Source organism: Mirounga angustirostris, unplaced genomic scaffold (genome assembly GCF_029215605.1).
Source record: "Mirounga angustirostris isolate CCGP_5_RB_7025 unplaced genomic scaffold, mMirAng1.0.hap1 SCAF_2, whole genome shotgun sequence".
NCBI lineage: Eukaryota > Metazoa > Chordata > Mammalia > Carnivora > Phocidae > Mirounga > Mirounga angustirostris.
In genome coordinates, this window is record NW_026991710.1 from 66,253 (window position 1) to 205,065 (window position 138,813).

The 138,813-nt window shown below is 51.7% G+C and overlaps 6 protein-coding genes across 35 annotated transcripts; 3 read left to right on the forward strand and 3 right to left on the reverse strand.

Annotated features, from left to right (window-relative positions):
• The first annotated feature begins 2,702 nt into the window (after positions 1-2,702).
• On the forward strand, positions 2,703-60,525 carry PIGG (phosphatidylinositol glycan anchor biosynthesis class G (EMM blood group)). Of its 19 annotated transcripts, none has more exons than XR_010409220.1 (13): positions 2,703-2,961; positions 3,803-4,008; positions 10,018-10,227; positions 11,700-11,888; positions 12,967-13,108; positions 22,653-22,865; positions 26,950-27,167; positions 27,441-27,818; positions 29,213-29,670; positions 32,343-32,534; positions 35,402-35,589; positions 35,707-36,016; positions 39,726-39,812. XR_010409220.1 is itself a non-coding variant. In XM_045881702.3 (13 exons), exons 1-13 carry the CDS (start codon positions 2,808-2,810, stop codon positions 59,949-59,951), a joined length of 2,880 nt encoding a protein of 959 aa, XP_045737658.2. In that variant the 5' UTR covers positions 2,703-2,807; the 3' UTR covers positions 59,952-60,525. The 19 variants fall into 19 exon arrangements, 17 of the variants coding, with proteins under 17 accessions (XP_045737658.2, XP_045737654.2, XP_045737657.2 ...); XM_045881702.3 differs by lacking the exon at positions 35,402-35,589 and adding an exon at positions 59,906-60,525 and having other exon boundaries at positions 39,726-39,889; XM_045881698.3 differs by lacking the exon at positions 35,402-35,589 and adding an exon at positions 55,969-57,244 and having other exon boundaries at positions 39,726-39,889.
• Positions 60,526-60,658: 133 nt separating this feature from the next.
• TMEM271 (transmembrane protein 271) lies at positions 60,659-62,953 on the reverse strand. Its single transcript, XM_045881712.3, has one exon. The coding sequence runs from the start codon at positions 62,700-62,702 to the stop codon at positions 61,566-61,568; it is 1,137 nt and encodes a 378-aa protein (XP_045737668.1). The 5' UTR covers positions 62,703-62,953; the 3' UTR covers positions 60,659-61,565.
• Positions 62,954-80,270: 17,317 nt separating this feature from the next.
• PDE6B (phosphodiesterase 6B) lies at positions 80,271-114,487 on the forward strand. Of its 2 annotated transcripts, none has more exons than XM_045881693.1 (22): positions 80,271-80,747; positions 84,959-85,111; positions 85,429-85,518; positions 101,735-101,875; positions 101,967-102,041; positions 103,173-103,237; positions 104,115-104,181; positions 104,364-104,411; positions 105,154-105,303; positions 105,560-105,703; positions 106,223-106,288; positions 106,674-106,820; positions 108,111-108,218; positions 108,535-108,644; positions 108,837-108,924; positions 109,290-109,390; positions 109,623-109,730; positions 110,286-110,349; positions 110,676-110,750; positions 111,915-111,998; positions 113,241-113,403; positions 114,435-114,487. In XM_045881693.1, exons 1-22 carry the CDS (start codon positions 80,280-80,282, stop codon positions 114,485-114,487), a joined length of 2,568 nt encoding a protein of 855 aa, XP_045737649.1. In that variant the 5' UTR covers positions 80,271-80,279. The 2 variants fall into 2 exon arrangements, with proteins under 2 accessions (XP_045737649.1, XP_045737648.1); XM_045881692.1 differs by having other exon boundaries at positions 113,241-113,397; positions 114,426-114,487.
• A 1,617-nt stretch (positions 114,488-116,104) lies between these two features.
• Positions 116,105-118,388, reverse strand: ATP5ME (ATP synthase membrane subunit e). 2 transcript variants are annotated; one of them, XM_045881695.2, is made up of 4 exons: positions 118,012-118,388; positions 117,329-117,383; positions 116,650-116,748; positions 116,105-116,187 (listed from the first exon to the last, which is right to left on the reverse strand). In XM_045881695.2, exons 1-4 carry the CDS (start codon positions 118,045-118,047, stop codon positions 116,162-116,164), a joined length of 216 nt encoding a protein of 71 aa, XP_045737651.1. In that variant the 5' UTR covers positions 118,048-118,388; the 3' UTR covers positions 116,105-116,161. The 2 variants fall into 2 exon arrangements, with proteins under 2 accessions (XP_045737651.1, XP_045737650.1); XM_045881694.1 differs by lacking the exon at positions 117,329-117,383.
• A 2,883-nt stretch (positions 118,389-121,271) lies between these two features.
• On the forward strand, positions 121,272-125,004 carry MYL5 (myosin light chain 5). Of its 2 annotated transcripts, none has more exons than XM_045881690.2 (7): positions 121,272-121,349; positions 122,101-122,208; positions 122,397-122,472; positions 123,236-123,340; positions 123,796-123,874; positions 124,468-124,516; positions 124,843-125,004. In XM_045881690.2, the coding sequence occupies exons 1-7, from the start codon at positions 121,299-121,301 to the stop codon at positions 124,942-124,944; spliced, it is 570 nt and encodes a 189-aa protein (XP_045737646.1). In that variant the 5' UTR covers positions 121,272-121,298; the 3' UTR covers positions 124,945-125,004. The 2 variants fall into 2 exon arrangements, with proteins under 2 accessions (XP_045737646.1, XP_045737647.1); XM_045881691.2 differs by lacking the exon at positions 121,272-121,349 and adding an exon at positions 121,509-121,587.
• Positions 124,753-133,617, reverse strand: SLC49A3 (solute carrier family 49 member 3). Of its 9 annotated transcripts, none has more exons than XM_064584062.1 (10): positions 133,418-133,612; positions 129,978-130,136; positions 129,579-129,639; positions 129,342-129,418; positions 128,515-128,652; positions 128,259-128,375; positions 127,412-127,564; positions 126,979-127,136; positions 126,622-126,731; positions 124,753-126,043 (listed from the first exon to the last, which is right to left on the reverse strand). In XM_064584062.1, the coding sequence occupies exons 1-10, from the start codon at positions 133,550-133,552 to the stop codon at positions 125,565-125,567; spliced, it is 1,587 nt and encodes a 528-aa protein (XP_064440132.1). In that variant the 5' UTR covers positions 133,553-133,612; the 3' UTR covers positions 124,753-125,564. The 9 variants fall into 9 exon arrangements, 6 of the variants coding, with proteins under 6 accessions (XP_064440132.1, XP_064440137.1, XP_064440133.1 ...); XM_064584067.1 differs by having other exon boundaries at positions 129,579-129,792; positions 133,418-133,600; XM_045881687.3 differs by having other exon boundaries at positions 125,762-126,083; positions 129,579-129,792; positions 133,418-133,608.
• Positions 133,618-138,813: the final 5,196 nt, after the last annotated feature.

Sequence of the window (138,813 nt, forward strand, 5' to 3'; positions counted from 1 at the left end):
GACTCAGTCTTCCTCTCCCCAGCCATGCCATGCCCAGTGAAGGCACCGTGCACAGGGAGTCTCAGGGATTGTTGATTCTGATATGTCACCTGGGACTTTTTGTCTTGAAAGGAACTGGACACACTGACTGAAGTAAAATAAATTAATATTTTTAAATGGTTGGAAAAAAATTAATACTTGGAAGAGGCAAGTTAAGAGTGTGTTTGGACTTTGTAGGCCCAGGGGCTCACAATTTCAGAGTGTGATCTGGACCATCTCCAACCCTCCATCCTGCTAAGTGCTTCAGAGTGGGCCCATTCACAGGCACAGTCTCTCTCACTGCATCTGGGACCTCTAGCAACTCTAGGCTGACACCCACTCACTGTCCATTCTACTGGGAAGGGTTTCTCTTTCCCTTGGGTTCCATGAAAAGTCATGGCTTTAAGTGTCTTTGGCACGGCTTGGGTCACACTCTCATCATCCAGAGGACAGAGCATGGGGTTGGGTAGACTTGGATCATATGCCCATCTGTGAGGTGGGTGGAAAGTGGGGTCTGACCTCTGAAACTATTTGGATGGGAGGCAGGTGAGATGTGGTTCACAAAGGCAAGCTGAGGTGCTGGACTTGGACATGAGAATAGATGCCGGGCTGGGAAAGCAGCAGATTCCGCATCACTGCTGACTGACTGCACGGCTGTGGAATCTGAAGCCCAAGGAAGGAAGGGGTCAACTTAGGGTCAGAGGCTGCAGCCGCCCATCCAGTGCTCTTGCTGTTCTCCCATAATGGCAAGACGCTCTTCCACTTGCTGAAAAAGCAACTTTGCCGTTGGTGGGAAACTCAAGGCTCCTGCCTTGGACATTGGGTCCTCGCATCTCAGAGACCGGAAGGCACACAGACCTCACTCGTGTCCCTGGGAGGAGAGAGGCCAGGAGTCACACCTGCCCTCCCCCCCCCCCATTAATCACCCATCCCCAAAGAACAAACAGGCTCATTCTACAGTCTCTTCTCTCCTTTACAAAGAGCAGAGACCAAATACAATGATGGTTAGAAAATTATTGCTCAGTGAAGCAGTGGGAGACTCAAGATTATTCCACAGCACGGAATCCACACTTGGCAGGCTGTTCAAAGGCCACAGACCCTGGGTCATGCACGTGGCTCTCTGAGACCATGCAGCCTCAGTGAGAAACTGCCTGCTGGGAGACACAGGTTCTCCTATATCCTTGACTCTTAACAAGTATGTATATCGAAGGTTTACATTATAACCAGGAGGCCAAAGGACTGCAGGGCCAGTTTGACGTATGGCTGCTGTAGCCAGGGATACCTTCTATGTTTGGAGGGTTATGACCTCTTTTGGCAGGCGGGCAGGCTGTGAGGGAGAAGGTGCTTGTCTCAACCACACAGATGTTGGCAATGGAAACAACCCAAGGGGCTGTCTACACTGTCCATGGACCTGTTAAATTGCCAGGAGCACAGTCAGCTTAATACTCGGCCATGGGGGTTGTCAAGACCCAGGCTGGCCTGAGCGGGAGGACCACAGATGCCTGTCTGGATGGCCGGAGGCCAAGGACTGTCCTGTCTGAGACCTGACTGTCTACTGCTGATCATTCGGAGGGGATGAAGGATCCAGCCAGTGCCAGGAGAGCCCCACCAGCCCCCAAAAGGCTGCGCAGGGGGGAGGGGAGGCCACTAAAACCAGACCTGTATAAACCCACGTGTCTACCAAGTGCCCTTGTGGGTCAGGGCTGTACTAGAACCTGGGGCTTCCCAGGCAGTGGGGGCACAGCAGGACCCTTCCCAGATAGGAGAGCGGAAGAACTCTGCATGATCCTTGACTGGGGTTGAGTTGGAATTGAAATAGCCAGCTGCCGGGTGGATACTTCACTCTCCTTTTAGAGCCCAACACTGGGGGGCAAAAAAGCAATGCTCTCGCTCAACCTCCAAAGCAGGTATGACCACAGGGGAATCCTGTCCATCCTAGAGGTTCACAAACACAGAGGAGAGACAGAGTATCTGTGAGTTCAAGCCCTGTCGGGCTCCACACTGGTGGAGCCTACTTTTGAAAGTCATTAAATAAAAACAAAAGAGCCTCTCTGTCGTTTTGCTGCACCTTGCTGGTCCGCGTTACACTTCTCCGCTATTTCCGAATAAACCTCCTTGGCTGGTAAGATTACTGGCAGTTTTATTTTTAAAGTTAATACCTTCGTTTGACTCATTCTTCAACACAATCCCATTCTGCAGTACTGAGGGTTGGGATGTCAGCATCTGAATTTGGGGAAGGACAAAATTCGGCCCGTAACAAGCGCCCTCGCAAGGGAGGACGTGCTCTTGGTTTTTAAAAGTCACGAAGTGTGGAGACGCAAAGCACAGGCGTCACTCGGCGACGGGACGGCGGCGCAGTTTGCAGGCGCCCTCGGCACACACGGGCGCAGGAAAGGGGAGGGCTCGGAGGGCCACGGCGCCCGACTCAGCAGGCTGCTGAGACACGCGAGAAGGCCTCTAGCAGGAGGCACGGCGCACGGTAGGGTTAGCCACCGCAACACACCCGACAGGCCCGGCTGGGGCGCGGGGCGGGCCTCGCGGGCCGGAGGGGATTCGCCCCGGCACGCGCCGGAAGGGCCCCCCAGGGGTTCGGGGACTGTGGGGACTCCCAGCCCCGCACGCGCCCTCCTCCTGCGTGTTTCCGGCGCGACGGCGGACGCGATGACGCCCTGCGCCGGCGCCTGCTGCGCGGGCGCGTTCACGCTGGTTCCGGAGCGGCTCCCGAGGGCAGCCCGTGCCGGGAGAGGCGGGGCCGGGGGACCCGGATCCTGGCCCCTCGGGCGGGCACGATGCGGCTGGGTGCCGGGACCTTTGCCGCCTGCTGTGTGGTGATCGAGGTGCTCGGGGTCGCGCTCTTCCTTCGGGGATTCTTCCCGACTCCGGTTCGTTCTTCTTCCAGGACGGAGCACCAGGCAGAGCCCCCAGCGCCCGAACCCGCGGCCGGTACGGACCCCTCCCCGGCCGCGGCCGCTCCCTGGGCCCCACTTTGCCAAGGGACCCTCCTTAGGAGCCTCGCCTCCCGGGCCTCTCGAGGCCCTCGGGTGCTCTCCTCTTCTCTTCTGGCCCCCCCTCCCAGCAGCCCTCTTTTCACCGCCCCAGCCTCTTCCACGACCAACCACCACGACCAGCCACACTTCGATCTCTTCCTGTCGCCGCAAAGAGAGCTCTCCACGCCCAGGCTCCCGCCTCTCCCGACGTCTGCTCGTCCGGTCACACCCCCTCCCCCTTCCCGGACAAGCCGTTGCGCCACTCCCTTTGTCAGGCACCCTTTTTGCTCAAGGAGACACAACAGATCAGATTCCTGCTGACCCCTCCACCGCGTTTTCTTCCGTGACATTCTGCCAAGACCCGCTTTTCCCCCCCAGTAACCCTCACCTGCCCAGCAGTACACACTAGGTAAAGGCTCTCGCGTTTTTGACCAGGTCCACACGGTACCAGCCACCGACCCTGTAGACACAGTTTATAGACGCTTGCCCCTCCCCTACCTGCTGCACTGTGTTGGGAATCAAGCTCCCTAAATGTCAAACACCCGGAATCTCACGAAAGGATTCCCCTTTCCCAGTACTCACCATGCAAAGGGCAATTCCTGCTTAATGCTGGCGCTCCTTCAGCTTCCTTGTCATCCCCGCACTGTCTACCAATAACAGGTCCTTTCCTTTGGGTTGGGATAGGTAGATATGACAGCATATGTGCCGGAGAAGTAGGCCAGAAGTAGTTTATAAGGTGCTTGGGTGCTAAATACAGTTTAAAATTCAATTTCCTTTTTCCTTTCAAACATTTTTAGGAGGCAGTTCCAACTGGACCAAGCTCCCACCACCTCTATTCAGAAAAGTTGTTATTATGCTGATAGATGGCTTGAGAGATGATTTTGTGTTTGGGTCAAAGGGTGTGAAATTTATGCCCTACACAACTTATCTTGTGGAGAAAGGAGCATCTCACAGTTTTGTGGCTGAAGCAAAGCTGCCTACAGTTACTATGCCTCGAATCAAGGTAAACATTTTGACTGAATGTGTTGTAAGTCGTGGTTTGGCTTTTTGGGAGGGTTGAAGGGGCTCTCTGTATTCTTACTTGGAGTCCCAATTTTGACTTGGTAGAAATTAGTTTAGTGCTGTCCATCTGGCTAGGGCAATAAAATGCTGATGAAGCCTCACAAGATAGGATAGAACTGAGACCCATGATTTGTGTCTCTGGTCAAGTAGCCCAAAGTTCACACCTGATGGAAAGCATAAAGTATTTAGAGCCCAGATCATTCCGGTCGGCCTAATCCAAAAGATAGTGTCCTCCTTGCTAACCTGGTCTCTTCTTTAATCATCAGTGGGTCGCTTACATTCCAGAAAGGAGCCTTTAGGGTTAATCTAGTTCAGTCTCTTGACTTTATAGACAAGAAACAAATTCAGGTAAGTTAGATGACTTGTCCCCAACTGTGTGGTGTAAATAATAACCAAACCTGCATGATCCGGCCTCAAGAGTTATCACTGTTTCTACTGTATAACTCACTTTGAGGTGTTCAGCCTAGTGAGTGTGGCTTTGAAGTGCATAGTGCTTTACTCATGAACTATGAGTGGGGGTGGGGGGGAAGAGTAAGGCTGTATTGATTGGCTCAAGAACTATTTATTAAGCAACTACTATGTGTCAGTACTGTAATGGGTATGCAGTTGGAGTAAAATAGTATCTGCCTTCATGGAGCTTTTAGTCACTTATGAGATACATAGTCATTGAGCAAATAAGCAGACAAATTAATTTGTAGTTTTAAAGTGTGATTAATGCATGATGATGGGGAAGAGCAGGATGTGATGCTCATTACTGGGTGGGATGGGAGGGGGCTCAATTTAGCTTGAGGGTCAGAAAAGCCTGCCTGAGGAAATTATACTAGAGTTTAAACTGGAAGGATGAGTAAAAGGGAAGAGGCAGAAAGGGACAGAGGAGCTTCAGAGTTTGTGAATATGTTGCTGGCATGGTAAAATCGTCTGTGGTTGAGCCTTACATCTATGGCTGATTGTGTGACACCTTATTATTTGGTGAGAAGGAGCCACGTCTTGATTCAGTATTTAGTAGGTACTCAGTAATTGTTTACTGGATGAATAAAACAGTCTGGGATTCAGAGGATTAATACTGCATCTTTCATTGACTTATTTTCTTGAGTTTCCCACTCTCTGCAACTTTTGGATGTAGTGTGTCCTTCATTCAGCGGTATTTATTGAGCATCTTCTACGTATCACACACTGTTTTCAATAAGAGGGATTCAGTGAAGAACTAGACAGCAAGTGTCCTATCCTCATGGAGCTTAATTTCTAATTGAGGGGACAGAAAATATGTAAGTATACAAATAATCAAGGTAGTTTCAGAAAGTGGTAAGTGCTGTGGAAGGAATCAGGGAGGAGACTATGACAGTAATGAGGAACAGGGAGGAGTGGGGCACCTTTAGTCAAGAAGCTCAGGGATGGCCTCTCAAGAGTGCTCATTCTGCTGAGACCAGTCTTGTGAAAGCTAGAAGAAAGGCATCCAGGCTCCTCACCATCAGGAGCACTGATTGATCTGTTCTAGCAGAGGTGTGGAAGGAACCCATTCCTCCTTCATTCTGGTAAGGAATCTGAGTAGGTTTATAAGAAAGCATGTAAATGGGTGTGCAGGCTCCAGGCTGTGTCCAGACCTGCATGTCGGCTGCTGTGTTCTGTTTCCAGCTTGTTTGTGTCCTTTCATGAAACCAGTATTGTGCTTCATTTTGTTTATTTTGTTTTCAGGCCTTTGCAAGTTCTTGCTTCTCATTCCCCAGCAAGAGGGGAGCTAGAACAGGAAATACATACTGGAGTTAGGGTTACACAGCTCTAGAATTTGGCAGGATTGGGTAGTATTGGCTAAGATGTGTGTCCCCTACCTTGCCTCCGGTTAGGGAAGGGATATATTAATCTTGAGGTATTGATGCAGTTGTCACAAAACGCTGATCTTAACGACTCAAGACTAATAGCACTTTCATAGCACTTTCTCATGTTAACTAATTTGTGAGTGCTTTTCCTTTCTTCAGGGAATGTATAGTAACAGTAAGGAGCAGGTACTGACCAACTGACTGCAGTGAGCACAGAACACAGGCATTCTGTCATGTGCTGTCACAACAGCCCCATGACCTAGGTTCCATGAGGCAGGCACTGCCGCCTTCTCCATTTTCCAGATGAGGAAACAGGCTTGAAGTGGTAAAACCACACAGCTGGCATCAGAAATGGAACCTAGCCTATGTGTGTCCGGTTCTAGAGCCTCTGTTGGTCACTGCTGAACAGGGTGACCAGGCCACATCCTCTTCCAGTAGTCTCTGCAGAGCCCTCCTTCAATCTCAGAAGGCAAGAAACCACTGTTCCCAAGGCCACAACAACCGCAGGACGACCTCCAAGGTGATGGCAGACTTGGGCTCTCACTTAGACTTCCTAGGGCTCCCAGCTGCCTGCATGCTTCCTGGGCTGAAGGGTACCAGGTAGTCCCCGCCCTCCTCGAAAATGTCATTGGGAACACAGCCTAGTGTGAGAAGGAGGCAGGTACCTTATAAAAGCCCCTGGGAAAAGGATGGACAGATTAGACCACATGGAAACCAAAGCCCTTCATATGGTAGAAGACACCATAAACCAAGTCAACTGACAAATGATAAACTGGAAAAATTATTTACAGTTGACATCACAAACAAGATGGTAAGCTCATGATGTGTAAAGAGAATCTGACCAAGGACAACAATCCAATGGCAAAGGATATAAAGAAATCCACAAAGGAAGACATTGAAATGGCGAGTAAACATACAAAAAGATTCTGTACTAGTAATCAGGGCAAGACGAACTAAAGCAATCTGTGAGCCCAGTTTTTGTCTATCACATTGTAAAAATGTAAAGGTTGATGATGACCTCTTCTCATATGAAATGAGGTAGACAGGTACTCTCAACACTGAGCCAGCCCCTGCACTGCTGCCACCCTGGTCCAGTGGGTTATGGTTTCCAGCCAGGAATGTAAAAGTCTCCCAGCACCTCCTCATACCCAGGCCCCATCTTCAGACCCTGCATGGTCCTGTCCCTGTTTACCTCTTCATCCTCATCTGAGCTGCTTCCCTCTTCCTGTGTCATTCATCCAAATAGATCACACATCCTGCAAGCATGCTGCCCTCTTTCAGCCTTGGGGCTTTCACAGTTTGCTGTGTTCCCCTGGAGAGCCCCACTGTGCCTTCCTTCCCCTCCCCTAGACAACAGGTCTGCCTTCAGGTCTCAGCTCAAATGGCACTTGCGTTGCAAGCTTGTTAAAATTCATGTCCAATAAAATGGTCTTGATCCAAATACTGGAGTACTTTGTAGCTGCTAAAAAAAAAAAAAAAAAGAAGAAGAAAAGAAGTAGCTGTGTGTTTTCTGGGAAAAGAAGTTCAGGATATGTTACTGAAAAATAAAAGCAAGTTGCAGAATTGTTTATATAGTTTATTACCATTGTATATTTGTGATTATAACATACAGGAAAAATATGAAAGGGTACTTATCCAAAGTAACTGGTTACCTATAAGTAGTAAAATTTTGGGGTGAAAGAGAGGCTCACATTAAAAAAATAATTTCATTGAGATAGGTTTTTCATACAGTGAAGTGCAGACATTTTTATGTGTACAGTCTGGTGAGATTTAACAAATGTGGTATATCCATCAACCCCCCACCTCAACTCTGGATTCTGATCCTCCACCCCAGGAGTGGTGGTTCTTGCTATCATTTTGTTGGTTTGTCAGTGAGTTACTTGCCTAAACTCGTTCTGTAGAGTCTGTCTCCCCTGGAGTGCACAGTAACTGGTATCTGCTTATTTTTGTTTTTTAAATTCTGGTTTTTATTTTTAAGCTGGTCTTGTGAAAGGTCACCCCTGGGTGAGCATAGTTAGTGGTTAGCCAATGACTGATAAGAGGTTGTGCTTAAACACCTAGGCCTTCCACCCTTTCCAGGGGTCTGTGTGTGGTTCGTACTCACTGTTCAGGCACCTAATACGCCTGCCCTGTCACTTTCTGTGTGAGTAGGGCCTCCTCTTTGGCTGGAAGGAATGAGTTACTAGGCACGGTCTGATCTCTCCCGAGTGCACAATCAGCCCCATGTGTGCACACGGCTCTGTGGGCTTTTACAGAAATCTGGTATACCTGTCTCATTCCCAGACCCCATTTTTTTTTTTTAAGTAGGCTCCATGCCCAGCGTGGAGCCCGATGTGGGGCTTGAACTTACGACCCTGAGATCAAGACCTGAGCTGAGATCAAGAGTCAGACGCTTAACCAACTAAGCCACCCAGGTACCCCTAACCCAGACCCCCTTTTTTTTTTAAAGATTTTATTTATTTATTTATTTATTTATTTATTTGAGAGAAGGTGAGCGAGAGGGAGAGTACAAGCTGGGGGAGAGGCAGAGGGAGAAGAGAGAAGCAGGCTCCCCACTGAGCGGGGAGCCCGACAAGGCGGGGCTCAATCCCAGGACCCCGGGATCATGACCTGAGCTAAAGGCAGACGCTTAACCGACTGAACCACCCAGGCACCCCTAATCCAGATCCCATTTTTTTTTAAAGATTTTATTTGAGAGTGAGCACGAGAGAGCACAAGCTGGGGGAGAGGGAGAAGGAGAAGCAGACTTCCCACTGAGCAGGGCCTGACGATGCAGGGCTCGATCCCAGGACTCTGGGATCATGACCTGAGCTGAAGGCAGACGCTTAACCAACTGAACCACCCAGGTTCCCCCCAGATCCCATTTGTAAATGTTGGGCTTGTCTCTTACCACAAACAGCATTGATGCCTGAGGCAGCTGTGATGTTGGCCTTCCTTGTTTTCAACACATCCCTGGCATGGGACTTATCCGTGCAGCTCCAGGTCAGATGGACCCCTCCGGGTCCCCATGGCCCCCTCCGGGTCCCCATGGCCACTATGTCACAGGGGGAGGGGGCGGGGGGCAGCCTCTGTTAAAACACCACAGATACTCACAGCTCTTACTGTGAGATTCAGTAGTTTGTCTTAGATAAGAACTTCTCAATTTGTTGTATATCCTTCATAAGTTTTCAAAATCTTGAAATGGTTGTTTGGGGCAGTTCTATAACATTTTATCATTGCTCTTAGGGGAGAGGATTTGCCGAGCTCCTCTGACATTCCAGAAATCAGGTTAATTCCTATTTGCTGTTTTTGCTGTTAAAGAAGACCTGGCGAAATTATGCCTATTGGCATGATACAGATTTCTGTTTATTTTCATTGCACAGGTCGGTCCCTGGATGCCAGTGTCATGGGTTGTTGGATAACTCTAGATCACAGGAGACACATGAACCATTACTATGGCCTCTTAGACTCTGTGCTAAAGCGAGGGAGGTTGTTGACAAAATTCTATGTCAGAAAGGCATGGGGATACGTCACACCCACCCTTTCCTCCCAGAAATTACGGTGCTGTGTCTGTGTGTGTGTGTGTGTGTGTGTGCATGCGGAGCAGGGGTGTCCCACCAGCATCCCTGGGCCAGTTTACTATGAGAATTTCTAAGAGTTCTTGCTTAGAGGCTGCTTTCCTTCCACGGTGTGTGAGAGGCTGCTCATTCACATGGCATGGACATTAGAATTGCTAGGTTGTGAGATGAGTACATGGAGTCTGCTCGTCACACAGAACAGATTTGAAGCTTAGGTGAGGACCTGATGGGAAGTGGAGTATACAGGTTTATGTTTTCAGTGCAAACCACACTTTGCCATTTTCTTCAGTTGCTATAATCTACAGCTTTTCTGTCCGTCACGGTTGTCCAGCTGCCCACAGCCTCCACCTTCATCCTCTCATTGGCTGAAATACAGTCAAGTCTTTGAGATCAAGTTTGCTAGTTTGCCAGATTCTGTGTGCAGCTTTCCCCTCTGTCCTACCACTGACCCAGCTTCTAGTATTGGGGGTGTCCTAGTTTTATGCTCTCCTCTTTCATCCGTAATATGATCTTTGGCGCTCCTTCCCATGCTACGCTTTGGATTCCGTAGTCTAATTTCTTGAATGTTTCCTCCTGCAGGCGTTGATGACAGGGAGCCTCCCTGGCTTCATTGATGTTGTCAGGAACCTCAATTCCCCTGCACTGCTAGAAGACAATGTGATCACACAGGCAAAAGCAGCTGGGAAAAGAATTATCTTTTATGGAGATGAAACATGGGTGAAATTATTCCCAAGGCATTTTGTGGAATATGATGGAACAACCTCATTTTTTGTGTCAGATTATACAGAGGTCAGTTTTTTAAAATAAGAAAGCTTTGTCATACTAGATAGAGTCTGATACCCTGTCAGTGAGAGGCAACATTGTTTTGTATGTGGCTTTTATTAGTATACTGGGAGAGGTATGGAGAGATTGTAGACATTGTTCATTCACATAATCAATTACAACCCAGAGACATGAACCCTGATGGAGATGTGAGCAAAGTTCTCTTGGAACAGCTGAGCACCTGTTGATGGGGTACGGAGGATCAGGAAGGGCTTCCCAGCAAGGAGCCATTTAAGCTGTTTTGAGAAGTGAGTGGGGCTTCCCAATGGACAGAATGGGGGTGGCAGCATCGGTACAAGGCAGAGCCTGAGGACTCCAGAGGATCCTTGAGGCTATTGGTTCTCCTGTTAGTGCAGCAGTGTCCCCAGTGGGGAGGTGGGAGGACAGATGGTGAGCTGGGTGGGGTCAGGTCCTGAGGGGCATTGCGCTGTGCTGGGAGTGCAGTCTCCAACAAGGAAAAAGGGTGTGATTAGACCTGTAGTTAGAAGATTGACCCTAGAAGCAGAGGGAGGCCCCACAGAGCAGAGACAAAGCCACACCAGCTCAGTTTGCTGGGCCTGGTAGAGCGTTTGCAGTCTTGCTTACGTTAATACCCTTTGCTAAAGCTGACCTCTGTACACGCAGCAGTTAATGTCCAGGAGTGAGTTTCCCCATCCTCTGTCTTATCACTCAGAGACCCTTCCCTTTGTAGAGACTTTTCAGTGGGAGGGAGATGGGCCAGCTGAATGGTCAGGGCTGACAAGGCTCATGGCTCTATCAGGGGCTGCTCGACCACTAGTTGCTCAGAGCTGTATCTCTTTCCTCCCAGAGCAGCCTTCACATAGGACACACTTAGATGCCCTCAACTTGACCCCACCGGTCACCTGAACATCTACTTAGTGTTAGTTAATTCCCAGTAGGGGTCCCACAGAATGTTTTTGTCAGAACAACACTTCTCATTTAAGTTGCCTGTATGGTATCTGTACCTTAGAAACATGAGGACGGTATTAGTGACAGCTTAATCTAATGCTAATATTTGTTTAACTTTTCTTTTTTTAAAAAGATTTTATTTATTTATTTGACAGTGAGAGACACAGCAAGAGCAGGAACACAAGCAGGGGGAGTGGGAGAGGGAGAAGCAGGCCTCCCGCAGAGCAGGGAGCCCGATGTGGGACTCGATCCCAGGATCCTGGGGTCATGACCTGAGCCGAAGGCAGACACCCAACGACTGAGCCATCCAGGCGCCCCTTGTTTAACTTTTTTATGACAGGTTTTTCTGTTTGTGTTTAGGGCTTTTTGGCGGGGCGGGGGGGTGGGGCGGGGGGGGCTGTCTTTTCAGATGAGTCCTGTTACCTAAAACAAACGCCTAGATTTTAAAAGGACTGTATCACTTTTCCTTGGAGAGTATAGATCAAGGGAAATAAAGGAAGCTATTCATACGTACTTTTCCCCCTTTACAGGTGGATGATAATGTTACAAGGCATTTGGATAAAGTATTAAAAAGAGGGGATTGGGATGTGTTAATCCTCCACTACCTGGGGCTGGACCACATTGGCCACGTCTCTGGGCCCAGCAGCCCTCTGATCGGCCACAAACTCCGGGAGATGGATAGCATCCTGATGAAGATCCACACCTCACTGCTGTCCGAGGTGAGGTTCACTATGGTGCGCTGTGCGTCACCATGCCAGTGTCTCCTAGGAGATACCAAGTTTCTGAAGTGGACTTGAGACCTCTGTGAACGCCACGCCCACCATCACTCAGTTCGCTTGTAAGCACAGAGCGCAGGCTCAGCCTCCCAGCAGCTTTGACTGTCCACCACTGACCCATTCATCCCACTACTAGTTCCTGAATGCCTGTCCGGGCATCTGTAGAGCTTCTACCGTAGCCAGGAAGGACAAATGAGAATAATCAACGAGTACGTAAGTATACTAGGAAAAGGAAACAGCAGCTGAGAGAGCTGTGATTTGAAACAGAATGGTGAGAGCAGCTGTCCTTCAGGACGTGTGACATGGGAGCAGAGCCTTGAAGGGAAGGAGGGGCAGATGTGCCCTCTGTGAAGGTGCATTCTAGGTGAAGAAGTAGCAAGAGCAAGATAGAGCCTGCCCGGCACATCCAGGAGCAGCAGAGGCCCTTGGCTGGAGCCCCAGGCTGAGGGCCAATCCCACTTGACACATAAGGAGACAGGTGTGACAAGGCATGTGTCTAGGCTCTCATGGCTCAGCAGTGGCAAAGACAGAAACCAGGCCCAAATCCTCTGCCCTAAAAGGCCCTAAATATAACCCTCCTGTGCTCCATGACCTCATACGATTCTATTTGTTTTATTTATGATATTATTTGTCTTTCACCCTTTGATCTAGCTGTAAGCTCATAGGTTAAAAAAAAAAAAGTCTAACTCATTTATAAAGAGTTACTAATGGGGCGCCTGGGTGGCTCAGATGGTTAAGCATCTGCCTTCGGCTCAGGTCATGATCCCAGGGTCCTGGGATCGAGCCCTGCATCGGGCTCCCTGCTCAGCAGGGAGCCTGCTTCTCCCCCTCCCTCTGCTTCTCCCTCTGCTCATGTTCTCTCTCTCTCTATATATATCTCTGTGTCTCGAATGAATAAATAAAAATATCTTTAAAAAAAAGTTACTATTTATAAAGGTAAAATCTAAAGTCATTTTCTTAACAAGATCATGTGTTCTCCTCAGTCTGAATGCAATTGAAATATTTTTTCTTTGCCTTATAGGAGAGAGAGACTCTTGTACCCAATTTGCTGGTTCTTTGTGGTGATCATGGCATGTCAGAAACAGGAGGTCATGGCGCTTCTTCCGTGGAGGAGCTTAACACCGCCCTGATCTTAATCAGTTCTGCATTTGAAAGAAAACCTGGTAAGGATTTAGGAATGTTTACTATTTTAAAACTGTATTTTATGTATCTGTTTTCTGTAGACCGATTTTAATTTTAAAAATCGTTTTTTGGTGGGGGTGCCTGGGTGGCTCAGTCGTTAAGTGTCTGCCTTCAGCTCAGGTCATTATCCCAGGGTCCTGGGATCGAGCCCCGCATCGGGCTCCCTGCTCTGCGGGAAGCCTGCTTCTCCCTCTCCCACTCCCCCTGCTTGTGTTCCCTCTCTTGCTGTGTCTCTCTCTGTCAAATAAATAAAATCTTTAAAAAAAAAAAAAATTGTTTTTTGGAAGCTGTGTAAGTTTGAAATATCCTGAGCAATGTGAGGATGAAAATTAATGGGGCAAGGGGCAGCCAGGATTTGGAGTTTACATTTCTTGCCCCAATTTTTAAATTACAAATATTCTTTTTAAGAGTATTGTTGTATGAATGTCACTGCCTGGGTATCTGGAACTATTGATAAAAATTACCAGTAGCTTCAAGACATCTGAACACATATGAACTGAAAAAAAGAAATATTAAAAATTAAATTTTTTTTTTTTAAGATTGTACTTATTTATTTGAGAGAGAGACAGAGAAAGAGAACACGAGCAGGGGAAAGGGGGAGTGGGAGAGGGACAAGCGGACTCCCCGCCGAGCAGGGAGCCCGATGTGGGACTCAATCCCAGGACCGCAGGATCACAACCTGAGCCGACGGCAGATGCCCAACAGACTGAGCCACCCAGGTGCCCCAATAATTAAAATTTTTACAAACGGTCCATCTTTTGAAACTCTGAGGAGTCCTAGGATCAGTCAGAGCAGGACTAACTGAGGGCCTGTCTGTCGGCATTAAGACAGCCCAGCTCTCCATCCCCAGCACGGGCCGGCTTGCCTCACAGCCATGTGCCCTGTCTCCCTGTCAGCCTGTACTTCCTCGCCTCCTCACTTTGCAACACGCCCGCCTTCACTCACTGGTTACTTCTGAGTTGGACACTCTCTGGCCCCCTCTCACATGACCCTTCAGTACTGTCGGGCATTTCTTTTTGTTTTTTTTTTAAAGATTTTATTTATTTATTTGAGAGAGAGAATGAGAGACAGCACGAGAAGGAAGAGGGTCAGAGGGAGAAGCAGACCCCCCGCCGAGCAGGGAGCCCGATGTGGGACTCGATCCAGGGACTCCAGGATCATGACCTGAGCCGAAGGCAGTCGCTTAACCGACTGAGTCACCCAGGAGCCCCCCGTCGGGCATTTCTGAACCCTAGTTCTGGTAGTTCCCATTTGTCTGGTTTTCTTCGCACCTCTCGCTTTGCTATCTAGTCTTTGCTAGCTTAGCTCCTGGTCCTTTCTGGACTGCCTCCTAGTTTCATTCTATATTCACTCCTAAGATGATCTCGTCCACTCCCATAGTTTTAAATGCCATGAATAGGCTCTGCACTTGTCCGATTTATCCCTCTAGCGGTCTCCTCTTTTCTGATCTCCAGACTGTCTATTCAGCTGCCTGACACCTCCACTTGAGTCTCCCAAAGGTAGAGCAGCTGTGACAGCTTCACGTCTAATCTGCCCTCTCGTAATCCCCTGCTAGCAAATGGCACCTTCATGTGATTCTTCCAGGTGGGAAATGTGGACGTCCCACTTCACCCTCCTTCTCCCTTGCTCCCCACATTCTAGACCATCCCCCATCTGTACATAAAACCAGTAGCTGAACTTTGGATCAAGTAACAATCCTACGTGAGGCTTCTTTCTCACTTCGCAGCTTCATCCTGAACCATATTCACCATTACTCACTGTGTCCTGGCCTCTGCCCTTCACACAGGTCCTCCAGGTGACAAGCTTTTCCCCATGTGCCCAACTCCGTCACCGTCAGCCCCTCAGCCGGCTTGTCCATTCATCCCTGGGTTCAGCTGACATCACTGGCTCATCCGTGAAACTAAATTGCCCTCCCTCTGTTCGTCATTCACAGCAGTCCACGCTTACTGCCCTCCTTCTTCACTTAGATTTTAATTACAGACTTATTTGTGTGATGCGTGCAACAGCCGCCTCCTCTCTGCACTTCAAGCTACAGTCAGGCAACACCAAATCTTTTTGTTCATTGGTACCTGCCTTTCTCGGGCCTAAACATTGCCTGGTATGTGACGGGTGCCAAAAAGGATTGTCGAATGAATGAATCTCCCACTTGAGCGAGGATTGGTTGAGGAAGAATCTCCGTTGATTTCCTTCGATCTTTTTGCCACACTTCCTCCTCTCAGACATCTCATCTCCTAAGATACAAGTCCTTAGCTCTTGGGACCTGAGCCTTCCTATTCTAGGGGTCTTACTGAAGCCTGTCTTCCAGTGAGCGCACACACTACCCACCAGAGCACCTGCCTTCTACACCTGGCTTTCCCACACTGTGTGCCCAAAGCAGGGTCCCACGTGGCTCCCCTACCTGAGCGAGAGCCCCATGCCAGAAACGCCCTTTCCGCTCATCCATCCGGCAGAGTGTGCTACCTGCTGTGGGCCAGGCACTGTGCTGGGCACTGTGGGCAGCCTCCACCCTCAGGGAGCTTGTAATCTGGGGAGCAAAAGAGACAGCTAAGCCGGTGGTTTTTATCATAGGGATGTTAGGGTCGCTGTTGAACTAAAGTGCTGATGTTTCATCTCCAAGACGGGTATTTAAGAATGTCCTTCTTGGGAGGCCTGACTGTGTCTTCAATGCCAGGAACAACCAGGGAGGCTGCACGTGCAGGACACCGGACAGGGTGGTTCAGGTCACTGACCTCAGTGCCAACAGTGAGTTCCAAGTTTTTTGTCACTTGTTTGCTCGTGTCAAGAATGGTTGTGTTCAGTTGTCTCGTTACGCTTATTTTATGAGCCAGGACGGCACTGCAAGTAGCTCGCTCAGAGTCGGTATTAATTTCAGGACAATATACCCCCACTTACCCCCCTACCCCTAGCTGCCAGCAACTGCTAATCTTCTCTCCATCTCTGTCGATTTGCCTCTTCTGGACGTTTCCTGTAAACGGGCCCTGTGGCCTTGTGTGACTGGCTGCTTTCATTTGGCGTAATGTTTTCAAGGTTCATCCAGGTTGTAGTGGTGTCCGGACTTCATTCCTTTCGTTGGCTGGATTATGTTCCACGTGGTGGATAGACCACATCAATGTATCCGTTCATTAGCTGATAGACATATGGGTTGCTTCCACTTTTCAGCTGTTAGGAATAATGTTGCTGTGAACATTTAGGAAGTCTTTGTGTGGACAGTTTTTTTCTTTTTTTTTAAGATTTATTTATTTTAGAGAGAGCGAGAGAGTGTGTGCAAGCAGGGGAAGGGGCACAGGGAGAGGGAGACAAGCAGACTCCACGGTGAGCAGGGAGCCCGATGCAGGGCTTGATCCCAGGACCCTGAAATCATGACCTGAGCTGAAATCAAAAGTCGGACACTTAACTGATTGAGCCACCCAGCTGCCCCTGGACAGATGTTTTCATGTGGTGGTGTTTTCTTTCTCCAGTACAGTTTTGCCCCACCTACCTTCTCTGTGCTGTTATTCTCACACACGGTACATTTCTTTTTTTTTTTTTTTTTGAAGATTTTATTCATTTATTTGAGAGACAGAGAGCGAGCGAGCATGAGTGAATGGTATATGCTTCTCCCTCAAGAGAGAGCACTGAGCAGGGAGCCCAGTGCAGGGCTCGATCCCAGGACCCCAGGATCATGACCTGAGGCAAAGGCAGATGCTTAAGCAACTGAGCCACCCAGGCGCCCCAAGTACAGAACATTTCTACTATATATGTGTATTTTATATAATGGCTTTTTAAATGTGTCCTTAGGCTGTTTTATAATTGTATAATTACTGATGCTCTTTGCTTGTTTTATGGATCAAAATTAACATCTAGAGTCACTTGTTTTCAGCCTGAAGAACCTCTTTTAGCATTTCTTACAGTGCAGGTTTGCTAGCATTAAATAGTTTCTTTGTTGTTGCTGTTCGTTTTTAATCTGGGATGTCTCTATTATGTCTTCATTTCTAAAAGACAGTTTTGCTGGGTAGAAGATCTGAGCTGACCGTTCTTCTCTCTTTCAGTACTTTGGGTGCTCTGTCCCGCTGCCTTCTGATGAGACGTCCTCTCAGTCTGGCTGGGCTTTCCTTGTCTTGGCTGCCAGCACTTTCATTATATGTCCGTGTGTTTTGTGTGTATCCAACTGGGAGTTCACTGAGCCTCTTGGATGTGTAGATTAACGGTTTTCATCACATTTGGGAGAGTTTCTGTTTTTTCAGATTGTATAATTTTATCAATCTGCCTTTAAATTTGGTGATTCTTCTGCCAGTTCAGTGCAACTGTAGTGAATTTTTCATTTCGGTTACTGTATTTCTCATCTTCACAGTTTCCATTGATTATTTTCTTTATAATTTCTGTCTCTTTGTTGCTAATCTCTATTTGATGACACGTCGTCATCAGACCTTCCTTTACTTGTCTATGCATAGTTTCCTGTAGCTCTTTGAACGTGTTTGCGGTGGCTGCTTGCAAGTCCGTCTGTTCCCTCTAGGGGCCTGGGCCCTTTACTGGAAGGTTCTGTTGCTTTTTCTTCTGTCTGAGTCATACTTTCCTATTGCTTTGCGTAATTGCTCATAGTGTTCGGTGAAAACTGACCATTTCAAATAATATATTGCAGCAACTCTGGATTCTGACCCCCAGCCCCCGCCCCCGGGGCCATCCTCATAGTTGTTCCCTTGCGTATTTGCTGAGCAGCAGGGCTAGGCCACTTCGGTGCAGTCTCGCTCCCGCAGCACGGAGTCTGCTGTGGCTCTCTGCTGGCGCGGCCGCCCTGGGGTGACAGCGGTCTCACTGACGCCCTGTGCCTGCCTGTCTCTGTGATGGCTGTGCCAGGCTGATGCCTCTGCTGCCGTCACACCCAGCTTCAGGCTCCACTCTTTGCCAGCCGATTGCCTTATTTTGATAGCTTAGAATAAGTGTGCTCCACAGTCTGATCTCGTGTTTGAGCCCCTTTGCAGGGTCATTTTCGAGGCCATTCTCCGAGGTGGTTCTGACCCTTCTCTCCTGGCGCTCTCTGTGAGCACCCAGCTGGCCTGTGGTTTAGCTTGTGGCTGTCATGAAGCTACCAGCCTCCTCTCTGCCGCCCACCTCCAAAATCTCCGTTGTTCTCAAGAGCGCTCCTAGGCTTGAATTCACCACCTTCTGTTTCAGACAAAGTCAGTTCTTTTGTGGGGAGCTTTGCTCTGTTCTGCGGCCTGCCCTGGGCTAAATGAGCCACCATTTCTAGTTATGGGCAGTGACAGCGGTCCCTTTTTCTCTTGGGGCCTCTGTGTAGTAGCCTCTGATCTTTTCCACTAGCCTCTTCTGGGGGCAGCCTCCACCCTGCAAGCAGACTGGGGTAGAAATTCTTTATGGTGCTGGGCAGAAAAAGAGAGTTCCCAGGCACTCAGCTGGGATTGAGCCTCTACACCACATAGCTGAGGAGGATGGGCAATGCTGGCAGCCTGTTCCTCCCCGGGAGAGCTCAGAGCCCTCACAGGGACCCAGGGGTGAGGGAGCCCTGTGTTCTTTCCTGTATCCTCTCAGAGCAGAGTGTGTCCCACGGAGCTACAGGGGGGAGGGAGGGAGTCATGGTTCCTCAAATGCCTCACACTCCCCTGTTCTTACCAAGCTTTCAGAGAGTTTCTTGAACAAAGATTTCTTCATTTGCTGTATGACCCTAGATGGTTTCCAGAGGCTATAAATCGTTGTGATGGTGGTGGTTTTTATAATTTTTGCCAGTTATGCTTGTTTTCCTGGCAAGCAGATCCACAGAGCTACTCAAGCCACCCTTCCTGATAGGTCTTTGAAGGCTTATTTGTATCCTACAGATTCATGTAAATTTTTGTTGCTTATTCTAACAAAAATGAATCTTAAAGTGTTTATTATTCTGAAAAATAAGCAGTTTTGAATTGTATACCATGTGATTTCAAGTACCCCCATCCTGCTACTATCCATCCCCAGAGTTCTGACCTCATGCCTCTGCTCTGCCTCCACACAGGGCAGAGCAGGTATATTTTATGGTCTTCCTCCTGCTAACAGGATGTAAGCTCCATGAAGGGAGGGACTTTGCCTATTCGTTCGTATTCTATCCCTCAAGCCCAGAATAGTGGCCTGTAGTGGCTGTCTCATCAGTAATGTGTGAAAGGTGGCTTAGCTGACAGAGCACATTGCCAGGGCCAGTGGAGAGGAGACAGGTGGGAGAAGGCCTGGGTGCTGGATGGGGAGAATGATTTTCTGAAATGCTTTTCCTTCTTCTACAGGATAAAACCCAATGTGTAATGTGGCCTCCCTTGTATTGGTATTACCGAATTACAGTTCTCAAAATATTGCTGGCAAGAACTAGTCACACTAATCAGTAGAGCAAAATCAAGAGGCCAAAAATAGACCCCAGTAGATCTGGGCATTTGGTGACGAATGTGGCATTTCATATTGGTGGAGAAAAGACAAGGCATTCTGGAAGTGATGTCAGGACCTTCTGGAAAAAAATCATGCTGGGAATCCACCTCATTCTTTGAACCTGTGTAAATCCCAGATCAAAACATTTAAATGTTTTTTTAAAGACTCCTTATTATGTAAATTTTCAGACACACAAAACTAGTCAAAACAGTGTAATAAACCCCCAAGCCCACCACCCAGTTTCAGTGGTTATGGGCCAGTTACGGCCAATCTTTTTTTCTTTCTTTCTTTCTTTTTTTTTACGATTTTTGTCTATTTATTGATTTGAGAGAGAGACAGAGTGTGAGAGGGGAGAGCATGATACGAGTGAGGGGCAGAGGGAGAAGCAGACTCCCTGCTGAGTAGGACCAGGCTGATGCCAGGATTCAGACCTGAGCCAGAGGCAGATGCCCAACCGACTGAGCCGCCCAGGTGCCCTTGTTATGCACATTCTTACATCTTCTGTCCTCTGGCTTGTTTTCCTCTCCTGTTTTACTTGGAAGCAGGTCTCTAGAAGTTATGTGCTTTTCTTACTTTTTTTTTTTTTTTAAGATTTTATTTATTTATTTGAGAGAGAGAGAATGAGACAGAGAGCATGAGAGGGAGGAGGGTCAGAGGGAGAAGCAGACTCCCCGCCGAGCAGGGAGCCCGATGTGGGACTCGATCCCGGGACTCCAGGATCATGACCTGAGCCGAAGGCAGTCGCCCGACTGAGCCGCCCAGGCGCCCCTTTTCTTACTTCCTTAATGTAGTCTTGATACTGTTAGCACACTTAAAATACGGTATAAATTCCTTGATTCATCAAATGGTCAGTGTTCAAATTTCCAGTGTCTGTCTCCCTTTTGAGTTGTTTGAGTTAAGATACCAATAAGATCCATGCACTGAGATTGGTTGATGTGTCTCTCTATGTCTCCTCCGTCTCCACTCCATCCTCTTCTATTTTACCACAATGTATTTGTTGAAGAAACCTGGTTATTTGTCCTGGGGAGTCTTCCTCTGCACTGTCTGCTGTGATGTCCTCTGTGAATCCTCTCTGCCCAGGAGGCAGATTCAGATCCCTTTGGTTTGGTTGGTTTTCATAAGGCTGTTTCCAGCAGGATGCACACAGGATGCTTGCTGGATTGTGAAGCCAGTAGCCATTGATGACCAACTAGTAATTCACTGGAGGTTGCAAACAGTGATACTTTAATTGTCTAATTCTTTTTTTCATCAACTGGACAGACTAATCCTGTAAGGAGCATCTTCCCCAATCTACTTTATTACCTAGCAGTACCATTTTTGTAACAGAGATGGGAGTAAAGATGAGTTATTCTTTCCACTTAATTTCCAGTTTCAAATCGATGAATTAGTTCACTGTGAGTTCACTACTGTGCTTCAGCTATAACCAATTAGGGTTTTGTGTTGTTGGTGTTCGGTAGCTTTGTAAACTCATGGATTTAAGCATAGTTTGTTTCAGTTCAGTACAAATATTATTCTTTTTAATATTCAGATTGTCCCATCTTTGGCCAGTAGGAGCCTCTGATTCAGATTAGCTCCTGAGTCCTTCCAGCTTGGAGGTCTCAAACACCGTCGTATCTCTGAGGGCTCTGTTGTTGCCGGGTCTGAAAAGTTGTTCCAGCCTCTCGTGCACAATTCCTTGCCTAGACCTGGAATCAGCTGCTTCTCCAGGATTCCCTTGTTCCTTTCAGTGGAAAGGGATCTTTGAGGACCACCGTCTCAGAGCTAGCAGTACTCATGGGTATTTGCATAGTTATCATTTCTGGACAAAGCAAGGAAATCTTTTTAAGATAAAATTGGTCTTGAGCTTGTCTTATTACTTGCAATCCACATTCACTACTGTAAAATGAAATTCTTAGATCTTCCGTCTGTTCTCTCTTTCTCCCAACCTTAGGATCCTGGTTGTCTACAATAGCCTGGATATGAGTATCATATAATGACCCACAGTAGTCTCAGTATAACACCAGCACCACCACCTTTATCAGTGCCAAAAGCAGTTTAAGGTGGGCTTTTTGCTTTGGGTTTTGTTCTGTTTCAGATCAAAGCTTAATCTTTGATTAATACAAGAAAATACTAGAAGAAAACAAATGATAATACTGGAGTAGAGGGTTCTTTCTAAGTATAACCCAGAAGCCATCAGTGGAGGGTTGGTCAAGAAAAGATTAATATATTTGACCAAATTAAAAAGAAAAATTCTATACAACCAAAAAGTACCATAATCAAAGTAAAACCTCTACAAACCCACACTAGAGTGTCTAAGGTACTCCCACCCAGCACCAGCTCCCCTGGGTAGACTTCCCTGGTGGCCCCCTCAGGTCCCCTCAGACCTGTATTGTAGTTGCGCAGGGGGGAGGTGGGGGCGGCTGGGGGGCGGGGGTGGGTGCTGGGTATTCTCTTTACAGATGAGAAAAGTCTAACAAAGTCGAGTTCTTGTCCAAGGCATCAGCTAGATAGTGGCAAAGCAGGAGTGTGAGCCCAGTGCCCTGCTGTGACACCCATTCTCCTTGCAAGGGTTAGTAGGGAGGCCAGCCATTGCTACGACCTGAAGCCCTTCAATTGCTGGGGCCATCAGTAGGCAGATGTCTTGTTTGTTGGAGTTGGTTATAGGACTCGGCCCAGCTGAATCCAGCCTCATTCTACTCTCCCCAGTTAGAGGTGCCTTCTACTGCTCAAGAACCGCTGAGATGCCTGTGTTCATTTCTCAGTGCTATGTAGGCCTCTCTGAACCCACAGGGGTGGGGCCGCCAGAGATCCCACCGTCATCCTGGTTCAGGAGGTTGACCGTTGGCTTCACCAAAGTGACCATCCCTCCGCATCTGCAGAGCTCCCTTCTCTCTGCATGCCCAGCCCCGGCCCTGAAACTCAGGCAATATTGAGTTTCTTGTGCTGGTATCTCTCCCACAAGTTGTATGCTACTTTGCGGAAGGCCCCGTGCCCACACAGAATGAGTGCTTAGTAAGTTTGTTGACAGAAACACCAGTGAGGTGATTTCTTGATGAATGTACATGGAATGCTTTGAAGAGGTGCGCAATTGATTGTAGCAGGTCAAGGGAAGGACCACCATCATACACGTTTGAGAGCCTGTCACATAAACCCCTTTCTTTTCTCTAGGTGACATCAGACGTCCAAAGCATGTTCAACAGACTGACTTGGCTGCAACCCTAGCAATAGGGCTCGGTCTGCCGATCCCAGGGAACAGTGTCGGCAGCCTCCTGTTCCCTACCGTGGAAGGGAGACCGGTGAGAGAACAGCTGAGGTTTTTACATTTAAATGCAGTGCAGCTCAGCAAATTGTTGCAAGAGAACGTGCCGTCATACACAAAAGGTAACTCAGTTAATAGACTGTTTCCACTGCGCCTGGTGTTCTCCTGCGTTCGTCTCAGTCTTTGACTGTACTTCGGTTTTCTTAGAACCCTGATGGTCACCGTCAGCAGCACCCACAGATACAGTGATCTACATCAAGCTCTTTCATAAATGTATTCGTTCAACAAATATGGAATTTTTTCACTACGTTCCTATCTGGCTGAGAACTGTTAAAGGCACCTGAGACATAGGGCTCTGCCCCCATGCGGAGAAGCGGCAGCAGCCATCAGATGGTGATGAGTGCCTCAGAAGAAGGGTGGAGTGGGGAAGGGATGGGGAGCGCAGGTGGCTGAGGGCTGTCGGGGCAGAGGCCTGGGCTTTGAGACTCGGAGTGTGTGGCAGATGCAGGACCCTGCAGCGGGGACGTGTCTGCACATTCAAAGGGTGACCAGGGGACAGAGTGACCGGAGCAGGGTGAACTGGGGCAAGGCAGAAGGAGACGAGGTCAGAGGGATATGGGGGCCTTTTAGGCCTGGAGGGGCTCTTCTGTCATGAGCTAGGTGGGGAGCTCATGCAGCCTTCCGTAGAGTCTGAAATCTTCGAGCTGCATCTTCAGAGGCTCTCTTGGGTGCCCGTGTGAAGGGTTCTGCCTTGTGTTGTAGGAGAGTCTGAAGGCTGCTGCAGTACCCCAGTGAGAGGTGTGGTGAGGGCCCAGGCAGTGGCGTGCTATATCCAGGACAGATGGCAGCATTCCAGGTATATTTTGAAGGCAGTGCAAGCAGGATTTGCCGATGCACTGGATATAAGGTGCAGGTGAACCAGAGGTGTAAGGAACAACTTGGCGTGTTCAGCAGCGCAGTGGAAGAATGGGGTGACCATTACTGAAGTGTGGGAGTGGGGTGCTTGCAGGGTGAGGGGATTGGTGTTGAGGAAGCCAAGTAAAGGAAAGAATTTTAGGAAGGGAGGAGTGAGCGGCCAAGTTGAATGCTGCTCAAGGTTAGATGAACTGAGGAACCAAGACTTGACCGTTCATCTCGCAGGTGAGGTTACCAGCGACTCTGTCAGGAGCGGTGCCCGTAGAGTGCTGGGGGAAGGCTGGGCTGGAGTCAGGGCAGGGAAGGAAGTGGGGCGTGGAAATGGGTGTTGTGTGAGGTGGACAGAGGCCAGCGCAGGGTATGTTGTTTATGTATCTGTTTTAAAGATTTTATTTACTTATTTGACAGAGATAGACACAGTGAGAGAGGGAACACAAGCAGGGGGAATGGGAGAGGGAGAAGCAGGCTCCCCGCCGAGCAGGGAGCCCGATGCAGGATTCGATCCTGGGACTCCAGGATCATGGCCTGAGCCGGAGGCAGACGCTTAACGACTGAGCCACCCAGGCGCCCCTGTTGTTTATATTTTTAAGCTGGGAGAAGCTAAGGGGTATTTCTATGCTGGTAGGAATGATCCAGAACAAGAGAGCACATCTCCCCAGGACCATCTTTTCAAACAATTTATCTGACCATCAGGGTGCATCAAGGACAACATGTTTGGTGCTGGGACTGGGGCTGGTTTCAACGCCTAGTTTGAGGCAGCATTTAATGTGATGTTGGCAGCTTTTCCTACTTGAGAAAGTGGAGTACTAGTTAGTAGAGTGAATGCCCATGAGTTTGAGCTGAGATGTAGGCTGGTCTTGACTTGCCTGAAGACCAGCAAGGACTAGTGCGGTGCCGGGTGTCCTGAATGGTGGGAGAGCTTAGGGGGACAGCCCCTTGTCGGTGAGGTGGCCCCTGTGAGAGCAACTGTGTGAAAAGTGAGGCTGGCCCAGTTGCACATTTCAGTCCAGGGGAGAGACAGTAGTTACTTTATTTGTTTTTAAAAGTAACTTGTGAGTTTGGTAGCTTTTGCAAATTTGTTATTGGTAATATGTCCTTTTTCCTGTACTAACAACCAATAAAACACCAAACAAAACCACAATGGGGGCTTTTTGCTTATTTCAGGAGGATCAGTAGGGAGAATGAAGCTCTGCAGTGCGTGTGGCCAGAAAGAACCCTATGAGATGAGCAAAGGCCAGTCCCTGGCATGAGAAAGCCCTTTGTCTATACGATCAGTGATCCTGTTTCCTGAGACGAAACTGGGTACATGTCTGACACTGAAGTCAATTTCAAGGCCTCCCCTGATATCCAGCCCAATCTGATACAACTCTTCCATCGCTCCCCTGACTTTTATTACAGTTGTACAGACTTTTCTCACCTCAGGACCTTTGCACATGCTCCTCCCATAGACTGGATGCTCTTCCCCAGTTATCACCTGATGGATTTCTGGGCCACCTTCCACTTCAGCTTCGGTGTCAGACCTTCTTGTCCCCCACCCTCAACCCCAGATTTCAGTTTCTTCGGTGTTACCAAAAGTCACCCCCATCCCCCTACTTTCCTCCACAGCATTTTTCACGATTTGTACTTACACACACATGTGAGAACCCAGCTAGATCACAGGCCCAAGCAGGCAGAACCGTACCTGTTTGCACATAGCATGTAGTCAGTGCTCAGTAAATACTTGTTTGGATATGTACGCAGGCGTCCACTTCTTGCTGGTTCTGGGTGGAGGAGTACAGACACTGCTGCCCCTATGTCTCTGTGATTCTGGGTACAGCCACAGGTGCCCCTGCCTCTGTGACTTCAGGATGGTGGGGTGTAACAAGGGTTCCATCCTAGGTCCAGACTACTTGAGTTTAGATCCCAGCCGTCACCTGCCAGCCCATGAGCTGGTGTCTGCGTGCCTTCTCTCTGGGGTGGGCATGGTCGTCACCCCTATCTCAGGTCATGGGGAGAGGACAGGCGTGAGGGGCTTGGAGTAACGCCGGCCACCAGCACTTGGTCACCTGGTCTCCACAGCATGGAAGGGCTTCAGGCATTTGGGCTGTGCTCAGGGTTATACAGCAACCCTAACCCTAATCCTGCAAGACATGGCCTAGACCACCTTGGAATAGCTCTGCTGGAAGTCGGAAGAGCACAATAAATACCATGGAGTCTCAGAAAGGAAGTCCTTGTTTTGCAGACTAGTTGAGTCACCAGTAAGTCTGGTCCAACTCCAGAAGGAAGCAAGGCAGCTTCCTGATGCTGAGCTGCCTGCCGTTGCCGTCCCAGAGTGGGAGCCAGCAGCATTTGGGGCTGGGCTTCAATCCAGGAGCTGTTCTGTCAGCCCTAGCTGTGCATCGGGTTGGGTCCTCTAGCTCGGCATCATGGCAGGAGGGGTCAGGCCACGTGAAGAAGGGAAGCAGGTCAAAGGTGGGAAATTTGTAACACCAAGGGCCTATTAATGTAATGCCTTTCTAGGTTGTTTTTGGTTTTGTCTTTTAAACATTTTATTTACTGGGGCGCCTGGGTGGCTCAGTCGTTGAGCGTCTGCCTTCGGCTCAGGTCCTGGTCCCAGGGTCCTGGGATCGAGCCCCGCATCAGGCTCCCTGCTCCGCGGGGAGCCTGCTTCTCCCTCTCCCACTCCCCCTGCTTGTGTTCCCTCTCTAGCTGTGTTTCTCTCTGTCAAATAAATAAAACCTTTAAAAAAAAAAAATTTTATTTACTCATTTGTCAGAGAGAGAGAGTGCACACAGGCACGGGGAGCAGCAGAGGCAGAGGGAGAAGCAGGCTCCCCGCCGAGCAGGGCTCCATCCCAGGACCCTGGGACCATGACCTGAGCCGAAGGCAGACGCTCAACCGACTGAGCCACCCAGGCGTCCCTGGGGTGTTTCTATATTGCATATGGGAAAGAAGAAAAGCTTGGAGAGAGACTGAGAGAGAAGGGGGAGGAGGAGGAGGCGAGGGCAGGTGTGGGAGGGAGAGAAAGGGTGGCAGAGCAGTGGGCAGACACCTGTATCCATGTCGTGTGCTGCTTTGTGCCTCGGGCCGTGGCGGGCTGGCAGGCAGGCTGGAGGTCCGAGGATTCGTGAGCACCACTGGCTGTTGTTTTACTGAAGGCGTTGCTGGCCACCCCCTAAGGAATAGTTCATCTTCATTAGGTAGCAGGCTTTCTGCTCACACCACGTGCTGTGAATAACTGAATACTTTGAAATGATATATGTGCGTGAATGTCTGTGATCTGTATGTGTAACCTTGTCCTCTTCTTGTTAGAGCCTGGATTTGAGCAGTTTAAAATGTCAGAGAGGTTGCATGGGAACTGGATCAGACTGTACTTGGAGGAAAATAACTCAGAAGTCCTTTTCAACCTGGGAGCCAAGGTTCGAAGGCAGTACTTGGATGCCCTGAGGACCCTGAGCCTGTCCCTGAGCAGACAAGTGGCCCAGTACGACATCTACTCGATGCTGGTGGGGACTGTCATGGTTTTGGAGGTACGGGAGCTTGTGTGGAGTTATGGCTCAGCCGTTAAACTGATTTGATATCTCAGCCAGGATATTGTAGTTTAAAGCATATAAAGTATTATTTTTTTCTGAAAATGGGAAAATACCCAGTTTCTTTGTTTGTTGAACTCTTTCATTGTCTGTCGTCACGCCCAAAGTATCGTCAGGCGTCAAGTGGCTGTGCTCCACATGGCTGCATGTGTACGTTCTTGGTAGGTCATCAGAAATCGTGTTCAATGGGCTTTCTTCTTCTGTTTCCAACAGCCGAATAGCTGGCACAAGGTCAGGAGACAGGCTTTTTCTGAACAGTTCTCTCCAAGCCCAGCAGGCGTGGACACTGCTGCTGTTTTCCTATTCCAGGTTCTAGCCCTGCTCCTACTCAGCATCCCGCAAGCTCTGAGCAGCAAGGCTGAACTGGAGGTTCCTCTCTGGTCGCCTGCGTTTTCTCTGCTCTTTTATTTGATGTTCCTGGTTCTTTCTGCTCTTCATGTCATTGTGTGCACCTCGGCCGAGAGTTCCTGCTATTTCTGTGGCCTCTCGTGGCTGACAGCAGGCGGAGTGATGGCGTTGATCTCTGCACTGCTCTGTGCAGTCGTGTCTGCTCTTGCCAAGATGTTTGCCTCTGGAAAATTCCTGAGCAAGGTAAGGCTCGTTCCTACACATAGGACACTGGCTTTCGGAATAGGCCATTTTGTCTTATTTCAGCTGATGTTTCATTCATCAGCCACTGGCTAAACACCAGCTGTGTATCAGGCGGAGTCAAGGAGCCACTTCAGAGGGGCCGACGTCTGAGCATCCTGACTCCAGACACTCCGATCTGTGTTGTCAGGTCACATGCCTCCTTTCTTCATGGGAAAGACAGGGTCCCTGGGACCATAAACATGACACTGTACAGAGCTGTTGGTCACAGAAGAATAGGCAGTTGGCTGCTGGGGCAGTTTGTGAACCAGACATCTCTCCGAAAGAGTTTGAGCGGCAGCCAAGGGAAGAATGTTACCGAGAGAAAAGAGTCAGCTCGTTAGACCTTCTAGGAAGGTCAGCAGGAGGCCGGGACCCTGTCCTCATCCTGCCCTCCTTGGGAGTCCATCCTGCCTTTTCTTTTCAAGACTGATGTTTTCCTTCAGACTTCTTAGACTCTTTGGCCTCTGACACCTTTATTCATGGTTGTGGTGGCAGACCAGTGAAGCAGAGGTGGACAGCCACGGTTGGTCCAGGATGCCAGGAGCCCAAGGGACTCAGGGAGGTGACTCCAGCCCCCCCACCCCCACCCCCAGTGCAGCTGCCTCATCTTGAAGCCCTCTGAGGCCCCTCCCTGCGTGCGTGTGTTTGAGGAACTCACGGGTTGTTGTTTATAGCACATTTCTGTTCCCCATTGGAGAGCATAGGTTTCCCTAGAGCCGTTTGATTCCCTGGGGCCTAAATAGATTCATGGTATCTCTCTTTCTTTCTTATACCGCTGTACACGATAAATAGAGTCAATATTATTAAGTAGTTATCAAATGACAGTCATTAAATCCTCATCTTTAATTTTAAATGCCTTCAGTTAGTCTATTTAAAGGATAATACTGTGATGCCAACTTTCTTATTTCAAGAGAATTGACCATTTTAATGAAAACTGTCTGGATTTCTGGAAAAGTCATGGCAAAATTAGATGTCTGCTTTGGTGGAATATATCCTGGGGGTTCTTTGGTTTCAAATAGCAGGAACTGACTGTGGCCCACCCCTGAAGACCTCAGGCTCCCCGGGAAAGGGTGAGAGAAGGGTTCCAGCAGGGCTGGTAGGTGAGCTCTCTGAGCTGCAGCACTGCCCAGTTGGCGTGGGTCGCTCAGCTTAGGGCTCGCAGCCCAGGGAGACAACTGCCCATGCCCCAGGAGGATAGGCAGTCCCATCAGCGCAGGAGATGGGTGTGGGGCGTGAGGAGCAGTACATACCTGTCACAGCAGGTTATGCTCTGTGAGCAAGAACTTGGAAGTGCATGTGGTAGGATTTGTGTAATTTTTATATTTTTCCTCACAAAATGCACTTTCCTTCTACAGAATCCAGCTCATCCAAAGGCACGATGGTCGGAGTTAGATGTTCTTATCTTACTCGGGACCATGGGCCACGTGCTGAGTCTGGGTGCAAGCAGCTTCATCGAGGAGGAGCACCAGACCTGGTATTTCCTCATTAACACCCTGTGTCTGGCTCTGTGTCACGAAGTCTACAGAAACTGCTTTCTGAGGGACGACTGTGAGCCCCAGCAGTGCTCACACGTGGAGGAGGGATTCGTCAGCACTGCACCAGCATTACAGGACAGGAGCATCCACTGTAACATGTTAGAGCCCCACGGAGTGTCTGAGGACCCCACTTCCCTTGACACGCTCAGAGGCTGTGAGAAGTGGATGGTGTTAGCCAGCCCATGGGTGATACTTACCTGCTGTCGGCTGCTGCGGTCACTAAACCAGACGGGTGTGCAGTGGGCCCACCGGCCTGACCTGGGGCATTGGCTCACCAGGTGAGAGCATGAGCTGTGGCCTTAGGCCAGACCTTGCATGGTTGACTGACCACACAGTCTTCTTTTTCAAAATGTAGGCCTATTCTTCATATTCAGAACAGAAGTGGTATTTGAGATCTGAAGAAATGGAAACATAGACCGTAAGCCATGATTTGATGTTGAAAGATGGATTTCTTCGGGTTTTTTTAATTGCTGAATCACTGTAATTGTTTATGTTTGAAAACCTTTGAGTGTTAAAATGACAACTGCAGCAAGGATGTAGTTTTGTCACTTGCTGCCACCTCCCTGACAAGGTAGGGCTGGGACGGGGCCATGCTCCCTCTGGCCACCCACTCCTCTCTCCCCACCCTGAAGCCAGTGGCTGGACAGCCTAGTCAAAAGTATAGCAAATGGGGAGGATGAAAGCAGAGAGAGGGAACTGAGACAGAAAAAGTCAAGATGTGGCTGTATCGGGGCGCCTGGGTGGCCCAGTCAGTTAAGTGTCTGACTCTTGATTTCAGCTCATGTCATGGTCTCAGGGTCGGGCGATTGAGCCTCATGTCCGGCTCCACACTCAGCATGGAGTCTGCTTGAGATTCTCTCTCTCCTTCTGCTTCTGCCTCTACCCCCCCCCACCCCGCCCCGTGCATTCTCTCTCTCTCTCAAAAAATTTTTTAAAAAGTGACTATATTATATATATATATATTAAGATTTATTTATTTATTTATTTGAAAGAGAGAGAGAGAGAGTGCCCACAAGCAGGGGGAGCGGCAGAGAGAGAAGCAGGCTCCCCGCTGAGCAAGGACCTGATATGATGCGGGGCTCAATCCCAGGATCCCGGGATCATGACCTGAGCCAAGGACAGACGCTGAACCGACTAAGCTACCCAGGCACCCCTATGTTATACATTTTAATTGTCTGTCAGTGAAGACTTAGAAAACTAAAGTAGAAGGAAGAGAACAGAATGGACATTTGTTTCCTGTTGCTGTGAAGGACTTACATGAAAATTACCAGCAGGAGGGGGGCTCAGGACAGTGCCAGACATCCTAAAGGAGGGAATGCCAAAAGAAAGAGAAGGGACATGCTCGCCCTCCTGGGGATCGGGGAGCTTTGGGTCAAACAACAAGGCGTGATTTTACTCATAGTCAGGTAGACACACAGAAGGAAGTGATAGAACCCAGTCCTGGGTAGCAGCAGAGGACCCCTGACCATACACTGCCGTGGTCCTTTGGGAAGATACCTGGAACTATCCATCAAAAGCTATAAAAATCCTTCCTCTGGTCAAATAATTCTGGTGGGAAATTTTTCCCAGGTGTTCACTCTGTTAGCAAAGCCCTGGCAACCACGGGAACCACAGGCAGCTTTTTCCAGGGGCCTGCCATGTGCCTGCTCCTTTCATTTTCACAGCAAGCCTGCAGAGAGAGGTTGCTGGCCTGTCCCACCTCAGAAGAGGAAGCAGAAGGGAGTTGAGGCACCTGCCCAAGCATGTGAGGTTGGGAGAGCCCCGGGACAGCCCAGTGGCCTCACTTAGTATTTTTCTGGAGAGTTGAAGCCGTGCAGGAGAATGTGCTGATTCCCAGGCCCGATGCCTCACGCCTCCCCCTCCCCCGCCGCCCCACCCCACTCCTTAGTCTGGACCCTCCTTCAGCACAGTCTCCCCAACAGGATGCCCCCCTCCTGCATCACGAGTCTTCCCTGTGCTGCTGAGTTACTCCTGTCAGTTTGTGAAGAGGTGGCAGTGTGGCCCCATTTCTCTTCATAGCAGAGCTTCTGGGGAGGCATGTAAACTCACCTTCCTTATTGCTGTCTTTCAGTTGTTATAATTAACAATCTAGGAGAGTGCACAATACACAGTTTAAAGGGCAACAGTGAATGGACACCCAGGTGACCGCCTCCCAGAGCAAGGACCAGGGCAGGGCCAGGCCCCAACATGACCCCTGTCACCACCTGCCATCCGTGGGCCCACGTCCTGACACTGGCCACATCTTTCCTCTGAGTCTTTTCCATGTAGTTTTTCCACTGATGTGTGTTCACTTGGCAAGATAGTCACTCATCCACTTAACAACTCTGAGTGTCTGGGCTTTGTGAGCACGAGCTGTGGTGAATGACACAGAAAAGAATCCTGCCTTCCAGCACAGCCCTCCCCGAGGTAGCAGGATGGTGGGCCAGGGCCAGGCAGAGCGGGGGGCCCAGCTCTGCTGTGACAGCTTCGTGCTCCAGGCGGAGATGCTCAGCCCCTCTGCAAAGTCTCCCCACCTGGGAACGAGCAGACACTCTTTTAAGTGAGTCAGTCTGTGCCAATGAGTGAATGAGAGAGAATCACGCCGGGACGTGCCTGTCTCCCTGAGCAGGGTGTTCGCTGGTAAATGCATTGTGCCCAGAGTCTCTTCATCTCTGGGTGGGGAACGTGGGGCTGCCAGGGGAGCCAGTGGATAGTGTTTTATACAGATCACTGCGCTGGCCAGTGAAGGCCTGGTGGCAGGGGCCATTTGGGAATGGAAATGAGAGTTCAGGGTAGCCGTCCTTCATTTGTCACATTTTAAGAACCTTTGAATTTAAATCACCGATGATTTTCTTCTCTGTTTTGCTTTTCAGAAAAATCAGCTAAGTTCTTAGAAAGCCACTTGATGTAGATCCATGACATCGCCAGTTACACTTGTTAGTAATTTGGGGCCTTTTCCATTTCATTTCAGCTCTGATCACAAAGCTGCACTCTCTCTTCTGGCTGCCCTTTCGCTCATCGTGATTTTCGCACTGGTTCAGAGGAGGTGCTCTCTGACGTCAAAAGTAGCCATGGCACTTGGCCTGCTGGGCGTCTATTGCTACCGGGCGGCCATTGGAAATGTCCTGTTCCCATGGCAACAAGACAGCAAAGACATTTCAAAGTAAGTGCACTGGCAAATCAATTTCATGTTTTAGGTACTAAAGCAGGCCGTGCAGTCTTGAGAACTTTGGAGTTGGTTCCTGCGACTTGTGATCTCAGCAGTTACTGGAGCCTGACAAGGAATGCCTCAGTGAACGGATTCTTTTAGCTTCTTTGTTTTGGGAGGAGAGAGACATACAATGCAGTAAGGCCACTGAGCTTTCTTTTTTAAAATAAGGGGTTCCCTGAAAATAAGGAATTTAAAGGGTTTACTTTTGCTCAGTTAAGACATAGTAACAGCAATCACAAAGAGTGGATGCTTCCTAGCAGCTGGGAAATAAAGGCACACCAGAAAAATCAGCTCTCCCATAATTTACGGTGAGCTCCGGGGGTGGGGAGGGCCCCCTCGTGCTGAGTCATGAAGGCCACTTTTTGTCACAGACTGGCAGCTTTTCTTTTCTTAATGGTGATGTGGGGTGGGGTGAGCAGAGGCCATCCTGGCGGCTGTTTGTAAAATGTGTTAAGAACCTTGAGTGTGTCCAGCCCTCTGACCTGGGCGCCCTCTTATGGAATGTACCTCAGGAATCCACCCAGAGACGAGGCCTGATACCGGCACACAGGCAGGCTCTCTGAAAACTGATTTACAGGTGCACATAATACAAAACAAGGTAATTGGCCAACAGTGGTGGGATGAGCCTCTGAATGATGTTAAAGCTCTGTGCTGACTAGTGTGCTTTCATAGAAGACATGAAGATGTGGATTGACAGGCTGTAAAACTATTGTATGACCCCATCTTATGAAGTATGTACATATTTTTTTTATGTTTGTATGAAAGACTAAAATAGGTAATTGGTTGTGATTATATTTAGGACATGGAATCACAGGTAGCTTGTGCTCTTCCTTTTCATGCATTTTTTTTATTGCTTTTCTAGTCAGAGAAAGAAAAGCAAATGTCATCTTCTCTGAAAAGGTCGAGGTATAAGCTGAGGGCTGTGACCAGGCTGTGTGGGTGCCCAGGAGCCATGGGGCACACCTGGAAGCAGGACCTGCCGACGGTAGGGGCAGTTGAGGTGACGCCAAGACCCTGGCTGAGGTGACAGCAGGGTGGCAGGCCTTCTCCTGAGGCAGCGAGGTCAGGTAGGGGGCGGATGGTGGGGAGACATCTCAAAGGCTGTCCACTTTGGAGCCTGAGACTCTGAGCAGATGTCAAGGCTGGGCGTCACGTTTGAGGGTGTTCAAGTGTGAAACATGAATAAATTCCTCATTTCCTCTCAGATCAATGCACCTAATTTCGTGATCACTCATCTCAAGACTTGAACAACTTGCCTTTCGTGGATGCCACAGCATATACCTTGTTGGTGTCCAGAGCAGAGACCGGTGCACCCTTTCATTAACCTGCGGGGCTTGCCTCACATTCTTCCTGGGAAATGCTTCCATTCCCCACCTCCATCTGTCCTGGTTCTAGCTCCGTCTGCTTCTAGATCTGCTCCAGTACTAGAGACATCCTGGTTCTAGCTCCCTCTGCTTCTAGCTCTGCCCCAGTTCCGGAGCCGTCAGGTTCTAGATGGCTCTAACAGCTGCTTCCCACTGTTCAGTCCGAAGCTGTCCATCGGTATTCTAAAATCTTCTTCACCACTCTGAATCCCAGACTTGGCTGGAGTGGAAGGCCAGATTGCCATGGCCCTAGACGTGTGGGAATGGCATTGCATGGTTTAGGGCAAGCAGTTGGAGCCCTAGAAGGCATCCGCTGCTGCTCTCTTTCCTGTTCACCACCCAGACTGCCCCAGCATTCTTCCGCTCTGATGACTCGGGACCTTGGCTGATTGCTCCTTCTTTAACCCTTGTGGGTCAGTCATCAGCTTTCCGTTTAGTACACGCCTTGGTGACGCGGTTGCACCTGACCCCAGCTCCTTGGCCAGTGCGTGACCCCATGGCAAGTGTCTACACACTGGAGGAGGCACACAGCAGACAGTGGTCTGACTGTTCGATTTAAACTATGCTTTAATAAAAGGAATTTTTTTTAAGTGCATAAACCTCCGTAAGGAAATCTGAGATAGGACAATTGTTTTTCAAAACAGGGAAAATTCAGTTTTTCAAAACATACATTATTATGGTGATGATTTCATTTAAAATTTAATTTACTTGGCATTACTTTAAATGATTAGCTTTTCTTGTATATATAAAATATTTGATTTATGAAATTTATTTAAAATGTGTTGTAGGGATGCATGTGTTTCATAAGATGAAATTTTTTGATAGAGTGTCATAAATTATATCCTTTACAAATAATTGGAAATGAAGTGCTAAAATAATTCTTTTTTTTTTTTTTTTAGATTTTATTTATTTATTTGAGAGAGAGAGCGCAGGCAGGGGGAGGAGCAGAGGGAGGAGGAGAAGCAGACACCCCCACCCCCACCCCACCCCCCCCGCTGAGCAGGGAGCCCGACAGCGCGGATCTTGACCCCAGGACCCTGAGATCCTGACCTGAGTGAAGGCAGACTCTTCACCGACTGAGCCCCCCAGGCGCCCCTAAAATATTTCTTAATAACCCTTAATACTTGTTGTGTGCTGCGTACTTTACCTGTGTTCTCTTGTTTAATCCCCAGGACAGCTTATGAAGTGTAGGTACCATTTCTCTTCATTTTAGGAAGGATGAAGCCTTAACTAACTTCCCCCAACGGCAGAGCTAGTAAGTGGCAGAGCCCTGACTAACCTGGCCCTGACCTTCTCTAGGCCCCACAGCGCGCACTGCACTTGGTTACTTGGTTGCAAACATGTCGGAATGTATCTTAACATTGTGAGCTCAGGGACGTTTCTGACAGCGCTTGGCCTTATCCTGCTGCAGTGGTCTCTCAGACCCACCGTGAAGCAGCTGGATGGTTTTTCCAGCACCCTGCAGGGGATGGCTCCAGTCTTGCACCAGGCTATCCTTGGGCCAAATGAGCGAGATTTCCCAGAAGCCAGTTCCACCACAGAAGTGCACAGAGAGAGGACAGGCCTGCCAGCCCCTGGGCAAGGGGGCTCCTGGGGGGCTGATATGCAGAAGCAGACACCTCCACTTCCACAGAGTCACCCAGGTGGGCAGGTGCTACGGTTTAATTAGCTTAAGTAGACACGTGGTTTTCATGGGAAGAGTATGTATGAGTTTTTTGAGCTGGTGCTAACGAATCAAACTTGTTTTGCTTTTTTTTTAGGGGTGTTATTGAAGCTCGTTTTGTTCATGTCTTTGTCCTTGGCATTCTGTTCACGGGCACCAAAGACTTGCTTAAATCTCAAGTCATTGCTGCAGACTTCACAATCAAGACTGTGGGTTTATGGGAGATATATAGTGGATTAGTTCTTCTGGCCGCTTTGCTTTTTAGACCACATAATCTGCCAGTCTTAGTGTTTAGCCTCTTCATTCAGACTATAATGACTAAATTCATCTGGAAGCCTCTGAGGCATGATGCAGCTGAGATCACTATAATGCATTATTGGTTCGGTCAAGCATTCTTCTATTTCCAGGTAGGTTTTCATTATTATCGTGGATAGAAATCTATTAACTTTTTATATGTCATTTATCTTTTTTCTTTGAGAAAGTTTACCATAAGTTGGGAAGTTAGAAAGGTTGTTCGGTGAAGGAACTTTAAGTGTGGTGTGGGGAATGATGCTTAAATCCTGTGTGTATTTGATAGGATAAAATACACTTAGTTATCTAAGACTGACACCTTCGCTATGGATCCAGGAGTGCTTAAGACAGTGTATTAAGCATTGTACGTTGTGTACTGGATCTGTTTACCATGACCCGTTAGGGACACCCATCACAGTTCCATTGCTTTACCTGATGAGGTGATGACTGAACTCTCTCTGCCCGTTCCCCTGGCCATGAGTGCCGAGTGCTGTTGGATGTCCTCACTTGGTCCTCAGTCCCCTGTGGCCCCGTGGTCATCATGTCTTCTCTCCAATGTTAAAGGGCCCACCAGAGGCAAGTCGAAGCTGCCTCTGGGATGGATCTCAGTATTTGCCTACGTGCTTGGAGCGCAACCTGGACAGGTGGACAGAGGGACCAGCTCCTGGTCTGGGAGGGCCTCAGTTCCATCCCAGCCTTCCCGCATCTCTGCCCTGGTTCAGGGGGCCCCACACTCCCCTACCGGCTCCGCACCCTCTGGCAGAGGAACTGTGCACAAGCCCCTGAGCATCTCTGTTGTGTTTTCCCATCTTTAAGGTGAGGATCTGTACTGTCTCTGTGCACCAGGTTCTCCCTCTTTCAGTCCCTGGGGACTTGTGTGGTCTGTGTGTCCCGACAGGTGGGCCTGGGGCTCCTTCCCTGCCCTTCCTACTTCTCCCTCCTTTGCCGGCACTCCTGGTCTCACCCACAGAGCAGGCCCCCCCACCCCACTGTTCTCTGTCTGTTCCCGGAAGCCCAGAGAGGGGTGGGGTGGAGGGAGTTCTAGAAATCATGTCCTGGAGGATGTGACCTGACCCTCAGACCGTCCTTACCGTCCATCTCCCCTGGAGGACCCCCGTACTTCTCAGTCCAGCCCTGCACGTGGGTGGCTGGAGCCCCAACACTGGTGTCCGGCACTTCCGAGCCAGATGGCCTCTGGCAGCACCTGCTGTGCCCTGGTCTCACTATAAAATGGGCTACTCCACAGCCGTCTCCCCCTCGGCTGCTGTAAGGATCGAGTAGTGACAAACAGGAGGTAGGCATCCTGTGTAGTCGCTCTCTGTGCTTGCTGGTGTTCCGCAGGACCTATAGGGAAGGCATGACTGGGGTCTGTAGGACCTGGAGAGGGACCGCACCTCCCTGGAGTTGCTGCCCATCCCGGGAGGTGTCGGTGACTGAGGACCGCACTGGCGACCAGCACACAGCGCCTGGGGACCTGCCGGTCAGTTCCGCCCCGGGCAGGCTGGCCTCTGTTGAGCCTCACGGGCTTTCAGCTGTGTGTGTCCCCATGGTGTCAGACAGCCCCATCTCAAAGGCCACACCTTTTCTTACCTATCGGAAGAAATGTAAGAGGTCACCAACCTTGTGGATGTGAGGGAATGCAGTTTGCCCAGGAATTCCAGAATGCCCGCTGGGAAGGGGACGAGGATAAAGGAGGCAGTTGTAAACACTGCACCACGAGCTGCAGAGGAGAGAGGCACGGGTCTGGAGTCTGCTTCTGGGTGAGACTCGCTCTGCCTTGTTGGTAGCGACACACCTATGTTAAGGTTCTTTCACGCTTGGCCATTCAGTGTAACTGATGTGTTGCCGTAGAAGGACTTCAAGCTTTGCTAAGCATTCCTGCAATTTCTAGATGGCCCGTCAGCCTCACAGTCCTCTCTTTGAAAGTCATGCACAGGCCTCTTCTGGTGGTGGCCTCCGTCTCTGACCACGAGTGCCTGGGTGGGGAATGGGAATGCCATCACCATGGAAGATCACCACGCCCCTCTCCCTAGTCCAGGCTCCCGGGCACCGTGCTGGACAGCGACCACGTCCAGTGAGCACAGAGGGCACCAGGGGTGTGTGGATAGCCGGGGCTCCTTGCGGGCGTGGTCCTGGCGTATCTGCAGATACGGCCTGGTGCTTGCGGACTGGTCGCACACGTGCTGAGAGTCCAGCAGGCTGCCTCTTAGTGCGGAAGAAGAAGGTGGCTGCCGCTTAGGCACCCTGGCCCGCGCTGAGGCCTTGGTGTCAGGAAGACTGACGGAGCCACGGTCGTGCCCTGAGCGAGCAGACCGCCTCACGTTCTGTGTGCTCCTCTGCGGCACATAGCCACATTCCACGGGGCGGTGACAAGGCATCCCTCATGGCACACGGTGCTGGAACTTGGCAGCGGAACGCGCGTGTCCGATCGCAGCGGCGCCGGTCTGGGCTGGGGGGTCTGTCGGCATGCAAAACCAGCACAGACCACGGCGCTTCAGGCAGTGACCAACAGCAGCGCGGGCCTCCCTCGTCTCAACCCTGCCCATAGCCCTTCCGTCACGGTCCTGTCTCCTGGGAGAAGACCTGCAGGCTTGCTGCCCCTCCTTCCTGCCCTCAGCTCGGGGACGCCTGGTCACACAGGGGTCGGGAGTGTGGCACCCAGCTGGCCTCCTCTGGGTCTCCGTACCTCAGTGTCCCACCAGTTCACTGAGAGCCACAATGGCACCACGTCAGGACTGTGGAGGATTAAATGAGTAGATGCAAGTAAAGCCCCAGAGCAGGGGACTTCACGGTGTTGTAACCGTGTGTCTGTCGTCGTCGTGCCTCCCCTTGCTGCAGCACTTGGGACTCTTGTTCTTCCCTCTTCTCAGCAGCTCTGGGGTCTCCTCAGTCTGTAGCGAGGGGCTTCTAAGTAGGAATTCAGTAATCAGGAGAGAGCCCAGGCAGCCACGGGCAAAGTGGCTGAAGGGGAAGCTGCACAGTGGAGGTTGCTGTCAGGGGAGGGGCCCGCTGTAAGAGGTGGTGAGGACAGGAGTAAATGCATGTCTTCGAGACATTTGGGAGGTCTGCCACCATGACCCGGTGGCCACCTGCAATGACACAGCAAAGGAGGAGGCAGTGGGGTTCCACTGTCAGATTTGTGAAGCCATAAACACCCAGCTGGAGTTGTGTCCCGGGCCATTGATAAGTGGTTCCAGGAGGGGCCTTAGTTGGACTGGGACAGGCAAATGTCAAACTTACAAATGTCCGGAGTAGCTGAGGAAAAGGACACCAGCAGTGGTAGAGACTGAAAGTGGAGAGAAGAGCTGAATCTAGGAGAGGTTTCCCTTGGATGCAAACCCCACCCTCCTATGCAGGACGAACTATGCATTACACCCGGGACTGGGCGGTGATCCACCAGGGTCTCCGGTCTGACACGCCAAGCCCTCCCCGTGACCAGCGTGCCCTGTTCTGCCTAACAGCAGTGTCCACCCATTGAAGGAGCCATTTGGCAACACCACCCCCAGCCTCCCCTTGGCCACTTTGCCTCCCAAGGCCAGGCGCAGCCCTCCAGACAGGTCCCTCAGCACAGGGAGGTCAGCGTGTCTGTCTCCGGTAGATAGAGCTGAGAGGAGTTTGGAATTTGCCATAGTTCATCATACGACTTTTATTTGTTTAGTTTCTTGAAGGTAGAAGACATTTCACTTGTTCCTCCCCACCTGGAAGCAAGGCGGGAAGGGGGTGGGCGGGCATCTGGGGCTCCCGTGTGTCCATGTCACCGTGACCGCGTGCGGCTATTTGTGGTTGCTGGTGGCCACGTCAGTGCTGCTTCTCCCTGTGTTGCAGGGAAACTCCAACAACATAGCCACGGTGGATGTCTCAGCGGGCTTCGTGGGCCTGGACACCTACATGGAGGTCCCAGCTATGTTCCTGACAGCGTTTGCCACGTTCGCGGGGCCTGTGCTGTGGGCCAGCCACTTAGTGAGCTTCCTGAGCTCAGAAACCAGCAGGTGAAGCCCCTTCTTTGTCTTTCAGCACAAAATCTGATGGCAGGTTGGCAGTTTGAAGAGAGCATCTTACTCCAGATACAGGGTTCCAAACCCCAAGGGCCAAAAGGTCTTCATCAGTTTTCCTTTCCTTAAATAAGAGTGGACAGTCCAGCATGTAGGCCAGAGGCAGGTGTAAGTGCAGGTCTGTGGCCACCCTGTGTCAGGATGGCTGGGGAGGCTGTGGGGGTATCTAGCTTCAGCTGCTCTCTTCCAGCTCCTACCACGATGTGGTTGCCTGGGGCACAAGAAGGAAAATCTCTGCTTTCCCTGCTTGCTGGTGGCCTCGTTGGGTGGGGCAGGCAGGGAGGGATCTTCTGTTTGGGGCATGAAGACAAGGCATGCTGGCTCTCACCTCCAGGGTCCCTGCTGCAGAGAGGAGCCTGCACAGGCCCAAAGGGCTTCAGGCTTGGTGGCCGTGCCCTGCCCTGCCACTGAGAGGCGCCCTCAGGCTCCACGTGGTCCCCCAAACCAATGGGGCAGCCTATACCACCCTCCTGCCCATCAACGCTCCTTGGTGCTTTCTTACTTGTTTACACATTGGTCCTCCCAGAAAGGCAGCTTCCTAAGGCGGGGACTTCGTGGTCTTTGGGCACCACGGTGACTCAGTGCCTGGGTCCTTCCTGGCAGAGTGTGGCTTGAGTGGTATGTGGGCTGTCTGATTCTGTAAAATGGGGTGATGGTGTTGCCTCCTGAGGTTGAGGGGCCTACGTGAGGAGTGGCACAGGCTGCAGGTGTGTGAGCAGCCATGCCGGGTTTGTCAGGGCTCCCCCGGTGCCCCACTCCCAGAAGCGCCTTCCCATTTCTTCAGCCACTTGGTTAACCCACAGGCATGCCTCCCCACCCCCGCCCGGATGCCAGCATCTTGCTCAGGTGCGGGACCAGCCTCCACATGCTGAGTGGTCCGTGGAACGTGCAGGGCGCAGCCAATTAGGGAGACCCCAGGAGGACACTGTTCCTGCCAGATGTACCCCTGTGTCTCCAGTCTTCCAGGGGGGTGTCACCTAGGGGAGGGCAAGGCTTCCTGTCCCTATTACCCCTCTGGCCCCCACTTCTCTGCCCGCTATTAAAAATGCAGCCCTTGTGGTGGTGACTGTGGACCCCATGTTTGAACCTCCCAGGACATGTTCAGGCCCCACCTCTCAGGATCGCACTTGGGGGTTCCCACATACTTCATGGGATTCCTCTCATCCTCGCCCCAGACCAGCTCCTGGGACCCAAGCCTCAGTGACCTTGACTTCTGCCCCCAAGTTCATGTCCACAAGCCACCATCTTCTGCCATTGTACAGTTGCAGAAGGGGTGAAGAGGAGTGTAGGTGTGAGTGGGGTGACACTCTCAAGTCAAAGTTTAGAGCAAGAAAGCTAGTAAAGGCTTCAGCTGTGGAGAGCAGGCTTCCTGCTCTAGAGACCTTCTGGCGTCCCCTCTAAATTGCCATGGTTGATTCTCAGCCTCTCAAATGTGAGAGTCTCTTTCCTCCAGCTGGTTTTCCTGAGCACAAGGGAGATGCCTACGAGTCATTGTGTCCTCCTTGGGCACACACTTTGGGACCGTCTATGATAGACTCCTCTTAGAGTCACTGCTGGTCTGGTGGTCAGCGCTTGCAAGCCAAGGTGCTGCTGGCGGAGCGGAGGGATGTTCAGGCTCTCATTCTGTCGTGAACCCACGTGGGCCGCAGGACCACCACTGAGCCGTGGGTTCTCTCCCCAGCAGGCTCCCTGACATCTCTGTGACTGGGCTTAGGTCAGGTTGGGAGGCCTCAGTCCTCGTCAGTGCCATCATGTGTTGAGCACTCGGGGCCACGAGTTGGCCTTGGAGAGCTTATCTGCCACAGTGCATATGGCTCTGCTCTACACACCATATCTGCAGCCTACAGATCAACTGAGTGGGTGCGCTGGGGAAGATGAGGGCCAGATAGGGAGAGCCTGGGCTTCTAGGAAGAAGAGCTTCCTTGGTGCTGAAGTCACAATTCGATTTTCCTTGCACTTTCCATCTGTTTATATGGGGGAGAAAAAAAGACAAAGCATTTTTTTGTAAGTAAGCTGAAAGTGTTTTAACTGGCCGGAGAGTGTTATATGATGTTTTCTTCTCCCTAGTATGATATGATGTTTTCCCTAATTAAGGAGTGTTTCTCTTTTATTTTAGAAAAGGGTTTTCTTGTTCTTTTTTAAAAGCTTAAAACATCAATTTTTACTCATTGGTTTTGGGGGGGAGGGTTCCAAAGTCACGAAAACTAGAGCCAGACAAAAATGGTAGAAAAAGAAAATATTTCTAATGGCTCAAAAACTGGGCCCTGGGTGGTCCATGACCCTTGGCTTCAGTTCTGGAGCCTGGTGGCATGGACAGCCATGATGAGCCAGGCTGCAAAGCCTTCATCCATTTCCCTACAGTGCACGTTGTTCTTTGCTGAGGTTGTGGGAATGGTGACCCTACTGGGTGTTGCTATGGAAGGAAGAAGCCGAGTCTTCTAAATAGGTGATGTTTGCTTTGTGTGAAGTTGAAATGCCAGGAGGGGCAGGATCCTGGGAGCTCCATCTCCCTCACTGTCTGGTCAGCAGGCTCTTGGCTGAGCACAGACTCCATGACACTCCCCAGGAGAGGGGTGGCAGCGCCATGAGCCACAAGCTTCATCCATGAAGCTTTTCCTAAGAGTTTCCCTCACCAGATATTGTTGCAGTGGCCCTTGAGGGAGTTAATAAATAATGCCCCAGGGCCCAGCTCCCTCGAGGTCGTCTGCCTGATGGACTGGATCTTGAGTGGGACCCGAGATGTAGGTGCAAGGATTCACCCCAAGGAGCTCATGGTCTGGTGGCGGTAGCAGAGAGATGAGTCAGTTACCTGCTGAGCATGTCACAGAGGTGAGGTCAGAATGGCTGAGCCCCTGAGTCTGCTGGTGTTGGTCAGGATGGCCTCCTAGGGAAGAGCATGTGGGTAGAAGTAATCACAGCCAGTCAAGGTTGCAGGGGAGGAGCACGTGCACAGGGACGAGGCCACAGGATGGTATGCAAGTAGAAGCAAGCAGAGTATGTTCCCTGCCAGGGGGCGATGCGACAGCTGGAAAACCCAGCAGGAAGAAAGAATGGACACCAAGGCCCAAGATGGGGAGCCAGTTAGGGCAAGGTGAGGGCACAGCGGGGGCAAGAGCTGTGAGCATGAGGGGCCAGGCATCCTTTGGCCCCTGAGCGGCTGTTGGCGCCTTTTGCCGGACATTGAGCACACCGAGGGGATCTGAGTGGCACCAGCTAGTGGCGCTGGGTCGCTAGGCCTGAGGAGCCCCTTTGTGGAGCACATGTGTGCACACACACCCATGCACACGCACACACGCTCGCTCTGTACCTCAGGGTCTTTGCTCCCCCTACGCAGAACTCCTCATTGCTCACCCTTCATGTCCAGCGCATGGTGCCCCCCAGGCTCCCCCTGAGCACACAGACCATCTACTCCCCACCCTGGGACTCCAGTAATCCCGGGTCCACGTCCCCATACACAGCCATGCTGATGTGACTCCTACACAGTGAGGATGGCTGCACATGTAATGGTGGTCGTGCTTCAGGAAAGGGTGGGCAGCGGTGACGTGTGGCATTTACCGGCCCCAGAAAGGCCACCTACACTCATGCAGTGTTTGAGGGGAAGCGTCAGAACTGGAACTTGGCTTTAACCAGAGCCTGGAAAGCCTGGCCTCTGAGGATTTGTGAGGTGAAGTGAGTGAATGATAGAACTTGTCATTTGGAAAGAAGTTGCCTTCAAGAATAGGTTAGATTGGGGCACCTGGGCGGCTCAGTTGGTTAAGCGGCTGCCTTCAGCTCAGGTCATGATCCTGGAGTCCTGGGATCGAGTCCCGCATCGGGCTCCATGCTCAGTGGGGAGTCTGCTTCTCCCTCTGACCCTCCCCTCTCTCATGCTCTCTGTCTCATTCTCTCTCTCAAATAAGTAAATAAAATCTTTAAAAAAAAAATAATTAAAAAAAGAATAGGTTAGGGGCGCCTGGGCGGCTCAGTCGTTAAGCGTCTGCCTTCAGCTCAGGTCATGATCCTGGAGTCCTGGGATCGAGTCCTGCATCGGGCTCCATGCTCAGCAGGGAGTCTGCTTCTCCCTCTGACCTTCCTCCCTCTCATGCTCTCTGTCTCTCATTCTCTCTCTCTCAAATAAATAAAATCTTTAAAAAAATAAAAATAAAAAAATAAAATGCAGAAACTAACCATATTCCATTAAGAATTGTCAGGAGGGGGCATCTGGGTGGCTCAGTTGGTTAAGTGACTGCCTTCAGCTCAGGTCATGATCCTGGAGTCCCTGGATCGAGTCCCACATCGGGCTCCCTGCTCGTCAGGGGGTCTGCTTCTCCCTCTGACCCTCCCCTCTCTCATGCTCTCTGTCTCATTCTCTCTCTCAAATAAGTAAATAAAATCTTTTAAAAAATAATAATTAAAAAAAAGAATAGGTTAGATTTATGTAATGATTGTGCCGATGGTTTGAAAAGAAAAAGAGGGCATGCGTGTGCTTGAGAATGCTCTTTTCTGTTAATTTGCTTAGCAAACACTCTCGGGCCAGTGTCCCCAGACCAGATGCCCACTGGGCAGTACAAAGCAGAGCTCAAAACGTGTATCTCGTCCTGTGTGATTTCCTTTTCATTATGTTTCATAACATTTGTGATGCGTCATGTAGTGGTACATGCACGTGATTTTTAAACAAATCTATTGCAAAATTTGGGGATGCACTTTTCGTACATATCTTGCAGGTTGAGGCACTAGAGAGTGACAGGACCGCCGCCTGCAGCTGTTGTCCCCTTGGGTGGGTGGGCTCCTGCCCACCAGACTGACCAGATTGGGTGGGGGCTGTCCCAGGAACAAGAGTTACCATGGTCGTTTTCAAAATAAAAATATCGACTACGTGTGTGTCATGCCTTATATGATGCAAAAGTAGCATATACTCATACACATTCCCTTTTTATTAACAGCGGTTCTGCACTGGGTCATGCTTGCTTCTGCTATGCACTGATCTGCTCTTTTCCAGTCTCTGCGTATATCATTTTGGTGACATCCCTGCGTTACCATTTATTTATATGGAGTGTGTTTTCTCCAAAACTTCTTTATGAGGGGATGCATATCCTCATCACGGCTGCCATCTGTGCATTCTTCACAGCCATGGATCAAACCAACACGAAGTCTTAGACACTGGAGAAACAATGTATTTTTAAAGTCTACGATTCACTTCATGCATTTGGGTAATGAAAAAAAGTCTGTCTAAATGCAAGGACATTCTAAAGAAAATTGTGAATTCTACAAAGTTGAATAGTTGCAGTTTCTTGCACTGCTGTACTTGAATTTAGAGTACATAGTAGTTTAAAAGGTCACTTTAAAATATTTAGTTTGAATATGAATCATATTCCCCTGTTGACAATCACTCCATAAAGTTCTGAACTTTTAATTTCCTCTGGATAATAATTCACTCAAATATCTGTGTTTAAATTGATGAATAAAAAGGTTTCAGGCTTATTGTGGTGTTTGTGGACTTCAGAAAGCCGGGGAGCTCTGGGAGAAGGCTTACCTGCTGCTGGAGTTTACCTCGAAAAACCCAGACCCCTTAATGACCCTAGAAACCACTGGAGGTCGCAAGGAGCATTAGTGTGTGTTACATCTGTCGACATTAAAACATTTCAAAAACTATTCGTTGAAAGTAAAGACATAAACTCATTCCGTCTTAACATAGAATATTTTTAAGAGAAATAACTTTTCCAAAACAAGAATATCTACTGAGGAGAGTGGCATTGTTTTACATTTTTGCACATATCTTTAGTGTCTTAATTGAAGATTAAGTTCTTCAATTAGAGTAGGTTAGATTTCTGCATTCATTCTGTTGTCATATGTGTGTTTGAAGTAGTCACATAGATATGTAGTTGGGAAAGGGAGGAATATTTTATTTTTTATTTAAATTCAATTAATTAACAGTGTATTATTAGTTTCAGAGGTAGAGTTCAGTGACTCATAAGTCTTATGTAACACCCAATGCTCATTACATCATGTGCCCTCCTTAATGTCCATCACCCAATTACCCCATCCCCCACCCCCCTTCCCTCCAGCAACCCTGTTTGTTTCCTATGACTAGGAGTCTCTTATGGTTTGTCTCCCTCTCTGATGAAAGGGAGGAATATTTCAAAATCCTTTTTCTAATCACCGTGGATGCTCTTTTTGGCACTGCACTAAAACATGACAAATGATGGTCCCTTAATGGTTAATTGGAGAAAAAGCAAGTGCATGCACAACAGGTGAAGCCCCATTAAGGTCTGCACCTGATGTAACAAGATTACCTGGTTGACAAGTTCTCTGTCAGTATAAGATGCCATTGGGGGGAGCTGGGTGACTGTACGTGGATCTTTCTGTATGATTTTTGCAACTTGTTGTGAGATTTACACTATTTGAAAATGAAAGTTATTTTAAAAAGGAAAAGAGTAGTTGCAGTGTGGAATCTGAAACCATGTCAGTGCCCTTTGCGTTCTGCTTTATTAAAAGTCACTGCTCTGTACTGCTCCCCAAATGGGTCTGTTACCCAGGTAGGATTCTGTAGCATCATGTGGAAATAACACTTCTCTGCAGATGTTGACACAGTACAGTATTCATTACCAAAAATCACTTGTTACATTGCCAACAGTCTCCTCAGAAAAGTCTTCCAGCATTGGAAGCTCACAGTGGCAGATGCAAGTTCTCCAAAACTCTTTAACTTACATCTTTTAACTTACGTAATGATTTGATATTTGTATGCAAAATGGTCACCACTGTCAATCTAGTTAACATCCATCACCACACATAGTTACAATTTTTTCTTGTGATAACAACTTTTAAGATCTACTCTCTCTGAGATACATAATACAGCATCTTAAACTGTAGTCACCATGCTGCATGTTATACCCCCAGGACTTATTTTATAACTGGAAGTTTATACCTTTTGACCCCCATCACCCATTTCACCCACCCTCCACCCCTGCCTCTCTGGCAACCACCAGGCAGTTTTCTGTATCGATGAGCTTGGTTTTTTGTTTGTTTAGATTCCACATATAAGTGAGATCATACAGTATTTGTCTTTCTCTGTCTGACTTGTTTCACTTAGCATAATGCCCTCAGGATCCATCTATGTTGTCACAAATGGCAAGATTTTCTTCTTTGTGTCTGAGTAATTTGTGTGTGTGTGTGCGTGCGCACGTCTACATCATGTTTTCTTTATCCATTCATCCATCAGTGGACACTTAGTTTGTCTTCATATCTTGGCTATGGTGAATAATGCTGTTATGAATGCAGGAGTGCAGATATCTTTTTGAGTTAGTGTTTTTGTTTCCCTCAGATAAATACCCAGAAGTGCAATTGGTGTATTATATGGTAGTTCTAGTTTTAACTTTTTGAGGAAACTCCATATCATTTTCCACAGTGGCCACATCAATTTACATTCCCTCCCAACAGTGCACAAGGGTTCCCTTTCTCCACATCCTCATCAACACCATTGTTATTTCTTGTCATTTTGACAGGAGAGTGTTTCCTAATGTACAAATGTTTAATATTTACAAATATTTAAGTTTTTTGTCACTTTCTAAAATTGTTTTTTCTAGTTACAGTACATCTCCCACTTAATAATCCATTCTGAAAATCCATTGTTTCATGCTAAAACACTAACTGGGGATCTATTTTCCATTAGTTTAAATAGAAAACTATGTCATACCCAAGCCCCCAACCAGTTCCCTATAATGTAACTACACATAGCAAAATGTCTACATGTAAGTACCAGGCTATCATGTTAGGGAGCAAAATGCTTAAAACTGGTTCCTGGTCATCAAATAGTTAATATGGTTATTAACTGGTGTCTTTTTTCCTAGCTTTTTAAAATAGAAACTTAGAATCATTTTAAGTCATTTTCCTCTCCAATATAAGCATTTAAAGCTATAAATTTCCTCTTTTATTTTCACTATATTTACAAATTTTCATATGCTGCATTTCTATTATCATTCAGTTTGAAATATTTCCTGCTTCACTTTTATGGCCTAGCAGTTGGCTCGTCTTGATGAACAGTCCATGTGCAATAGGAAAAAAAAAAAAAATAGTAGATTCAGCAATTGTTTGACGTGATGTCCTGTAACTATTAGGTCAGAGTACTTGTTGTCAGCCAGACCTTCTACATCCTTACCGATTTGTTTTCTACTTACTCTTTCAATTGCCAAGAGGATAGCTAAAATTTCCAGCTGTAATTGTGGGTTTATGTGTTTCTTAAATCTGTTAGTTTGTTGTTCATGTATTTTGCATTTCTATACACTAATAATGAAATAGCAAAAAGGAAAATTAAGAAAACAATTCCATTTCCAATTGCACCAAAAGAGAATAAAATACCTACAAGTAAATTTAACCAGGGAGGTAAAAAACCTGTACTCTAAGAACTGTAAGACATTGATAAAAACAACACAAACAAATGGAAAGATATACCATGCTCATGGATCAAAGTAATATTGTTAAAAATGTCCATATTACCCACCCTCCAATTGTATGGATTTAGTGCAATTCATAACAAAATGCCAGTTGTATTTTTCCCAGAACTAGAGCAAATATTCCTCAAATTTGTATAGGACCACAAAAGACCTCAAATAGCCAAAGCAATTTTAAGAAAGAACAAAGCTGGAGGTATCACAATCCCAGATTTCCAGATATATTATGGAGCTATAATAAAAGAGTATGGTACTGGCACAGAAATAGACATAGACCAATGGAACAGGATAGAGAGGCCAGAAATAAAAAGTTTATATGGTCAATTAATCTATCACAAAGGAGGCAAGAATATACAATGGTGAAAAGACATCTATTGTCTCTTCAATAGATGGTGTTGGGAAAACCAGACAGCAACATACACAAGAATGAAACACGACCACTTCCTTACACCGTACACAAAAATAAATCCAAAATGGATTAAAAACCTAAATGTGAGACCAGAGGAGAACATAGGCAATACTTTCTTTATTGGCTGTAGCAGGATTTCTCTGGATATGTCTTCTCAGGCAAAAGAAACAAAAGCAAAACTAAACTATGGGGACTGCACCAAACTAAAAACCTTTTGCACAGTGAAGGAAACCATCAACAAACAAAAGGGCAAGCTACTGAATGGGAGAAGATATTTGCAAATGATACATCTGTTAAGGGATTAATATCCAAAATATATAAAGGACTCCTACTACTCAATACCAAAAACAAAGAGATTTTATTTTATTATTTTTTTAAAGATTTGTTTATTTGAGAGAGAGAGAGAGAGAGTGCATGGGGTGGGGGGAGGGGGACAGAGTGCAGATCCTGACACAGGGCTCAATCTCACGACCCTGAGATCACAACCAGAACCGAAACCAAGAGTCGGATGCCTAACCCACTGTCACACAAGCCCCCCCCCCCCCAAAAAAAAGATTTTAAAATGAGTGGACATTTTTGCAAAGCAGAAACACAGATGGCCAACAGTCACATGAAAAGATGCTCAACATTGCTAATCACAGGTAAATGCAAATGAAAACCACAATGAGATGTCACCTCACACCAGTCAGAATGGTTAAAAAAGACAAGAAATAGCAAGTGTTGGTGAGGGTGTGGAGAAAAGAGAACTCTCATGCACTATTGTTGGAATTGATAATTGTTGCAACCACTGTGGAAAATACAGAATTTCCTCAAAAAATTAAAAACAAATACCATATGATCCAGGATCCCATTCCTAGGAATTTACCCAAAGAAAACAAGAAACTAATCCAAAAAGTTACATGCACCCCTATGTTTATTGCAGCATTAATTGCAGTAGCCAAGATACGGAAGCAACCTAAATGTCCGTTGATAGATGAATGGATAAAGAAGATATGGTATATATACACATTAGAATATTACTCAGCCATAAAAAAAAATGAAATTCTGTTATTTATGACCTAGAGGGTATTAAGTGAAATATGCTAGCAGAGAAAGACAAGTACCATATGACTTCACTTACATGTGGAATCTAAAAAACAAAATAACAAAAACAGAAACAGACTCATAAATACAGAGAACAAACTGGTTGCCAGGGTGGGATGTGTAGGGACAGGGCAAATAGGCAAAGGAGATTAAGAGTACAAACTCCCAGTTATAAATGAGTCAAGGGGATGAAAAATACAGCATAGGGAATATAGTCCAATAATATTATAATAACCTTGGTGACAGATGGTGACTACACTTACTGTGGTGAGCATTGCGTAATGTGTAGAAGTGTCAAATCACTATGTTGTACATCTGAAGCTAATATAACATTGTATGTCAACTATACTTCAATAATAAAATTTTTAAAAATATTTTAAAACCTGTTATTAGACACGTACATGTACATTGATATTTGTTCTGTCTTCCTGATATATTTACTTTATATCATTGTGAAATCTACTTTATCTCTGGTAATACTCTGTCTTAAAGTCTATTTTATCTGATATTAATACTGCCACTTCAACTTTCTTTTGATTAGTGTTTGCATATAACTTCACCCTTTTGATTACAACCTACTCTGTCTGTATTTAAAGTGTATTAAAGGCTCTTTAACTCAAAACTTAGGTCCTCTTCTTTTACCCAGTCTAACAGTCTCTGCCTTTTAATTGGAATATTTAGTCCACTTACATTTAATGTAATTATTTGTAGTGTTGGATTTAGAGCTGTGACTTCTCTATTTGTTTCACTTTTTGTCACTGTTGTCATTTATTTCTTTTTTGCCTTCTTTAGATTAATTTAGTACTTTTTAGTATTATATTTTATTTTCACCATAGTCTTTTATAAAAAAAAAAAAAAGGCATCTTTTAGAATAGTTTTAGATACACAGAAAAATTCATTGGGAAGTACAGGGAGTTCTCATATTACAGTCCCCCCACACAGAGCTTCTTTTATTAATGTCTTGCCTAAGTGAGGTACACTTGTTACAATTGGTGAGCCAATGTTGGTACATTATTATTAGCTGAAGTCTATAGTTTACATTAGGGTTCACTCTTTGTCTTGAATATTTTATTAGTTCTGAGAAATGTGTAATGACATGTATCCACCATTATATTATTATATAGAATAATTTTACTGCCCTAAAAAATCCCCTGTGCTCCACAGATTCATCCCTCCCTCCCGCAAACCCTTGGAAACCACTGATCTTTTTACTGTCTCCATAGTTTTTTCTTTTCCAGAATGTCATACAGTTGGAATCATACAGTATATATGTAGCCTTTTTTTTTTAAGATTTTATTTACCTATTTGAGAGAGAGAGCACGAGCAGAGGGAAGGGGCAGAGAGAGAGGGAGAAGCAGGCTCCGTACTGGGAGCCTGATGCGGGGCTCGATTCCAGGACCCTGAGATCATGACCCGAGCCGAAGGCAGATATTTAACCCACTGAGCCACCCAGGCGCCCTATATGTAGCTTTTTCAAACAGACTGGCTTCTTTCACTTAGCAATATACATTTAGTTTCTCTGTATCATCTCATGGTTTAGCTCCTCTCTTTTTTTTTTTTTTTTAACAAAGATGATCCATGTGCCAGGAGGATAAGATGACTGCCCATCTGTTTGCCTGGCATGGTCTTGGTTTGTCTTATTCATTCATTCATTCAGTCAGTCAGTCATTCATTTTTGAGAGAGACGGGGAAGAGGCAGAGGGAGAGAGAGAATCTTAAGCAGACTCCACATCCAGCGCAGAGCCCAAGCCCAGTGCAGGGCTCCATCTCACAACCCTGAGATCATGACCTGAGCTGAAATCAAGAGTCGGGTGCTTAACTGACTGAGCCACCCAGATGCCCCTAGCTCATTTATTTTTAGAGAAATATTCCACTGTCTGGAAGTACCACAGTTTACTTATCCACTAACCTATTGAAAGAGCTCTTGGTTGCTTCCAAGTTTTGGCAATTATGAATAAAGCTGCTATAAACATCTGTGACTGGCCAGTGTCACTTAACAAGAATTCAGCCCCACTTCCTGCCCATGAAGATCTTGGGACAGAGTGTGCAGCTACATGCAGGGACCTGAAAGGAGCAAGGGGAGATCCCCAATATTGACTTGCAGAGACCCACAGAGCCCATGTCAGGAGGGGATGAGGACTTGGGAAGGGAGGCCCATATGAAAAGGAAGCCTGGATTACTTGCCATGTTTGAATACATAGACATATACTTTCACTTTTGTCAAAAGTTGGGGATGACTTGGCCACAGGTTCATGGAAAACATCAGTCAGTTGTTAATTTCAAGGAAAACAAGAAAGACACTGTCATCATGGAACATTGTATACTTCACCTGTGGACAATGTCTATGATCTTAATAAAGTAGAATACTAATTTGGCAAAAAAAAAAAAAGGGGGGGGAGCCAAAACTCTACTGGCGGTGTGGGGACAAAGGGTTGTGTATCGAGTTGGGGGTGTAAGTTCAATAGTAAGAAATCAGTAATCATGCCCAAAATTGAAATAATAAGAATTTCATTGTAAGTCATTGTTTTCTATAAATACAGAGGCATATTACCAAAGAGAGTGGTTGTTCATAGGGGTGGAAATATGGAGCAGGAGAGTGAAAAAATAGTACAACTGACTGAAACTAGATGCATTATTAGCTTGATCTGAAATTGAAATATATGAGTGTAATTGACCACAATACCAGATTAATCTGGAAAAAAATGACCATGATGATGAGACAAAGATGCTGATGGAACTCAGTATCCCTTTATACAAAAATAAAAACAAACAAACAAAAAAAACCTCTTAGCAAACTACAAATAGAAGAAAACACCCTTAATATATTAAAAGGTATCTACCAAGATCCCTGGTAAGCCCCATACTTAGTGACTTCAGTCCTGTCATCCCCACCTCTACTCAAGTTTGTGTGGGAGATCTTAGAACACTTGGGACAGAAAACATGCAGAGGGCTTGGAGAGCAAGAAGCAAAGCCATCAATAGTCCCAGATGATATTGGAAATAGACAAGTTATTAGAACTGAGAGGAAATGTTCGCAATGTTGCTGGGGACAAGATCTGCATGCCAGGTCAACAATTGTCTTTAAACCAGACAAGTAGAAAATGTAGTTTTCAAACACCATTGACAATAACCACAAAACTTGAAATGCATCTCAGGGAAAATCTGACAAAAGTCATGCAAGGTATTTACAGAGAAAAATATTAAATTGTATTGACAGACATAAAGGAAGACCCAAATAAGTGAAGAAATAGACACAGTTAAAGAAGGATGGACGGGCTCACAATTGTCAGGGTGGCATTCCGCCCAAATTAACATGCAGATCCGACATAGTTTTAGTCCACATCCTGACAAGGCTCTGCGTGCCACGTGACAGTCTCATCTGTGGAAAGGTCCAAGAAGACACTGAACGAGCAAATACAGATGCCTCCCTAACAATAGTGGAAATGCAAGTGAGAACAGCAAGATACCATTTTCCCAACAAAAAAGACAAAGCGAGGGTGATGCTGAGAGAGGGGGCCAGGGCGTTTACTGCTCAGGGCCCTGTAACTCTAGGAACCCTGTCTCCACACTGCACGGTGCAGAGTACCCAGCAGCTCCTGGCAGAGCTGAAATGCACATGTCCCACGATCACACCTAGGTGTGGGACCCACAGAAACAAGAGGACAGGTAAAGGATTTCGTTGCTGTGTGGATTATGAAAGTGAAAAAGGAAGTAATCCAGGAGTGTCTCAGTAGAGGAATGCTAAAGAAGCTGCGGTTTATCTACACAACGGAATACAACACGTCAGTTAGAGTAAATACGCCAGGGGTACAGGGAACATCACGAATCAATTTCAAAAATGTAATGCTAAGTGCAAAACAGCATATTGCATGAAGATTAACTATAGTATGATACCATTATATGAAGTTTAAAAACATGCAAAAACAGTACTGTGTAAATGGTGCGTGGACACACACTTTTGTGGTAGAAGCACTAAAATGTTCCTGGGAATGACCAACAGGAGATGAGGGGTGGTCCGAAGGTCAAGGGGGAAGCTCTGGCTGCTCCTGTAATACCTTATATATTTAAAAATAAAAGAGAAGGGGCACCCAGGTGGCTCAATCTGTTGAGCGTCTGCCTTCAGCTCAGGTCATGATCCCAGGGTCCTGGGATCGAGTCCCACGTCGGGCTTCCTGCTTGGCGGGGAGCCTGCTTCTCCCTCTGCCATTCCCCTTGCTTGTGTTCCCTCTCTCTCTGACAAATAAATAAAATCTTAAAAAAAATAAATAAACAAAAAGAGAAATATGGACCAAATATGGGGAATAACATTTTAAACTATTAAAATTTAAAAATTTGAGGGTTTTGTTCTGATGGCAATGCAAACTGAATCCAAATGGTGCATATACGTGTGTCATTTCTATGCAATACTTTAACATTTTCCCTTATCAAAATAAAAGAAGCGTGTAAGAGAAGAGGCTATTCTAAGACCAGTAGGCAGCCATTCTACACATGCAGCTATTGAGCATTTGAAATGCAGCTGATCCAAACTAAGATGTGCTCTATGAGCAAAATACAACCAGATTTCCAGACTTAGTGTGAAAAAAAAAACAAAAAACGAAGGTAAAATCTCTTTACCCTCTTGTTCTCCCCAGAACGAGCACAGGCACTTGAATCAGGGCAAGTGGCAGGTTAGGGAGGGTGGGGCACCCTCTGGAATTCGGCATCTGGCCCGGCTGATGGCTGTTGAATGAAACGCCGGATAAGCTGAGTTAGCAGGGTGCTGAGTTGAAGAGCTTGGAGATGGGTGTGTGCAGGGCGTGTGGACAGGATTCCGGGGTGAGTGAGGGGGTGGGGGTGAGGCCACTCAGCCAAGAAGGGAAGATGTCGAATTTGGGGGAAAAGCTGAGTTGAGGGCCCTAAGGGACCCTGAGGGGGGTAGAGAGCAGGCCTTTGGCTGTAAGCACCCAGAGGTCTGGAAGGACATGTCATGCTACCCACCCCGTATCTGGGTTTACAAAACTCCCACAAATGCTGCTTAGAAACAGACCCTTGGGCCTGCCTTGCAGTTAGAACAAGGCCGAGGTCCCAGGCACCGGGAGAGGCTGAGTTCGGGTGGCAGCTCCCACACCGGCTCCATCCCGGGCAGAACTGAGTTCCCCAAGCTCAGTTTTCTCACCTATGAAGCCACTGTTCCCAGGGTTAAAGGGGTAGAGAACCTAAAGTGCCCAGCCCATGCTGAGTGCTCCAGACAAGTTAGCCATTAATCAGGTGATGCCCACACCACTGACAAAGATGGTGGTGTGTACTCCAGCTTCCCCGTGGAATCCCAGGGTCTGGGCTGCAGTCTTCAGAAACCCTTGTTGGCTGGGCAAGTGAGGGTGAGGCCTCTGGCAGCTGGCAAGGCCTTCTTCCCACCCCCCACCCCCAGCCTCAGGGATGGATGGGGTTGGCAGAGAGGTGAGGGAGGGCAGTGAGCTCATGGCTGGGGGCGGCTCCACGGTGGAGAACTGAAACAATGCATTTAGGGAAAAATAACCCGAGTTACACCAAAAAGGCAAGAGGGACTCTCATGGGCATGCCCAATGGGTTAAGTGTAGGAATGCAGAGCAGACACTGTCCTGCCGGTGAATTTAGGGGAGATTCCAGCAAAGGTGATGTCCCAGCTGAGCCAGGAAAAGGGAACACAGGGTCAGGGGACGGCACCAGCATTCTCACAGAATGAGAACCCGTGAACCGAGGCTGGAGGTGAGAGAGTAGGCAGAAAGAAAGCTCCTAAGATGAGTAAGACAGAGGCTGACCCAAGGTCCTGCAAATGTCCTGAGGTAGAGAGGCCTAGAAGAATCCCTGTCAGAGGGGGAAGGTCACTTTCAAAATAGCCTGGGGTCCTGAACCCTTTGTCTCCCAGCTGGACTGGCAGCCCCCCCACCTCCCGGGCACTGAGGCCACTCCTGCCCCAACCCTGCATAGAGGGGAGAATGACATATGCCTGTCTGGATTTGCAAAAGAATGCAGTTATTGTGGCTGTTATCTCAAAATATTTGCAAATATAGCACATATAACTTATTTTCAGGAAGTTTTTCCCCTTGGGCAATTAATTTTAATGTTTCGGCTTTTTTTAGAATATTCATCTGGATGATCTATTCAGGTCTGATGAGCGCTCCAACAGCTTCATTCTCGCACAGCATGTCCCAGGCCAGGAGTGCTGGTGCTCTGAGGTCCTCAGCAGCTAGCCCCGCACAGAAAGGCATAAACGTTTCCTGCAGGCAAGAATGAGCAAACCGCAGACCTCAACTGAGCTTTGCACTGAGTTCAGTATTGTCCCCCCCAAAAGTTTGGTCCACCCAGAGCATGGCCTTATTTGCAGATCACACTGGATTACAGTGGGACCTAAATTCAATGAGAATCCAATGAGAATGTCCTTGTAAGCCACAGTGGAGGGCACACGGGGACAGACGGGAAGGCCGCATGAAGACGAGGCAGAGATTGGAACACCAGGAATCGCTAGGAGCCACCAGAAGCCAGGAGAAAGGTCTGGAATCGACTCTTCCTCGGAGCTTCCAGGAGGACCCAACCTTGCTAACACCTTGATCTCAGGCCGCAGACTGTGAGAGAAGGCACCCAGTTTGTGGTGATTTGTGACGGAAGCCATGGGCAACGAATTCGCGCTCCAGGGGCCTGTGGTGGTCCAGGCCCACAGTACCAGCCCCGCACTTTGCTCAAGAGACACACCCTCCTTCCTCTCCCGATCAGCTCATTCTGTTTTCCCTACTGCACACCCAGGATACGATGTTTGCCACACTATTTATTCATAGAGACCTACCAGATAGGAGCCTCTGGGCAGGTTGTCCCCAGCCCCTGGTAGCTCACAGAGAAGGCTGAAGGGTCAGGTTGGGCCAGGTCCACCAGATTTTGCTTCCTTCAGGAAAAGGGCAGTTCTTGAAGAGCAGGTTCTGACTAGGATAGCATGATCTGACCCATGTTCTAGGGAAATGATGCACCGGGAGTTGAGGAGAAAGGGATCAGGCTGGTGGTTTAGGAAAAGGGTAAGGACCACAGCAGGTACTCAAGGCCAAATCTGGGGCCTGGGTGTTGGGGAGAAAGGCAGGTGAGGTGGGGTACCCCTCCAGATGCCCCCAGCAGAACCAGGGCTGAGGCAATGCGGGGCCAGAGTGGTCTCTGTCCACCCACCTACCTGTTCTGCACATCCCGGGGAGATCTGGCCACGCTCGGCCAGAGTCTTGAGGGTCACGACAAGACCCATGCAGAGACAAGGAGTAAAGGGCTGTTTGTGTGCTTAAAGGAATGTGTTGTGCTTTAACACAGATTTTATTGATCCCAAAGTGACAAGACATTTTATTGACATTCTGTTGATAAATGGCAGATAAAAAGGCAAAACAGAGATCTGGGCTTCTCTAGATGAAACCCCCATGTATAAATAGAGTCCCCTCTAAACATGGAGATTTTAAGACAACTGTTATAAACACAGCTCTGGGAACCACCAGGTTTTCTCCTGCCACCCCAGGAAGTCCTTAGAGAATTCAGATTGGGGACACAATGATTCATGAATACTCTTTTCCTAAGTTCATTTTTTCCCCATTTTGTTGGTGTTCTGCTCCTGTCAGTCACTGTGTTAAAGAGTGGCAAATCAAGCACATATTGGATCACCTGGAAAGTCAACCAGTTGGCATTAGTCTGCTGCTCTGCCTCATGGAGAAATAGGTACATAGGTATATAAAGTTTATCCATAACTATATGCCAGAATTCACTTTTCCTAAGGTTTCTGTCATTCATTCACTTTCTTTCTTGATGAGAAAGCCATGCTTTGGGGCAATAATAACCTTGAGGGCACCCCAGGACAGCGTGGCATGCAGGCAGCCCTCGCTCAGAGGGGGAGTTGAGCTGAAGGTGACATCAAAGAGGTCAGCACCGACAAGCCGTGGCAGGTGTCTATGCAACACAGACCCACCTAAGCACCTGGGAGCTCAGCCTTCCGCACCCACTGGCACCGATGCCAGGGCAGCTCACGTGTGGCTTGCTGTGCTGTGCTGGCAGCCAGGTGAGGGCCCACCCCCCCTCTCTCCCCCTGATGCAACAGAGTGTGCAGGCCCCCACGCAGCTCAGCACCCACCAGCTACCCTCCAGGGCATGCTCCCCACGTGCAAACCCTACAACACTGCAAGGGGTTGGTTGTGCCAGTCTGCAGCCCGGCCTCTCCAACCCAGACAGGCTCTACCTGGAGCCCTGGATGCCACGGGCAGGGCTGCTGGTCTGGCCCTCAGACGCTTCTCATGAGGCAGTGTGTGTCTGCATGTGTGTCTGTGCATGGGTGTGTGCACACGTGTATGTGTGTCCGTGTGCACACATTCATACACGGGCATACACATGCATTTGTGTTTGTGTGCACTTGTGTGTGTGTTCATGCGTGTATGTGTGTATGTGCGTGGTCAAGGTCTCTGCCTGTGCTGTGCCAGGACTAAAATCTTTAAGCACCAGCTGCATGATCTTCATCACAAAGACTATCTGACTGGTTTTTAAAATCAAATGATTGTTTAATTGAATTTCAGTCAAAAATTCAATTGTGTGGTTCAGATTTGTGTTGCCAAGGGCAGAGCACCCCTTCGGACAAAAGAAAGATACCTGAGACCCTGGGAAGGCCTGCTGATCAATCTAGGTAAACGTTTGTGCCTTGTTTGGTGACTACCTCACGTGTTACCTTAAAGTGTTCCCTTAAAGACAAACAACCTTCATGTTAAAAATAATAACTTACAACTCAGCACTAAGCCATGAAACAACTAAAATGTGTTTTGTTTCATTCTGGTACTTGGTCATAATCATGAACTCCGTCTGGCCACCACTAGACCAGCCAGGAGTTCATTATTATTCTGAGAAGCAGAGAAAGACCCATTTTAAGAAAGTTCCAAGGACTGGCATTATTTTCTAAGGAGAATAAGGAATCGATTTTAAAAACCTAAAACTTACAGGAAGTAGAATGGACGTGCATGAGGAGTGCCGCGAGGCAGGTGCCCGTCAAGGCGTGGGAGTGGTCCCCAGGAAGTCAGTCCTAATTCAAAGGAAGCTCAGTAGCTTCATAATTCCCCACTCATGTCCCTGACATCTTTGGAACAATGTAAGTTTAGGGAGACTTGATTTTATTTCCTCTAATAAACTCTAAAAAATAAAATTGATGTCATCCCACATCATTATATCAGCCTCTATAAAGTGGAGTTAACAATATTTGTGGAGTTAGAAACACTCGCACCTTGAAAAATCTCATCTAGTCTATTGGTCACATAGAAGTTCGCCTTCTGTGGGGAAAAGCAGCTGCCGACGCACCCCCAGATGCTCCCTGCTGCCCTGGCCAGATGACCACACAGATGGTGCAATGTTCCGGCTGGCTCCTGCGCTGGCCTCACCCACCTCACCCCCCTCTGCCTTCTGTTCTCTCCCAAGAAATCTCTGAAACTTTAGAGAGGTCACTGGTTTTGATTGCAAATTTGGAAGATTCATAAGGCAGATAACATTTTAAGGTGTACAAATTAGTTTAAGATGGAACACTTCAGAAAATAAGAAGGATACTGGGAGGTCTGACATCTTGTGTCCATGCTGTTTGCTCTGTTGGGGTGGTCCCTGCCCAGGCCTTCCCACCGTGTGCCCGCCCATCCAGGATACACTGGCCTAGCCACCTCTGCTGTGTAAGCTCTGGGGGGTCAGCCTGGCAGCTGTCTACGAGACCTCTGCTCCAGGAGTGGGGAGCATTCCTGCTCAGGAGGCAGGAAACACCTGGCAATTCCTTCTTGATCTGACTTAGGTAGATGGGAAAAAGTATCTCAAAACCCACTTTTGCTGCCAAGTATCATATTTTCTGCATAAGGTTGATGGTCAGTGGGCTGGTGATGCAGGGGCATGAGAGGGACCAGGCTGTGAGGACCAGCAGTGGGACTAGCTGGGCCCTGCACTCAACCTGACTGAATCCAGAGGCTGAATATGGGCCAATATCTGAATAGAACTGTGGATGAGAACCTACTAAATTGGCTGTGAATCATCCTCTTTCCTCAGGTGGCATCAACATAACAAGGAGGAAACACTGGCCTGTTGCCTCTGATCAGACCCCCATGTTACACAGGAATTGCCCGAGCATCAGCGTGATGGGCTTGTCACCTCCATGGATCAAGTGCTGACGGGTGACAGGTCTCCTCCATTCCTCTGCATGGATGTGGGACCTCCTCTCTCCAGTAGCCTCCGCTGCAGCTGGGCAGCCCAGCCAAGTCCCAGCTGGGATGGGGGCCTTGGTTGTCTAGGTATAGGGAACTCTGGTTTTGTGCAAGATACCTGTGAGCTGAGGAGAAGTCTCACCCCAGAGCCTGGACCTGGAAACTCTGCCTTCATCCCTTAAATCTGGCTACATTCCCACAATTAGAAGTGAACCCTATACACTATAAAGATATTACACACGATTTATTTAGCTTTTCTCACCTGAAGTGTTTTGTGTGGTGCTCACCCCCTGGCAGAGCACTGGGTGGGTCCACACCTCCCCTCGCAGGAGACACACACTCTTCAGGCCAGGGTGGGGCTCTGCTCCAAGCACCTTAAGAATTATCGGCATTCCTGTCTGGCGCCACAATTCCAGCACATACAGTTGAATTACCTTTTCCCCAAGACTCTGAGCCAGGCTGGCTCCCAGCCAGCCCACCAGACTGGATGGAAACACGTTTTGCTGTCACCTAGAATGCATTTCATATCGTGTGTGTAAGTATGCACACATATGTATATCCTAAGGATATAAAAGTATGACCTTCACATCAATTAAGGCTATTTAAGGGGTGTATTTTTAAATGAAATGCTATAATATGCAAAATTACCAGATTAATGAATTAATTAACAGGAAAATAATCTTTGCCAGAAAAACTATGACTGTGATTTTCCAAAATAGGATTGGATTGTTCATATATATTAACCAAAAATAAGCTCAGCTTTGCAGTAGAAACCCCACTGCCAGTTTCCAAAAAAAGAAATGTCTGAAAGTTAGCTTTAGGAAGAGGTTGGATGGAGTCAACCACCTAGCAGAATACAACTGTTCAAATTCAACATTTGACCAACTTCAACCATTTGCCCCAAACTGATTTGTGTGTCGACACCCCCTAACTCCAATTTGATGAATATCTCCAATAACATAGCAATTAATTTAACAAAGGAACTAACCAATTTTAAATTGCAATAAATTTACCAAACATTTTCACTGTTTATGGAGAGCTTTACAGTAAGAAAGTATCAACGAAAGCAGGCACATCCGTGTACAAAGTGTTGCTGTTGGGTGCTTTTCCACTTCTGCCAACCCTAAAGTACCAGCTGCTCTGTCTTTCTGTCCTCTCAGCGAGGGTTCCTCCCGCGAAATCACCCTCGCTCTCCGAACTCTCTCACCCTGGACCGGACTTGCCAAAGAGAAGTGCGATGGGGGCGAGGCAACCCCAAAACATTTATTGTAAACTTTAAAATGGAATCCGGATACGAACAGACACGGAAAAGAAGAGAAACCTCCCAGACACAGAAATGGTAATAGTGAAGGACCAGTCTCGCGGCGAGGAGCCCTCGGCGACGCGAGGCCAGTCCGCCCCTGAAGGTGCAAAGCCACAGCGGCCCAGGTCGTCCCTCGCTGGGTGGCCGGGCCGGGAGGCGCGCGCGGGCCCGAGCGCGGTCCGTCTGGGGTGGGCCCGGGGGCTCAGCAGGCCCGGCTTGGCTCCCACGGGCGCCCCGCCTCGCAGGGCGGCCGGCAGCAGTAGGGGTAGGAGGCGTTGAGGTCGGGATCCGAGGGCGCGTACCCCGGCAGCTCCACCGACGGGTGCCCCCCGCAGCACACCTCCACACCCGCCTCGTCGAACGCGTGGAAGACGCCCACGTTGATGTAGGAGACTGCGTGGTGCGCCGCGAAGCCCGCGCAGTCCCCCGGGGCGGCCAAGTCCGACTCCTCCGGGGACAGGATGGAAGCCTCGCTCGGCCGCGGCTGCAGCCGCCGCCCGCGCCGGCCCCGCCGGCCCCGCCGCGCCCGGGAGGCCGGCGGCTGCGCGCGGAGCCCGGGGCCGCCGCGGGGCCGCGCCGGGGCCCGGCCTCCCCTCCGCCGGCCGCGCCGGCCGCGCCGAGCCTGCGACGACCTGTAGTTCTTGACCAGCAGGAGGCTGAGCAGGCCCAGCAGGCACTCGAGCGAGTTGAAGACGGTGGAAAGCACCAGGCCCCGCTGGTAGTCCTTCAGCTGGCGGCACTTGGCGGACGTGGCGCTGTCCAGGGCGCTGCGGGCGCGCGGCGCGCCGGGGGCCGGGCCGGGGGCGGCGGCCGCGGGGCCGGGGGCCGCGCCGGGGGCGGCGGCCGGCGCGCGGGGGGGCAGACAGTAGTGGGAGTACTTGCGTTCTACTAGCGACACGGTGTCGCCGTCGATCACGGCGCCCGCGAAGGCGCTGAGGACCCCGAGCATGAAGACGAGGACGCCGAGCAGGAGCAGGTTCTGGCTGTTCACTGGCCCTGGGGGCCCGGCTGCGGCCCCCGGCTCCCCCGGCGCAGCCTCTGGAGCCCCTGCCTGGGCCGCAGGGGCCCCCGGGCCCGGGCCCGGCCCCGGCCCCGGCCCCGCGAGGGGCGCGTCCCGGGGCCCGCAGCAGAGCAGGGCGGCGCCGAGCAGCGAGAGGCCGGCGGCCAGCAGCAGCCCCGAGTAGAAGGCGCCGGCGGCCGCCCCCAGCCGGAACGGCTCCCCGCGCAGCTCCGAGCCCAGCGAGAAGCACTTGAGGCCGACGGCGGCGGCGCTGAGCGCGCAGGCGAGCAGGAGGCAGGAGGAGAGCGCGGCGCAGGCCCCGCGGACGCTCCACTTCATCCTCCGCGCCCGAGCCGGCCCGCACCCCGCGCGCCCGCCGCCGCCCGCCGCCGCCCCCGCCGCCTGCGCCTCCTCCCGGCGCCGCGCGGCCGGACCGCCGGCCTCCTCCTCATCCTCCCGCGTCCTCCCTGGCCCGCGCCGCCGCCGCCGGAGTCCGCATCCTCCGCCTCCCGCCGCCGCCGCCGCGGCCCCGCGCCGGGAACCGATGCGGCGCGGAGGACCGCAGGGCGCGCGCGCCCCCTCCCCAGCCCGCGGCGCCCCTCCCTGGACGCTCCACTCCCCCCACCCCACCCGCGGCCCCGTGAGCCTGGCCCAGGCACCGCCCTCCTCCGCCCCCCCCCAGCCCCCGCAGCCCCTAGGACGCCCCTCCGCCGCCTCCCCAAGAAGAAGTGCCCCCTCTCTCGTCTCTCCGCCTTCCTCCCACTATCCTGGCCGCTTGGGGAGCACCACCCCCCACCCCAGGGTTCTCTCCCCTACCCCTGGCTGCCCCCAGGGGTCCCCCCCAATACCTCCCCCCTCTTGTGCCCCTAGGTCTGCACTTCCCCGAAGACCAGGTTCCGCTCTCACCGGCCTGCCAGCGGCCTGGAAGCCTGAGGAAGTTAGCTTGGGGTGCAGGGAAGGGGGGAAGAGGCGAGCCGGGTGCTGAAGGGGTATGAGGGAGAGCCTGAGTGCAGGAGAAGGGCAGGGGGCCAGTCTGCAGATCAGGGGAGGGAGGAGGACGCAGGAAGGGAGAGCCCAGGTGGGAAGGAGGTTTGGGTGAGAGGGAGGGGAGATGGGAGCCCAGGGAAGAGGTGAGCCTGGGTGCTGAGCGGAGGGGGGGGGGATGGGTGCGGGTGTCTGGATGCCAGGGAAAGGAGAGAGAAGGAGATCAGGTGCTGGGACCCTCCAGCGCAGCCTGGGAATCGCCGGCTCGTGTGCGTGAGGGTGGTGGGGAGGTGGGTAGAGGTGAAGCCTCAGGCAGAACCTCGGATGAATCTCATTTGGACTTTAGTCTAAAAAGCCCTTCTCCGGGATCGTGCAGGAATTTTCCTCAGGCTCGGGTACGTGTGAGTTAACTCATCAGAAGGCCGTTCACGGCCTGAGGGCAACGGTGGGGGGTTGGGGGGCGGTAAAGCGCCTCTTTCTGACCCCGGGAACTCAAGGTGGGTGAAGGAAAGCGTGGGCGTGTGCGGGGCGAGGGAGATGACCTTCCCCCCGGTCTCTCTGGGCCCTCCATCCTCTTCCTGAAAGGAGCCCTGGGACGGGACGTCTCTGGAAGGCCCCCTGAGGTCCCACCAGACCGAGAGGCTGGGCCTGCGCCGGCGCTTCCTTCCACACCATCTCCGCTGCTGCCGCAGCGAGGCCTGGACAGCCCATGACTCACTCTGCCGGCTAACTGCAGCGTTAAATAACTTTGCGTTGCATCCAGGAGAGGCAGGCGCGGCTGCAGCTAGGGAAAGAGCTGGGGAGAGGCCGCGTGCTTGGGAACACACGTCCGTTCCGGCCACCGACTTAGCCAGTTCTGGCCTACGGAGACAGCCCCTGAGCTCACAGCTTCATGCCCTTTCCTGGGCAGAGTGCATGTCCACTGGTGCTCGGTAAGTAGGGGCACAAGCCCCCAGAGGTTCCTTGTGTCTGGAGAAAGCCGCACCCACATTCGCAAGGCGGCCCGCGTGCAGGAGCCCCTCGCCCACCTTTCACGGAAACCATCTGCCCAGTAAATGTAATATGAAGGCCCTTCATGCGGCTCTCTGGACATTTGCGTGGGATTGACTCGAACTGCCATAGCTGTGAGGAGAAGGAGCAGGTTTCACTGTATTTTTAGCAGGGAGTGCAGATTTTAGAACATCGGCTGAACCTCCTCGTTCTGTCCTGCTCCTCATGCAGGATGACTTGCCAGAAAAGTGGGAATAGTGAGCCTTCTTTCACATTTATGGTGTACAGGTTTTAAAAGGACAGTGTGTAAATCAGCTTGTATAATAATCGTGGCACCCACGCGCGTGAGCGGAGCTGCCATGAGCTTACTTCCCATGATTATTCCGGTTTCCAGGGAGACGAGGTTTGCAGCTACCTCCGTGGAGAAGGACGGAGCAGTCTCTCCATTCCCCCTGCGCGCTGCTGCAGCCAGATTGATTAGGCTTTGGGGGCGGAAGTGAACTGACGTTGGCTCCTCCTCCCCCCCCCCCCCCGCCCGATCCTGGGAAGGAGGCCCGGAGTCCTCGCGGCGGGGGGGGGGGGGGGTGGGGGGGGCGGGGCTGGAAGGGGGCTGGGTGGTAACTACTATGAAGGTCAGAAGCTTAGGATTTGTTTGAGGTCTGGCCTCCTCTCTCCTTCAGTGCCCCCCCCCCCCATCAACCCTTGGCTAGACACTTCCATCCCCCTGACAACCTCTCTGTTCCTTAAACTCATCATGCCTCTTCCTGCCATGGGGCCTTTGCATATGCTGTTCCCTCTTTTTGCTGTATGTTTCCCTTGCCACATCCTCACCTGGATTCTGCCTTCTCATTTCTTAGATCTTAGCTTCACCTCACTAACTTTTGTTCGGTGTCTGCTGTCCTCCAAACACTGTAGAGTGCTTTGCATGGGTTTTCTTATTTAATCCTTGCAACAAACCCTGAGTCAGGTGGCCCTGTTATTCTCACAGAGGCTTTCCATGAGCAGAGCAGTTATTTGTGGAGTCAGAGTTCAAACCCAGGCTCTGTGCACAACCTTCACCTCCCTCTGCCCCACTAACCTCCCTCCCTGCTTCCCCTCCTTCCTGTGTCCCCCAATTCCCTGCCCCCCCCAGCTCCTGGCAGAGGGGCCCCCATAACAGGTAGGAACTCCTGGTGGTCTAAATGTCTGTCTTTCCCATCAGATTAGTTGCTCAATGCAGGCAGCGTCCATGTCCAACTTGTCCCCCTGCTCCTCCCCATCAGGATGGATTCAGTCCTGACATGGCTGTGTGGATTCAGTGAATGAGTGAATGAATGAGCAGTGACCACCCACCAACCTTGGGTCACTCTCTCCTGGGACAGAATCTAAATATCTGTTTGGTTCTGCTCACTGGGAGAACAGGCCAGGCCAACAGGCAGAAGAGGCATTCACCTCTGTGTGGAGGTAAGGGAAGGCTCTCTAGGAGGGAGCCACGAGGGAGGTGGGAGCAGGCAGCCGGAGGAAAGGCAAAGACCTGAGGAGAGAGCTTGGAACTCCTGGACCTCCAGAAAAGTTAGGGGCAGAGAGCAGGTGACCTGTCATGAAGGGTCTTGAGCCGTGCCAGTTTGGACTTCGTCTTGAGGATGAGGAGACCCTAGAAGGGCAGGCGCATGCTGTGGAGCGTGTTTTGGAGGAACACTGCCCAGGGTTCAGCCCAAGACTGGGTTGAGGAGATGAAGGCATGTGGGGTTGGTGGGAGCATTTGGGGCACAGGTGGAAGAGTCCTACCCCATCATGGTGCTCATTGCAAGCATTGTAATCTCCCCTATTTGCTGCCTGGCACTCAGCAGATAGTCACCTGTTTTCCCCTCTGTCTGCAGGAAGGAGGGGCAGCAGTCTGTGGTCCCTGTTATTGTTTTTTTAAGACTTTATTTTTATTTGAGAGAAGGAGCATGAGCAGGGGGAGGGGCAGAGGGAGGGGCAGAGGGAGAGGGAGAAGCAGACTCCCTGCTGAGCAGGACCCTGGGATAATGACCTGACCTGAAGGCACTTAACCCACGGAGCCACCCAGGCACCCCTGTGGTCCCTATTATACAGAGCTTCCTTTTAGGGTGACCCCATAACCATCCCTCTCTCATGGGAAGGGCCTCTCTGCACCTGAAGTGATTTCTGACACCTATAACCAGGGGTATGAATTGGAATGACCCACGCACATTTTGAAAACTGATTCTGTTGCTTTCTTGCAGAACCCTTTCCCACAACCCCTGCCAGACTCAACTGTGAAGCCCCTTCCCTCCCAGCCACACAGCATAGCCAGAGGGGCCCCCTGGGAGGAAGTAGCTGTGGTCCACAGTGGGGTGATTTGGGGCACTCAGAGGTCAGGCAGGGGACCCACTCTGGAAAGAAGCAACACCTCAGTGAGCGATGACTTCAGACAGGTTGTTGGGGAAGGAGGAGTGATTTTAAACATCACAGAGCCCACCAGGTGCCACACGCTTCCACAGGGACCAGCGTAGCACCTCCAGGCGGGATGCATCACTACCTGATACCTAAAGACAGGGAACCAGAGCCCAGAGATGGTGACTCAAACCGTCATGTGTTGTTTGTTTGTTTCTGACTGCAGCAGTAATCATGCTTCAAGTGAAGAATATTTTCCCTATCAGCTTTAAATTTCATTTTAATATTTACATGTTTATTAGCATTTGAAATCCAGCCTCCCAGAGAATTGACTTCAGTTAATTTGTCTGATTATAATTATTTTTTTCTAATTTATCATTTAACTTTTCAGTATTTTTATCCTTTATCTTTTTAACTGGCTAAATAGTCAAATTTTTCTTCTTTATTAATTCTCAGCCCCCTTTTTCTAGGAACAATCAGTACTGATCTTCACTTATGGATGTTGTGTGTGCATTTATGTACCAACTCTGCATAGGTATGATTAATCTAAAGAACTCCTTCTCATGAAACCAGAGCCAGTGAGTTCTGCGAGACACAAGAATGCACCTTAATTATTACGTTAAATGCTTGTATCTTGTGAAATATAATAGATCCACAGAAAAAGTCCATAAAATACACATGTAACAGCTTAATGACTTATAAATGAGCATCTAGGTACTTGCCACCAAGTCAAGGAGCAATATTGCAGGACTTGAGCACATAGCAGGCGCCTCCCCAATTGCTGCCTCCCTCCCAGAAAGATTCTGCCAACTTCATCTGAAACCACTTCCTTGTGTTTATTTATACTTTTATCACCTGGGCATGCCCTCCTAAACATTTTAGTTTGGCTTTGTGTGTTTTTTGAACTTCATATAAGTGGAGTTATAGAACATGATTGCTCTGTGTCTGCTTTCTTTCATCCAGCTTGATATCTGTAAAATTTATCCCTGTTGATTGATATGTCTGTAGCTCATTCACTTTCATTGCTGGATACTAAGCCATTATAAGAATATGCCACAATGTATTTATCCATTTTACTGATGACTTGATTTGATTGTTTATAGTTTAAACAAATAAAGCTGTTGTGAACTTTCTTATGTGTGTGTACCACTATGCTTTGGTGTGCATTTTGTTGGATCATGAGGAATATATCTATTCAGATTTTTGTGCTCTTTTTTACCGAGACACAATTTATGTGCGATTAGCAATCACTAATTTTTAAGTGTACAACTGCTGAATTTAGACAACCGTACACAGTGGTGTAAGTCATCACCACAGTCGTGACACAGGGCTATTCCAGCTAAGCACAAGCGCCTCCTGTCAGTCTGCCTCTCCTCACTCCAGCTCCTATGCACCTGCTCATCTGTTTTCTGGGCTATAGCTTTAGTATACATTTTCATATACCTAGAATCATAAAATATATATTCTTTTATGCCTGGCTTCTTGCATTTGGCATAATGCTTTGTTTTTATCCATTCATTCATATTGCTGAGCCTAATTCCACCAAAATTTGTTTATCCAATCACACATAGTTGGATACACCTATCGTTTTTGCATATTATTTTGTTCAAGATTTTTGGGTCTGTGTTAATTGGGGTATTATTTATAGTTTTCATTCTTGTGATGTTTTTGTCTTGTTTTAGTGTCAGAGTGATGCTGACTTCATAAAATGAATTGGGAAATACTCCCTCATTTCCTCTTTTCTGTAAAGGTTTGTATAAAATTGGTATTATTTCTTCATTAAGAAATATTTCAGAAAACACTTCCTTAAGTGTTTGGTAGAATTCACTTGTGAACCCATCTGGGGTTAAAGTTTTCTTTCTGTGATGATTTTACCTATAAATTCAAATACATTCAAAAAATTTTAGAAGAGTTTTAGGGATATTCAGGTTAAAAAAATTTTTAATGAATGCTAATAGTTTGTGTCTTTCAAGGAATTTGTCCATTACATTTATGCTTTTAGATTTGTTGGCATAAAGTTGTCCCAATGTAAGTGGTGAACTTATAAATTGGTTTTTCTTTTTCAGTCTGTTAATATGGCAAATGACATTCCCTGAGTTTCAATATTAAACCAACCTTGCATTCCTGATATAAATCCTCTTTGGGCATTGCAAGTAGCATCTGTTGCCTGTTATCAGGAGGAGAAGTACAAATACTTCTGCCCTCTACATCTTGGTGTTAGAGCCATCAAAAAAACCACAGCACAGTCAAGCACTGAAGGGAGCAAGCTTCCTCACACTAGAAGTCACAGACCAAGGTCAGCTTTAGTTGTGAGTGTTGGTCCCCCATGGCCAGTGGGTCCCTCCCAGTGGCTGGTGCATGGCCATTAGCCTGCATGCACGCCTCTTGGGCTGCAGCAGAAAACTCCAGCCCTCACTGCGTGGACAGGTAGAGCAGTGGGCTTGGTCAGGTGCCACATGGTTTTCACACTTAAGCAGGACAAAGGAGCACACACTGAATCTGAAAAGTAAGATATTCCCACACAAGGTGATAAGCCCAGCCAGGCTGTGAGGTTTTGTTTTGTTTTGTTTACCTCTGGTTTAGTGGCTTAAAATAACAATGAGTGAATCAAATCTCTTAGTTTGAACTTGAATTTATAAAAGAAAATTTCAATAAAGCTGAAAGAATAAAATGTTGAAAAATTTTTAATTCCTTAGTGTCTGTAGGATCCGTAGTGAAATTCCTTTTTTCATTCCTGATATTGGTAAATTGTGTGATTTTTCTTGATCAACTTGACTAGAAGTTTATCAATATTTTTGATCATTTCAAAAAACTAGTGGTCAGTTTCATTATTTTTGTTTGTTTTCTATTTCATTGATTTCTGCTCTTTTATTAGTACCTTTTTCCTGCTTACTTTGGCTTTAGTTTGCTCTTCTTTTTCTAGTTCTGATTTGAGACCTTTCTTCTTTTCTTATATAATCATTTAATGCTATAAATTTTCCTTTAAACATTGCTTAGTAGCTTAAAATAACAAGTGAATTGAACTTGAATTCCTAAAAGAAATTTTCACTTTTTCTTTATACTCCCCCACAACTTTTTTAAGGTGCTACCTGATGGAAGATACTAAATGGGAGTACTCAAACTTGCATACAAGAACTGGGAGGACAGATGGATGGTGGATGGATAGATGGATGGGGGATGGGGAAGGGATGCAGGTTGGATAAATAGGATGGATGGATAAAGTAAGATACAAGAGAGGCTTTGCATGGACCCATGATGATAATGGCTCATGAACCAGGGAACAGGATTAACTCAATTCTGCATCTGTGGTTTTAAAAAAAAAGTTAACTTCTTGCGTTATGCTGAGGTAGTAAACAGTCTCAGATGAGCATGGCTTACAACAACCAAAGTACCCTCACTCACATCACATGGTTGCTGGACAGCTGCGCTGTGTCCTCTTCACTATGGGACCCCACATGGGGAAACAACCCTTTTGGGGATGTGGTGTTTTTATGGAAATGGGATAAAAGGCAATGGTGAACCTACATTATGGCTATTTAGAAGTAACTTTCTCACTTCCTCCCACATTAGCCAAAGCCACAGGTCAGTTGCTTGAGGTCAATTGCAGGGATGGAGGGGTAGATCTCAATCCTGTTACTAGAGTGCTGGCCACTGCTTTACAACCCCAGCTGGGCAATAGTGTTTTCTCCCAACTCCGGGCCCTGAAGCCACCTTACTTGCAGCTACAGTTTCTTCGGAGCAGACTGATCCTTTGAGCCAGACTATTCTATCATGGGGCTTTTCAGTTTCCCTCTTGGTCCTTGGCTCTATGATCATTACTTGAGTTTTTCTGTCTCAGTCCACTATAATCACACGTCTCCTCTGAATTGAGGACCCTGTCCCTTATTCCTTGTTGTCTAATGCATTCCATCTGTCTCTTCAGTCTCCCTTCCTGTGGTGAGTCCCCCTCTGAGATTCCAGGCTTGGGACATGCCAATCTTCTTGGCTGGCTGAGAAACAGGATGAAGAGGGAAACCAAACCTACAGTAAACTCCAGTCCCCGTTGGTGCCAACAGTGCTTTGCCCAAAGCCTGCCCCAGCAGGGGCCATTGGATGTTTATAGGACCCGACTTTTGTCAGACATCCATCCTCTTCCAAGTAGCCCAGGTAGCTCAGGGACAATGACCCTCCTATTCGTTTGCAACCTCCTTGGGAGCTTCCCAGGTGAAATCTGAAACAGGTCTCCAGACGGAAAGGGCAGGAAGAGACAGAAGGAAGAGGCAATCTACTTCAGGTTGGCAAGTGACAAGTTTAAGAAGCAGGGAAATTCACCCATGAGTCTTGTCTGGGTGGCCACAAGACAAGGAGATCTTCACATCTGCCTTCCAGAATCTTAAACGTTTACATAATGGTTTTAATGGTGTTCAGTCAGAGATACCATCCAGATGATCTCAACACATTACTTTCTCAAGTCTGTTCTTTGGGACAGCTTCTGGGAGTGGGGAGGTCAAGCAGAATGAACATTCCAAGGACAGAGGAGGGAATGAAGAGCCTCCATTTACCCAGGTCCAACTCACAGGTCGACCAGGTGTCAAGTCCTCTCAATGTCCTCCTCCAACACCTCCACCAGCTCTAGGGTTGGGCTATGATTAACCTAAGCCAGGAGGTAGCAAACATTTTCTGTCAAGGGCCAGATGGTAAATATTTTAGGCTTTAAGACCATATGGTCGGGGCACATGGGTGGCTCAGTTGGTTGAGCAACTGACTTCGGCTCAGGTCATGATCCTGGAGTCCCAGGATCGAGTCCCACATCGGGCTCCCTGCTCAGCGGGGAGTCTGCTTCTCCCTCTGGCCCTCCCCCTCTCATGTGCTCTCTCTCATTCTCTCTCTCTCAAATAAATAAATAAAATCTTGGGGCGCCTGGGTGGCTCAGTCGGTTGAGCGACTGCCTTCAGCTCGGGTCATGATCCTGGAGTCCCGGGATCGAGTCCCACATCGGGCTCCCTGCTCAGCGGGGTCTGCTTCTCCCTCTGACCCTCCCCCTCTCATGCTGTCTCTCTCTCTCTTTAAAAAACAGGAAAAAAAAAAGACCATATGGTCTCTGTCGCATGGACTCAACTGCAAGCAACCCATTGTGTGGAGTCCACTGTGGGCCACCTCTCCCTAGAGGCCATGCCTTTCAGGGGTCCCTCCCCTTTCCACTGTGGGCTCTGCTGGACTCTGTGACTTCTTGGGGGCCCAAGATAAGCCAGTCAGCCCTGACTGCCCCTGCCACGAGCTGGGGACCCCCGGTCAATGCTGAGGGGTGCAGAGCTGGCAAGAGGAGAGAAGCCAGCCCTTGAGCTATAGGACCCACACTGTACTGCTGCAGGGACCCCAGGTCACCCAACCTCCTGAACTTGGGTTGTGTGAGATGACACATTTCCTTCCTGTTTGAGGCAGTTCAAGCTGGCCTCTGCTACTATCCTGGCTGCTCTGAGCAGGACCTCACAGCAGCACTGAGCACCCAGGTGGCTGGGCCCCAGCTTGCCGCTGCCCACCCACCCCAGGACACTTCCAGCTTCATCTCTGAGGCTGCCCCACGTAGCATTCACATCCTGTATGTGTGGTGCTGGCAATGGTCTCTGGGTGGGAAAACCTCATTTCAGTGCCTGGAGGCAGGATGGAGCTGGGAGGCTTCCATGTGGAAGCTGAGCAGAAGTTCATGGGACAGAGCAGAGGGGCGATAATGCACATCTAAGGTCTGGGCTGGCTCAGCCCCAGCTGCTGTCCTCAGGGGCAAGCACTGGCTTGGGGGTGCAGCTGCCCACTGGGGAGACTGTGGTCTCAGAGGGCCAAGCTCCACTTGGCAGGGCCTGGCTACCAGAGCTGGCTTTGTAGGGTACAACAGCTGATCTTTTAGTAAATGCAGTGGTGAATTTGATGAGTCGCCTGGGCTGGGCCACCGGTACCTAGATACTTGGCTAAGCATGATTTCTGGGTGGGTCTGTGAGTGTTTCCAGATGAGATCAGCATTTGAATTGGCGGACTCAGTAAAGCAGCCTCGTCCAACCCTTGGAGGGTTAGCCTAGAGCAAACAGTGGACAAAGGGAGAATTCCTTCTGCCAGACTGCTGACCTGGGGCAGGAACATACACCATTGCTTTCCTGGGTCTCCAACTTGTGGACAGCAGATTGTGGGACTTCTCAGCCTCCATAACTGCCCAAGGCAATTCCTTGACATAAATCTCCTTCTTTCTCCCTCTCTATACCCTGTTGGTTCTGTTTCTCCCGGGGTTCCTGACTAGTACAATAACTGAACTGTGATGCACAGACAAATGTCTTACAATCTTTCCTCTGCAGTTACAGAAAAGCTGCTCAAATGGCTGGAACAAGAAACTGCAGGGGGAGGGCTGGTTCCAGCTCTGTCCCTACAAGTTCTTGGGCTCTTCTGTCCTCTGGTCTTGGCTCCACCTCAGACTTGTCTTCCCCAAGACAGCAGCAACTGGGGTAGGTCCAGAGGAAGGAAAGAGCCAGGACTGCTCAATGTGGGCAAGGAGCTTCCCCCTCTGCCCCTGTAGCAGTTGTCAGGAAACATTCAGTGTGGCTCAGCTCTGGTCCCCGACCAGTCTGGACAGAAGGCTGAGGCTGGCTTAGAGAGGCAAACTGTAGCCCATGGGCCAAACCTGCCCCCCCACACACACACCTTGTGAGTCACCTACGGCTGTCCTAACCAAATACACAAAGTGGGGGCTTACAACAACAGAAATGTATTGTCTCTCAGTTCTGATCCAAGACCAGAAGTCCAAGACCAAGAGCAGGTTCCCTCTGGGGGCTGTGAGGGGAATACGCTCCAGACCTCTCTCCAGCCTCTGGTGGCGCTTGCAATCCTTGGGGTCCCTCGGCTTTTAGACCAGCCCTCCAATCTCTGCCTCCGTCCTCAGATGGCCTTTTCTTATAAAGACACCAGTGGTTGGATTTAGGGCCCACGCGAATCCAGTGTGCCCTCATTTTAAATTGGTTACCTCTGCAAAGACCTTATTTCCAGATAAGATCACATTCACAAATTCCAAGTGATAAAACAAAAAGCACAAGTTAATTCACCACAGCCTTCTCTGTTACAGTTTTGAAAAGAAAAGACAAGCAAACCCCAGTGGTGCTGAGAGGGTGTCTGCTTCTGCTTTTCTGCTCCCTGGGCACCCACCCCATGGAGGTGGAGTGCTACCTGGTTAGCAGTGACAGCTACGGGTCCTTCTTTTGATTGCATGAAGTGAAACCATTAAAGTTCTGTACGCTTTGGAGATCCCATCTCTTCTGCTCTCTTCCCCTGGATGTGTGTTTGGGACAAATGTGGGCTGCCCTGGCTCTGGCCACCTGGCCAGCACACAAGGCCACTCTTCCGTGGGGTGCCGTCAGCAACAAAGTTTCCACTCCTCCATCCACTCTCCCACCTGTTCCAGAACTGAGTAGAGAAGAGGGCATAGTTTATTTTCCCTCAAAACCCAAACAGAAATACCCTAAATGTCCATGAAGAGGAAATTGAAGAAGCTATGGAAATAGAATAGAATAGAACTCTGTGAAGCCACCAAAAATTTTGATGGGCAGGTTATGAAATGTCCTGCATCCTGTGGTTTCATTACAGAATGGTTCACATCAATGTGCGTGCGAAGAGGAGGCAGTCTGGAGAGATCTGACACCATCAGTATGCATGTAACTCTTGGGATGGAAACAGCATTAGTGAGTGAGGTCTGCACCTCCTCCCATGGACACTTTACCTCTTCGTGGCAGGTGGAGGCGTGATCTTTCTCTGCATCTCTAGCTCTCCGACAATACGTGTTTTCCCGTGTGACTTCTACATGTTTTATTCCAATGGAAGAGCTGCATCCTGTTTGGTGGTGACATGCTGGCCCTGGAATTGTCTTAGTGTCCCAGGTCCTTGCCTCTGGTCCACCTCAGCCACTTCCAACTGCCCACCTGGCCCACCTGGTGCTGACCAGTCTCTTGCCCAGGGAGGGCACCTTCCCCCTTATGGTGGGCTTTTCCTGCCATTTCTGACTGTGGATGAAATGCCACTCGATGGGGCAGGGCATCTGGGTTTCTGAATGGCTGACAAGGAGGTGGGAGTACCCTGCAGATGTGGAGAGCTCATTTCATGTGGGCAAACTGGCCAGGGGGAAGCAGGACACTGAAGGAGTAGAGAAAAATCCCCCTCCGTCCTCCTTCTGTGGCTGTTCTGAGGTGTGGTTTCTCTGTGCCAGCCTGAGGGACAACCAGAGGTCCTTGCGAGCCGAGGTTCAGGGTGCTAGCATGGCTTTGCTCCAACCCTCCCCGACTCACTTTCTGCCCACGCCCACTGCTGCCTGGGATCGAATCCCCCTTATGAAGTATTTGCACTTAAGCCATGTCCCAGGCTCTGTTTTCTAGAGAATCCAGGAGTGTAAGTTACATTTGCGGCATGAAAAAATGCCCCAAAACTAGTGGCTGAAACAATTTCATTTGTTCATGGTTCTGTGGGTCACTCATCTGGGTTGGGCTCAGCTGGGCAGTTTTTCTGACAGTCCTGCCTGAGGTCACATCGAAGCCGTGGTCAACCGGCAGCTGGACTAAGATGACCTCTCTTGTAAGTCAGGCAGCTGGGGCCAGCCCTTAGCTTGTTGGACTAGGGGACACCTCAGCCGCTGCCGCAGCTCCTGCCCTTCCCCTCTGCGACCTGCTGCCACTGGGCGTGGGCTTACCAGGGACAACCAGTCACGAACCCCCCAAATTGCCCTTGAAAGCACCCCAGATCCTGCTGGGATGGAGCCAGGGAGGCCCAGACCATCAGAAGGATGTGTGTTCTGCCTCCTGCCCCCACGTCTGCCCTTTATGCTCCAGTTGGCAGTCCCTAGGACCACAAGGAGCTGGCCCTCCCCCCACAGTCCCAGCAGAGGCACGTGGTCTTGGGGTTTGCAGTTCCCTACCCCATGACAGGGGCTCAGGCACATCAAACCTGAGTCTGCCCTACCAGAAGATAACCACAAAATGAGTGAGAAAGTGCTGATCCCTCCTGGACGCCATTCCCCGAACACCAAGCTCAGGCCTTGGCTTTCTCTTCTTGGTCCAACATTATTCCTTACCCAAGATTTGCCATAAATGCCCCCCCCCCCGTACCGACCCACCCAGGTCAGCACAGAGCCCAGACAAGTGGCTACATCAGCCCCTCATCCCACTACCCCCTACTCTGCACTCCTCCTTCCATACCCCCTCCACTTAGGTCTCCATCCTCTCCCACATCCTCCAGATGTGGTCACGCAGGGATGGGGTCCTCAATGGCCTGTTGTCAGTAGGACCTCACGGTGAGCTGGTGTCCATGCCACATACTTTATATCACCATTTCTCACCCCCCTAAAAAAAAAAACCCACAGCAAGATCTTGTTGACCAGAAGCCAAGTGGGGGCCTGGAGAAGCTGAGAGACTTCCCTGAGGTCAGGTAGCTGGTGGGAGCAGAGGATGGAGCCAGGGTTGTGGGTGCATGCCCACCCTCAGCCCACACGATGCTCCAGGCCCCATCCTGGGGTCAGAATCTGAGGCATCTCCCCAATGACCCCACCCTTTTCCCAATGGTGACATGGCCAGTTAGCACCTCTCCTATCATTCCTCTGGCAAAACTCACCCTATGGAAGTACAAAGGCCTGATGGATTTGTCAGTTCTGTGCACTGGAAATGGAATGAGATTCCTGAGTGTGAACTCCGATTTTTCTCATCCCTGCCATCCCCTGCCACTCCTCTTGACTGGTTAATTTTAATTTCAGGCATAATGCTACTTGTGAGATTGCATCCTCTCCACAGTTTGGGATAAGATACTGGAGTTCTCTTCATGTAATAGCTATTTAAGACATATTTCTTGTTATAAATGGCTCCCAGGGTGTACTTGCTAATTTTGAAATCCCACATTATGATGAGGTAAAATTAATAGGAACCTAGCAAAGGAGAAATCCCATTTCTCCTCAAACATCTCCCACATTCATTTGTGGAGAGGCTACCTGTCGTATCTGATGGGCCCTTGCACACAGGTGTACATCGGAGGGGTATCCACAGGCCCCCCTCACGGGCGCACCTCTCAGGTGTTCCTCAGGAGTGTCTCTCGTGCATACACGTCACGGAGAGCATCTCAGAGATGTACCCATAGGTGTAGCTCAGGCACACATCACGGGCATGCCCCTCGGGTGTACCTCAAAAGTGCATTTCACAGGTTTATCCCACAGGTGTAACCCTAACTGCATCAAGGGTCCGCCCCTTCAGGGCTGCTCAGGGGCCCCAGGCATCATCAGTGGGTGTGTCAGGAAATGAGATGGGGGGTCAGGAGCAGATCCAGCCAATGTGTGGTTCAGCAGTTACCCTGGGGCCCCACAGGGGAGGGGGCTGGGGTATCTACCCACGACCCCATGAGTCACAGGTCAAGGACTCCTCCAGGGACGTTAATTCCTGATGCTCAGGGCTCCCACACCTGCAAACACTGCAGGCTCAGGGGCAAGGAAACCGACAGGTACGGTGACGCAGGCACCCCCGTGTAGGTCTGGTGGGCACACTGTGTAAAGGCGAGGGGTGGGGGCACGCCCCAGGTGTCTGGCCATGGCACGACTGTGCCCCGAGCTCCTCCACCAGCAACCTCCTCTGCTCCCCGCCCACGCTGCAAGGACCCCCCTCCGCCCCACCGACCTGAGTACGTTGCGCCTCTGATCCCACGGCCATGTCACTCCCACAGCTGTGACCTAACCCTACAGCTGCCAGACACAGGGTGCGTCCCTCCCCGGCGGGCCTCCCCTGCCCCAGGGCCTGCCCCACCCAGTGCTCCATAGGCAGGTGAGCTTCACAACTCTGACCCATGCCCTCAGCCCTGCAGGGAAGGAGCCATCTGGAAGGAGTCAGGGAGCAGAAGCAGGGAGGGCGGTTGCAGCCGAGTGGGCCTCGGGGTGGAGTGAGCCAAGGATTTGGGAAGTGACCCCCAAAGACCCTGCTGCCCTGGACCGCTCAGCCAGATGGCTGCCTCATTGGCATGTCCCTCACATCAGGCATAATTTGGACTGCAGCTCTGAGCATCTGAAGACAATATGCTGGAAGGCTCTGGAAGCTGTCTGGGGACTGAATTCAGAGCAAGGTGACCCCCACCCCTGGCCCCAAATCTAAGCACCACAGCACCGCACCCACAGCACCTGCCTCCCTCTTCTACCGCAGTCCCCAGGCAGAGTTCACTATTTTTAGGAAAAGTGGGATGCTCAGAGCAGATCCCTGAAAGGAGTCTGCTGTGTGACTAAGCAGAGACAAGAATGTCAGAGCACAAGGGCCTGTGCCCGGCGCTCGGCCAGCTGGGCCCATTATGGCCAGCACAGCTGCGAGGCGCCAGCCCAGAGCCCACAGGGAAAGACCCCCAGAACCAAGGCTTGTGCTGAGAAAACGTGTCTAGGCACGAGAAGTTCCCTGGCCCCGCGATCACACATGTGCGCACACTCACACGTGTGTGCATATATGCACACTCAGACATGCACGAACACACATCTTTATCAGCTGAGTGCAGTAAGATTCAGAACTACACACAAACCCTGCATCCTGGTTAAAAGGCAACATGAGGAAACCTTCAGCCTTTCCCTCAGTCGAGGCCCCTGGTTTGTGATGCCTGGTCCTTGGCTTGGAGGGGCCTGAAGTCCCTCCAGCTATACTGTTCTTCTTCTGCCTCTGTGGGTACAGTCATGGCTGCTGTTGCTGAAGGTGAGCCCAGAATGCCAGGTGCCCACCTGGTCTCTGCTGAGTGATGTGCACAGCTGGGGTATATGGAGTGATGTGCACGCCATGGATGTAACTCTTAACCCCAGCCCTCCAGCAGTCCGTGGGCATGCACACGCATGCACACACATGCCCTTGTACACTCAGCCCACTTGCACGTGCACACGCATGCACACGTGTATATGCATGTGCAACATGCACACACATGATTGTGCACGTACACGCATGCACTTGTACACTCAGCCCACTTGCGCGTGCACACGCATGCACACATGTCTATGCATATGCAGCATGCACACATATGATTGTGCACGCACACAATGCACTTGTACACTCAGCCCACATGCACGGGCACACGCATGCACACATGTATATGCATGTGCAGCATCCACCCACATGATTGTGCACGCACACAATGCACTTGTACACTCAGCCCACATGCACGGGCACACGCATGCACATATGTCTATGCATATGCAGCATGCACACACATGATTGTGCATGTACACGTATGCCCTTGTACACTCAGCCCACTTGCATGTGCACACGCATGCACACATGTATATGCATGTGCAACATGCACACACATGATTGTGCACGTACACACATGCCCTTGTACACTCAGCCCACTTGCACGTGCACACGCATGCACACATGTCTATGCATATGCAGCATCCACCCACATGATTGTGCACGCACACAATGCACTTGTACACTCAGCCCACATGCACGTGCACACGCATGCACACATGTATATGCATGTGCAGCATGCACACACATGATCGTGCATGCACACACATGTGCACACAGTCTCTGAAGAGAAGTGAAGGTCACTCCAGCAGCTGGAGAGTCAGACAGACATGGGCACGTCCTCCAGTTTTAATCCAAACTTTTTGTCGCACCACGGCCCATAGAGAAGCTAGAGTCTGTACAACACCTGGGCAGGTGGATAAGGAGAGAGGCGCCCAGCTGCTGTCTAGGAAGCCAGCCTGCCTGAAGCACATATGCTCCGGAACAATCTTACCTATACAACATGGCAGTGCCCACAGTGTGGCTGTGGATTCTGTGTGAGGAGAGGGTCTAGCAGTATGAATAAAAGTGCCTAATACGTAGGGATTGGGCCAAGGAAAAAGATGTGTGTTGGTGATTCACTAAGACAACCTCTAACTAAGGGTGCCAGCTCTTAACAGAGAAGCTCTGTTGCACTCAGGTGACCTATTGTCACGTGCAAACCCCTCCCCTGCGAGGCCACCTCCTCACCATCAAAGAGAAGGGAAAGTCTCTGCAAACCCCCATCTTGTGGTCCCACCTCCACAATGGATGCTGGGCCACCTTCCTCCCCTCTTGTCGCTTCCCTCCATGAAGGTGGAGCCATGGAGCTGCACTTGCTGACCTCAGCACCGTACTGGGGTCCCCCTCCCTGCTTAGGGCTGGGCGGCATCTCCACGAGGCAGTGCCCCACCTCCCCAGCGCCCCGGAGCCCAGGTCTGAGTGCCAGGAGATGTGGGGCTGCAATCCCCCAGGCAGAAAGGGTCACGGTGTTTGTATTACCCGCCCTGGGGGATTAGGTGTAAGGGCCTGCTCCACTGGCTGCCCAGGACCCCCGCCACAGGCAGAAGCCCCCGAGCTGTGACCCAGCTGCCCCCATTCCAGGGGGTCTGATTTTCCCAGGGGCAGGGGGTGGAAAGTCCAAGATCTAAGCCAAGGGGGGCAGGCATGGGTGAGTCAGCTTGTGCCCTCCCAGGACTCGGTAATCGTCACTAAGAAAGGCTTTGCTGATGACAGTGTTTGCTGGAGTCTGTGTGTGCTTGGGAACCAGCAGCCTCTCCCGGACAGGCAGTGGGACACCATGAGCCTCAGTGAGGAACAGGTGCAGCAGTTCCTCGACCAGAACCCCGGCTTCTCGGACGAGTACTTTGGGAAGAAGCTGAGCCCCGAGAATGTGGCTGGCGCCTGCGAGGATGGCCAGCCAGCAGCCTGCACCAGCTTCCGCGAGCTGTGCCAGGTGGAGGAGAGTGCAGCCTTGTTCGAGCTGGTGCAGGACATGCAGGAGAGCGTGAACATGGAGCGGGTGGTCTTCAAGATCCTGCGACGCCTCTGCCCCATCCTGCACGCCGACCGCTGCAGCCTCTTCATGTACCGCCAGCGCAACGGTGTGGCTGAGCTAGCCACGCGCCTCTTCAGTGTGCAGCCCGGCAGTGTCTTGGAGGACTGCCTGGTGCCCCCCGACTCTGAGATCGTCTTCCCGCTGGACATTGGGGTTGTGGGCCATGTGGCTCAGACCAAGAAGATGGTGAACATCACGGACGTGACAGAGGTGGGCTCTGGGCCACAACGGGCAGGGTCGGCGAGGAGTCCCTACAGGTCCCATAGAGTGGGTCAGCCTGCGGGATCCGGGGGGGACCTCTGCTCTCAGGAAGGCAGCCTGGGGCAGGGGGCAAGTGGGGTGGGCTGGGCCAGAGATTGCGGGAAGGAAGGAAGCCAGCTTTGAGGCAGCTGGGAGGGTGGTCTGGGCAGACCCTGCTGCCCCCTTGACCCACAGGTCCCTGGATGGAGGACTGGGGAGGAAGGGGTCAGAGCAGGGGCTGGTGCAAAGACTCAGAAGGGCCAGTGGGCCCCAGAGCCCAAAACTCAGAACCCCATAGGAGACCCTGCTGCTTCCCAGCACTGGCAAGCTTGCGGGTTCGGGAGAAGCAGCAGGGAGACCAGGGCTGGCCCAGGCTGGGCAGCGAGGATAGACAGCAGTGCATGGAGCTGAGATTCGGCCAGGGGATGGCTGTGGCGCTGGTGCCCTAGGAGTTCAAGAATCCTGGGGTGCAGACCAGGGTGGGTGGGGCTGGGGGATGGAGGTGCCCATTGGATACGGTGTGGGGGGGGGGGGACAGAGGCCCTCAAGGTGAGCATGGGGAGGAGGGGTTCCAAGAAGAAGGAGCAGGAAGAGGTTGCTGGGGGAGAACAAGAGCCACCGGCTTCTCCCCTCCTCTCCCTTGCCCACCTCTGAGACGGGGAAGCAGGACCTGGATCAGCCTCTTCCACTTTCTGTGAAGGAATCCAGAGGGGACTGCCACTGGGATGGGCTTCTCCTGGAACAGCCACTGGACCCTAGTCCTGGAGACAAAGAGACACGTGCACATCCCCCCAGGCCCACTCTGGGGCGGGGGAAGGAAGTGGTTGCAATCCTCTTACATTTATCTGCTCTAAACAACCCTGGGTCCAGCGACCTGAATATAGTAATCTCTGGGATTAGCTTCATCTTCACTCCATTTTAAGAAATAGGTCACCCCATGCATCAGAATATCAGGAGCCTGAACTACCCGGAACAGAAGGGGATCCGGCGCCAGGGAGAGGTGCGGGGATATGCACTGAGGGGTTCTCGCTGCCCCTTCTCTCCCTGTATCTAGTCCCCTCCGTTCTCAGAGTCTGGGCTGGACCTCTCAGCCTCCAGGGCTCTGTCCTCCGGCTCCCCCCGACCCAAGCCTGTGCTGTGTGAGGGTCTGGTCCAGGTGGCATGGCTGTTCTAGGCCCTGTGCCCTTCCCCTCCCTGAGGCCTTGGCTTCTCGAGACCCTTCTACCTCCATCAGGACAACCCACTCTGATTTCTCCCCAGTGGGCGAGGGGCACATGTTGGCCTCAAGCCTCAGGGCTGATCTGAGTCTTGTTGATCTCAGATGCAGTGGAACTGAGAGCAGAGTCAAAATCAGCCAAAAAACAAGTTTCCATTAAGTGCATCACGAAGACCTAAGCATTGCAAGTGTCATGTTGTCTTCAGAGGGGAGACTGAGGCAGAGAGCCTTGCTCCATCTGAGACTCCAGCACCTTCCTCGCTCTATGAGAAAAGCGTGGGGGGCTGTTTTGGGAGAGCGGTGTGTGCCTGGGGGACAGGGACCCCTTGCGGGCAGCAAGGAGGAAGACACCGCGGGGCTGCAACATCACCCCACCACCACTTTGCAGCTCTTAAGACCCCCGAGGGCTCATGGCAAGGCAGCTAGGCAGAAGGCGCTGGAAGGCTGTGGAGGGGACACGGCTCAGCCATGGCCACCGAGCGACTGAGCAGGACCAGACCCAGGTCCTGGCTCTGTGATGGTGTCTGACCCCACTCCAGAGAGCTGTGGGCCCAGAAACAGCCCATCATGAGCGTCCTGCATGTTGCCAAGGCGTCCAGACCCCAGTTGTGGCAGCTAGCTGTTGTAGGGTCAAAGGAGGCTGAATTGGCATTAGGGACACAGCTTTGTGGGGAAGCTCTGGGAGCCAGGCCAGCTCAGAAGAGGGAGGAGGGCAGCATTACCAGGCTGGCCCTGCAGAGCACAGATGGGCCAGGAGGCAGGTGGGTGCAGCGGGTGACAATGATGAGGGTCTAGGCAGTAGGGGCAGGGTCGGGGCACTTTCGAGCAGTCACAGGACCCCTAGACCTACTGAAGCTGAGGGGGGACGGAGGTGCCAAGGTGACAGCAGGGTCCTTTCCATGGGGTGCTGGGTGGGTTGCAACCCCTGGAATGGGGAGCACGAGAGCGTGGATGTTTGGGAATGAGGCTTAGGATGCAATGGGCCTGGGGTTGCTCCTGCTCTTACACTGTGGTTACAGAGCTTCCGGGAGCCTGAGCGTCACCCGCTGCCCTCAAGGTGGCTGGGGCCCCGAGCGAGGCTCTGGGACTGCAGGGTCTGATTCAGTAGAGAAGCCGGGTGGGAGCCTTGATATGGAGACAGTGGAGTAGAAGATGCAGGCAGGGCGCCCGAACAGGCACAAGCTATAAGGATGTGGAATGCAGGTGACCCCAGCCCTTGGGTGACTCCGTTCAGAGAGCACAGCTCCTGGCCAGAACCTGCTCTTGACCTTCCTGAGGCTCCCTTCAGCTTGCACCTAGCGTGTGGGAGACACACCGAGAAGCTAGAGCCACGGGCCACAGGGTGAAGGCCCCAGTGTGGCGGGAGCAAGCAGGGGTGTCTGGTCTGGCGTGGGGCACCTGGGAGCAGGGGAGTGCAGCTGAAGGGCAGTAAGGAAAGTCTGGGGCAGAGCCGAGGGCCTGCCAGGAGATGGGGCTGTGTGGCCAGGACGGCAGAACCCCAGGGCAGCAAGCACTGGGAAGGTGACCAGAGAGCACAGACGCGGAACGTGGAGATGCGCAAACAGCCCTGAGCTCATGCCTGTGCTCAGCCCCGGGGTGAGATTGCGCTCCTGCCACCTTCAGGGATCCCGTGTTGATTTCCCTTTGACGCCAGGTGCCCTGTGGCAGCAGGTGACAGCCGCATCCCCATAACCAGGCAGGAGAGGCAGGGGACAGGTTGGCACCAGACACATGCACCTCTTCACGAGAACATGGACTGTTCTTGTCCCCAGCAGGCTTCCTCCGACTTCCCACTGGCCTGAACTGTGGCCCAGCTGCCCATGCAAGGGAGGCTGGACAGTGGCCGCTCCATCCTTGGTTTGCAAGGAGGCCGAGGCACAGAGAGGCACGGGAAGTCGTGTGGGGTCAGTCACGCCTCTGTCTGCCACAAGACTGACAGTCCTTGAGTAAACCCAAAAGAGCTCCTTTAACAACAAATAATAATAACAAAATGTAGGGAGAAATTATAGGGATTTCCTCACTCAACCCAAGGTGACCAGGGAGGAGAGGGGCACAGGGCCATCCCGATCTTCCTGGAGGTCACACAGTGGCAGGTCCAGGCCCCAACCTAGGCAGTCCAACTCTGAGCAGTCCCCTTGGCCTCATGTAAATAAATATCAGTACCCAGGAAGTAGGAGGCTGGACCTGGAGTCACATCCACCCTGAACGGCAGAATCTTAGCCACTTGGAGGGGCCTCATCCCGGTAACACTCCATACCTGGGCCGAGACAAAGCCCAGCTGACCTGTTCCCTGTAGAAACAGAACTTAAGGGCCCCTCAACCAGCCCCCAGCCAAGGAGAGGCCCCAGGGAGCGACTCTAAGACTAGCAGGACCTGCCCTCGGGGCCACAAGTGGATTAATGCCTTATCATACGGGCAACGGGCCCCATGGAGCAGACGCTGGCTGGAGCATGGCCCCGGGAGACCCGCAGAGGACCCTCCACCCTGACTCACACTCACCCTTTATTCAGCTGACAGACTTTTGGGGAGGAACATGTCGGGGCTGGCCCGAGGACAGGTGAAGGCAGGAGAGGGCAGCCTGAGCTAGGAGGGACTTATGGACAGACAGATGGGCGACTCCAGAGGTACCCAAGAAGCTGGCTTGGCCAGATGACAGCAGGTGTGGGAGGGCCCAGGCCTGCCACAACCCAGGCCTTGTGAGGACTCAGCAAAGTCTGTGATCGAGGGCTGGGGTTAGTGGCTCTGAGTGGGGGGATAGAGGCTGGAGCCACAAGGACAGGCCATGGGCCATGTGCTCTTATGCTTCCTGGGCTCCTGATGCCTGGGGCAGGGCCACCTGGGGCTCAGCACTGGCCTGGGCGGTGGCTTCCGTGGAGCTTAGCCCTGCCCCCCACTGGGTCGGGGGGAGCCAGGGCTCCAGGTCTACAGACTGACGGCCTCTCTTTTCTCTCCTCTTGCTGCCCAGTGCCCCCACTTCAGCTCCTTTGCTGATGAGCTGACCGACTACGTGACAAAGAACATTCTGGCCACACCCATCATGAATGGCAAAGATGTCGTGGCTGTCATCATGGCCGTGAACAAGCTCAACGGCCCATGTTTCACAAGTGAAGACGAAGACGTGAGTGTTGGGGGGCCTTCTGGGCGTGCACGCCTCTGTACGTGGGCCAGCTCTGTCCCCGGTCTGTCCTGTGCTGGCGGGTGGTGCGTGCTCCCCTGAGGCCTGCGTGTCCCTCTCCTGTGCTTGGTTCCACGAGCTCATCTCTGTGTCTCTTGCACACCTGTGTGTGTCTGCACACAAACAGGCCCGTGTGCGCTGACCTCGGTGCCGGGCGTGGGCCCCGTTCCAGGCGGCTGCGTGCCTCTCCACCCTTGCACACCTGAGCACCTTCTGAAAACCGGAGTTTCTGACTACTGTTGCTGTAATTCCTGTTTCAGGTTTTCTTGAAGTACCTGAATTTTGGCACATTAAACCTGAAGATCTACCACCTGAGCTACCTTCACAACTGTGAGACCCGCCGCGGCCAGGTACCTGTCCCGCCCCAGCCTCCCTGCCCTCCGGGACGTCCGAGTGTGTCCAGGCCTCTGTGCTGGTCTCTCTGGACAAAGACAAAGCTCAGCCTGGGCAGGTGCAGGGCCGGCAGCTGCTGGGGCTCCTGGGCTTTTGTGGCTGTGGTGTTGTGAGGGCGCCCGCCGCAGGGGCAGGGGGGCAGCATCAGGACGCCATCGTGCCGCTGGGACCCCATGAGAGGTTGGGTCCCTCATCCCGTCTGCCCACCCTGACTCTCCCCCAGCCCCGGTGGGTGTGAGCACCCACCCAGAGGCACCACCCCGCCTTCGAAGCCTCATCAAACTCTCTTGGGGAGGAGCTGGGCTGAATGATGAATGGACAATGGGGACAGAGGTTCGGCCACTAGGTGGCTGAGTCCCCCGGTGTGTTCGGCCCCTAGCTGCGCAGGAGAACCATTGCTTCCAGGGCTGGAATCTGCTTCCCCCCCTCACCTCCCCGCTCAGCGAGGAGGGTGTGGGCCTGATGGGAGTAAGGTGGGGCCTTGTGTTTTGGGAATGGTACAGAGCTGATGGGCACGTGAGGTAGGTCCCCTCTGTGTCCTCCTGCCTCAGTCTCCGGCCCACTGGAGGACTGGAAGACAGTGAGTGGGCCCTGGGAGAGGACAAAAAGTCCCTCTGGGCCTGGGGCTGGGAAAGCTGTATAAGATGTGGCCTTTGGGCTAAGCCTTAGAAGATGTGGAGAGTGACATGGTCACTCCCCGCCCTCCCTGCTTTCTGTTCCGTCTGCAAATGCTGTGTGCATCCTGGTCACCTGCTGTAAACGTGCTTAAAATGATGAGAGGTTCCTCTGCTCAGCTCAGCATCTAGAAAGGCTATTTCGGTGCCCCCTCCTGACCCATGGGCTGTAGAAGGAGCAGCCTGAGCAGGGGGTCTGGGATTCCCTGAGGTTATCTCTTGACCATAGGCCAGCCCCACTGACTGGGGAGGAAAAAAAAGCCTCTGAGAGAGATACCGCCCACAGGCCATGGTTGTGCCGCAGGGCAGTGGGAGGACCCCTGGGGGAGGACAGGAGGGTACCCTGGGCAGAGGGAAGAACATGGCCTGAGGCCTTGGATGAAGTGATGGCACAGTGGGGGTTAGTCAGACAGGGCTCAGGGCCAACTGGGGAGCAGTGAAGGTCTGTGAGGCCGGCCTGACACATGAGACTGGCTTCTAGAAAGGCCTCCAGGTGCACTGTCCTGTTTGGGGGGAAGTCACTGTGAGCCCCACACTGCAGGAAGAGGGTTCTTCACTGGAGATATGTCTCCTTTCACCCTTTATCAATTTATATTATCATTTGTTTACATCCATCTGGAGTCATGGGTGTTTAGGTTATAACCCTGGTCAACTTGATTGATTTTGTCATTCAGTCTGTTCTGACTGTAGCCACTGGGAGACCCTCAGTGGGCTCCCCTGCCGTCTGACATAACCCATCAACTCATCACTCTGGGTGTTTTCTGTGAGTTGGGTTGGCGGATGGGTAGGTTTGCTGGTTTCCGGCAAGGGGGGGGACGGGTTGCACATTCCGTGCTTTCTGTCACAACCAGATGCTCCAGACTCATTTGTGTATTTCCTGTGTGGCCCTGGAATCAGCAGTCCCTCAAGGATCTCCACTGCTTTAATTGGGGAACGGTCCTAGAAGCAGCGACCTGGGCACTGGGTGTGCTCTTGGCTACTGGGGTGTCGGAGCAAGGGAATGCATGTGCACCTGCTAGCCTGTGCACAGAACATCTGCACATCTACATGTACACGAACCCGTGTGCAGCTAAACTTGAGTTCCCACTGGTGTCTCCACATGGATCATTCTGGCTCCCCCCGCTTGCTGGCAGGCAAGTTTCCACTCCAACAGTGAGATAGATACCTGGCTCCCATCATCCACCACTCATTTACTTAAGTGTTCAATTCCAGTGTATGTGCACAGCAAGAACAGAATTGTTAACCCGTTCCCCATGGGAAGACAGTGTTCACGGGCAGCTTCTTTTGTCTTTAGTCTTACAGACTCTGCTCATTTCCCAAAATACTTCAATCAGCACCTTTTCTCCGCCTCCTTCAGTGAGGTGGTTTCACAGTTTGATTCTCTTGTCAGAGTCTGCATTCTTTCGTGGAATCGCCCAACCTGCGAAATGACTGTTTTATTGGCACACATTAAGGTTCATCATTTGTGCTATAAATTTCCATAAGCCCAACAAATGTATCACGACAGGTAACTACTGTATCCTACAGAATAATTTCCCTGCCCTAAAAATCCCCTGTGCTCCAGGTGTTCATCCCTCCCTTCCCACCTCCACCGAACGGCTGGCAACCACTGATCTTTTTGCTGTCTCCACAGTTTTGCCTTTTCCAGAATGTCATAGAGTTAGAACCATGCAGTGTGTGGCTTTTTCAGATTGGCTTCTTTCCCTTAGTAAAATGCATTTAAGATGCCTCCATTCCTTTTAATGGCTTGATAGCTCATTTCTTTTTAGTGCTGAATAATATTTCGTTGTCTGGATGGACCACATTCACCTATGAAAGGACATCTTGATTGCTTCCAGTTTGGGGCACTTATGAATAAAATTGCTAGAAACATTTGTGTGCAGGTTTGTGTATATGTATAAGTTTTCAATTCAGTTGAGTATATACCAAGGAGTGCAATTGCTGGATAATATGGTATAATTGTGTTTAACTTTCTGAGAAACTGCCAAAAAGCAATGGTGTCATTTTGCATTCCCATCAACAATGAATGAGAATTCCTATGGCTCTCCATCCTCATCAGTTTTTGGTATTGTCAGTGACTTGGATTTTATTCATTCTAATAGATGTATCTCATTTTTGTTTTAATTTACAATTCCCTAATGACAAATACTATTGAGCATCTTTTCATATACTTATCTGCCATCCGTATATCTTATTCTTTGGTGAGGCGTCTGTTCAGATCTTTGTCCATTTTTAAATTAGTCTTCTGTTTTCTTATTGTTTTAAGTATTTGTAAATTTTGGATACAAGTCCTTTATCAGATTTGTGTTTTGCAAATATTCTTTCCAAGGGTATAGCTCGTTTCCTCATTCTCTTAACAGTGCATTTGGAAAAACAGAAGTTTTAAATTTTATTTTATTTTTTTGAAGATTTTATTTATTTATTTGACAGAGAGAGAGAGAGCCAGAGAGGGAAAACAAGCAGGGGGAGTGGGAGAAGGAGAAGCAGGCTCCCAACTGAGCAGGGAGCCTGATGCGGGGCTCGATCCCAGGACCCTAGGATCATGACCTGAGCCGAAGGCAGACCCTTAACCGAATGAGCCACCCAGGCGCCCCAGAAGTTTTAAAAATTTTTTTTAAGATTTTTATTTATTTGCGAGAGAGAGAATGAGAGACAGAGAGCATGACAGGGAGGAGGGTCAGAGGGAGAAGCAGACTCCCTGCTGAGCAGGAAGCCCGATGTGGGACTCGATCCCGGGACTCCAGGATCATGACCCGAGCCGAAGGCAGTCGCTTAACCAACTGAGCCACCCAGGCACCCTAGTTTTAAATTTTAATAAAGTCCAACTTATTAATTTTTCTTTCATGAAGTGTAGTTAGGTGTTATATCTTAAAACTCATTACTATGTCCATCAATAGATGGATGAATGGATAAAGTCACAGAATATTATTCAGCCATAAAAAAGAATGAAATCTTGCCACTTGCAACAACATGGATGCGCTAGAGAGTATAATGCTAAACAAAATCAGTCAGAGAAATACAAATACCATATGATCTCACTCATATGTGGAATTTAAGAAAGAAAACAAACAAGCAAAGGGGAAAAACCAAGAAACAGACTCTTAACTATAGAGAAAAAAACTGACAGTTCCCAACGGGGAGGTGAGGGGTAGGTGAAATAGGTGATGGGAACTAAGGAGGGCGCTTGTCTTGATGAGTTTCGGTGTTGTTTGGAAGTGTTGAATCACTGTATTGTACACCTGAAACTAATAGAGCACCGTGTGTTCACCAACTGGAATTAAAATAACAACTTTTTTTAAAAAACCTCATCACCAAACTCAGGGTCACCATATTTTCTTCTTTGTCATCTTCTAAGAGTTTTATAGTTAGGTCTATGAGTTAATATTTATGAAAGCTGTAGGGTCTGGATCTAGATACACTTGTTTGCATGTAGATATCAAATTGTGCAAAACTATCCTTTCTCCATTGAATTGCCTTTGTTCCTTCATCAAACTGCAGTTGTGTGGGTCTATTTCTGGGTTCTCTATTCTGTTTTATTGCTCTATGCATCTATTTTTTCACTAATACCATAGAGTCTTGATCATTATAGATTTATAGTCTTGAAATCAGAAATATCAATTCTCCAACTTTATTGTCTTACAGTATTACGCTGGCTGTTGCATGGGTGGGGGGGAGGGGCCTTTCCATATAAACTTTATTTTTTTTTTTTAAGATTTTATTTATTTATTCATGAGAGACAGAGGGACAGAGGCAGAGGAGGAGCAGGTTCCCTGTGGAGCAGGGAGCCCGACACGGGGCTTGATCCCAGGCCCCTGGGATCATGACCTGAGCCGAAGGCAGATGCTTAACGACTGAGCCACCCAGGCGTCCCTCCATATAAACTTTAAATCAGTTTGTCCATATCCACAAAATAGCTTGCTGGTATTTTAATTGGGACTGCATTTGTTAATTTGTACCTAAGTATTTCATTTTTATGCTAATATAAGTGATTTTGTGTTCTTAATTTCAAGTTCCAGTTATGTATTGCTGATATAAAGAAAAGTGACTGACTTTCGTATATTAACCTTATATCCTGTGACCTTAAAACAATCACTTATTAGTTCCAGGAAGATTTTTTAAATTGATTCCTTGGTTATTTTCACATAGACAATCATGTCATCTGCAAACTAAGACAGTTTTATTCCTTCTTTCCCAATCTATATACATCGTATTTCTTTTTTTTTATCATTGCACTTGCTAGGACTTCCAGTACAATGTTGAATATGAGTGGTGAGAGGGGGCACCCTTGCCATATTCCCAATATTAAGAGGGAAACATCTAGTTTCTCACCATTAAGTTTGATGCTTGCTAAAGGGTTTTGTTGAATTTTCATCTAGCTAAGGAAGCTTCTTTCTATTTGGCATAGAGTTTTTATTCTGAATGCGTGTTGGATTTTTGTCAAATACTTTTTTTCCATCAACTGATATGAAGGTATTATTTTTTCTTCTTTAGCCTGTTAATGTGGTAGATTATATTAATTGATTTTCAAATATTGAGCCCACCTTGTATACCTGGGATAAATCCCACTTACTCATAGAGTATACTTATTTTTATACTTCATTGGATTGGTTTGCTAATATTTTATTAAGAATTTTTGCATCTATGTTCATAAGAGAATTTGGTCTATAGTTTTTCTTTCTTGTGATGTCTTTTTAAAAATATTTTATTTATTCATTTAAAAGAGAGAGAGCAAGAGAGGGAAGGAGCACAAACGGGGGGAGAGGCAGAGGGAGAGGGAGAAGCAGACTCCCCACTTAGCTGGGAGCCTGATGTGGGGCTTGATCCCAGGACTTGCAGATCATGACCCAAGCGGAAGGCAGATGCTTAACCATCTGAGCCACCCAGGTGCCCCTCTTGTGATGTCTTTATCTGGTTTTGGTATTAGGTAATGTTGGCCTCATAGAATGGGTTAAGAAGTGTTCCCTCTGCTTCTATTTTTTTTTTTAAGAGATTGTAGTGAATTGAGCAAATTTCTTCCCTATGTTTGGTAGAAAATTCATCAATGAATTCATCAAGGACTGGTGCTTCCTTTTTTTTTTTTTTTTAAAGATTTTATTTATTTATTTGACAGAGAGATAGAGAGAGAGCACAGATAGGCAGAGTGGCAGGCAGAGGGAGAAGCAGGCTCTCTGCTGAGCAGAGAGCCCGATGCAGAGCTCGATCCCAGGGCCCTGGGATCATGAGCTGAGCTGAAGGCAGACGCTTAACCGAATGAGCCACTCAGGCACCCCTGGTGCTTTCTTTTTTGAAGATTATTAATTATTATTCCAATATCTTTAATACATATAGTTCTGTTCAGATTATTCTATTTCACCTTATATGAGTGTTGATAGTTTGTGTCTTTCAAGGCATTGAAAACTTCATTTTATCTAAGTTGTTACATTTTGGGGCTCAGTGTTGTTCTTAATGTTTTTTTTTTTTTCCTTCTGCTTGCTTTAGGCTTACATTGATTTTCCTTTTCTAGTTTCCTAAAATTAGGTTATTGGTTTTGGATCTTGCTTCTCCTCTATTATGTCCATTTAATGTTGTAAACATCCCTCTAAGCACCACTTTCACTGCATCCCACAAATTTTAATAAGCTGTATTTTTGTTTTCATTTAGTTCAAACTCTTTATAAATTTCTTTGGAGACTTCTTCTTTGACCCATGTATTATTTAGAAGAGTTCTGTCTCATATATTTTGGAATTTTCTAGCTACTTTCTATTTAATTTCCGATCCCTAGTTTAATTCTGCTGGGGTATGATAATACATTCGTTACGATTTTTATTCCATATTTGTTAAGATGTGTTTTACAGACCAGAATATGGTCTATTTCGGTGAGTGCTCCATGTGATCTTGAAAGAACGTATATTCTGCTGTTGTTGGATGGAGTGGTCTGTTGATGTGCATTATCTCCAGCACTGTTTAGTTCAACCCCTCTTACTGATTTGCTGCCTGCGGTTTCTCTCAATTACTGAAAGAAGAGTACTGAAGTTAACCGACTAGTGAGTTTATCTATTGCTCCCTCAAGTTTTATCAGTTTTTGCTTCATGCAGTTTGATGCTCTCTACTTAGGTCCATACACGTTAAGGAAGTTATCTCCTTGGAGAACCGACCCCCGGTATCATTAGGTAGTGTCCCCTTTTACCCCTGATCATTCTCCTTCTTCTGAAGTCTGCTTTGTCTACAAGTGACGGTGACACAGCAACTGTGACTTCTTTTGATTGCTGTTAGCGTCGTGTATATTTCTCCCTCTCTTTACTTTCTTCCCAGCTATTTTTGCTGTGGTAAAAGGCACATAACGTAGAACTCACTATCTTAACCATTTTTAAGCCTCCAGTTCAATGGTATTAAGTACATTCATAATGTGTAACCATCACTACCACCATCTCCAGACTCTTCGCAGAGTCCCAAACTAAAACTCTAACCTCATTAAATACCAGCTCCCCGGCCCCGGCCACCAGCCCCTGGCACCCATCGTTCTACTTTCTGCCTCTGTGATTCTGACTACTCTAAGCACCTTATATAAATGGGAGCATACGGTATTTTTCTTTTTGTGACTGGTTTGTTTCATTTACTGTAAAGTCCTTGAGGTCCATCCATTTTGTAGCTGGTGTCCGAATTTCTTTCTTTTTAAGACTGAATAATATTCCATTATCTGGATAGACCACATTTTGCTATCCTTTTATCTATCAGTGGACACTTAGGTTGCTTCCATATTTTAACTATTGTGAATAACACTGTTATGAGTATGAGTGCACAAACATCTCTTTGAGACCCTGCTTTTGGTTCTTTTGAGTACATACCCAGAAGTGGAGTTGCTGGGTCATAGGGTAGTTCTATTTTTAATTTTTGAGGAAATTTCATACTGTTCTCCACAGTGGCTGCACCATTTTCCATTTTCACCAACAGTACGCAGGGTTCCAATTTCTCCACATCCTCTCCAACACTTGATATTTTCTGTGTGTTTTTATAGTAGCCATGCTAGTGGGTATGAGGTGGTTCTTTATTGTGGTTCTGGTTTGCATTGCCCTAAGATTAGTAATATTGGTCATCCTTTCATTGGCCATCTGTGTATCTTCTTTGGAATGTCTGTTTAAGTCCTTTGCCCATTTTTTATCTGGTTATTTGGTTTTTTGTTGTTGAGTTTTAGGGATTCTTTACATATTCTGCATATTCATCTCTTATGAGATATATGATTTACAAATATTTTCTCCCATTCTGTGGGTTACCCTTTTACCTTTATTGCACAGAAGTTTTTAATTTTCAGAAAGTCCAATTTGTTTATTTTTTCTTTTGTTGACTGTGCCTTTGCTGCCCTATTCAAGAAATCATTGCCAACCCAGTGTCAAGAAGCTTTTGTCTTATGTTTTGTTTTAAGAGTTTTCTAGTTATAGGTCTTATATTTAGGTCCTTCACTCATTTTTAGTTAATTTTTGCAAATGATGTGAGGTAAGGATCCACCTTCATTCTTTTGCATGGGGATATCCAGTTTTCCCAACTCCATTTGTTCAAAAACTATCTTTTCCCCCACTGAATGATCTTGGCAACCTTGTTGATAATCATTTGACCATTTATGTGTGGGTTTATTTTTGGACTCTCTGTTCTGTTCCGTTGATCTATATGTCTGTCTTTATGCCAGCATCACACTGTTTTGATTAAGGTAGCTTTGTAGCCCGTCTTGACTTAGGAAGTATGAGTCCTCCTCTTTGTTCTGCTTTTCAAAGATTGGCTATTCAGGGCCCTTGAGATTCCATATGCATTTTAGGATTTTTTTTTTATTTCTGCAAAAATCATTTAAATTTAGATAGAGATTAAATTGAATCTTTCGGTCACTTTGGGTGATCTGATATTGTAACAATATTAAGTCTTCCAATTCATGACTAAGACGTGTCTTTCTATTTATTTATGTCTTCTTTAATTTATTTCAGCAATGTTTTCTAGCTTTTGTTGTTACAATAATGCTAACTTTTATAACTGCCCATGTATTTACCTTTATTGAAATCTTTATTTCTTCATACATCTTTTAGTCCCTTTCTTGTGTCCATCATTTCAGCTGCAGGACTTCCCTTTAACATTTCTTGCAGGGCAGGTCTAGTGGTGACAAATGCCCTCAGCTTCTGTTTACCTGGGAATGTCTTAATTTCTCTCTCAATTTTGAAGGACAGCTTGCCAGATATAGGATTCTTGGTTGAGAGCCTTTTTTTTTTTTTTAAATTTTAGAACTTGATTATGTCAACCCATTGTCTTCAAACCTCCAAACAAAATTCCTGATGAGAAATCTGCAGACAGCCTTAGTGAGGATCCCTTGTATGCGACAAGTCACCTTTCTTGCTGTTTTCAAGGTTCTCTTTGTCTTGGCTTTGGACAGTTTGATTATAATGTGTCTTGGTGTGGGTGTTTTTAGTTCATCTTGCTTGGAGTTTGTTGAGCTTCTTGGATGTTAATATCCATGTATTTCATTAAGTTCAGGGGGTTTCCAGCCATTTTTCTCCAAACACCCTCTCTGTGTATCCCTCTGCCCTAGCAGGGTCTAGCCCACCTCCCTTGGGGCTGAAGTCCTGAGTTGCTCTCATTCTGCCCTTGCTCTGTAGCCTCCTATTCTCCCAGGAATGGATAATGCTACTTCCTCTCAGTCAGGCCCCTTAACTTCATTGCTGTGAGGACATTTTGCCAATTCTTATCAGCAGCATCTCCAAACACTGACCTTAGGCCAGGATTCAAATCCAACCCCATACATCCCAGGTGTGGGGCTTGGAGAGGCAAGTCTGGGAACATTTTCTTGACCCTGTCCCACCACACACACTTTCCCCCACTGGGTATTGCCCACAAGTGGGGGGAGGGGGTGCAGTTCACGCCAAGAAAGTTACATCTCAGGGGAAGCCAAGTTTTTAATCCTCCGCCTGTCATGTGTTGAGCCCCCACTTCCCTCTCCAACTATCCCCGCTTGACTGCTTCCCTTTATAAACACAAATCAGGGCCCTGTCTGCCACAGTCATGGACACATCTCAGGATCCTTCTCCTTCTGCATCTTGTCAGCCCACTCCCACTCAGCACTCCCACTCAGCAGTCAGAGCCATACTTTGAAAACTTAAGTCAGGTCACTGGGTGGCCTCAGGGACACCTGCAGTCCTCTCCCCCTCCTGGCTCTCCCCACCCCTTGCTCCATCCCAGCCATTGTCCCCCATAGGGGCCTTTACACCTGCAGGTCCCTCTGCCAGGAACACTGTTTCCACACACCTTTTGGCTCCTCTGCAGAGAGATGTCCCCTGCCCTGAGTACCCCCACTTGAGCCCCGCATTCCCTACCCAACCCTGCGTCCTGTATTTCCTCTGTATTCCCTACATCTCCTTGTAACAAGCCGTAGGACTGTTCATTCTGCTCATGTTCTAGCTCCCCCCTGCCCCCACTTAGAGGTGAATTCTAAGACTCAGGGATTTTTGTCTGTTCTGTTGTCCAGTTATCCCAGATCTAAACCAGACAATAAGTGTCATTCCACCAAATGAATTGCCAATGCTTAGGGAATATGGACTACCTGGAAATGCATGGTTTCCAGCTCCTCAGACCGCACACATGCACACATGTACTTTAAGACAGAGTTCTAACGTGGACTTCCAACGATAGACATCCATGCCTCAGTCGTGTGCTTTGATTTCCTACTCAGACATCACCTAGTCCTAGTAGAAGGCAGTTTCTGATACCTCATACTATGAACGACATTTTTAAGAACGCTAATTTTAATTTGCACAAAGCACAGGGCTCTACCTCACAGCCCTTTTTGGAGAGAAAGGTAGAGAGATCTACCTTTCTCTCCAAAGAGACCAAACTTCGGCCAGTGATTAAAGACCGGCATCCACACAGTTTGCAGTTGAGCCTGGTGCCTGCTCCTTTCTTTCTCTCCTCCTCGTGTTGCGGGAGGGCAGGTACCTGGGAATTAAAGCAGTTCTCATGCAGAACTTGTCCCTGCCTTCCTTAAACCTTAGCAGCTCTTCAGGGTCCTAACAACCCCTCAGCAGGGCTATGGCCCCTCAGACCTGCCCTCCATCCTCCAGTCAAGAACTACTGAGCACCCGGGGCGCCTGGGTGGCTCAGTTGGTTAAGCGACTGCCTTTGGCTCAGGTCATGATCCTGGAGTCCCGGGATCGAGTCCCGCATCGGGCTCCCTGCTCGGCAGGGAGTCTGCTTCTCCCTCTGACCCTCCTCCCTCTCATGCTCTCTGTCTGTCATTCTCTCTGTCTCAAATAAATAAATAAAATCTTTAAAAAAAAAAAAAAAAAGAACTACTGAGCACCCTTCTTGCAGACTTCACTCAGGGGCTTCTGCTGATGCCTTCCTGAAAGCAGCTAAGCCACTTTGGCGAGAGGTAACAGAAGCGATAAGGTAAACATTAGGTTCGGCCAGGGATGTTGGAATTTCTCCCTGATCTACTGCTTCACACTGATCAGTTCAGCTGAATGATTCCCACTGGTCAACCGTCCAGATTGCACCAAAAGCTAGATGAAGGGCCCCATTGGTGAGGGTTCTGGCCTCTCTGACCTCCTAGGCTGCCCATGTGCCCATGGCCTGCTGGCTCACTGTGAAGACCAGAGGACATGCACTGCCCCTCCCAGGACAGGACAGTTTCAGAAGGCCATATAGACAGCACACGTGCTCAACTGCTGGCCTCATATTCTTGTTATGTGAGCAAGTGGAAATGCTCAGAAGTCAGGATATGTGAGTCTGGAAGCAAAGGGGGGGCTGGCATGCCTCTCCGCCCTGGGCAGTGAAGCCCCCACCGTGATATCGCTGGACACAGTTGGGAAGAGACGTGCCATAGAGCAGATCATCTTCCCACCATAAGTAACCTCAGGAGCATGGATAATAGTGAACTATAGTGAAATAACAAGGAAACAATGAGGTTGCGTACTTATACCTTTGCCTTAACATAATTTTCTTAATTGTTAAGTTCACATCATTTAACTTTAATAATGGCTGGGTTTAATAACTGGCCCTCAAAATTCCTGATGATTGAACAACCAGCTCTCAGGAGCTTACCACTCAGTAAGAGCCCTGGGAGCCAAGGCCGACTGGAGTTCACTGGGTCACCTTTCCTGTCTGCCCTCCACCTCCCAGGCATCCTGACACACCCCTCCTGGAGTGTGAGTGTCAGGCTGGGCCTCGAAAGGCCAGCCTTCTCCTTCCAAAGGCTTTGCAAGCTGTGTTGTCTGTCCCCAAATGCAGTTGGATGCCCCTTATTTCCAAAGTCAGCAGGGGGCCCCTCACCGTTGCCCCCAGGTTTCTCATTTTGGAGCATGAATCCATGAAGGGCAACACCTCAGCACCCAGGTGACCATGGCTCCTGGCCACTCAATCACCTAGGGTTTGGTTCACATAACAAGTGGTGGCACTGGGTGCTGTGTGTTGAGGACAGGCTTAAGGACAAGAGGGGTGACCACTCCCCAGGGAGGGCTCAAGGCCCAAAAGATGAGGTGTGAGTTGCACCCTGAAAGAGGGGACAGGGGAAAGGCAGAGGCCTTTGGTGAGCCACACAAGGCCCTAGTCTGACTCAACAAGTTTCCTATATTTTAAAGATGAGATTTCACTTAAGAATCTGAGTTTCTAACTTGTCTTGAAAGTCTGAGGCCTGGGCGCCTGGGTGGCTCGGTTGGTTAAGCGACTGCCTTCGGCTCAGGTCATGATCCTGGAGTCCCGTGATCGAGTCCTGCATTGGGCTTCCTGCTCAGTGGGGAGTCTACTTCTCCCTCTGACCCTACCCCCTCTCATGTGCTCTCTCTCTCTCTCTCATTCTCGCTCTCTCAAATAAATGAATAAATAACATCTTTAAAAAAAAAAAAAAAAAGAAAGAAAGAAAGAAAGTCTGAGGCCTGGAGTGCCTGGGTGGCACACTCTTGATTTCGGCTCAGGTCTTAATCTCAGGGTCGTGAGTTCAAGCCCCTCATTGGGCTCCACACTGGGTGTGGAGTCTGCTGTAAAAAAAAGGAGGGGGGGGCGCCTGGGTGGCTCAAATGGTTAAGCATCTGCCTTCAGGTCAGGTCGTGGTCCCGGGGTCCTGGGATCAAACCCCACATCGGGCTCCCTGTTCAGCGGGAAGTCTGCTTCTCCCTCTCCCTCTGCTTCTCCCCCTGCTTGTGCTGTCTTGCTTTCTGTCAAATAAATAAATAAAATTTAAAAAAAAAAAGAAAGAAAGAAAGTCTGAGGCCCATCCACTGGTCCTTATGGCGGTTCCCTGAGGGTTCTGGCCTGCTAATCTCTAGCAAGCAACATGGAGGGTGTCAGCCAGGGTCCAGGCCCTCCTTGGTCTGGAGGTCGGGGCAGAGAGAGGCTGTCCTGGGAATGGGATGAGCAGGAGCAGGCTCAGAAGCTCCCAGGTTGGGTCTAGGCAGTGGTTGAGAGGGTGTCCAGGCCGCCCAAACCACTGGAGATTCAGGAAGAACCAGCCCAGAGTGACACAAGACAGGCAGTGCATGAAGACACCTAGATGAAGTTCCAGAACACTCAGGGCTGGAGCTCAGAAGAGCCTGGCGGGGATGGGGAGGGTGCTGTGCTGACCGGGTGCTCCAAAGTCTGACTACACAGGTGCGTGCTGACATGAAATTTCATCCAGCTGTGTCCTACCTCACTTGCTTTCTGTGTGCCGGACTCAACTCAGAAAGCTAAAAAAGAAACGGGAAGAGAGAGGAGGGGCAGAGGCCCTTGGTGAGGTGCCTGAGCCCCTATTTCCTCAGCCATATGAGAACCTGCTTCAGAGCACAGACCAGCACGTGATGACTAGTTCCTGGTCTGATGGGAGCAGGGGAGGGGCAGGGTATGACAGGAGGTGCTCTGCCAGGATGGAGGGATGGGACGAGGCGGGGAGTCAGGGAGAGTCTCCCTTAGGCACTGTGCTGTGAGATACACGGCCTTCTCCTCCCCATTGTCTCCCTCCTGGGGAACAGGCTTTGGGCACCAAAGTATTCAGGTAGCTCAAAAATTAGATGTGCTGCCCAGACACACACCCCCTCCCTGCACTCCAGCAGGACCACGAGATCTCCAGCTGTCCTAGACATCTCTGAGCCCTGGCTTCCCCCCATTCTTCCTTCTCTGGTGTGTGTTCTGGTCCTAACCAGGGCTTTGTACACAGAGGGCCCTCAGGGAGTATCTGTGGGTTAGACACACAGATGATTAACTCACATGCACACATACACATGCTCACGCTCACACATGGGACTCCTAAAAACTAGGCACTCTTCTGAGAGCCTGACTCCTCTTCCACCATTCTTCCTCCCAGCATCCTGAGGGGAAAACATCATTATCCCCATTTTACAGGTGGGGAGACTGAGGTCTGGAAGTTAGCCAACCTTCCTCAGGTCACAGAGCTGAGGAGAAGCAGATCAGCACCCTTACTCGCTAGGTGTGGAGGAAGAGGGTGAAGAGTTCTGTATCCAAGCCATTAGCCATGGAGGACTGGGGTGCTAAGCCAGCAGCTCAAAGGTGAAGGAGACACAGGGCAGTGCATGAGTGACACAGAGTCCTGCCCTCCCCTGCTGTGCTTGTGCCGACGTCCAGGTAGCATCTGGCTCCAGGACCTGGAATTCAGACAGTCTGCCTTAGAACTTCGAACCTCACAGCCTTCCATGCAATCAACAAACACACAGGTGCAAGGTGCTCAGGTGTGAGGTACTGTGCTAGCCATGGAAAATCTGCACCTTCTGGCCTCATGTGTTGGAGTGGGGAGACAATGAGATTGTGCCTCCATGAGGTCAGAATGAAAAGGTGTTGTAACGATCAGGTTTGGCAGGTGCTCAGGACAGGCCTTCCAAAGATGACTTTAGGCTGAGACTCAAAGATGAGGAAGCCCTGGAATGAGTGCTATGAATACAGAGGACAGAGTTTAATCAAAGGCCCTGTGGTCAGTCAGAGTGAGTGCTAAGGGCACATGGGAGTTCCTTGGTGAACGATGGGCAGAGAGGGGGCAGGGCCAGGCCACCAGGAAAGCCTCCTCCACCAGTGGAGAGTGTGGGTGGGAAGAGGTCTCCATGAGCCTTGTACACTAATGGAGAGCATTAGGGTTAAGCTGCCTCCTGGTGAGAGCACTTCAGAGCAAGTGGGGTCTCCAGAGCAAAAGGTAGGGAGCTGCAGAGGGCCTGAGAAGGACTGGCAGGAGGGGAGCCGTGCAAGGAAGAATCATGGTGGCAGGGAAGGCTTGGCCCCAGGCAACACTTATTACAGGCCAGAAGATACGTGAGGTGGTGAGTGGGGCAGCCTAGAGGCACCTGTCTTTGGGCAGTGGCTAAGGAAACCAAGAGACTCGACCCAGGCAAGTGAGGGGAGAGCCTCATGGAGTTCATCTGAGCCTGGCCAGTGATCCTGGACAGCAGCTTGGGGTTCAGTTGTGGGTTGATGTCCTGGGGAGGGCCTGGCCAGGGCTTCACGGAGCATTTCATTGAACTATCACTCTCAACTCATTTTGTGGCATCCAAAATGCACTGAATCCATGCTCTCAAAACCCAGCTTCTCAAGGCTGATTAGGTAAGGGAGGTTGGTCAGAGTTTTGTCTTTAAATTTTATGCATTCACTTTCACTTAATACCCCAGCTTGAGGCCAGCACCGGACAGTAAGTGGCAATGATGTGGCCAAAGCTTGGAGGCTTTACCTTCCAACAGGTTTGGGGGCAGCTGGGTCAAGGAGCAGGTAATCATGTGCTTGGATGAAACCCCGGGTGATGGCACTCTGTGGAGATGCTGTTGGGAGGGGCACCATCAACCAGCGTCCCTCTGGAGCTCTGTGGTCAGATGCATGTGCACATGTGTGCTGGGTGTCGCATAGGTGTGGAGGGGGTATGGCCACAGGTTCACAGGTGTGCCCCCCCACATGCTGCGGTCACATAGGTATGTGTGTTCTGGGGGGTGGCCACAGGTTCACAGGTATGCCCCCCCAGGTGCTGCTGTGGTCACCCAGGTGTGTGTGGGGGAGAAGTGGCCATTGCTCACTGGTGTCCCCCCCCAGGTGCTGCTGTGATTACCTAGGTGTGTGGGAAGGAGGGATGGCCACAGGCTCACGGGTGTTCCCCCTCCCCCAGGCGCTGCTGTGGGCACCCAGGTGTGTGGGGGGGAGGGGTGGCCACAGGCTCACAGGTGTCCCCCCCCAGGTGCTGCTGTGATTACCCAGGTGTGTGGGGAGGAAGGGTGGCCACAGGTTCACAGGTATGCCCCCCCCAGGTGCTGCTGTGATTACCCAGGTGTGTCGGGGGGAGGGATGGCCACAGGCTCACAGGTTTCCCCCCGCCAAGTGCTGCTGTGGTCAACCAGGTGTGTGGGGGGGAGAGGTGGCCATAGGCTCACAAGTGTCCCCCCAACCCAGGTGCTGCTGTGGGCACCCAGGTGTTTGTGGGGAAGGGGTGGCCACAGGCTCACAGGTGTGACCCAGGTGTTACTGTGGTCACCCAGGGGTGTGTGTGTGTGTGTGTGTGACCACAGGCTCACAGCTGCACCCCCCCCAACAGGTGCTTCTGTGGTCAGCTAACAAGGTGTTTGAGGAACTGACAGACATCGAGAGGCAGTTCCACAAGGCGTTCTACACTGTGCGGGCCTATCTGAACTGTGACCGGTACTCGGTGGGCCTCCTGGACATGACCAAGGAGAAGGTGAGGTCTCAGTGCTCCACAGGCCTCCTGGCCAGCCTCGTCCTGCTCCTGTGCTGACTCACTGACTCTGTCCCTTCTCTTCTCTGCTCAGGAATTCTTTGACGTGTGGCCTGTGCTAATGGGAGAAGCCCAGCAGTACTCAGGCCCACGCACACCCGATGGCCGCGTGAGTCATGGTGGAGGGGGGACAGGCCCAGCCTGCATACCTCTGTTTCCCTGGCTCCAACTCCAGCTCCAGGGTGGGAAGGGGCCTGTCCCAGCCTGACCGAGGGTGGGAGAGGGAGGGCTATGGGAAGGGTGTGGGGCGGTGGGGACAGATGGTTGTGGGCTGGCTGGCTACCTGACTGCTCTGGAGGGCAGGCTCTGAGCGCTTGTCTGCTGCCTCCCCTGACTCCAGCGCATGCTCCGGGGCCGGGTGGGGGCAGGTGCAGATCTCCCGATGAGGGTCATCAGCCCAGTGGGAATGGCCAGCCTCTGTCCTTCTGCTGCCCCACCCTTAAATCACTGTAGCATCTCCCATGTGGGACCATGTATACGTGTATGTGCAGTGTGTGTGCAGACCTGTGTGCATGAGTGTGAGAAAGGCAGGGTGACAAGTACAAGGGAGCATGGCAGATACTTCTGCCACGTACTGTACATCCAATCTGGTACACACCACCCAGCCCAGCCATGCTTCCGTTTCCCCACCGGTCACAAGGGGTGATAACTGGGCCTTTTCACAGGGTTGTGTGCCAAGTCCCTGCTCATGGCTTGGCTGTGGCCGTGACTTGTCACAGTTGTGTGTGTGTGTGTGTACTGGCCTGGGTGTGCATACATGTGAAGGAGTATGGGGCCCAGTTTGTGTGTGGGCTTGAGTGGGACACAGACCGAATGAGGACAAGTGTAAACCAAATGTGTAATGTGTGTCCCACGAGTGTCAGTGATGGTCTGCATGTGTGTACATAAAGTGCATGTGAGGTTGTGTGTATGCTCTGTGTGCATGTCCATGTGTGCATGTGAGGTTGTGTGTATGCTCTGTGTGCACGTCCATGTGTGCATGTGAGTTTGTGTGTAACTACGGGGGTGTGGTGTATGCTCTGTGTGCACGTCCATGTGTGCATGTGAGGTTGTGTGTATGCCTGTGTGCACGTCCATGTGTGCATGTGAGGTTGTGTGTGACTACGGGGGTGTGGTGTATGCTCTGTGTGCACATGCATGTCTGGGTGGGACACCTGGGAACTCCTCTCACCCTCAGGGGGGTTCCCACTGGGGAGCTGGCCCAGGGAGCCCCTCACGACTGCTATGGTCCTTTTCGCAGGAAATCGTCTTCTACAAAGTCATCGACTATATCCTCCATGGCAAGGAAGACATCAAGGTCATCCCGTAAGTGCCAGGGTTTTAGGACAAGCATCACCTGAGGGCAGAGCGCCCTTGGACCCATGCTGGGCTGGCACTGGGGATTTATCACAATGGATCAGCAGCCTCCGGCATGGCCCCTCACACGGTGGTGCTCCCTATGCTGTAGGACAAGGCAGAATGGGATGGGGAGGGAGGCACCATGGATGTCCAGAGTGGACTTCCAGAGGCCCAGGTGAGCTATCCAGGTAGCCCTGTCAACAGTAACTGACCTTTGAGTCCCTCAGGGTCTCATCTTAGCTCACCCAGCCACCCAGGCAGGTGGAGCTCCCAGAAGGCACACCCCATAGGGCAGGTAGGAGGGGATGTCCTCCCCAGTGGAAGCACAGCTGGGCTAAGGGAAGGGCAGGGCTCCAAACTAGAGAAACTGGGGACAGGTGTTGGCCATTCCTCACCCTATAGCTGAATGGCCATGTGTCCCCAGACCCTATAAGCCTGTCAGGACCCCACCCTGCAGGTTCCACCAAGGACTAGGATCCAGGTGCTAGGCCTGCAGGACAGGTGACTGACACTGAGCTCCAGGGGCTGGATTGAAGAGTGGGGGCTCCTACAGGGTGAGGGACCTCCTCAGCATTGGCAGAGGAAGGATCAGACACACCCAAACCTCACCCCTGGCCTCCTCCTACTCTCCCTGAGTCCACTACCTGCTAGCTTTCCGGATCAGACACACCCAAACCTCACCCCTGGCCTCCTCCTACTCTCCCTGAGTCCACTACCTGCTAGCTTTCCCGCCCCACCCAGAGCTCAGAAAAGGGAATAAACATTAACACACACACTGAGCCAAAATCTACACACGTACATCGAACAACCCATCCACCATCTGACTCTGTGTTCCTTCCCCCAGCACACCCCCAGCGGATCACTGGGCCCTGGCCAGTGGCCTTCCAACCTACGTGGCAGAAAGTGGCTTTGTGAGTCTGCTGAGGCCCTGCCCTCGCCTGGCGCCCCGGCCCTTCCTGCCGGTCTGTGCACCTCTGCCAGCTCCCCGCTGCCCTGCTTCACCTACTTAGAGCTCATCGGGCTGGGTGGTCTTTTTTAGAACCATATCGTACATTGGGCTGCTTCAGGTGAATTTTTCCTGATCCTCTTTCAGATCTGTAACATTATGAATGCCCCTGCCGACGAAATGTTCAAATTTCAGGTATCTATCCATTCATTAACAGAAAGTGTGTTGTACTTAGGGAAGAAGATGTTCTGGTTCAGAAATGATGGACTGAATTCGTTTTCGCTCCTTGAGAAACAACCTCAAAATCTCAGGGGCTAACAGCAGCAAACACGCACTTCCCGGGCACAGGTCTGTGGCTGGTGGGGCGGGGCCAGGCCACAATGAGCTTTCAGGTCTGCTCCTTGCTCCTCCTCTGGGGACGTGTGACCAAAGCAGGCTCTTTTCTGGAGGAGGCTGAGAGTCCAGTGGGCCAATGGAACTGCCCTGGTCTCTACAGCTCTTCCAGGAACTGGCCACTGTCCACATTTTACTGGCCAGGTGTCAGTGGAATGTGAAACGGGAACAGCTGCATAATCTGTGGGGCCCAGCAGAATGGAATACAATAATTCAACAATTATTAAGAACATTAAGAGCATGGAGGCAAAGATTCAATCGAGTGTGGGAGCCTTCTAAGACAGGAATCCTGTGTGACTGCAGAACTCACACCATAAAGCCACCCTGGTGGGCATATAGGCTCAGCTTCGGCTAGCGGGAGAAGTCACAACACAAACCCATGGACAGAGAGCTCCCACGCATGCGGGGAGTGAGCAGACAGGAAGAGTGACCCAGTCACCACAGTTGGAGGGCGGGAGAAATGAGATTGGTGCTTGCTGGGTGACAAGCCTGGGCCAGGGCCAGACCCAGAGTAGTGGGCATCTCTGGACGCCTCTCCCTGCAGGAAGGGCCTCTGGACGACTCGGGGTGGATCATCAAGAATGTCCTCTCCATGCCCATTGTCAACAAAAAGGAAGAGATTGTGGGGGTTGCAACATTCTACAACAGGAAAGACGGGAAGCCTTTTGATGAGCAGGATGAAGTCCTCATGGAGGTAAACACCTGCCGTAGGTGCGGCCCTTAGGGGAGACACCTGTGTGATGGCATGGGACACAGCTATGTGGAGTCCCTTCCTACCATCTGCTTTAGCACTCGACCCAGCATAGGGGCAAGGGGGAGCTGTGAGGGGCCAGTCCTGGAGACCCCTTAAAAGCACTCAGTGCCCTGGAGCGGCCCTCCACGTGCCAGGACACAGGGCCTGGTGCGCGGCAGGTCCTGTCGGGATGGTGACGCTACTGGTCTGTCTGCAGTCCCTCACTCAGTTCCTGGGCTGGTCGGTGCTGAACACGGACACCTACGACAAGATGAACAAGCTGGAGAACCGCAAGGACATCGCCCAGGACATGGTTCTGTACCACGTGAGATGTGACAAGGACGAAATCCAGCAGATCCTGGTACCACTCCTGTCATGCCCTGGTCCCCTTCCTGCCCAGTGGGGAGGCAGGGTGACCCCGCAGTCAGGGCATATCCTGTGGTCGGAGAGCCGAGCCAATCCTGGAGTTCCACATGCTCTGCACGGCCAGGGGCAGTCCCTCCCCTGTGTCCTCAGCCTCAAGCAGGGTCAGCTGTGAGCAGGGAGTGATCAGAGCCCTCCGGGTCAGGCCCTGCGGGGACGCCACCAGTTGTCCCTGTGGACAGCTTAGAACAGTGTCAGAGAGGCAGGGAGGGACACACAGGAAATGGTAGCCACTATCACTTCTCTCTGAAGCAAGAAGTTCCAGCTGGGGCTTCCAGAGGCAACTGCCGTCTTGTGCTAGATGTCACCCTGTCCCGCACTCACGAGGGCTGTGGGTAACGCCATCACCCTGTCCTGCACTCACGAGGGCTGTGGGTAACGCCGTCACCCTGTCCTGCACTCACGAGGGCTGTAGCTAACATTCACTCTGTCTCAACACATCTGTTTTCTCTCGTAGCCGACAAGGGAACGCCTGGGGAAGGAGCCTGCTGACTGTGAGGAGGATGAGCTGAGGACAATCTTGGTCAGAATCTGACTCCCACCCCTCAGGTGGAGACTGGAGGGGCCTGAGGGTCGGGGGAGACTTCCTCATTCCTAGGAGACCTGAGCATGTCATCCCCTGATGTTTGCTGCTGTCTGCGTATCCCTATGCCTGGGTCCGTGTGTGTGTGTGTGTGTGATCTCTTTATGTGCATGTCTTTGCACCTGTCTCCCTGATAATACCTCTGTTCTCGAGGTGGGGCCATGGGTGGGGGCTGAGCCGCAGGGCATGTGAGTGGCCAGCCGCAGTCCAGAGCCACTGGAAGGGCTGATGTCAACACACTCCTGGGACATCTGAGGCTGGACAAAGGATCCTGGGAAGGGAAGAGAAAAGCCTGCCTCCCTCAGCCTCACAATCCCTCCCACAGAAGGAAGTGTTGCCGGGGCCCAACAAGTTCGACATTTATGAGTTCCACTTCTCCGATCTGGAGTGCACAGAGCTGGAGCTGGTCAAATGCGGCATCCAGATGTACTACGAGCTGGGCGTGGTCCGAAAGTTCCAGATCCCTCAGGAGGTGGGGGTGGGGGGCTGTGGTGAAGGGTCCCAGATCCACTAGGGGGTGGGGGGCTGTGGTGAAGGGTCCCAGATCCACCAGGGGGTGGGGGGCTGTGGTGAAGGGTCCCAGATCCACCAGGGGGGGAGGAACCATGGTGAAGGATCCCAGATCCACTGGGAGGTAGAATTCGGACATGGTTGGGGGGATCCCAAATCCCCCAAGAGGTGGGAGAGATGTGGTCCGAGGTCCTAGGTCCTACAGAAAGTTTGGGGACAGCCATGTTCATTACAGAATACACACAGCAACTGTGCTTAGAATAAATGACTAAATGAATGTATCGATGGGTAGAATGATGGATAGAACGTTTGGTAAATGGTTGTTCCAGACAAGTTGATCAAGTGCATCATTGGGCCCTAGTGGGGTTTTGGCGTGGGGTGGAGAGGATATAGGAGCCCATAAGCTGTGCAGAAAGCAAAGGGCATCCTCTTGGTTTGAATGCAGAGAGCCCCGCAGAGGTCGTCCCAGGGAGGAGGGTGGTCCTTCCAGCGCTGCCCTGAGCCCTGCTGCTTTCCCATAGTTCCCTGGCTGTTGTGCGGTCTTCACCCTCACCCCTCAGGGAGCGTCTGCTTCCCCACCATGCAAGGAGGAAACCATGCTTCCTCATGCCCCCCTGAGAACAGGCGCAGCACGCTGGCATTTTCAAAAGAAATTTTACTAAACACTAAAGGAAAACACAAAAGAAAAAAGTAGACGAATGATTAATAGCATTTTTTAAAATTTCAGAATCATTTTCTGACACTAAAAATCACAGTGGAAGCAGTAAGACACTCCTTTGGCCCACATCCTGTTGTCCAGAGAGACTGCCCTGCTGGAAAAGGCTCACATCCCTGGGCCTGCCCCTTGATCTCTGGACCCTTAGCCAACATTTTATTTCTCCATCGTCCATGCCAAGTGCCCACACATTGTGCCCCATTCAAACACCCTTGCCTAAAACAGACCTTTTCTTCTAAAACATCCCATACCCCTTGCCTGGGGTCCTCCCAATTCTGGGCTGGGCAATAGGTTGGAGGCCCCATGAATGCTGGAGTTGTTCTTAGCTTTGACCCTGGCCCCCTCAGGCCGCCCCTCGTCCACCCCGCAGGTGTCAAGCAAGGTACCTCCCACCCAGGAGGGTGGTCAGGGGCCAGCAGTGACTCGCCGGGACAGGAAGGGTCACGGGGGCCTCGCGTTCGGGAGCGAGCAGGCCTTCACACCAAGCTATTAGCATGTTTGGCGCTCAGAGCCCGTGTTTCTCCTGACTCCCCTCAGGTCCTGGTGCGGTTTCTGTTTTCCGTGAGCAAAGGGTACCGGAGAATCACCTACCACAACTGGCGTCATGGCTTCAATGTGGCCCAGACCATGTTCACGCTACTCATGGTGCGTGCCCCAGCAGGGGCGTGGCAGATGCTGCCCTAACCAGCCCCCCACCCGCCACCTGGTCAGGCTTGTGAAGACCCTCCTGGCCCTTGGGGGGGGGGGGGCTCTGCGTGGGGGTGGGGGCCTTCAAGGGCAGAGGAGTAGAGGAGGTGCCTCCCCCGGGACCGGCACACCCCCAGCCCCGGGAGTAACGGAGGGCCCTGGGCGAGGCCCGGATCCCTCCCCCACCTGCTTGCCCGCACCCCGTGGAGCAGGGAAGGGAGGGAGGAGGAGGGTGTTGGCAGCACCGCACAGCTGTGGGTGCCCATGTCCTCAGACGGGCAAGCTGAAGAGCTATTACACAGACCTGGAGGCCTTCGCCATGGTGACCGCCGGCCTGTGCCACGACATCGACCACCGTGGCACCAACAATCTGTACCAGATGAAGTAGGCAGCAAGCTGGGTGCCCGGGTCGCTCTGAGGGAGCCTTTGTGACAGAGCCCAGGGAGGGGCCTGCGTAGAGCTCCCTGGGGGGGGGCCCTTAGCTGGCGAGGAGGAAGTTCGGGGGCCCCGAAGCCACAGCCAGCCTCTCTGGGGGCTTCTGGCCAAACTGTGATTTTAATAAAACCCCCGTAACAGATCCCAGAATCCCTTAGCCAAGCTCCATGGTTCCTCGATTTTGGAACGGCACCACCTGGAGTTCGGGAAGTTCCTGCTCTCCGAGGAGGTTTGTGTCCCACTCCACACTCCGGGTATTTCTCCGTATTTCTGACTGACCATCGCCTGCACCGCTGGCCCTCCCGCGGCCAGGCGCCGAGGACGCCACAGGGCGTGGTGACCCGCGAGCCAGGCCCCGCAGGGGCTGGAGGAGGGTCAGCGGCGATGGGTTGGATTTGAACTTGGAAATGCACCCACCGCGGGGTGGGGTGGGCTCAGGGGTCAGGCAGTGGTGGGGAGGGCGTGCAAGGCCAGCTGGGTCCGGTACCCACGACCTGTCACCTGCCGGTAGGAGCAGGCCAGCGATATGCCGGGTCAGACAGACAGATCCTGGGAGGGGGCAGGGACAGACTGGGAACCTAACCCTTCCCCCAGTCCCTGAACATCTACCAGAACCTGAACCGGCGACAGCACGAGCATGTGATCCATCTCATGGACATAGCCATCATTGCCACGGACCTGGCGCTCTACTTCAAGTAGGTGGCCGCCCGGGGGGGAGGCAGGACGGGAGCCTGGCTGGGGGGGGGGGGGGTAGGGACCTGGGGTTCCTAGAAGACCCTTGCCAGCCCAGCGGCCCCACAGGGCCTGAGCTCTTTGCCTCGGTTTCTTCCTAGAAGGGTGGGTGCGGTTAGGATCAAGGAGGAGGGGGTGTCCTGCATGGGGTTAGAGGGTGGGGGTCGACTCTCTCTCTTTGTTCTTGGGGTTCAGGAAGAGGACAATGTTCCAGAAGATTGTGGATGAGTCTAAGAACTATGAGGACAAGAAGAGCTGGGTGGAGTACCTGTCCCTGGAGACAACGCGGAAGGAGATAGTCATGTGAGCTATGATGGGGGTGGGGGCGGCAGGAACCATCTCCGTGCTGGTTAATCCTCAACCCCCCCACCACCACCAAACGAGGAGACCCCAGGCCCCCGAATGAGCCACAACAAGAGCAGCTCATCTCTAAACGGCTTTGATAAATCGTCAAAATAAATGCTCCATCTTACTTGCTCCTCATTTTCAGGGGAGACAGTACAGGATTTGGGGTCAGAGTCCATTTCCTTAGTTTGTGGATTTGGCAATAATTTACTTATTCGTGAACCTTCACTGATACATCTCCAAAATGGAGATTCAGAACGACGGTCCTCCTCCAGGCCTGTCCCAGAGGTCCGACAAGGAAAAATGTGTAAATCACGGGCACTGGGAGCTGCCCAGTGAAGACCTGGTTTTAGTTTGTGGCGGCAAGGGGGAGAGGGAGGTCACGCATGAGGGCTGGGGTGGAGCGGGTGTGTAAAGTGAGAGGTCTACTACTGGAAGAGGTGCCCAGAGGTGGAGGTGGCGGGGAGGGAGGGAGGCCAGCCTGGGCACACCTGGAGCTCCGTCTGCCTGCAGGGCCATGATGATGACTGCGTGTGACCTGTCCGCCATCACCAAGCCCTGGGAAGTCCAGAGCAAGGTCAGAAGTCATGCAGAGCCCCCACCTCTTGTCATTGCCTCTTGAGATTGCATCTAGGGGAAGCCTGAGAAGGGGGGACAGAGCCTTCATTTGCAAGTAGTACTGAGAGCTGCCCCCCTGCTCTGGGGCTGGGCTCGCGGCCGCCACATTGGAAAGCGCCAATGTGCTCACTGTGCATCAGGCCCAGCCTGAGGAGTAGGGGTCCCAGAGGGTCTGGGGCAGAGACTGAGGCCACAGAGGCTCCTGGCAGGAGCCTCCTTTGTCAACTTCTGACCAAGTGCTGAACTCCACAGGATGACTGCCTTTTATGTCCACCCCCCACCCAGGTTGCTTTGCTGGTGGCAGCTGAGTTCTGGGAACAAGGTGACTTGGAAAGGACAGTTCTGGATCAGCAGCCCATTGTGAGTGTTACTTCCAGAATCTTCCACCCCTACTGTGGTCCTTGGGAACCTCGGGCTTCGCTTGGTACAAACAGAGGACCCCTGGGGATTTGGGGGTCCCAGGACCTCAGTCTCACTTTGTGGGATCGGTCATGTGACATGAGCTGAGCGTAAATTTAGGTAGCTTGGGATCTGGGTAAAGTTGTAGAAAAAAACAGGGTTTGGATAAAGCTGTGAGGCTCATACAGAAATGGAAAGTCATTGTCAAAAGTGGCCGAGGCAGGCTGGGGCCCATCATCTGGGGCCTCCATGGCCCAGGCAGCTCCACAGTGAACCTCAGCCAGGCTGCAAGCTGCTCCAGGAAGGCCCTCAAGTGGGGAGAGTACGGTGCCAGAGAAGGCCAGCTGCTGGAGTCCAGGGCCCACACCGTGATAGATGGAAGATGCTGAGATCTTCAGGCCAGCAATGTGGGGCCAGGAACATGCTGCTAGACCACAATGGCACTTGCATAGGATCCAAGGGGACGAGGACAGCATAGCATTGTCCATCAGCAGGTGGAAGAGATGGAAAGAGGGCTTGTTTTACAAGTCAACTCCAGTCAGTGGATAGCTGCCTGATCACAGGGTGGAGAAGGCTTTGGGGCCAGGGACAGCCTGCAGGAAAGGGTGTCCTGATCAACCAGCCAAGTCCCTTGGGGACAGGGCAGGCCTCTAGTTCCTGCATGGCTCACCGTTGCTACATGGAGCTCCGGACAGTGGGTAGCTATGAAGGATAAACCTGCAAGGAACAGCTCAGGGGGTCTGGAGTATGTGGACACCAAGGATAGTCCCTCCAAGGGCATCTGGAGTTTGCCCCCACAGGGCTCTCAAGCCAGGTCTTGAGTTAGCACCATGGATAGTTCCCAAGGAAGCGGGAGGAAGGCGCTCAGGGGACCTGCAACTGGGGAGCATCATGGTGGACTCAGCCCTGGAACTACCAGATGGCTCAGAGCGGGGAGGGGCATCCTGGCTGTCCCCTTTCAAGGGCCAGCATCTATCAAGGCAGGCTAAGCCCCAAGACCAGAGGCTCCACCTTCATCCCATGGACACTGCTTCATCTGTGTCTCTGTGGACAAGTTCATCTGAGCTGGGTGGGGCTGAGTGAATCCTGCGGGCTCAGAGGAGGTATCTCTGCTCCCCCCACAAGCCAATGATGGACCGGAACAAGGCAGCTGAGCTCCCCAAACTACAGGTTGGCTTCATCGACTTCGTGTGCACATTCGTGTACAAGGTGAGCAGGGTGGTGTGGGGCCTGGCTAGGCTCGCAGGAGGAAGGGGGTTGCTGGTGTGGGTTCACCCAATGGCCTGGCCTGCCACAGCCCCCATCTCCTCATCCTTGCACTTAAAATCTGAAATCCTCAGTGTCACCCCAAGGAGTCCCTTCCCACTTTCCCCTAACCAGTTCCTCAGAAGCTCTTCATGCTTTCCCACAGGTCTCCACCCTCTGGGAGGTCCTCCCACTCACCATGAGGTCTCACCTCACATGTCCCTTCCCCAAACCCCATCTAGGGCACCCCCACTCATGGCCTGCAGCTTATCTGCAGGTGCATTTGTTCAGTGCCTGTGAACCCAGGAGGACAGGGATGGGTCCACCTGTCACAGCTGGGAATGCCTCACCCAGCAAACACATGTTGCACATGAGTGACCAGGGAACATTGTGCCGAGGACACACGCACTGTGACTTCACAGCCCAGAGGACTGTTCAGGGAGTGTGTCGGGGGTCTGACTGCAGAGCCCCTCCCAAGTGATGCCCAACATGCCCATGGGCTCCACTCCATCTGGTCCTGGGGGCTGTGATGAGGAGGTTGTCTGCTTCTGAGTAAAGTTACCCCTGACTGGACCAGGCCCACTCCCCACCTTGACCACCACAGCACCTGGGCTTCCCCTTACTGAAATCCCAGCTCCCTTTGCTGCCCCCTCAGTGGGGCTGTAAATGCTGAGAAGGAAGGCGGGACCAGGATGGACATCCCAGTCCTGAAGCTCACAGGTCACAGCCCCACCACATCGCTCCCCTCTCACTGCCTTCCCCAAGTCCACCCACACACTCCATGGCTCATGTGTGTGTTTGCGTGTGCATGTATGTGTGATGTACGTAGAAGAGACCAGAGAAGGGGCTGCAAGACCAGCATGTCTGCCCGAGACTTCCCACCCCTTCTGCCGAGGGACTCCCCTTCTGCCATTGATATTTTCTACTCCATTCTTGGGGTCCTTACCCCACTAAGACCGTCTGTGCCCTCCCCATCCTCTCTGCTCTGTCTCCTGGGCTTTGCTGGGAAAGTAACATCTCAGTGGCCTTCCCTTCTCCCTCAGACAGGCCCCCTCCCAGGTTCTCCTCTTGGGTGAGCGGGGCAGGGTGTGGGGGGACAGGCTGGTGCCAGCAAGGGCCAAGATGTGGGGAGGCCACCTGCCCCAGCTGCCTAGGAACAGTCAGGAGTGGGGCCCGACTTCTTGATTCCCTGTCTTCCCGGTCCAGGAGTTTTCCCGTTTCCATGAAGAGATCCTGCCCATGTTCGACCGACTGCAGAACAACAGAAAGGAGTGGAAGGCCCTGGCTGACGAGTATGAGGCCAAAGTCAAGGCCCTGGAGGAGCAGAAGCAGCAACAGGAGGACAAGACAACAGCCAAGAAAGGTGTGGGCAGCGGGGCGGGCACGTGGTTAGTCCCCACATGGAAGTGTGCGAAGGGACGGAGGTTAAGCAAGAGCTGACTCTGGCGGACAGGCCGGTGGCCAAGGTGCTGGGGCTGGTGAGCTGGGTTCCTCCCTGCAGAGGCATCGGGCCTGTGGGCCCAGTGCAGTCAACAACCCGGACTGCGGCATCTCCTTGATCCTCGCCAGAGATTCTCATTTTCTCTAACCAAGTAGCTATTTGAATGTTACTTCCTTGATAAAGGGAGGAAACATCGGGAACTCTCAGCAGCTCTTTCTTCCACCACCAAGCAGCAGTTTTCTCCTAAATAACTTAGGAAAATCTCCACTTCCATCTACCCTCAGAAACCAAACAGAAGACCTAAGGGCACCCATCTGACTCCGGTTCAGGTCATGATCTCGGGGTCCTGGGTCGAGCTCCACGGTGGGCTCTGCGCTCAGCAGGGAGCCTGCTTCTCCCTCGGGCCCTCCCCCTTCTCGTGCACACGCGCACGCTCTCTCAAATAAATGAATAAAATCTTAACAAAAACAAAACAAAAACAGAAGACCCAAAAAAAGAAATTAAGTGAGCTGAGTCAAGCGTACATGACATCTTTCCCTGTACTGTGTCAGAGCCTTTGTTTACCTGCTCACCCCCCACCACTGCGTCCCCTTGTGGGAATGTGGCTCACGTGGCCTCATTGTGAGGGGCCGGCACACCCCCCAGATGGAATCCCTGATGTTGTTGCCATGGTATTTGCCTGTGCATGGCCACTTCAGCCCTGGGACTTTTGTTGCTATTTCCTGCTGTGGGGAGGAAACCGATGTCCGGACGGTTTTGGGCTTGCGGGGGCCAGAACTGAAAGTGTCACAAGAACAAGATAAGAAAGGCTGAGCCCTGGCTAGGCTAATCGGCTTAGGCTGACCACAGGTCCCACACTCTGCCCTTCCTCCCATGGGGCTGGCTGAGGACACTGGGCGGAAGGGGCGAGGCCAGTGCACAGTCCTCTCACCATCTTGTTTCTCTTGCAGCGGGCACAGAGATTTGCAACGGCGGCCCCGCACCCAAGTCTTCGACCTGCTGCATCCTGTGAGCCGCTCCGTGTGTTCTGATGGCGCCCCAGTCCATTCACCCGCTGGGACTCCACCTTTTCTTGCTACAAGAAAATGACTGAAGACAATTTTGGGTATTTTGACATTTTTTTAAGACTTATGTTTTTATAAACTAAATCACCTATGAATAAACAGTTTACCGTACTTCACACTCATCCATCTTTTGGGTGCACAGCAATACCACAGAGATGTTTGGAAAGGGTCTGCGAACTGCGAGTCGGAAAGCTCTGGGTGGGATCCACAACTGCACATGTATTTATGTGTCTACGGGTCGATGAGATACAAAGATGCTGTTGGCTGTCTGGTTGGGAGGAAATATGACCAGAAATTCAGAATAAAATAAAAAGAAAACAAGTTGCCCTTTTCTTTAATACAGCAGAAATTATGGTGGAGGGCACATCATGGAGGACCCATCCGAAAATTCTGCCAAAAGGTCAAGGCCAGGAGTGACCTGCGCAAAAACACGTGTAACAGCCCTCTGCATGGAGGTTGGGGGAGCACACTGCCGTGGCTGGGGTCTGCCCACGTCCCGTACAAGTGAGGGTGCCCTTTGTGTTTGCACCAGCACAGCGAGACCCAAACGCACGACTCACACGTGAAATGGGTGCTAAGTATCTGGTGGAGGTTAAGGACTTTTAAAGTCCTGATAATGTGAGCTCCACATCGTTTGTTCCCAACACTGCACACTTAACCCCACAGCAAACTCCTCAGCTGCCTGATTAGACTGGTTGCGGAAAGGCCAGCTCAGATGCCACTCAAGCCCGCCTCCAGAGCTCCTGAGCTCCTGGGCAGGTGGTGAGGGGAGAATGGGGAGGGGGGAGCCACCCCCCACAGCCGTCCAGTCACAGGAAAGAGGCAGTTCGCATCTCAGCGGGGACACCTGGTGACAGTCCATGATTAGGGCCAGGCCATCCTCCCAAGGGACTCCGCACCAGCCAACCGGAAGGAACTGAGCTGGGCTCACTCAACCTTCACCAGAACTAAAACCAAGGGTTTAAAGTGCTTATCCACTGCTTCTCATCTTCCCCCTCACATTTGCAAATGAATTCACTTTATCAACAAAACTTGGGCTCAGGGAAATTTGCTCAAGGCCTGGGGCTGGGAAAGAGCACATGCCAACACCAGGCCTCAGAGGCTGGAAGAGCACAGCAAGGAGGGGCAGAACCTAACTGTCAGCTCAGCAAGAGCCCAAGCCCACTACAGAGCTTTATGCAGCACCCCAGCCTGATGCCCAAAAGCCCACGGGCCTTCCTTAGAGTTGAGGGGAGGGCTCCTGACAGGGGGATGAAGATCCAGGTCCCCGGCATTTGCACGGCCCATCAAGGGTCTGGGCTCATTGAAGACCAAGCAGCAGCCGCAATACCCAAGCTGGCTGTGTGGGGTATAAACTGCTCCCTCTGGGCATCCCCAGTCAGACACTCCAGAGAACAGGTGACAGAATTTCTGTGTTCCCGGCCCGTCTGTGCACTGCCCTCTGGGTCTGTGATAGGTGCCCAGTTCTTCTGAAACCCACTCCCCATCCCCACCCCACAGAAATGGAGGACAGAGCACAACTGCTGAGCTGGAGTCCGGAAATCAGACAACTGGCGACGAAAAAGGAGAGCATCAAACACAGAAAGCTTTATTCATCCACACCACTCCAGAGAAAGGCAGGCTCACTTTAGTATGCTGTCGTCTTGGGCTGAAAGGTTCAAAGGAAAACACTCGTGTTATTACACGCTCAGGCAACCCAAAAGGACTACTTCACATGTTCAGTGCTCAACAACCCAGGATCTAGCTACAGTGGAGAGCCCGACCATGCTCTGCCTCAACTCTTGTCCCTGCACACTGACTGCAGCCTGCCACAGCACTCAGTGGGGGATGCGTACCTGGTTCCAGTCCTGTGGGCCCCTCTGAGGGTGGCACATTCCCAGACAACTAACCTCCGAGGCCTAGGGACCTGGTGGGCCTTGCCCAAGGCAAGGTGTCACCGTGTCCCCCAACATCCACGGCCCTGCTACATCTCTCCCTCCCGCAGAGGACCCACTGGCCAGTGCTGGAAGAAAGGAGGCAGCTCCTAACCCCCACTGTGGGGTTCACCTGAAGCAGCACCTGTATGTTTCTCAAGTCTGGGCAGAGGACAAGGCCGTAAGATGCAGTGTACCTTCTGCCAGTTCTCTCTCAATCCGTTTCCGTTCATCCTGCTTCTTTTTCTCCTCAGCGGCTATCCTCCTCTCCTCTTCCGCCCGAGGTTTCAGGTAACCTGTGTAAGGAAAGCATGAAGATGGGAAGGTACTTTCAGCTTCTTCACCAAAACGCTGCATAAAAGGAGTTTAGTGCACGTGAATGCCTGATGCATGTGCTCTCCATTCTTTTCCTTCCACGTGGATTAAGGCCTGACTTTCCCTGCTCAGCAAAGAGCCCAACCCAGAGGGCAGCTGCAGGGGCCCCGCCTGCCAGATGCCCCTCCACCTCACCGCCCTTCTCTGCCCGGCAATCGAGGCCACCAGAGGCTGCTCGCGTCTGACCGCAGCACTCCTCCAACACCCACTTGGCACCCCGATTTTCAACAAGAACTAGCCGTTCTCCAGCTCCCGGGGGGTGCCCAGCATCAGAATGCGCTTTGGCTCCTGACCATCTGCGCCAATCCCAAAGCAACCTACACACCTGCCGCGCCGCTCAGGGGTCAAACTCACTCGGGTTTCTGGGGCTGGGGCCTCCCAACCCTGCCCCCTTTCTTGCCCTTCGCCGGGGCTTAGTAGATGGCTCTGGGGAGCCCCCCTGGCTCTGAGAAGACCCAGTGCTACCCTGCCTTGGGCCAAGACAGCGGCGCGGTCACTCACTGTAGCGCTTGGCTCCATAGGCCACGCCGAGGAACAGGGCGGAGTAGCGGCCAAGCTGCGGGCAAAAGACGGTCAGAGGCGGGGCAGGAGGGTGCGGGGGGGGGGGGTGAGTCCCGGGAGCGCGGGGCCTGGGGGGGATCCCCAGCCCGCGAGGTCGGAGAGCGCAGGGAGGGAGTCCCGGCAATGCGGGGACTGGGGAGGGAGTTCCCAACCGGCGGGGTCGGGCGGACAGGCGGTCCCCAGAGCGCGGGGTCGGTGGGCGCAGGGGGGTCCTGGGAGCGCGGGGACTGGGGAGAGAGTTCCCAGCCCGCGGGGTCGGGGACGCAGGGCGGGAGTCCCGGGAGCGCGGGGACTGGGGGGCGTTCCCAGCCCGCCAGATCGGCGGAGCAGGGCGGGGGTCCTGGGAGCGCGGGGAGCGCGGACCTGGGCGCGGGTTCCCGGGAGGGAATTCCCAACCCGCGGAGTCGGGGGCGTAGGGCGGGGGCCCCGAGAGCGCGGGCGGTGCGGACGGGGGCGCGGGTCTCGGGGAGGGGGTTCCCGGCCCGGGGGTCGGGGGTGCAGGGCGGAGGTCCCGGGGGCGCGGGGAGTGGGGGGGTCGCATCCGCGGGGGCGCGGGTCCCGGGCTCGCTGGGGTCGTGCACGCGGAGCCGAGCACCCGGCGACGGCCGCAAAGCCTCGTTCACCTTGATGAGCGGGGAGACTGGCACCGGCGGCACCATCTTGTCCGTAACCTTCACGCCGGAAGCACAATCTGAGGAGGACGCTGCAAGGGCCCAGAAAGCTGCGGAGACGTAAAAGCGTACAAGGGCGAACGCATGCGCCGTCGGCGGCGAACAGAAGCAGGACGGCGCCCCCCGGTGGACGGAGGTGGAACAGCATGCGCCCGCTCGGGGCGGGGACCACACCGGGCGCGCGGCTCGGCATCAGCTGCGCATGCGCGATTGCGGGAGAAGCCGTGTCGGCTGGGCGGCGGGGGTGGGTTTTGCCCAGGGTGTAAAACCCGGCCTACCCTCATGTTCCCTGCAGCCTCTGACGCCGTCAGGCCAGGTTGAGCACCAGTGGAGCCCGCCCATTATAGGTCCAAATATTTGAAAAATATAAGTCAGTCTCACAAAGTGTGAAGTAGATGGCTCTCTATCCTCCTGCAGTGCCTGGGCTCTCCTGTCAGGGCCGGCGAGTCGGGAAAGGAGCCCCCACTCCCGCCCCGCGGCTGGAGAGGCCCACGGTCACCCCAGGTCAGCTGCCATGACCGCCCAGGAAGGGCGCATGGTCCGGAAAGGGGTTCGAGGTTTGGGGCTGGGAATCCAGGGTCCAGGGACTGTGTGTGACCTGAGTGCAGGCCTCCTTGCCCCAGGCCTCTCACCCAGGGGAGGGGAGGGGTTGTGGCCGAGCCCTCTGGACTCAGGCCAGGCTTATCATGGTGGCCTCAGAACTTCTTCCTGGGACGGCGCTGCCTCAGGTGCCCCTTACAGCTACCCTTGCCCGCAGTCTCAGTCCTCCAGCAGAGCCGAGTTTCCTCACTGCAGGAGCCTCTCCAGCGCAGGGGTCTGGAGTCTCCCTGGGAAGAGCACCCTAGTAGAGCCTGCTCCCTGACTCCTGCCCTGGGGACCCTGCAGTCCCAAGCTCCAAGGTCCACCTCAACCAGGGCCTCAGGGACCACTGAGCCCCCAGATGGGCCCTCCTTCTCTCACTTCTGCTACTCACGGTGGGTGGGGGTAGGAGGCCACACCTGTGAGTTACTCTGTCCCACTCTGTCCCACTTCTGTGGTTAGCTCTGGCAAAGACATACCAGGTCACCCACAGGTGTGCAGAGGGGCTACCCAAAGATGGAGCGGTGGTGGCCAGACAGCTTCCCAACTGTGTTGGCTGTGCAGACACGTGGTTCCCAAAACAACCAGGTGTGTGTTGGGGGTGGGGGGTGGTCTGGAAGGAGGACCATTCATCCCCTGGGCCCTGCACTGCTCCAGAAAGAAGCTCCCTGAGAACCAGAGCTCGGGGCTCACTAGGGCCCCCGGTATGCCAGAGGGGAGCCCACTTTTCCTTAGTCTCCCAAACCCTCCTGTTTCCAAAGAGAGCTTAATGATAAATCTAAAGAGAATGGAATGCAGAGATGAAAACTGCAGGGCACAAAGCAGTTGCTCAGTAAATCTGCATGGAAGGGAGGTTCTTCCAGCCTCCTCCAGGGTCCTGGGCAGAGCCTACTTGCTCTGCAGCTTGCTCTGGAGTCCTGGCTCTAGCCCTCCGGCTCGGAAACTGGAAAATCACCTGTGTTCCTTCCTGGGCTGAGGGTGGGAACAGGGAGGCCCATCCTATAGGGCCACCAGGCCCTTCTCTGAGCTCTCTGAGGATCCCTGCCTGATGCCATCCACTGGTGCCTCTGCCAGGCCTGGGGTTGGGGGAAGTCCTTCCCAAGCCCCCTCATTACTCCCTGAGGAAGCTATAAACACACACTGACCCCACAGGACACAAAATAAACCTCTTCAACCAACATGCCATGTGGTAATGCTGAGTGCACACCCCCCACTCCCACCCCACCCCCATTCTTGCCCTTGAGCATCTAGGCAGATGACCTCGGGTGACAAATATGTTTTCCCTTCCCTGGATATTAAAATAAACAAGACTCCTCAGCAACTCCTGCTTCCAGAATCAAAAATAAGTGTCTCTTGGGCTGAAGGTGAGGCCAAGGTGCTGGTAGGGGACCACCTAATGGTAGCTTCCAGTGGGGCGGGGTAGGGGGACCAGTGGGGGACACACATGCCCATATACACATGGGGAAGACCCCTGAAGCTGGGGGAGACTCGCTTTGGCCCTGGGCCCTTCCTGAGGGCTGAGGGGGTTCCCATCTGGCTCAGGACACTGGAACCGCCTGCTGACACCTCTGCACCTGTCAGGGCCAGCTGTCCACTTTGAATCCTGATATTCTCCCTGGAGCCAGGCTCCATGGCTATCTTTAGTGCTGCCAACCCAGAAAACCTCCCCAGGGGCTCTGCCAGTGTCTTCTGGCCTTCCCCACATCAGAGGCCTTCTGAGCACAGATCCTGCCTGTCTTCCCTTCTCAATGTTGTGGTCCCAATCCTACAGCCCTGCTAGGGTCTCTCCAAGCATCACAGTCAGACCCTGCCCAACTGGGAATGCAGCCCAGCCCAGGTCTCCCACGTTAGTCACATGTTCTCCCTCTGGGAGTCCTCCAGGCCGAACCCAAGGGAGCCCCCAGGTCCCCGCAGTGGGTCATGCCTCCCCAAGTTCCACGGGGTGCCTGTTGTCCCATACTCATGGCAGGCAAATGGTGTCTGCCCCTGGGATCACATGTGGCAGCACCTCAGAGGTGTCATGTGACTGAAGGGGTGTGCCCCTGGGGGCAGGACCCCTGCCATGGTGGCACTCACATGTGATGTGGTTCCCAGAGGTGCCCTAGGGGACCCCTGCTGCTGATGCCTACCCCCGCCCATGGTACAGGAACAAGGGGCTCTGAGGGCTTGTTCTCCAGGTGCAAAACTGCAGTCCTGACTGCCCTCTTCATTCTACCCCCAGGCCTTCTCCTTCTGTTCAGCCTATAGACCCCCATCCTTTCCTGCCCCTAACCTGCACTCCCCGCAACCCAGGACTAGGGCACCCAGCCCCTGACCCTGTGGTGACCTCTAATATCCGGCACCAGGTCTCCCGCCCAGACTCTGCCTGCTGGGCTCTGCCTGCTGGGCCATGATGTAGTGGGGAATTTGGTCCAGGGCCCAGCCCATCTGGATGGCCCTCCATCCCAGAAATGTTATCCCCACTCTGTGCCAGGCAAGGAGCTCCCTGCCATGGGGATACCTAGGGCCCTGGGACTTTTCTGCCACTGAAGCAGAGAGGTGAGGGCGCACACAACATGCTCAGAGAACACTTGGTCACCAGCCCCCAAGGCCACTCACAGTGACTTTGTGCAAACCTAGGAAAGGTACTCCTTCTGGCTCCTGCAGCTGCCCAGGTCCTCATGCAGGTGGCCCTGGAGATGCACAGAAAACAGGAGAACAAAGCCTTCTTGGTGAGCTGCCTGGGAAGCTGGGGGCCCTGCTGGGCAGGGCAAGATGGCGGCATCCGAGTCACCCGCCAGGTGCCAAAGCTCACTCTGCAGTTGTCCAGTCCCCAGGGTGGCCCTGGGCCTGTCCTTGTAGGGAGAGGCAGCCGGAGTCCGAGCTGTCCTGGGGGACTGGGTAGGAGTTTAAGACGGGTGACCTGGGCAAGGAGGGCACAGACCATCGCATCAGGCAGACCCAGGCATGGTGAGTGTGGCCAGGAGGCCACCGGGGCAGGATCGAGTGTGAGTGTGCATTTGGGACTGTGTGTGCACGTGTGTCACCTACATGAGTGTGTTCTGTGGGAGTGTGTGTGCACAAGAGTTGAGTTTGTTTACATGTGTAAGGGTGTTAGGTGGGGAAGATCTGTGCCCCATGGCTGCCTCAGTGACATCTGGGGCTGGAAGATGGAGGGTCCTGGCCTTCACACTGGAGGGATTCCTAGAACTGGCCCACCCACTTGCTGGCTACTTGCACAGTCCATTTGCTCCTTGGACATTCAGGCCCAGCTGGCTCCTGGCTGGATGGCAGATGGAGCAGGACAAAGCTCAAGACGAGCCCTGGGTACAGTGCTCTTAGGACCTTGTCAGGGCTGCCCCAGCCCAGGGACCCAGGTTTGGGGTCCCCCTGGAGCACCTAGTGCCATAGCCCACCTGTCCTCTGTGTTGTCTTCCAAAACACCAGCCTGGAGACCCCTCAGCCTTGGTGTTCTCACATTAGGCCAGCAGGAAGACTAAGAAGAAGGAAGGGGGTGGCCTACGGGCCCAGAGGGCATCATCCAACGTCTTCTCCAACTTTGAGCAGACCCAGATCCAGGAGTTCAAGGAGGTGAGGCTTTGCTTTTGTCCCAGGACCCCTCCACCCAGTAACTCCTGCCCAAGGGGTCCCCTGTGAATCGTAATGCAGGTGACGAAAAGACCCTACGTGAGCCTCACTCCAGACCCAGTGAGAATAGATGCCTCTCCTAACATGGTGTGGCCAGCCTGGCAACCCAGTGACCCTGGCCTCGGTTGCAGGCATTCACACTAATGGATCAGAACCGAGATGGCTTCATTGACAAGGAGGACCTGAAGGACACCTACGCCTCTCTGGGTAGGTGCCGTGGGACAGAGCTCTCTAGAACCCACCTCAGAGTGTCCTCCAGTCCTGGAGAGCTTTGCTCTGTACCTGGGCCTTACAGCCTGACCTGACATCCCATTCCTCATGGGCTGCTAGGATGTGGGCTGGGCCTCCCCTAGGGGAGAAATCCCTCTGGTTTGATCAGGGCATCACAGAGTGGGTGGCACAGCCCAAGCATGGGTATCCTGGATGAGGAGGTTGGGACCAAAGCTCCAGGGAGGGGCTAACACCCCAGAGGGACACCACTGCATGGGGAGGCTTGTCCTCCTTCCCCCAAGCATGGTAAGGGAGCCCAGAAATAGAACTTGGAGGACGTGGAGGCTGGATCCTGCCCCTCTGAAGAGCCAAAGGCTGGGCCTTTCTCCCTCAACTTCCCATCTGGGGGCATGTTCTCAGCCTGAGGCAATCCCAGGGGAGAACAGGTAGGTTTCTTTCCTCTGGGCCCCCTTACACCCAGGTAAGCAGATCACAGGTCTTCCTGGGCTCCATGCATGGCCTCTTCCTCCTCCTCAGCTGCCCATCTCCCCAGGGCTCAGGGTTTGGGGTTCTGCTGACATGCAGACCTGGGCCACCACACCTGGGCCAAGTATCCCCCCATTGGTTCACCTCCCTCCTTCTGGCCTCCCCAACTTTGAATGATGGAGGTGGGCAACCAGTGGGGACAGCAGACACACCAACAATAGGACAGCCGGGGGGGGGGGGTGACATTCCTGCCCATGCCTTGTATCGGCGACAGGCAAAACCAACATCAAGGATGATGAGCTGGATGCCATGCTCAAGGAGGCCTCAGGGCCCATCAACTTCACCATGTTCCTGAACATGTTTGGGGCAAAGCTGACAGGTAATAGCCATGGGGTGGTGAGCACCATGGGTCCAGGCTCCTCCCTGGGTAGGGGCAGCCCTCAGGCCAGTCTGCCAAGACAGACTGTTAGCTCCTAACACTTAGAAATCCAGACATTTCACATAAAAATCCAGATTTTCAGATTTGCTGAAAAGCCCTAGGACCTGACATTCTGGTACCCGCATCTGTGGGTCACACACCCAGGGGGCACATGAGCTCAGCCTTCCTCCTGTCTGCTTCGTGGCGATAGCCTCTGTCCTTCACTCATTGAGCACTCACTCCACTTTGGGGCCTGGGCAGGATTCTGGGGACCCCCAGAGCAGTCCCCTCAGAGTGGGAGCTGCAGGGTCTCCCAGGTGCTCGGGAGCTGGACGGTCATTCAGGCCAAGCCTGGGGTGGCCCAGAGCAGGACTGGAGCCCTAAACAGCCCATGGTTCAAGGCCTTTTGTGGGCAGGCACGGATGCCGAGGAGACCATCCTAAATGCCTTCAAGATGCTGGATCCCAACGGCAAAGGCAGCATCAACAAGGACTAGTGAGTGTGGCCACAGGCACCCAGACATCTCCCCTGAGGGATGCCAAGCCTACCTCCCCTCACCCCACCCCAATCTCCAGGCCTTGGGCTGCCTGCCCCAAGATCCTGAGTCCCTCGGGTAGCTGAGGACAAAGCCAGTCTTGCCTACACAGGGCTGGGCACCCAGGGACTCAGCTGGTCACCACCACTTGGACCATCACTGGGTCTTTAAGTCCTTTGGGGGCTAAATCAGCCAAGTGGGCATATCTGGTGTACCAGGCACTTGCCTCTAATCTCCCACAGTCTCCTCCCTGCAGAGGGAGCCCCCCACCCACCAGGGGTGGTGACCCCTGAGCGTGTGAGTCAGGAAAGACTCCCTGATGACCACTCCCTGGTGCCCAGGCTTTAGCCAGGCTTCTGAGAGGCACTTGTGCTGTGGGTGGGTGGGATTGAAGGGTGAGCAGATCCCCGCCTTGGGGTATCCCACAATGGAAGAGCCAATGATGTGAACTGACCCAAGTCATGGGGCTCCCTGGGGCCACCCCTCCAGTTCTTCCCCTGCCAATTCCTTTCTTCAGTGCAGCCTAATTTAGCTCCTCCCTCCTTGTCCTCAGCATCAAGCGGCTGTTGATGTCCCAGGCAGACAAGATGACCGCTGAAGAGGTTTGGCCCACTCTGCCCTCCCCCAACTTCCTTCCCCCATGCCCCTCTGTGAAGCTCAAGGATAGCCCTCAGGGCTCCAGTGGGTGGGCAGTTAGCTAGGGGGATTCACCCTGGGCCCCCAGAGGCTGCAGCAATGGGGTGGGCAGTATACCCCAGCCCCGCCCCTGGCTCTGCCATGTGATTCCCCCCCCCACCTCCCTTTCCCCCACCCCCACAAGCAAAAACAACACTGGAGCTGGCTGGAGTTCGGTGCCTGTAATTCATCAGACCATTTGCTCCTTCCCCTCGTCCCTGGGCCTGACTCCCCCAACCATACTGGCTTGCAGGTTGACCAGATGTTCCAGTTTGCCACCATCGATGCTGCAGGCAACCTGGACTATAAGGCACTGAGCTACGTGCTCACCCACGGGGAGGAGAAGGAGGAATGAGGGGCATCTCCTCCATCCGCACCCGGGCTGCAGCCAGTTCAATAAACATGAACCCACAAACCTGCCTGCCAGTGTCTGCAGAGGGAGAGGAGGAGGGGTCCACCTGCGGGTGGGAGGGTCTGCAGGTGGGAAACCTCTGCCTGGGGGTGGGAGATGTGTCTGCTGTGGTGGGGAGAGTTTGGGGGAGGGTCCACTGGGGGTGGAAGTGTTTGCTTGGAACTGGGAGAGTCTGGAGGGGAAGGGTCTGGTGGGGGTGGGAGCATCGATCTGCCTGTAGGGCCCTCCCTCTGCTTCCCCCTCCCAGCCCAGCCTGACCCCACCTGCTGTCCTAGCACTCATGCTGGGAGTCAGGTCACTCAGTGGTCAGCAGAGGGTGAGAAAAGCTATGGGTTGGGATTCCTCAAGGAAGGCATTTCTCACAAGTGTCCATTCCAGACTCAGTCATGCCGGGGGCCCTCAGGACTCCCAATCCATCCAGTTCCCCACCAGCCCTTGTCCCTCATGCCAGGTCCATCCCCCACACACTGCTCCTGCACCAGCCACCACCCTGGGTCTGGCCTGGCCACTGGGGCACCTGCCTGGCCAGCGGCTGCTTGTCCACACAGCACCAGCAGTTCATGCTATAGCCACAGGGTCTCCCCTAGGCCATCCTGCTGCGCTCTGGGTGTGCCGAGGACTCCAAGGCCCTCTGGCATCTGCGGGATGCTGTCACCCTGTGACCAGAGCCTACCCCTCCTGGCCTCCCCTTCATGTCCCCAGGACCACTTCTTGATGCACCAACTGCTCTTTTGGCTTCCAGAACTCTGCAGGGACCCCTGTGACCTCTCTGCAAGTCCTGGGGGCTCCAGCGGCTCAGGGCTCCCCCGAACGAGCAGGTAGGGCCAGGAGAAGGGCTCTAGGAATGAGTTGCCCCTGAGCTTCCTACAGTCCATGCTGGAGGTCGTGGGGGTGTGGCCGAGTGGAGCCTCAGGGGGCGGCTGCCGGGCAGGGCGCGTGATCTGCAGCCTCTGGGGACGTGTCCTCCTGGATGGAGTGGCTCTCATTGGCCTCAGCCTGTCGGCGCCGGTACCGGGTATGGAAGAAGAACACCAGGAAGCAGCTGAAGAGGGTGCACAGGCCAGCCATCAGCAGCATGGACACTAGGGAGACACAGCCCAGCTCTGTTCTGAGGCTTGCCCAAGCAGCCAGAGCTCCCCACCCCTGACCCAGAGTAGCCACAGAGCCCCAACTGACCCCACTAGCCATGACCAGAGTGCCCTGGAAACAGGCCCTGAGGGCAGTTCACAGACCCAGGCGTGGTGAGCTCCAAGGTCACCGGTACAGAGTCTGCAGATGTGGCCGTCCTCACCCCCGTCTCTCTCGGCCTCTCTGTCTCTTTCCCTGATCTCATTTTAAAACGACTCACATGGGGTTTAAATGTTGGGCTTTCACCAGGGTCTCAGGGCTGCTCCCACCATAGTGAGCCTTGGAGGGGAAAGGTCAGCCTTGTTGCCCTCCGACACCCCCCCCCGCACCCCTGCCCCTTGGGTGCCCTGCACATGCCAAGGAGAGTGAAAGGTGCCAAAAGAAAGGGGCCCATGGAGGGGAGGTTCCAGGGCTGGAGAGGGTGCTGGGGAGCCCAGGCACTGGCCTCCTGGCTTGTGCCCTTGGGGGCTCTATGCAGGCGGGGGCACTCACCCATCCAGTCCAGTGGGCCCTGGCCATCCTGGCAGGTGGAGACGGACGGCTCCGCGCGACGTGTGGTCAGGCCAGTCAGCAGGACCATGACGAGCACACCCTCGGCCTGCCTGGACAGCCACAAGGCCTTCAGCCCTGCCCCGGGCACTGCTCAGTACTCACATGGCCATTGGTCACTCTGAGGGCAGTGTCCTGTTCTGGCCCATGTGGGCACAGCAGCCAGCCCGGGGGCAGCACGCAGCTCACAATGTGGTGGCCTCTGCCCGAGCAGGCAGGTCACCCACTGTGTAGCCTGGGGCGGGGCGAGGAGAAGGTCTCTGGGGTCCCCAGGGAAGTGGTGGAGGGACAGACACTCACCCCAGCACGATGACCAGGCCTGCCGCTGCACCCTCCCCCACAGGGAAGGAGCACTCAACGGCGAGCTCCATGGCAATGGGCGCCACCGAGAAGCCAAAGAACCCCAGCAGTGAGCAGAGGGCAGCCAGCGCGAAGGTCTGTCCCTGCAGCTGAGACACCTGAGGGACAGCGAGCCACACAGAGGGACAGGGCAGCAGTCAGAGTGCACAGCCCCGGACACCCAGGCCCAGCCAGGCCCTGCACCAGCACCCTCTCTCAGCTGAGCAGGGAGCAGGGATGGGGCAGTGCCCAGGGTCAGGGGGCCACCCCAGTGGGCAGTGCCCAAGCCTGAGAAGGTCTGAATGTCTGCTTTGACCCATTTGTCAGCTGCCCTGCCCCCAGAGCATCCCACCTGCATGCCTGTAGGGTGGTCTTGGTTCAAGGGGACTCTCACCAGGGCAAAGGCCACGCAGACCATGGAGGTCAGACAGAAGCCAATCTTGACAGCTTCAGTGAAGTGTTTGGTCCGGTCCACATACAGGCTGAGAACCAGTGCCCCCAGGACTCCAAACCCAATGAAGAGAGCCCCGCAAAGGCCTGCAAATTCCTGGAGGAGAGAAGGTCAGGGGCGCCCCATCATTGGGTCACGGTGCTACCAGGGCCCCAGGAGAAGGAGCCCATCCTCGGGGCACACGCCATCACCGAGAAGCCCATGGCAGGGTGACATGGAAGGCTCAGCTGCATGGTTAGCCATGAGTGAGGGACGGCATGTCCTCCCCTGCAGGTGCCTCTTTCCTATGGCACCCCACCCCGGGAACTCAGCAATTGCTAAAGGAAAGGGCCTCAGGGCCTGTGTGCTCCTCATGAGTTGGGAACACACCAGGCCTGAATCCCACACCTAGGGCTGATGCCAGACAGCAGAGGGCAGGGTCAGAGATGCTATGAGCAGAGCAAGGCCCTCCCGATCTCCAAGTATCAGAAGAGGACCCTTCCCTGGAGACCCGCAGGATTGGGCCATCCTGAGTGGGGCATTGGGAAAGATAGTGAAAAGCACCACACAAAATCCCAGTACCTCTTTGGGCACCGCCACCACCCCTCCCCAGGGCCACGACCCCGCCATCAGACTGTATTTGGCACCTGCCACGTTTCACACACAACATCTCAATACCACCCACAAGAGGAGGTTACCCTGTCCAGGCGTGGAAACCCAGTGTCTGGGGCAGACAGCCTTCGGGCTAACAGTAATGGCCCCCCAGCCCCTCCTTGCACAGGAGGGGGGGCTGGGTGGAGCCAGCACTCACGTTGGAGTAGCCCTTCACACAAAGGACCTGCTCCAGGAGGACCGAGAAGCTGGAGAAGATGCCGATGCCGCCCCCGAAACACACGGCAAGGATGATATAGGCTCTGTTCCGCAAGAGCTGGAGGAGAAGACGCCGCTCAGCAAGGAGCCCCAGCGGGATACTCAGGATACCGCAGCAGGGCCTGTCCTGTCCCCCTCCCCTCCTCAGCCTCCTCCCTGCACCAGGTCACCCCCGCCCTGGATCCCACAGCACTAACCAGCTTCAGCCCATCCAGGAACTTCTCTGAGGTGGAGTGGGCAGCCCCTGCAGAGGGTGGGCTAGGAGGTACGCTCTCCCAGAGGCAGGCAATGGCCAGGAGACAGGCAAGGCCGGCAGGGATGATATAGATGCCCAGCTGGGGAGAGGGCATACCTGAGTGTGTGTGTGTGTGCGTGCATGTGTACGTGCATGGGGCTTCACACCCACTGTTCTGGGCACACTGCCGCCTTGCCGACAGACAAAGGCGAGCCCCAGGGCCCGCTTTGCTCTGCTTCCTCTAGAACCCTGGCTTTCAAAATATCACCCATAAATGACTCCCACAATGACACCCTTAGCCAGCCCTCTCCCAGGGCCCCAGACTCACCCATTCAACCGCCAACTGAACCTTCCTGCCGGCCTTCGTGAATGACCCCAACACATACCCAGCTGCACAGCTGGAACCCCCTGCCCTTCCAAACCTGGCCTGAGCCTGCCCCTGCTCCCCAACCCAACCCACCTGGACACCGCAACCATGCCTTTGGCTCCCCGAGCCTCTGGACCAGGTCAAAGCACTCTCCCCTTAGACACTCCCAGGGTTTCCAATGCCAACCACCTGCCCCCTGGGTTGGCCCTTCCCTCCATCCTTCCTTTGCTCAGCAGACACATTGGCCTCTGGCTGCAGCCCCCACCCCTCGCCCTCACGTCCACCTCAGGCATGTGGGAAAATCCTGCGTGCACCAAGTGCACTTGCCGAGGTGGTCACAGGGAGGGGCACGTGCACACTCACAGACAGATGTGGGCACACATGCACACGCACGTGTGTGTGTGCCCCATGAGCTCCCTCACCATCATGGGGATATCCTCCTCCCTCTTCACCAGGGCAGGCGATAGCAGGTTGGCCACCAGGATGCCCAAGGGGTTTGCTGGATGGACAGATGGAGACACGTGTCCGCCCAGCCGTGGCCAGGCCTGGTCCCCAGCCCACAGCCAGAGCCCTTTGCCCTCTGAGAGCTGGGTGTGCATAGGTACCAGGACCCACTCACTAAGCCACAGAAGACCGTCAGCCTCAGCCCTGCCACTCACACATGGTGCCGATCATGTTGGCTGTGGCTCGCTGGTGCTCTGGGAACCACAAGGCAGCCAGCTTGGCCGGAGAGAAGATGACCAGGGTCTGTGCCAGGGCACAGAGACTCTGCCCACCCATGAGGAAGGGAAATGGGTCCTGGATCTCGATGAACAGGAAGGGCAGGGTTCTAAACACACTCCCAGCCAAGTTCAGCCATGCGCACACGATGGTCTGTAGGGATGGGGTCAAAGCACTGCCTGGCCAGCCCAGACTCCCCTCCCAGCACCCTGGCCCCTGCCCTGCCACCCGAATGGCTCTGCCTGGAGACCCCTGGGGAAGAAGCAGTGGTTCTTGAGCCCTGACTCAAGGACCCTGCCCCCATCTAGGAGAGAGCCCTGGCGTGGGGTCTAACTCACTGCCCAGCGGAGCCCAACAGAGTCCAGAACCCAGATGGCCACCACACCAGACGGGATGGACGCCACAAGGTAGATTAGCGAAAGCCAGTTGATCTGCTTGGTGGAGAGGAAGAAGTGGTGGGCAATCGTGTCGGCCACGGGCGCGAAGCTGAGCCACAGCTGTGGATACACATTGGTGTCAGACCAGGGGGCAGGGGCCACAGATACCCCAGCCACCTGCTGTCCCAGGCTTGGCCAGCCAGCCTGAGGGAGGGGGTGTCTGGCAGTCCCATAAGGGCCAGGGTCTTCACCCAGTCACCTCCGAGGGGATGCACCAGGTGGGGGGGTCAGACAGTGTGCCTGGGATAAGGGGCAGCCCCATCCTGCAGACACGGTCCTAATGGTTAGACAGAGGCAGAAGACCTGGCCAGAGCCTGCAGGACCGTGAGCCCCACCAAGACTGACTCTCTAAGAAGGCCCAGAGGGCTGTCAGTGAGATGCTGATGACTGCAGGGGGAAGAGAAGCTCTATATGGTGAGTGGGCATGAAGGGGTCTAGACCAGGTGCTGGACGGCACTGGGGCCTGGGAGGGTAGAAAAGGGGGCCCTGATGAGGGGAGCTGGTGGCCCTGCCACCCTAGTCGCATAGATGTGTAGACTACCCAGATGGCTGGGCAGAGGAGCGCATCTGTGGTGAACACCCAGGTAGATAAGGGTAGGAAGTAGGGTGGGCCTGGAGCCATTGAAGGGATAGTGGAAGGGATGTTTCCATGGAGGGGAGAGAGGACAGAAAGAGGCCCAAAGGTATCTCCAGCTTGTCTAGAAACTCGGTGACTGAGACCCAGGTGGAAACACCTGGATTGTGTGCTGGCCCTGCCCATGGCCAGCCCACCTGTCCTACAGGAGGTAAGACCCTCCCTGACAGCCTGACAAGTGATATTTCCCAGCCTTAGGTGCTGTCAAGCACTGGGACTCTTAACCCCACAGACCTTCAGCAAACAGTACGTTCGATTAGGTCAGTGCAGAAGACTTCCTGGAGGAGGTGACACACTGTCTCCTCCCTGAAGGATGGGTGAGAGGAGGGGCTCTCCAAGGCAGGAGAGAGATGGGAAGCAGGCCAGCGATGGACCAAAGACAAAGGTACCACAACTCAAAGTTCACAATCACTGCAACTCTGTGAGACCGGGAATGCAGAAGCTGGCCCCAGACCACACCCTCTGTGGTGAGGCGGGTGAGATCCAGGCTTGCTGACCCAAGCAGATACTGACTGCAGAGCCTCACATGACAGAGAACTTGGGCAACAGCTGCCTTTTCTTCCTTTTTTCTTTTTTAGGGGCAAAGCAGAGGACAGATCTTCCAGGTACAGAAAGAGACCCCATGCAGGTCCAGCTGCTTCCTGCCCAGCCCGATCCAGCTGAGAGAAAGCATGGTATCTGTTCTCTAAACCTGCCCTGCTGAGCCAAGCCCATTCCTTGTTCCTCCCCAGGTTTGTGGCCGGCAGAGCAGAGACAGGTCTAAACTGTGCCAGACAACAATGTGTCCCCAGTGCAAAAGAATTCCCTTCAACCTGCTCCCAGCTACCTCCCTCTGAGCATGCCAATAGCTGCCCCGCATGCTGGCTCCTGCCCAGACCACTGGGCCGTCTCCTCACACCACTTTGGGGCCCCCCAGACCTCACTCCAGGCACTGCTCCACCTGCCTCTGACACTGCCCTCTCAGAGCCTGGGACCTTTGCTCGCCCAGCTGCAGACGAAGTACACACGTGGACTTGGATGGGGTAAGACTGATGGTCAGTGCTCGCTGTGGTGACCAGAGCAGGGATCACAATTCCTGGTGAGAGTCCTGTTTGCTCCATAATAACTCATGGACTGAAGGGGAGTGAGCAGGATGCTGCCTCAGTGTCCAAGGGAGTTCTTGAGGCCATTCATGATACCCATCCACTCTCAGACTCATCAAAGCAGTTTTGGGGGCTGAAGGAGACCCCTGCTCTGTGTCCTTAGACCACTGCACCAAAAACCAATTCTGGCTTCCTAGCCAGCTAGACAGGGACCCGGTGGAGGCCACAGTGGTGAGTCCCACAGAAAAAAGGTTTCCAGACTCATAGCAGACTTCAGCCCAGGCCATGGACGCCACGTGTCGCGGCACGGGGCTGGCTCTCCATACCCAGTCTGGCAAGGAAAGGAGGAAAAAGGTCCTGATCAGTTTGGAATAACATCCAAGAGTGGTTGCTGCTCAAGAACCTCCCTGAGGCCGTGTCTGCCCAGAATGTCCATACCTGCCTGCCGATCCCTGCTCATGGGTCTGAACTTCCTGATTGTCCCTCGGCCACTCACAGCCTCCCCCAGCTGCGGATCCTGCTGCCAAGGTAGCTTTTCACTACATGATTACCTGGCGCCCAAATGCTGCCTGCCCAGTACCTGGGGTTCTGTGGCAAGCTGAGCAGTCATGGGCAAGTTCCTTCAGGCACACTCAGGAGGTAGAGGTGGCAACACCAAGGAAGAGATACGTAGGGTGGCCCAATGGAGGGTGTGACAGCCCTGTAGCCTGACCCCATGAGCAGGTGGCCAGGAGAAAGTCAGGTATGGGAAGACTAGCTCCAAGCCCTCCCTCCATTCAAGTGCCCGTGGGTGTCTGTCCAAGGGGCAAGGGGCTGGGGGCAGCAAAAAGTTCACTCCACTGAGCCCACTGTATGTGATGGGCTGGGGAAAGAGGGGCCCAAGCCCCTGGGCAGAACTGGGGGCTCAGGGGTGAGCTGGGGAGAAGCAGGTTGGGAAGCTGGGCCCCAGTAACTGGTAGATCCTGTTCTCAGTGGCTGATCAACTGGTCTCAGGGGCTGAGTCCCTGCCAGCAGTGGGAACCATTCTAGAACAGGTAACCAGTCACTGGAGACCCCGGCTGGGGAGCTATAGAGAGACTGGGTGTACAGACAAGGAAGCCTCCATACTGAGTCACGGCACAGGGCCAGGGCACAGGTAAGCAAAGGCGGCTGGGCCCTGCCCTGCCCTGTGGGAGTGGGCTCGGGAGTCTGGAGACCGAGGGTGGGAGCCAGATCATGAGGCCTGCTGCCAGCTGTCGGGTCTTCCAGAAGGGAGTGGGGCCACTGGAAGACCCCTTTTCAGCTATGACAGTGACTCCCGCGTCGTCCTGAAGCAGGAGAGGGATTCTTTCGAAACCACTACGGGTCACAGGAACGAGGCTCTGACACCGCGAGGACAGACGCTAGCCCCTTTTCTCCCTGTGCAGCCAGGAGGAGGGCCTCTGGTCCCGCGCCTCCGCACCTGCTGAGGTCGCTGGCTCCCTGGCTCCCAGCGGTCCCACTGTCCGGTCGGGGTCCTTACAGACCGAGACCCCTGGGCGCACTGGGACGCGGGAAGGTGGGCGGAGCGCGATGACTCGGACCGGGGCCCAGCTCGGCCCGGCCCGCCCCCCGCCCCGCCGAGAGGCAGCCCCAGACCCCTGTACCGTGGCGTTGGAGAAGTTGAGCAGGCTGAGCACCAGCAAGAAGACCCAGCGGCGCGCGTAGGCGCGGTAGCCCAGCAGCGCGCCCAGGGCCGAGGTCGCGTCGGCCCCCGGCCCGTCCTCCTCCGCTCCCGCCATCGCCCGCCGCTCCCGCCGCCGAGTCGAGCAAAGCAGCGCCTGGGCCGGGACCGCCCTGGGAGGTGGTGCCAGGCGCGCGGGGCGGAGCGCTCGGGATCAGTCCCAGCCCCAGGGTCGCCAGTCACTGCGCCGCCTGGAGGGAAAGGCACCGGTTATGAAGTTAGACCCTCTCCATTAGCCAGGATGGAAGTCTCTGCCCCAGAAACAGGGACGAAGTCCCCTCGCAGGGGCCAAACAGGTCACGAACTCTGTGTGGTCACCGAGGTGGACGCGCCCACGTGGGTGGGCACAGGAGAGGGCATCGGTGAAGTCACTCAGCCCCGCAGAAGGTCCGCATTTCCTGGAAGGGGTTGTGGAAACGTCCCCTCCCCCACCACCACCCCCAATTCCTGCCGTCCAAACAAGGCACAAGGAGTGGCAGGAGGCCAGCATGGAAGAGGAGGCTGGGGTCAGTTTGCAAAGAGTCTCGAATCCAGACAAGTCATTAGATTGGGCCCTGTTGTGGGCAGAGGTGGTGCTGGCCCAGGAGGAAGGTGGAGTCCAAGGCCAGCCCGTCCTGCCCAGGGAAAGGGCAGTTTCACAAGGGTGAACCTGGGGGCAGTCAGCCTCCCCCCCCCCCCCCGTGGGGTTATTATCTTCAGTTGACAATTGAGGAAACAGCTGAGGCAGAGTGGGGAGAGAACTGAGAGCTGGAAGGCAGAGAAGAGGGAGTGTCAGCTGTCTCTCTTCCACAAGAACTCCCCTGTGGGTGGACAGCCTCCTCTCCAGCTTCCTCCCCACCCAGAAGTCCACCGCAGTCCATCTCTTCTACTCTCCAAATAATACTCTCCCTAAGGCCACCTGTGATCTCGATGCGGCTGACATAGATGGACATGAGACAAGCCTGGCACTCTTGTCCCTCTCCACCTCTGACTCTCCTGCTCAGCTAGGGGACGGGGGCCTCCTCCCCATCCCTAGGGCTCTTCTGTGGAGTAGGCAGCTTAGTAAGGTCACAGTCGCAGGTCTACATGCAAACAACGAACATGCAGAAACTAAAATTAAACACACAATAACATTTACAATTACTTCGGAAAATTAAACACTTGGGTCTGTAAAAATTAATAAAAGGAAACCTCAACAAAAATGGAGTCAGGAGTCCAGAAGGAGGAGCTCTCATGCTGTACCATTCAATGTCAAAAATTGCCAGTACAGGGCGCCTGGGTGGCTCAGTTGGTTAAGCGACTGCCTTCCGCTCAGGTCATGATCCTGGAGTCCCAGGAGCTACCTGCTCAGCGGGGAGTCTGCTTCTCCCTCTCCCGCTCCCCCCTCTTGTGCTCTCTCTCTCACTCTCTCTCTCAAATAAATAAAATCTTAAAAAAAAAAAAAATTGCCAGTACAGATCCTAACGGAAGAATCATCAATAGGAAAGAATCATCAGTTACAGGCCTGAAGAGGAAAAGATGTGCATTGACTCTCCTACAAGAAATTAACCACCCCTGCAACTTAGCTGGTGAGAAACTGCCACCGTGGTAGGCTCTTGCCTTTCTCCAGTGGACTTTCATTCACAATAACCCCTTCCAACTTCCTCCTTCTTCTCTTTCAAATAACATTCCTCGCCTTTGTTTTTTGGATTAGCCTATGATTTTGGCTGCAGCTTGCTTGTCCTGCATTGCAATTCCTTGCTATTCCTGAGTAAACTCATTTTTTTTTCTTGCTGGTAAAATAACTGACTTTTATTTTTAAGGTCAACAGGTACAAAATTAGCAAACTGTACACAGGACTTGTATGCTAAAAATTATGCAACACAAATGAAAGAAATTAATGAAGACCTTAAAAAAAAAAAAGGATCCATGTTCCAATCCATGTTGATGGATTGGAAGACTCAACACAGTAAAAATGTCAGTTCTCCCCAGATTGATCTATGGACCTAATGCTACTCCTATCAAAAGGGTTTTGTAAACATAGACTGGGGGAAAATATTTGCAAACCACATATCCGACAAAGGACTGGTATCTAGAATATATAAAGAGCCCTCAAAACCCAACAGTAAAAAAAAAAAAAAAATTCCAATTATCAAGACATGAAAAGACATCTCACTGAAGAGAATATACAAATGATAAGTGATGATGAATGGCTAACATCACTAGCTATTAGGAAAATACAAATTAAAACCACAATGAGATACCACTATACACCTTTCAGAATGGCTGAAAGAAAAACCAATGACATCCAATGCTGGTGAGGTTATGGGTAACTCAGTTACTCATTCATTGCTGTTAAGAATGTAAATGGTAGAGCTACTGCAGAAAACAGGTCAACAGTTTCTTATAAAACTAACATGTAATTATCATATGACCCAGCAGTTTCACTCTGAGGCATTTATCCCAGAAAACTAAAAACATATTTTCAACAAAAATCTATACCCAAATGTGTGCAACAGCCTTATCTGTGATACCCCAAAACTGAAAACAACCTATTTGCCTTTTACTGAGCAAATGGTTAAGCCAACCACAGTGCATCCACACCATGGAATGGGGCTCAGTGGGAATGGACTGTTCATACACCAAGCAGTTGGGGGAATCACAGGGTAATCATGCTGAGTGGGGGCAGTCTCTCACTGGCTGGGCTGTTGCTGGGGGAGAAGGAAACTTTCCTCCTCTGGGATAAAGTAGTAACTACAGGGGCACTGACTTACTTTTGAGGTCCCTCTGTTCTTTTTGTGTCTGCAATTCAGAGCTTCACCTGTGGAACCTCCCTATTCCATTTTAGTGAGGTTTCCCTTTATTAATATTCACAAGTTCCATTTGTTTATATTTTTGAAAAGATACAATTTTAGAAGTGGAGAGCAGATCAGTGGTTTGAAGAGGGAGCGGAAGGGAGACGGGATCCTCCTGGTGATGGAAATACTCTGTCTTGACTGTGGCAGTGGGTACAGGACTCTACGTATGACACAGCCATGTGATGTCAGTGTAAGCAAAACTGGAGAAATCTAAGATCATGATTCATCAATGTTGGTATCATGGCTGTGTTTTGAAGATGTCATCTTTGGGGGAAACTGGGCAAAGCATACAAGGAATCTCTGTATTATATCTTACAACTGCATTTGAATCTATAATTATCTCAAAACTCACACAACATGGAAAGCACACTCATTTGGAAACAACTTCTTCCACTCTCACATTTTATTTAAATTTGGGCAAGTATCTTCAACATAAGCATCTCAGCTGTTCAAGTTTTGAATCGAGGTACACCACCATCTACAAAGGGTCATTCTGCACCCAGATTCCAACTGCACACTGTTGGGACCACCACATCTTGAAGAAACCCTTCAGTGATCTCCACCTGTGTCTTCCTTCAACAATGATCTTTATGGGGCGCCTGCGTGGCTCAGTTGGTTGAGTGGCTGCCTTCGGCTCAGGTCGTGATCCCAGCTCCTGGGATCCAGCCCCGCATCGGGCTCCCTGCTCAGCGGGGAGCCTGTTTCTCCCTCTCCCACTCCTCCTGCTTGTGTTCCCTCTCTCGCTGTGTCTCTCTCTGTCAAATAAATAAATAAAATCTTAAAAAAAATGATCTTTAAAGGTTTAAAATAACACCTGACACACAATTATGACTAAACCTTTGTGCCAATTCTTTATCTCCTTTTTCCTTAACCAAACACAGACTCCCATCAGCATCCCAAACTAGCATTAATCAAGGCTTTTTCAGGCCACTGTGTCTTCCCTAAACAGTATCTTGTTCAGAATTAAGCAACTGAGAGCAGTCCCTTTGCCAAGGATGGAGCAAAGCCAACACCTTCTTCGCTGAGGGTATTGGGGGAAAAAATCTCACCTTAGATGATGAGATGGCCACAGCCCATCCTGTTTGTATGGCTTTTACTTGGCTTTTATCTGCTCCTCTCAAGAGAATGTCAGCTATTTGAGGGCAGGAGCCAGTCTGTCCACACCCAAATCCCTGGAACAGGCTGGGGCCAGCACACAGCTGCGGAGGAAGAGACAAGTGTGCAGGGTGGTGACCTCTCTGCCTTGCCCCTGGCCTGTCCAGCAGGTTCTCCACAGGGCGGCCCACTCCCCCAACCCTGCCCTACAGTGTGCATCTTGGACAGGAGCCTCTGAGCCTTCTGATTGCAGACGCACACCCTCTCTTCCCAGCACCCACGTCTTTACTCGTGTCCACCCCATTCTGCTTTCCCCAAGTTCATGGCTGCTGAAAACCCACACACACCGATGCTGCACCACAGCAGGGGACTGAGTAAGCAAATCAGAATCTGGATTCTCAGGCTGTCTCAAAAAGGACGGTGTGACTTCATTCTTATCCATACGGGAGGCCAATCAGGGAATCTGCACTGGAATGTGAACCTGTTTAGTTAAAGGAAGAAAGTCTCTGGTCACTGTGGTCTGTGCTTCAGTTGGTCCCCACCAGAGAGAAGCCCTTGGGGTTGCCTCCTCCTAATCTGTTCTTCTGTCTCTCCCATAGTCTAGGAAGCCAGCCCTGGAGGCTCATTACATATCAAAGTCAGGACGAGTATCTGCAACCCCAGCTGGCTAGCCCGTTTCATGGAGGACTCTGGGGTCCAATCTTTTTCTTGTTGCTCAGACCTGTTCAGCCTGCTAAAAAAGAGGAAGGATCTGAGTTCTCATGTTTCTGTATGCACATGTGAGGTGGGCAGCTTTCTGTATGTGCATGGTGTAAAGTAGTATCTAGTATGTATATGAGAGAGAGAGAGAGGTGGGTATCTAGTGTTGCTGTGCATGGCCTGATGTTTACCTGCTTTGTGTGTGTGTGTCGAATACGAGATGGTATCTAGTGTGTGTTCATGATGTGTTACATAAGACTGTATGGTTTTTGGTATGTGTGGTGCAAGATGGGTCTCTGTCTTTTGTGTATGTGTAGTGGGGTGAAACGGGAAAACAGGCAGCTAATACTTTGGTGGGTAGTGTGCAAAGTGTGTCTACTTTGTGTGTGTGGTGTAAAACAAGTGTGTGTTACATCAGAAGCTGTGCTGGGTCTGAGATTTTGCTCTACCTGTAAGCTCACAAGCTGCCCACAGGTCCCATATATGTGTGTGCAGGAACCATGGGACCCAGGTCCGAGGTGAAGAGCGCCCGCCCCTCGCAGCTGCGGCAATGCCTTGTGTCGGTCCCTCACCTCTCGTTTCCATGGGCGGGCCGGTGGCGTGCACATGCCAGGGGGTGCGCTTCCGAAGAAGAACCCCGAAATAGGAAACTCTTATCTTATACAGGACTGCTGTGAACCTCCCCATCCTGCCTTCCAGAGACAGAAAC

Excerpts from the sequence above, each read along its gene's own strand:
- PIGG (XM_045881697.3), top strand. The coding sequence starts at position 2,808 with ATGCGGCTGGGTGCCGGGACCTTTGCCGCCTGCTGTGTGGTGATCGAG. Across the intron at positions 10,228-11,699 it reads TTGTGTCAGATTATACAGAG|GTGGATGATAATGTTACAAG; the intron begins GTCAGTTTTTTA and ends CCCCCTTTACAG. Across the intron at positions 36,017-39,725 it reads AAGCATTCTTCTATTTCCAG|GGAAACTCCAACAACATAGC; the intron begins GTAGGTTTTCAT and ends CCTGTGTTGCAG.
- TMEM271 (XM_045881712.3), bottom strand. The coding sequence starts at position 62,702 with ATGAAGTGGAGCGTCCGCGGGGCCTGCGCCGCGCTCTCCTCCTGCCTC.
- PDE6B (XM_045881692.1), top strand. The coding sequence starts at position 80,280 with ATGAGCCTCAGTGAGGAACAGGTGCAGCAGTTCCTCGACCAGAACCCC. Across the intron at positions 108,219-108,534 it reads CCATGTTCACGCTACTCATG|ACGGGCAAGCTGAAGAGCTA; the intron begins GTGCGTGCCCCA and ends CCATGTCCTCAG. Across the intron at positions 109,731-110,285 it reads ACGCGGAAGGAGATAGTCAT|GGCCATGATGATGACTGCGT; the intron begins GTGAGCTATGAT and ends GTCTGCCTGCAG.
- ATP5ME (XM_045881694.1), bottom strand. The coding sequence starts at position 118,252 with ATGCCGAGCCGCGCGCCCGGTGTGGTCCCCGCCCCGAGCGGGCGCATG. Across the intron at positions 116,749-118,011 it reads CAGTCTCCCCGCTCATCAAG|GTTACCTGAAACCTCGGGCG; the intron begins GTGAACGAGGCT and ends TTCCTTACACAG. Across the intron at positions 116,188-116,649 it reads TGAGAGAGAACTGGCAGAAG|CCCAAGACGACAGCATACTA; the intron begins GTACACTGCATC and ends TGAACCTTTCAG.
- MYL5 (XM_045881690.2), top strand. The coding sequence starts at position 121,299 with ATGCAGGTGGCCCTGGAGATGCACAGAAAACAGGAGAACAAAGCCTTC. Across the intron at positions 122,209-122,396 it reads AGATCCAGGAGTTCAAGGAG|GCATTCACACTAATGGATCA; the intron begins GTGAGGCTTTGC and ends CCTCGGTTGCAG. Across the intron at positions 124,517-124,842 it reads ACAAGATGACCGCTGAAGAG|GTTGACCAGATGTTCCAGTT; the intron begins GTTTGGCCCACT and ends ACTGGCTTGCAG.
- SLC49A3 (XM_064584067.1), bottom strand. The coding sequence starts at position 133,552 with ATGGCGGGAGCGGAGGAGGACGGGCCGGGGGCCGACGCGACCTCGGCC. Across the intron at positions 129,419-129,578 it reads CAACATGATCGGCACCATGT|CAAACCCCTTGGGCATCCTG; the intron begins GTGAGTGGCAGG and ends CTGTCCATCCAG. Across the intron at positions 128,653-129,341 it reads AGGAGGATATCCCCATGATG|CTGGGCATCTATATCATCCC; the intron begins GTGAGGGAGCTC and ends CCCTCTCCCCAG.